We start from the raw sequence: 121,419 nt of genomic DNA, 5'->3' as shown, positions 1-121,419 counted from the left end.
TACTGAACTGTACACCTGGAAATGGTCAAGATGGTCACTTTTATGTTGACCATCTTGTTTTAAAAAAGTAACATGAAAACCAGAGCCTGCATTCCTTGATTCTTTACTCTTTTATGATTAGGACAACTCCGTGAACTAGCATCCCCATGTAAGGGTCAAAGCTGGTGTCCCTCATCACCACTGGAGCATGAGGCTTTGCCTGCCCACTCCTTAGCCATGAGCACCTCTGAGCACCACACGCCTGTAGACAGCCCCTCTACATGCACACCGAGCTTGCCGTGCAGCTGTGCTTCAAGCCGGGCCTCTTAGCATCCTCCCACAACTGCATGGCTGCCGCTTTCCCATCATGCCTCTTAGAAAGAAATTCTGGCACCTGTCCTATGAGTTAACCAGTACTCCAGTGTTTGCAGCCACTGCTGAAGCTTACCAATTGCTAAGGGCGTCTGCTGTGACTCCAACAGTGCCAATACCCACTTTGGATCCCATGGTGCCGCCTCTATAAATTCAGATGGACTCTTGCTGCCTTTTTTCACAAGGTGGACTTTCCACCCTGCTCCTGGGCTCTCTCAGTTGGCCCAGGTGGGGCATGGGGGTGATCTGGCTGGTGGGGCCAACCAAGAGGGTAAAGCCACCTGAGAGGCCCAGGTGGACATGAGGCCTTGAGGTGGGGTCTGGCTGCAGGGCCTGGCTCTGGGTTAGCACAAGAAAGTCTGACGTTTTGCCCAAGAGTCATAGCATCATTAGAGCCTACACAACACCCTCCGCCTGCCGGGCACCCTTCTGAACTCTTCACGTGCATCAACTCAATGAATTCTCCCATAAAACCTATGAGATCAGAACTAATAAGTCCCATTTTATGGAGAAACAGAAGCAAAACCAGGAGCTCTCTCTTGGCCCCGTCTGTGGTGAGAATGAAGGTCATTCTCAGCAATCACACCATCAGCATTCCAGAAAGCGTCAGCCTCACTAGGAAGGGACATACAGGGATTAGGAAGGGTCCCAGAAGAATCCTGTGGAGGGATTTGCTTCACATCAATGCTGAACTCCGTCTCTTTGGAAAGGAAAGGAAGAGGCTCCAGGCTGACAAAGGGTAGGAGATAGGAAGGAACTGGCCGCACTGCCTGTAGCCGGGGTGCTCCCCTGGGCTTCTGATAAATCATCAGGGTTTGGATGAGACCAGGTGTTGCTTGTTCAATATCTCAAGCCCAGAAAGACGAGTGATCAGTTAATTCTTGAAGGAAACAAATATTAAGCATTGTAATCAAATTCAGGCTGCCACTTGGATTCCACAGGTCACAACAAGGACAGCAAAAAATTTTTGGATGGTATCTAAGTCTCCAAAAAAAGAAAAGGTCTGTAGGCTGATGAAGATCTGAGTTGACCAGCTATGGAAACAAGATGGCAGATGATTCTTCAGACCTCTTTGTAATATTTTAAAGATGCAATAACAGCCCATTAAAGATAAAAGAAGCAGAGGGAGGTGAAATTACTTGTTCAAGGTAACACAGCCAGTGTGTGGCAGAGCTCCATCCAAATCCACAAAGTGAGGCTCTGAAATTGGCACACTCACCACTGTGCAGCCACCACCCCAGCTGTTGGCCTCTGGGTGGCAAATCAGACATGTGGCTGGGGAGCCGATGGAGCCTAGAGACCGACTGGGGTCCATCATGGTGTGTGATCATTCAGCTGTGTGAGGTGGGGCTCAGCAACCAGTGAGGTGGACTGTGGGCCTTGAGTACAGCCCCAGAGAAGGGGCCTGGTCCAAGCCAGGCAGGGGTCAGGCACCAATTGCAGTCCCAGCAAAGGGCACCTGGGCCTCCTTGGCTTGGGGCCATTGCTCAGTTTACGTGCTGGGACCCTGATGGGCTGACCTGAGAGGCAGGAGTGTTAGATCCCCAGGGCTATGATGCAGGCACTGGTTCTGAGTTAGATGGCAGCAAACACAGCAATGCGGGTGACCTGGTTGGCACCTGCCTTCTGTGTCAAGGAGTATGACTTCATGGCAAGGACTCGTGGTTGGTGAAGATCAAGGCGTAAATGGCACATGAGCACCAGTGGTCTCAGGACGGGGAAGGAAAGGGCACGCTGCATGCGCGGGCATTGACAGAGGTCCCAGCACAGGCATGGTGCCACTCCTCACTGGGTCAGCCCCGCTCCCGCCTTGGGGCCTTTGTAGTTGCCCTGCCTCGGCCTAGAGCCCTCTGCCCCAGATACCCCCATGACTCATCTCCTCACTCCCCTCAGGCCTGTGTTCAAAGGTCAACTTATCAGTGAGGCCTTCCCTTCAGAGACCTTCCCCACCACTTACTATCCCCTTCCCATGGAGACTGTGTTTCCCAGGGGTACTGCAGGAACCTCTTCTGTCCCACGTGTTCTTTCTCCAGCCCCTTGACTATGGGAACCTTGTGACTGCTTGGACCAACAGAATATGGTGCTAGACATAGTGCTAGTTCCAAACACAGCCCTCAACCAGCCTGACAGCCTCTGCTTCCTGCTTCTTGGAATACTCTCCTCTTGAAGAGCTCCTTCCAGATCCCAGCTGGCATGTTGACAAGCCCAGGCCACATGTAGAGGCCACAAATAGGTGTCCAGTTTGACAGCCCAGCTTGGCTCCCAGCTGACAGTCAACCTCTGCAGCCAACGGAGTGAGCCACTCAAATGTCCAGTCAGCAGATTCCTCAGATGACTGAAGGTCTGGCCGGCATCCGATGGCAACCACATGTAAAACTCCACAAGATCCTCCCTGCTGAGCCCGGTCAACCAAAGAGCTATGAGAGATGAAACTGACATGTTGTTTTAGGCCACTAAGTTTCAGGGTGGTATGTTTCACAGCAACAGTTAACTGGAACATTTACTCGCTTAATTAATTTTTCGTAGCACTTATCACCACCTGACATTAGATCATAAGCTATTTGTCTCTTGTCTCTTTCTCTCTCTTGGTTTTGCTTACTGCTAGACTCTTTGCACTGAGAGCAGTGCCTGGCACATAGAAAGCCCTCAATACATATTCTCTGAATGGATAAATAAATCCAAAGACATTTGGTGAAAAATCTTAATGCAGTAGTCAATGTGATTTCATTTGTTCCTGATAAGCCTAACACTGATTTGTTTCTGAGCATAGGCTAGGTGTCAGATTTGGTTGGATTTATTTATTAGCAACCGTTTATTGAGTTCCTACTATGTGGTAGGCCCTGGAGATAAATCGGTGAACAAAAGCAAAAATCCCTGCCCTTATTCTAGTGGCAAGGAGACAGGCAATAAACAAGAGACATAAGTAAAATTACTTGGTATATTGGAAGGGGAAAGATTGCAAAGAAAAAAAAAAATCTGATGGCTGGGTGCAGTGGCTCACACCTGTAATCCTAGCACTTTGGGAGGCAAGGCGGGTGGATCACCTGGAGACAGGAGTTTGAGACCAGCCTGGCCAACATGGTGAAACCCCATCTCTAATAAAAATACAGGCTGGGTGCGGTGGGTCATGCCTCTAATCTGAACACTTTGGGAGGCCGAGGCAGGCAGATCACCTGAGGTCGGGAGTTCAAGGCCAGCCTGACCAACATGGAGAAACCCTGTCTCTACTAAAAATACAAAAAAAACCCAGCCAGATGTGATGGCACATGCCTATAATCACAGCTACTCGGGAGGCTGAGGCAGGAGAATTGCTTGAACCCAGGATGCGGAGGTTGCGGTGAGCCGAGATCGAGCTATTGCACTCCAGTCTGATCAACAAAAGTGAAACTCCATCTCAAAAAAATAAAAAATACACATACAAAAAATCAGCTGGGTGTGGTGGTACATGCCTGTAATCCCAGCTACTCAGGAGGCTGAGGCAGGAAACTCACTTGAACCCAGGAGGCAGAGGTTGCAGTGAAGCAGGAGAATCACTTAAACCCAGGAGGTGGAGGTTGCAGTGAGCCGAGATCACGCCACTGTACCCCAGACTGGGTGAAAGAGCGAGATTCCATCTATAAAAAAAAAAAAAAGAAAAGGAAAAACAAGGGGCCAGTGGAGCCGGGTAGAAGGAGCGAGGAGGCAGAGAGGAGATGAAATGAGAAAGAGAACCTGGGGCAGATCAGGAAGAGCCTTGAAGGACTCAAAAGGAATTTTCAGGCTTTGGAATAAGAACTTGCCAAAATCCACCAGATCCTCTGTGCCTGGAAGAGCTTCTCTTGTTCCTTCTCTACTGCCTCTGGCTCTAGGCAGTGCATGGCAGGCACTTGGGGAACCCTAGGTGAGTGAAGGAGCATCCCAAGGTCTTGGGAATAGGTCAGTTCCCACCTCCTCCACCCTTCCTGAGACTCCTTCTCTCTGTATCCGCAGCCACCTGGCCAGCCTCTCCTCTGCTTGCTCCAAGTCTGCAAGCCACTTTGTTAAACTGACACCTCATTCTCTCTCTGGCTGCCACATAGTCTCCAACTTAATTTTGTCGTCGTGCACTGCTCAGCCCAATATTGGTTATAACCTGAAACTCAGCCAACTCCAAGCCCCCCTGGCCCATTCCTATGTGTGCAGCATGGACCAAAGAACCCCTGTGTGGTCTAACTCTTGTTCTTGGAACCTGGGATCCCATGCTGCCGTAGTTCATAGAGAGGCCTCACACTGCAGGCCTCCTCTGACCCCCTCAATAACCCACTTCCATAATAATAGAAACTGTTTATGATACACTGATATCGTAAAAGAAGCAGGATGTAAAACTGCCCATTCAATGTGTTTCCCATTTCCTTAAAATTTACTTGGGCCTAGAAACAAGACGGAGGAAATACACCAAAATGTTAACAGTTTTCTTGCTGATAGTAGTGGTATTTTTATTGATATACTTTAAGCTTTCCTTCTTTAAAAAAAAACTGTGGCAATAAAAAGTCATTTTCAGAATGCACTTATGAACCATTATGCCTAGCTTGAATGCAGTGAAATAGCAGAAATCCCTTGAGGTGATGATCCAGGTGGGTTCTACACTGGACACTTGAAAATTCAGGTTTTATTCACATTGCAAAAGGACTTCTCTGAATTGCTTTCTAAAATTTCATTCATGGGCACTGATTCAGGATCCCAGTTACTGCATAAATTAAGAACACTTGGAACAAAATTGCTTTTGCTAGATGCTCTGCACCCTATCCCTACCCCGGCCCAACAGGACTTCAGTTATAGCCTTTTACAATGGGCAGCCAGGCTTATCACACATTCCAAAGAAGTCTGTGTGTGTGTGTGTGTGTGTATTGTGTATCTATACACAGAACACACACACATGCTACTGGTTCTGGTTTTCTGGAGCACCCTGAACTAATGCACTAGTTCCTAGGGGAACACTCCCTGTAAAGGCATTGTTCACAAAGAGATTGGCCATCTCTTTCCCAGAAAGAGCCTTCTAAGGGCTGAGAGGCAGTGCAGCATGGTGACCAACAGCAGGCTGGGACCAGACTGCCTGGGTTGGGAATCCTGACTTTGCCACTTACCTTTTTTTTTATCAGACAGAGTCTGACTCTGGCACACAGGCTGAAGTGCAATGGCACAATCTCAGTTCACTGCAACCTCTGCCTCCTAGGTTCAAGCGATTCTCCTGCCTCAGCCTCCCGAGTAGATGGGATTACAGGAACTTACCTGTAATTTTTGTATTTTTAGTAGAAGTGGGTTTCACCATGTTGGCCAGGCTGGTCTCGAACCTCTGACTTCAGGCCACCTGCCTCAGACTCCCAAAGTGCTAGAATTACAGGCATGAGCCATCGCGCCTGGCTTGCCACTTACTTTTCTTCTTCTTTTTTTTTAGACAGGGTCTCGCTCTGTCACCCAGGCTGGAATGCAGCGGCACGATCTCGGCTCACTGCAACCTCTGCCTCCTAGGTTCAAGCGATCCTCATGCCTCAGCCTCCCGAGTAGCTGGGACCACAGGCACCCGCCACCATGCCCAGCTAATTTTTATATTTTTTGTAGAGACAGGGTTTCACCATGTTGGCCAGGCTGGTCTCAAACTCCTGACCTCAAGCGATCCCCCCACCTCAGTCCCCTAAAGTGCTGGGATTACAGGCCTGAGCCACCGATCCCACCCCCAACTGTGTGACCTTGGGCAAACTATTTAACCACTTGTGGCGGGCAGTATCATGGCCTCCCCAAAGATTCCCACGTTTGAATGCCTGGGACCTGGAAATACATGACCTTTCCTAATAAATGGATGAAAGTTGCAGATGGAGTTATGCTGGATCCACAACTTCACTAGCAAGAGCCTAACGGGGAAGTGGGAATACCGCTAACAACTCTATGCTATAAACTCCAGAGAGGAATGGCCAAGGGGGAAAGATCCTAAGGTGGCGCAGGGCAGGGCAGGTGGTGAAGAAGAACATGATTCCTAATCCCACCCTTACTTCTAGAAGCTCCAACGAAATGGAGGAAAATGGACAAAACCCTTAGCTGTCCCATGGGTAGAGCTCCCAGTCCTGAGGCAGATGGGAGTGAAGCTGCAGCTCAGCGCATGGGTGCCCTCCAAAGGAACCCCCCCCACCCCACCCCACAGGCCCCAAGCCTTGCCCTATCCCGGAACCAGGTGCTGAACAGCAGGAGCAGCTGCAGCTGTTGCCCTGCAAATGAGGGCTGCTGGCCTGGTTAGGTACAGCCAACTCAGTCATCCACACTTCACAAGGTCTCAAAAGGGACAGCGGAAGCCCCACAGCTGGAGTCGCTAATGCCCAATGCCTGAAACAGGGCCTGCTCAAGAACCATCCACCGATGCCAAAAGTAGTGGGCAAGCATGGTGGAAAACCAGATACTTGCAGGGTTTCAAAGAATCTCCCCATAAGATCCTTACTGATTCCAAAAGGGAAAAATAATAACTTTGCAGTGGAGAAATCTGGAAGATATCACCTAATCCAAGGGACCAAAGTCAGCCAAGTCCAGGGAGGAGACACCTCTGATGGGACGCACTGAGAAGGGAACTGCATCACTTCTCTGGTATCCTTGCCCAAAACATATACTCCCAGTTTAACCTAAGGACACATTTAAAAAAATCTAAGTAGAGGGACATTCTACAAACCAGTTGGTTTGTACTCTTCAGAAGTGCCAAGGTCTTCAAAGAGAAAGGCTATGGGATGATTCCAGATTGGAAGGGACTAAACAGACATAAATAAAAGCAGCATGGGCTGCTGGATTGACTCTAGAACCTAAAAAAAGACATTCGTGGAACAACAGGCAAAATTGTAACATGTCCTTAGATGAGTTAATAGTATTGTATCAATATTAACTTCTTGGGTTTTATTTTTATTTATTTTTATTTTTTGAGGTGGAATCTTGCTCTGTTGCCTAGGCTGGAGTGCAGTGGTGCAATCTCAGCTCACTGCAACCTCCGCCTCCTGTGTTCAAGCGATTCTCCTGGCTCAGCCTCCCGAGTAGCTGGAACTACAGGTGTGCGCCACGACACCTGGCTAATTTTTTGTATTTTTAGTAGAGATGGGGTTTCACCATGTTGGCCAGGCTGGTCTTGAACTCCTGACCTCAAATGATCCACCCACCTCGGCCTCCCAAAGTGCTGGGACCACAGGTGTGGGCCACCGCACCTGGTCTTTTTTTTTTTTAGACAGAGTCTAGCTCTGTTGCACAGCCTAGAGTGCAGTGGCACGATCTTGGCTCACTACAACCTCTGGTTCCTGGGTTCAAGCAATTCTCATGCCTCAGCCTTGAAAGGTAGCTGGGATTACAGGTGTGTGCCACCACGCCTGGCTAATTTTTGTAATTTTTGTAGAGACGGGGTTTCATCAGGTTGGCCAGGCTGGTCTCAAACTCCTGGCCTCAAGAGATCCACCCACCTCGGCCTCCCAAAGTTTTGAGATCACAGGCATGAGCCACTGCGCCCAGCCAACTTCCTTGTTTTGATTATTGCATTATGATTCCAGATTTCCTAAGATAACATTTGAGGAAGATGGGTGAATAATATATAACTCTGTACTGTTAATGCAACTTTTTTTATGTCTGAAATTATTTCGAAATGAACATTTAAAGCCTTAAAAATAAAGCAGCACAGACATAGTAGGCACTCAATAAATATTTGTTGAATCAATAAAAGAACCAAGGCCAAGCGTGGTGACTCATGCCTGTAATCCCATCAGTTTGGGAGGCCGAGGTGGGCGGATCACCTGAGGTCAGGAGTTCAAGACTAGCCTTACCAATATGGTGAAAACCTGCCCTTACTAAAAATATAAAAATTAGCTGGGCGTGGTGGTTGGCACCTCTAATCCCAGCTACTCGAGAGGCTGAGGCAGGAGAATCACTTGAATCCAGGAGGAGGAGGTTGAACTGAGCTGAGATAGTGCCATTGCACTCCAGCCTGGATGACAAGAGTGAAACTCCATCAATAAATAAATAAATAATAAATAAATAAATAAAAGAATGGAGATCTCCCAGTAAAGACGGCACTCAGCCCCAGCCAAACTTCTCCTTTTCTCCACCTTCACCAGCACTTCTGTGTAGCCGTTATTGCAGCTGCACATGATGATCTTCCAGAGCAGTGTGGTGGCTTCATTTCTGCCTTTCAAATCTCATGTAAATTCCTCTTCTGGTCAGCTCTACAGAGAAGAGGGTTCTGGGAAATGTAGTTCCAACTTAGCCCAACTGACACAATACAAACCACCACAGTCTACTCCCTGTCAACTTGGCATCCATACTTATTATTATTATTATTATTTTGTTTTTTTGAGACAGAGTCTCGTTCTGTTGCCCAGGCTGGAGTGCATGGTGTGATCTCAGCTCACTGCAAGCCCCACTTCCCATGTTCAAGCAATTCTCGTGCCTCAGCCTCCCAAGTAGCTGAGATTACAGGAGGGCACCACCACGCTTGACTAATTTTTGTATTTTTAGTAGAGATGGGGTTTCACCATGTTGGCCAGGCTGGTCTCGAACTCCTGACCTCAGGTGATCTGCCCATCTTGGCCTCCCAAAGTGCTGGGATTACAGGCAAGAGTCACCGAGCCCAGCCTCATACATACTTTTTGAATCACATTTAACCTCCAAATAAAGACAATAGCAAAATCACGCATTCACCTTACAGAATACAATTATCTTTTATATCACCAAAAATAACCATCTTTCCAGAAGAGAACACAAAGTTGTATATCATTTTACCCATGTTTAGGTAATGTTCCTTCCTCTTCTAGCTGATCCCTTTTTGATATTCTGTAACTTGAATAATGAAACATAAAGTTAACTTATTAGCACATCTCATTCTGTAGTAGTGTAACGGGGTGGAGGAAGGAAAGAAAAAAATTGGATGAAATATATATGAATTATTCATATTAAAGTAAGGAGAAATGCTTGTAACTACTATTGTCTTCATTTATGTAGTTGATCTCATGATTGTAGCTGGTATTCTTAATCCTTTTCCTCAACTAATCAACATCCCCTTCCCCCCTCAACAAGAACACTGAAGTAAGGATAAATTGTTTTTTTCTTTTCCTTTCTTTTTTTTTTTTTTTTGAGACGGAGTCTCACTCTGTAGCCCAGGCTGGAGTACAGTGGCGTGATCTCAGCTCACTGCAAGCCCCGTCTCCTGGGTTCATGCCATTGTGCCTCAGCCTCCCAAGTAGCTGGGACTACAGGCGCGTGCTGCCACGCCCGGCTAATTTTTTGTATTTTTAGTAGAGACAGGGTTTCACTGTGTTAGCCAGGATGGTCTCGATCTCTGGACCTCGTGATCCGCCCACCTTTGCCTCCCAAAGTGCTGGGAGTACAGGCGTGAGCCACTGCGCCCGGTCAGTAAGGATAAATTATAAGCAGTAAGTGTGGTGGTTAAAACCAGCTTTTAAAATATTCATTCACTGGCTGGACACTGTGGTTCACACCTATAATCCCAGCATTTTGGGAGGCCGAGGCAGGCGGATCACTTGAGTTCAGGGGTTCAAGACCAGCCTGGCCAACATGGTGAAACCCTGTCTCTTCTAAAAATACAAAAAAAAAAAAAAAAAACAAAGAAAAATTAGCCGAGTGTGGTGGGCACGCCTGTAATTCCAGCTACTTGGGAGGCTGAGGCAGGAGAATTGCTTAAACCTGGGAGGCAGAGATTGCGGTAAACCAAGAATGTGCCACTGTACTCCAACAAACAAACAACTCAGCTAGACAGATTCCTTAAGTGATGGGGTGACACAAGTATTGAGTTCAGGAACAAGAAAGCAATGGAGAGGAGGACAGTGACACCTCACCTGAATAACGAGAAAAAAAGCGACAATCTGAAATGAAAAGGAAGCTTCACTTCAACAAAGGACTCAATATTAAATTAGCTAGACAACTAATTTCAAAAGACATACATCATGATGACAAAGATGAAGAAACGTTAGAGAGTGCAGATAGAGAAAGCATGAATATGGAAGAATAATAAAAAAAAGGACCTACTACAAGCGACCAATGGTAAAACAAATCACAAAGTTCACGGAAGAGATTTTTTTTTTTTTTTTTTTTTGAGACGGAGTCTCGCGCTGTCACCCAGGCTGGAGTGCTGTGGCCAGATCTCAGCTCACTGCAAGCTCCGCCTCCCGGGTTCACGCCATTCTCCTGCCTCAGCCTCCCGAGTAGCTGGGACTACAGGCGCCGCCACCTCGCCCGGCTAGTTTTTTGTAGTTTTTAGTAGAGACGGGGTTTCACCGTGTTAGTCAGGATGGTCTCGATCTCCTGACCTCGTGATCCGCCTGTCTCGGCCTCCCAAAGTGCTAGGATTACAGGCTTGAGCCACCGCGCCCGGCCTCCACGGAAGAGATTGGTTCAATGCTGCAATCGTTTGTTAGATATAAACTCTGTTACTATAATACATTGCTTCTTGTTCTCCACAATTCATGACTTAAGTACCAAAATGCATAGCAATGATTATATGTCACCAAGAATTAAATGATAACGTTAGAGACTGACTAGACTGAAAATACCTAATTGATATATATATATTCTTGTGCCTAGTACTTTACCACAAATACAGTGTAATATCATCAGTCCCAAACTGCATTCTGCATTACTTTTATAAGAACACTGGTCAATTTGTATAAGAAATTATACAGTTTTTTATGCTTTAGAGGTTAAACAATATCTTTGGGGGGAACTAATTATTTTCATCACTCTAAATGTGGTGGTAGCTCTATTTTTTTTTTTTTTTTTTTTTTTTTTGAGAGGGAGTCTTGCTTTGTTGCCCATGCTGGAGTGCAGTGGTGTGATCTTGTCTCACTGCAACCTCCACCTCCTGGGTTCAAGTGATTCTCCTGCCTCAGCCTCCCAAGTAGCTGGGATTAAAGGCATGTGCCACCAAACCCAGCTAATTTTTTTGTATTTTTAGTAGAGATGGGGTTTTGCCCTGTTGGTCAGGCTGGTCTCGAACTCCTGAAATCAAGGAATCTGCCTGCCTTGACCTTCCAAAGTGCTAGGATTACAGGCATGAGCCACCGCGCCCAGCCGGTGTAGCTCTTACAAAGTGTATTGGTTTGTTCGTTTGTTTTTTAAATCAAAAGCCAATTGAACAATAGGATAAATAGGCTGATAAATATTTGGGCTAAATAGTATTTTAATATTTGTCTTCAACTGGATTTGTCTGTTTAATTGAAAAGGATTGTAAGAGTTATTGTTGGATTTTCTGGCCTACTATAACATTCAAAATTCCTGTTGAGTTTTTTTGTGTTTACAAGGAAAGGACTGAACTTTTTCTCATCAAAATGAGCTTTTTCCCCACAAATAAATTATCAAGTTAAACTTGCAACAACAACAACAACAACAACAAAAAGCATAGACCATACACCAGCTCTATAAGGTGTCATCACCCGGATGGTAGATGGTCCTGTGACTCTTCAAAAGCTCATTCCATTGTTCTATTGGGCCAGCTGCTTCAGGGTGGTGGGAAACACGGTAAGACTAGTAAATTCCATGAGCGGGAGCCCACTGACCCACTTAATTTGCTGTGAAATTACTTCCTTGGTCAGAAGTAATGCCATATGGCCTACCTTGACGGTGGGTAGGGCATTCTATAAGTCCACTTACTGTGGCTCTGGCAGAAGTATTGTGGGTAGGGAAGGAAAATTCGTGTCCATAGTAAGTATCTATTCCAGCAAGTACAAAGTACTTCCCCTTTCATAATGGAGGTGAGCTGATTGGTCCTCTTGGGGAATGGTGCCCTACAAGGGCCTCAGTATGGGCTGTGATCTGTTGTCAGTTCAGGTTTGGAGGGTAGAAGACCAGGTTTCTAAGCCCTTGCATCCCTTTATTGCTGCTGCTATGTCCCCTTTGTTTGTGAGTTCATTGAGCAAGGATGGAGTGGCTGGAGAAAAGGCACTGAATGATGTCCACAGAATGAGTGTATCAATTAAGGGTTTAATCAGAGAGGCAGACCCATTAGGATACATATTTCTCTGTGTGTGTGTGTGTATGTGTGTGTGTATTTGTTGTGCAAATTTGATCTTAGTAATTGTGAGGCTGGTTAAGCAACTGTGTGCATGTTGTCCTCCTGGATGGGATGTCTGATGCTAGAGAGTCAAGTTCACAGGGCAGGTGGTTAGGAGGGAAATGGATATAAATAGAGAAGAGCAGGACAGCCTGTAACCTGCAAGCACAAGCTGGAACCCAGCAGCATAGACTGGAACTGTGCCAATCTCACTGCCCCTGAGCTTGAGGGTCTGGATGTCCTGAAGAAGCCAGTGTCTATCGTCGTAGAGCTGCCCCACCTGGCCCAGGAGTTGGAGAAGCTAAAGGAGGATCAGGAAAGGTGGAGTAGCTGCAGGCATGGCTGCCATCCACACTGATGAGGGGAGCCTGCAGGTTAAATGACAACAGGTAAATTACAAAATGGTGACTGCTTCACTTCCACCCTCCAGTTCTCTCTTGTGGCCCACCCCAACTGGGGACATAGTGGGAGGGAATTCTGAGAAACGGAGTTCAACGCAGCCAGGCTGACATATTTTAAAGTCAGCACAACTGCTCCCTTCTCAAGTTGGCACCCACACACTCCTCTTTTCACCACACTTATCCTCCAGTTACGGTCAGTAACAAAGTGATGCTTCCTCCTAACAGAATGCAGCCATCCCACAAATCCACACATACCCTTTCCCAGCAAAGATGCAAACTCCCTTTTTGTCTTCTTCTAGCTGATTCACACTCCCTTTTTGTGCATTTTATTATCACTCTTTAAACTGTATATAAACACATCATAAGCTTCTTCCTCGCTGATTCACACTCCCCCTTTGAGATCCTATAACTGAAATACTGAGAGAGAAAGCTAATTTCTATTAACATGCCTTATGTTAGATGTTAAGGGGATAGGAGAGGGGAAGATAATGAGAATATTTAGTTAATTCATAAATACAAACATATTTGTATCAAAATCATTACTATGGTTCTCATTTCTGCCATTGGTCACATGTCTGTAGTTGACATTGATAATTACCTGCCACCCCCCATTCACTTCTAGTTGCCAATTTGTTATTTAATACACAAGAGAGATTTTTGTTTTTAAATTCCAAATGTACTGTTACTATCACCAACATTTTACTAAAACGCCATCAAAAAAAGAAAGGGCATCTTACCACCAAAAAAAAAAATAATAATAGTAATAAGAGGAGCAGAATCTCAGAATAAAGTGTCCTTGCAAATAAACACCTTAATTGGCAACTTACTCTGACATGTCAAAAATTTTTAAAACACAGAATGTCCTAAAAAAAAAAAAAAAAAAGTCAAGCAAAAGAAATTGCAGCATAAAATATTATCCTAAGATGTGGCATTGCATTTTCATTTTTAAATTGTGAACACTGCATACAAGTGAAAGAGCGCATATGATGTGGATATCTAGTTTTAAAGAATGATAATGAAATGCACAACAGATAATACAAAACTCTCCTGGTGCCTTGGAAGGCCCTGGTGCTCCTCATCACCTTCCTCTCTAGCTCTTGGAGGACACTGCCATCCTGTGTATTTATTAATCACTTCCTGTATTCATTCACTCTCTCTCTCTATATATATATATGATGTTATAAATATATATATGAGATATATATGATTTTTGTTGTTGTTGTTCTATTTTTGATGAAGTCTTGCTCTGTTGCCTATATTGGAGTGCAGTGGCACGATCTCAGCTCACTGCAACCTCCGCCGACCAGGTTCAATATATACATATATTTTGTTTTGTTGTTGTTTTGCTTGTTAGTTTTTGAGACAGAGTCTTGCTTTGTCACCCAGGCTGGAGTGCAATGGCACCGTCTCGACTCACTGCAACCTCCACCTCCCGGGTTCAAGTGATTCTCCTGCCTCAGCCTCCCAAGCAACTGGGATTACAGGTGCTGGTCACCACACCCGGCTAATTTTTGTATTTTTAGTAGAGACGGGGTTTCACTATGTTGGCCAGGCTGGTCTCTAACTCCTGACCTGGTGATCCACCCGCCTTGGCCTCCCAAAGTGCTGGGATTACAGGCGTGAGCCACCACACCCGGCCTCTCTTTATATTTTACTACCTATGTCTCAACCCAGGAACAAGGCATTAATTAGTTTGGCCTCTTTTTATTGTTGTTGCTGTTTTTTCTTTGTTTATTTGTTTGTTTGTTTGTTTGTTTTCAGATGGAGTCGCACTCTGTTGCCCCGGCTAGAATACAGTGGCGAGATCTCAGCTCAATGCAAACTCCACCTCCTGGGTTCAATTCTCCTGCCTCAGTCTCCCGAGTAGCTGGGATTACAGGTGCCTGCCACCACACCCGGCTATTATTTGTTTTTTTGAGGCAGAGTCTCGCTCTTATTGCCCAGGCTGAAGTGCAGTGGTGCAATCTCGGCTCACTGCAACCTCTGCCTTCCTGGTTCAAGCAACTCTCCTGTCTCAGCCTCCTGAGTAGCTGGGATTACAGGCACGCACCACCATAGACAGCTAATTTTGTATTTTTACTAGAGATGGGATTTTGCCATGTTGGCCAGGCTGGTCTTGAACTTCTGACCTCAGGTGATCCACCCACCTCGGCCTCCTAAAGTGATGGGATTATAGGCGTGAGCCACCACACCCAGCCATGTTTTTTTTTTTTTTTTTTTTTTTTTTTTTAGGCGGAGTCTCGCTCTGTCGCCCGGACTGGAGTGCAGTGGCCGGATCTCAGCTCACTGCAAGCTCCGCCTCCCGGGTTCATGCCATTCTCCTGCCTCAGCCTTCCGAGTAGCTGGGACTACAGGCGCCCGCCACCTCACCCGGCTAGTTTTTGTATTTTTAGTAGAGACGGGGTTTCACCGTGTTAGCCAGGATGGTCTCGATCTCCTGACCTCGTGATCCGCCCGTCTCGGCCTCCCAAAGTGCTGGGATTACAGGCTTGAGCCACCGCGCCCGGCCCATGTTGTTTTTTTTTAGAGACGGGATCTTGCTATGTTTCCCAGTGGCTGCCCATCAGCATAATCATAGCTCACTGTAACCTTGAACTCCTGGGCTCAAGCAATTCTCCCACTCAGCCTCCTGAGCAGCTAGGACTACAGGCATGCACTACCACATCCAGCTTGCTTCTACTGTTTCTGTGAAAGGAATCATGTTGTATACGACTTGCTTTTTTTTTCCCTCTTCAAAAAGTGGTTTTCCTTTTTTGTCGTTGTTGCTGTTGTTGTTCTTTTTATTTTTGATGAAGTCTTGCTCTGTTGCCCAGACTGGAGTGCAGTGGCATGATCTCAGCTCCCTGCAACCTCTGCCGACCAGGTTCAAGCGATTCTCCTGCCTCAGCTCTGGAATAGCTGGGATTACAGGTGCTCACTCCAGTTGATTTTTGTATTTTTAGTAGAGATGGGATTTCACCATGTTGGTCAGGCTGGTCTCGAACTCCTGACCTCAAGTGATCCACCTGCCTCAGCCTCCCAAAGTGCTGGAATTACAGGTATGAGCCACCGCACCCAGCCCCCACTCAAAATAATGGTTTTCTTGATTGATTCCTGGTTCACTGATTGCTATCTTCTCCCTGAGTCCTCACATGGCCAAACTGGTGAGGGAGCTCATTGGGGTTAGGAGTTTTACGTATGAATTTGGTGGGGGACACGAACATTCAGACCATTCCAGGACTGGGACTACAGGTACGTGCCACCATACCTGGCTAATTTTTTGTATTTTTAGTAGAGACAGGGTTTCACTATGTTGGCCAGGCTGGTCTTGAACTCCTGACCTTGTGATCCACTCACCTCGGCCTAAAAGGGCTCGCCAGAGCCCTATGAGGAGAAGCTGGAATGGCCACTTTATTCATGCAGCAGTCATTGCTGAAAACCCAGTTTCACCCACACTTGTGGCTGGAGAGGGGAGCAAGGCTCCTCATGCCCTCGTTATGTTTTTGTGGGTAACAGCCTCCAGGTTTCCAGTGGTTTCTACGGGGCAGGCAGTCCAGGGGCCCTAATGTTGGCTGCAAGGGCTGGTCACCAGCCGATCATTCACTGGGGTAGCCCAACTTCAGGCTCTGGTCACCCCCCAGCAGTTGGAAAATCACCTTCAAAGGTGCTTGAGCAGGTGAACTTCACAGACCCACACGAGAGCATGGGCCGGCCTTGGTAACTGCTGCCCTGCTGGTTGTGAGCCCAATAGGTTAACAGGATAGGCCTAGGCTACTTTTACCAGATCCCTGGATCTCTCTAAAAAAAGATCCTGACGATACCAGTCTCTGGATCCTTTCTAGAAATACAGAATCAAATGCCGTAGCAGAGGACAAATGAATCTGAATCTTGCTTTTTTTTTTTTTTTTTTCTTGAGACGGGGTCTCACTCTCGCCCAGGCTGGAGTGCAGTGGCGCAATTATACTATATAATAGCTCACTGCAGCTCCAACACCTACCCGGCCAACCCTGGAGCTCAAGAGATCCTCCCACCTCAGCCTCCTGAGTAGCTGGGACTACAGGCATGTGTCACCATGCCCAGTTAATTTTTTATTTTTTTGTAGAGACAGGATCCCCCTGTCTTGCCCAGGCTGGTCTCAAACTCCTGGGCTCAAGTGATCCTCCCTCCTCAACCTCCCAAAGTACTGGGTTTACAGGCGTGAGCCATTGCACCTGGCCTGAATTTTGCATTTTAATAAGATCCCAGGTGACCCGTACCCATGTTCAAGGTTGGGAAGGACTGGCCTACATCTTTCATTGTGTGCGTATTTTTAAATAAATGTTTCCATTAAAATAGAACACACACACAGAATCATTTGATAAATTATCACAAAGGGAATCCATAGAGGCACCCAGCCCCCAGATTAAGAAATAGAATAGGGCTAGGGTTAATAGCACCCTAGTTCTCTTTCCCAGACACTCACCCCCAATTCTGGTCCCCAAAGGTAACCAATATTCTAGCTTCTAACAGCATAAGTTAATTTGAAAATCCACATTTTTTCTTCATATATAAGGAATCATAATGCACATTTTTGTGTGTGTCTGTCTGCTTTTGTTTGTAGGTTCTGAATCCCTCGCTAGGAACCCCAGCTTTCCACTGTGTACTTACACATTTTATACTGCTCTCTCGTGTTTCCTGAGTCTTCCATCAGCAGAAAACTGTGAAGTTAAGGAAAGCCCATTTTATCCAAATAAATATTTAGCGATTACCTACGCTGTGCCAGGATTGTGGGGGACTGAACCCCAAAATGTGTTGCCAAATCGAGAGTTCCATGTCATGTGAGGCATCTTGCCTAAGTAGTTTTCAGGGATGTGGAAGATTCACATCGGTATGTGAATTCAGTCTCTGAAAGGAATTTATTACCTACCCTAAAGACACCCCAAACTGCAGTTTAGCGCACAGCTACCAAGTGACAGCAGGCTTCTTGCTTACATCTCTAGAACACATCATAAAACGTAGTTCCCAGGAGCTTCTGTCTCGATGATTTCTACTTTTCTTCAAGTGTTATTTGGTTAAATATTGAGATTCCCTCAGCTAAAAGTTATAACTCTCGCAGAAAGCCCTTGACGCTTGTTCTTCTCAGGGCTTCAAGAAATAAATTATGCACGGATACTTTCCCCATTGATGGTTGTGACACTTAAGCCCTCTTGTTTAATTGTTTAATTTTTTAACTTTTAAAATATTTTTGAGACAGGGTCTCACTCTGTCGCCCAGGCTGGAGGGCAGTGGTGCAATCTCAGCTCACTGCAGCCTCCACCTCCTGGGTTCAAGCGATTCTCCTGCCTCAGCCTCCCGAGTAGCTGGGACTACAGGCACCCGCCACCACACCTGACTAATTTTTTGTATTTGTAGTAGAGACAGAGTTTCACCATGTTGGCCAGGCTGGTCTCGAACTCCTGACCTCGAGTGATGTGCCTGCCTTGGCCTCCCAAAGTGTTGGGATTACAGGTGTGAGCCCCCACATCCAGCCCCCAAGAACATTTTTTAGTACTATCATTCTGCAGTCATGTGGCTACTTGTGTCAGCTGCAGAGTGTCATGTTTTGCTAAGTGTCTGGTTCCAGCTGAATCTTAAGAAAAGGTGATTCACTTTGCCTTTTTCCTTCCATAAGCTTTTCTGCCCTAACAGAAGGAATACTGTAAAAGTGCAGCACCTCTTAATAGCATCACCCTCTGATCTCTTCAGGTGAAAGTCATTTCATTTAAAATAGCAAGGTCCTGAATCATGTCCATCAATTTTCATATGATCTCAATCTGGGTCCTGTTGTATTTGGCTGGCTCGTTTTCTAACTGCTGTAGCGATTCTAACCCTCGGAACGTGTCTGTAGGTCTGGTTCTCGTAACCAAATGGATGGGAGATGGGAGCATACCAAGATATTGGGAACAATTCAACGATCCCATTGTCTCCACCCAGAGAAACAGCTCTGCAGCAGCCCCGAGTGGTTCCACATGCCAGGTCTGCCTACCTGGACATAGGTGTTAGCCCATCACCTGAGCAAAGGAGGGAAGCAGAACCCTTCCTGCCTGTCATGTTCAGAGCTCATTAGCTCCCACACAATCACATTAGGTTACAGATTTCCTGCGTGCCGGTTCCCTGGCAGTACCCTAGCAACAAGTTGAGCCAACAGTTTTCATTACAAACTGCCTTGGTCAGTACAAAGGAACCATCTTATATTTCTTCCACAGAGCAAAACATGCTAGACTCTTAGTATTCTTTTTTTTTCTTTTTCTTTTTTTTTTTTTTTTTTTGAGATGGAGTCTGGCTCTGTCGCCCAGGCTGGAGTGCAGTGGCCGGATCTCAGCTCACTGCAAGCTCCGCCTCCTGGGTTTACGCCATTCTCCTGCCTCAGCCTCCCGAGTAGCTGGGACTACAAGCGCCCACCACCTCGCCTGGCTAGTTTTTTGTTTTTTTCAGTAGAGACAAGGTTTCACTGGGTTAGCCAGGATGGTCTCGATCTCCTGACCTTGTGATCCGCCCGTCTCAGCCTCCCAAAGTGCTGGGATTACAGGCTTGAGCCACCGTGCCCGGCCGACTCTTAGTATTCTTAATATTGGCTTCACTGCAGATGAAAGAGGTGGTTGCAGAACTCATCCTCTTCCTAAAATATATATTTCTCTGTTTTCAGTTCTCTAAAGAAATAGAGCTCCATGGCCTGGCACAGTGGCTCACACCTGTAATCCCAGCACTTTGGGAGGCCAAGGCAGGTGGATCACTTGAGGTCAGGAGTTCGAGACCAGCCTGACCAATATGGTGAAATCCCATCTCCACTAAAATTACAAAACATTAGCTGGTCGTGGTTGCGTGTGCCTGTAGTCCCAGCTTCTCAGGAGGCTGAGACAGGAGAATCTCTTGAACCCAGGAGGCGGGGAGGTTGCAGTGAGCTGAGATCGCGCCTCTGCACTGTAGTCTGGGTGACAGAGCAAGAGTGCGTCTCAAAAAAAAAAGAAAAGAAAAGAAAAGAAAGAAAGAAAAAAAAAGAAACAGAGCTCCATGATCAACCCTTGTGACTCCAAGTGTGGCCCATGAACCAACCACAGCAGCATCATTTGGAGCTTGCTAGAAATGCAAACATCTCAGCCCCACTCCAGACCACCTGGGCTAGAATCTGCACTTTAACCAGATCTTCAGGTGATTCACAATGGTAGGCACATGCAAATTCGAAAACTACTCCAGAGAAATCACCCAAAGCCCCACTAGTAGACAGTACCTGCCTTACATCTGTGACCTTCTGGCAAGTAATTCATGATCACTAAATGTGAGCCTCTTTCCTTCTCCCTCTTAAAACCCAGGGCACCACCAGAGAAGCTTAGAGGGAGGAAGGGAAGGAGAAACAGGCCCAGAAGATGAAGCACATGGAGAAAGAAGGAGTACTGAAGATGGAAGAGTGAAAAATGAAAGGGCTTGGGGTGGCCTTCAGAGCCTCCGCATAAGGGGTTCTAGGCCTTCAGGGTGTTCTCCATAGTCACACGCTGCCTCCTAGAGTTACCTAGTTAATAGTCTTTAAATATGACTCACTTTTTAACTTTGATGACTTTTGAAAAGAAAGTGCATGTCTCAGGTTTTATGTGCATGTTATTTTTCTTTTGAGACAGGGTGTCACTTTGTTGTCCAAGCTGGAGTGCAGTGGCACTATCTCAGCTCATGGCAACCTCCGCCCCCCCAGGCTCAAGCCATCCTCCCACCTCAGCCTCCCAAGTAGCTGGGACTACAGGCATGTGCCACTACACCTGGCTAATTTTTGTGTTTTTGTAGAGCCAGAGTTTTGCCATGTCACCCAGGCTGGTCTTGAACTCCTGGGCTCAAGTGATCCGCCCACTTTGCCCTGCCAAAGCGCTTGGATTACAGGTATGAGCCACCATGCCCAGCCATATTTTTTTCTAATACACATTAAAATAGATTTGTAGCTATTAACATTTTGTGAAGTGTTGTTTGTAACCACTGCAGACGATCCCTGGGGATGCCTGCTCTGGAAGAATGATAGTCCAAGTGGTGCAGGAAGTCCCTGGAGAGCTGGCACAAAATCTACCAGTTGGTTCTATATCCTTTTGTGTGTGTGTGTGTGTGGTGTGTGTGTGTGTGTGACTGAGTCTTGCTCTGTCATCCAGGCTGGAGTGCAGTGGCGCGATCTCAGCTCACTGCAACCTCTGCCTCCCAGATTCAAGTGATCTTCCTGCCTCAGCCTCCCGAGTAGCTGGGAGGCTGTCCACCACCATGCCTGGTTAATTTTTGTGTTTTTAGTAGAGATGGGATTTCACCATGTTGGTCAGGCTGATCTCGAATTCCTGACCTCAGGTGATCCACCCACCTTGGCCTCCCAAAGTGCTGGGATTATAGTGTCCGGCTTTTTTCTTCTTCTTCTTCTTTTTTTCTTTTTGAGACAGGATCTTCCTCTGTCACCCAGGCTGGAGTGCAGTGACATGATCACAGCTCACTGCAGCCTCGACCTCCGATCCTCCCTCCTGAGTAGCTAAGACCACAGGTATGCACTGCCATGCCTGGTCAATTTTTTTTTTTTTTTTTTTTTTTTTTTTAGTAGAGACGGAGTCTCATTATGTTGGCCAGGTTGGTCTCAAACTCCTGGGCTCAAGTGATCCTGCCACCTTGGTCTCCCAAAGTGCTGGGACTACAGGCATGAACCACTGTACTGGGCTGAGGTTCATACTATTTCTCATGTGTCTAAACTGCATTGCAGGACACAAGGGTGTAGTATAACAGTTGTTATTCAAGCAAGTTAAAGTGGCAGTCCACTGCAGATCAGGAGGACCACTCACACAGAACCTGCTTAAGGGTAGTGGCAAGAACTTGGGATAATGACCATAGATTGGGCCGAGCGCAGTGGTTCACACCTGTAATCCCGGCACTTTGGGAGGCTGAGGCAGGCAGACCACTTGAGGTCAGGAGTTTGAGATCAGCCTGGCCAACATGGTGAAACCCCGTTTCTACTAAAAATACAAAAATTAGCTGGGCATGGTGGCAGATGCCTGTAGTCCCAGCTACTCAGGAGGCTGAGGCAGGAGAATTGGTTGAACCCACGAGGCACAGGCTGCAGTGGGCCAAGATTACGCCACTGCACTCCAGCCCGGGCAACAGAGCGAGACTCCATCTCAACGACAACAACAAAAAAAGATTGTAGATTAACAAGCAAATGTTTGCTTAATACTGTAACTTAACATAAGGCATGTGGGTTAGGTTGGCTATAACTCCTCACTACAGTGGCCATCCGAGACCATAATCTGGGCTCAGAGCGTGGATCTAAAAGGAGCAAGAAGCCCTCATCTGGATGTCGCTTGGCCTGAAGGAGCCTGGGGGCCTCTGATCTCCTGCAAATAGTCGCCAGCTTCCCTTCACTTAGCGGCTGGCCTCAGCAGAGATGTCAGCAATTCATAGAAATGGTTCTTCCCTTTATCCTTTGAGAAAAGGGACATGCAAAATAAGCCAAACGTTTTCTAGTGTGAACAGACTGAGGTGCTACTTTTCAAAAGAAACATAGAGCAGCCGAAAAGTCCAATGGAAAACAGAAAATAACCAAGAGGTCAGAAACTAACACAAGAGAAGAAAGTAGCAATGATTTAAACGTGCGCATTCACAGTTCACAGGAATGGAACAGAGTTTCCATACACTGAAAGGTGAGTCTCTTTCCCATCTCCACCCAGAGCACAACTTCAAAGAAACAGACTCAAATTGTCGGAAGGGCTAAAAAGAACAACTTTGACTTGTTAGGGGTATCAGACTGTGATCCAAACTAACAAAGGAAATAATGTGCTCGCCTTGGAAAATCTTTTTTTTTTTTAAATGGATAGCTTAAAAAAAAAAAAAAAAGAGCCTGGCTGTATTGTGGGTTAGGTGCGGGTTCTGGCTGGACGTCAGGCGGAGAGCGTCTGGTGTCTTTCAATTGGTTATAAAAAGCTCCTAGGACCTCAGTCCAGTCTTTTCTAGAAGTATAATTAATTACATTGCACTAACTATTGCCTGTGGTAAGTGGGCATCAGTGAAGCTGAGTCTTTCTGTTATTTCTGTTTCCGTGCTTTGAAGACAAGAGTCTTCTCACAGAGCTCTTTGTAAACAGACTTTCTGCCAATTTAATAGAGTAGATTAATTGAACTATAGGAGGAGGGAGAACTTGCAATGTAAAGTGATTCTATGGTACGCTTTATTGTAAAAATGAGAGTCTATTGTAAATGTGGGTTTTTGAAAAGCAAAATGGAAGAGCCCATGCCAGGTAAAAGAATGAATTCCCATCACACATAGGATAGAGAAGCAGGGCAGCTGGCAGGTGCCGCATGCACATAAAACTGTTAGCACCATGTCCAGCCCTGAGGACTCAAGCAACACATGGAAGCTCTTGAAATACTATCAGCCTGTGTGGATACTGTTATCCTCCTATTATCCCACGTCTACATAAGTATCAGCAATGACGGAGGATTAAGATTTCATCTAGTGCTCATCAATCTCTTAATCTCTGTTCAGGAACTGACAGTGGTTGAAATCCCAGCTCTCGGCCGGGTGCGGTGGCTCATGTGTGTAATCCCAGCGCTTTGGGATCCCTTGAGGCCAGGAGTTTGAGCCTAGCCTGGCCAACATGGTGAAACCCTGCCTCTACTAAAAACACAAAATTTAGCCAGGTATGGTGGCGGGCACCTGTAATCCCAGCCACTCAGGAGGCTGAGGCAGGAGAATCGCTTGAACCCAGGAGGCAGAGGTTGCAGTGAGCCGAGATCATGCCATTGCACTCCATTCTGATCAACAAAAGCGAAACTCCGTCTCAAAAAAAAAAAAAAAAAAACATTCCCAGCTCCCCACACCGGCAGCCACAGCTCTCTCCGGCTGCCCTCAGCCTCCGCCCTCCCTCCTCCCTATCCTCTGCAAAACTTCAGCTCCTCCCTGCTCATGCCTTTTTCCCCACTCCTGGGGGCAAAGAGATGAAAACAGATGGGTTGCAAATGACTCCTATGGATTGGAGCTGAAATGTGGGTTGAAGATAACTGTGGAGAGAGTACAGGCAAACAAAGCCCAAAGTCCAGCTCCTTCTCTTCAGCTTTCTGCTCCCTCCAACATCCTCTGGAAAGTTCTCAACAGTAAACAGCTCACACAGTTCGGGAAGTATGAGGGGCTTGCACTTTTTCCATGAAACTCTTCAAACACTCATGTGAAAATACATTGCAATTATCAGACATCTGGTTTACTTGAATAATATTAAACACAAGTACCATTTAATACAGAAGTCAGATTTTATTGCTTTTGGTGAAAGGCCAGAGTAAGATTAAAGAGCAAAGAACAGCACAACGTAACCTGGAGTTACAGTCAGAGTGAATAACATTGCAAAGGAACTTTCAAAGGAGGAATTATTTCTGGGTCAATTTAACTGTAGAGTCTAAAATAACTTTAGCGGCCAGCTCAGAAGATAAACTCTAAATGGACATGTCTGTGTCAAAGAGTAAGAAACTAGCTTTTTCTGAAACATTTCTTTTCTTTTTTTTTTCCTGAGACGGAGTCTTGCTCCGTGGCCCAGGCTGGAGTGCAGTGGCTTGATGTCGGCTCACTGCAAGCTCCGCCTCCTGGGTTCAAGCAATTCTGTGCCTCAGCCTCCCGAGTAGCTGGCATTACAGGCGTCCGCCACCTTGCCCGGCGAGTTTTTGTATTTTTCGTAGAGACGGGGTTTCACCATCTTGGCCAGGCTGGTCTTGGACTGCTGACCTCATGATCCACCTGCCTCGGCCTCCCAAAGTGCTGGAATTATAGGCGTGAACCACCGCACCAGGTGTGAGACATTTCTTAAGTGAATATGCATTAGAATTATCCCCAAAACCTTTCTAGTGAAAAGGGTTGATCGACTGGAAGGGTCTAGATGTGTCACTCCTCAGTCCAAACTGCTGAGTGGGAAATGGGTTCCAGAAAAGGCTTGTCTCCGTTTGGAAAATACAAAGTTGGCCAGCGAATGATGCGATAAGGTCCAGTCTAATCACTGTAAATGTTGTGTCCTCTGCAGCCTGCCTATGGGGCAGCTGGGGCCTCAGCTCTCTGCATTTACACTCTAAGAATCTGTCTCTGCTTATCCTGCCTTCTGCCCTTTTGTAGGTTAAATGTGTCCCCCCCAAAAGATATATTGAAGTCCTAACCCCCACTACCTATAAATGTGACCTTATTTGGAAACAGGATCTTTGCAGATATAATCAAGTTTAAATGAGGTCATACTTAATTAGAGTGGGCCCTACTCCAATATGACTGGGGTCCTCATGAGATCAGGAAACAGAGACAGAGATACGCACACACAGAGGGAAGACAACGTGAAGAGAATCCAGGGAGAATGTCCTGTGACGATGGAGGCAGAGATTGGAGCGGTGCATCTACAAGCAACAGACCACCCAGGATTGTTGGTGACACCAGAAGCTGGAAGAGGCGAGGAAGGATTCCCCACTGGAGCCTTCAGAAGGAGGCTAGCCCAACAGACACCTTGACTGCAGACTTCTAGCCTCTAGAACTATGAGAGAAGAAACTGCTGTTGGTTGGGCGCAGTGGCTCACGCCTATAATCCCAGCACTTTGGGAGGCTGAGGCAGTGGATCACCTGAGATCAGGAGTTCAAGACCAGCCTGGCCAACATGGCAGAACCCCGTCTCTACTAAATATACAAAAATTAGCCAGGCATGGTGGCGCACACCTGTAATCCCAGCTACTTGGGAGGTTGAGGCAGGAGAATCACTTGAACCCAAGAGGCGGAGATTGCAGTGAGCCAACATCATGCCACTGCACTCCAGCCTGAGCTGACTCAGCGTCCAAAAAAACAAAAAAAAAAGAAAAAGAAATTGCTATTGTTTTAAGCTCCCCAGGCTGTGGTCATTTTTACACAGCCCTAGCAAAGTCATACATCCCCAGATGGCTTTGTCCTCTCCTCTCCTTCCGAATCCCTCCCTGCCCTCATCCACAGAAATGCAGGTTCACACAAATGCACATTTGATGTGTAACTACTGAACTGCAGATTACCGATGTTTTCATTCTGTCTCTTTTTTTTTTTAACTTTTATAATGGAAAAAAATTAACATTCACAAAAATAGAGTGGCATAATGAACACCCATGTGTTCATTATGAAGAATTTTGCCCATCGAATTTTGCCCATTGTATTTCATCTAGCCCCCAGCCAAGGTCACTTTGCATGGGGCAATATGTGGAGCATTTTAAAGCCAACAACACACCATGCCAGGTCATCTGTAAAGCTTTAGTGTAAACGACTTCAGTCGCATTTTTTCAGTCACCTCTGAGGAGTATTTTATTACTTATGTAAAAGGAATGAATAGCGTCTTACATCTGGGTCCCCTTTCAGTTCTTTTACAGTTCAGTGATTTTTGTCTGCTTGTTTTGTTTTCTCTTTTTTACAATTTTTTATTTAGTGGTTTTAAATATATTCACACAGTTGTGCAACCCTCACCACAATCTGATTTTAGAACATTTTCATCACCCCCAAAAGAAACCCTGTACCCATCATATGTCACTCCTCATTTCCCTCCTCCCCCACACTCCAGCCTCACACAACCACTCATCTGCTTTCTGTCTCAATAGATTTGCTTACTTAGAACATTTCATATAAAGGGAATCATACAATATCTAGTCTTTTGTAACTGGTTTCTTTTTTCACTTAGCAAAATGTTTCAAGGTGGGTTTATGCTAAAGTATGTATCAGCACTTTAATCCTTTTCATGGCTGAGTAATATTTTATTGCATGAATATGCCACATATTATTTATCCATTTATCAGCTGATGGACATCTGAGTTGTTTCCACTGTTTGGCTATTATGAATAATCCCACAATGAACACTCATGTACAAGTGTTTGTGTGGACATATGTTTCCATTTCTCTCGTGTATATGCCTAAGAGTATAATTTTTCTGAACATAACTCTATGTCTTGGGTTTTTGTTTTGTTGAGACAAGGTCTTACTTTGTTGTCTAGGCCGAAGTGTAGTGATATGAACATGGCTCACTGCAGGCTTGACCTCCTGGACTCAAGTGATCCTCCTGCCTCAGCCTCCCATGTAGCTGGGACCACAGGTGTGCACCAACATGCCTGGCTAACTTTTGTATTTTTTGTAGAGAGAGTTTTGCCATGTTGCTCAGGCTTAGTCTCAAACTCCTGGGCTCAAGCAATCTGTCCACCTTGGCCTCCCAAAGTGCTGGGACCACAGCCACCATGCCTGGCCTGGTAACTCTGTTTAACTTTCTTTTTTCTTTTTTTTTTTTTTGAGATGGAGTCTCACTCTGTTGCCCAGGTTGGAGTGCAGTGGAGCAATCTCAGCTCACTGCAACCCCCATCTCCCACTTCAACTTCCACCTCCCAAAGTGCTGGGATTACAGGTGTAAGCCACCACACCTGGCCATGTTTAACATTTTGAGGAACCACCAAACTGTTTTCCAAAGTGGCTATAACACTTTACTATCCTACCAGCAATGTATGAAAATTCTAATTTCTCCATAAATTCACTATACTTGTTATTCTCCACCTTTTTTATTATAGCCAACCTGGTGGGTGTAAAGTGATATCTCATCGTGCTTTTTATTTGCATTTCCCTACTGATTAATGATGTTGAGTTTTTTAATATGCTTATTAACCATTTGTAAACCTCCTTTGGAGAAATGTGTCTTCAAATCCTTTGCCTGTTTTTCAATTGGGTCATGTCTTTTTGTTGTTGTTGAGTTGTAAAAGATCTTTATATAGTCCGGACAGAAGTCCCTTACTGGGTATATGATTTGCAAATATTTTCTCCCATCTGTGAGCTGTCTTTTCCTTTCTTCCTGGTGCCCTGTGAAACACAAACGCTTTCAATTGGATAAAGTCAGTTTATCTATTTTTTCTTTTGTTGCTTGTGCTTTTGGTGTGGATCCAAGAAACCACTACCTGACTCAATATCACAAAGATTTAGTCCTATGTTTTCTTCAAAGGGTTTTCTAGTTTTAGCTCTTACATTTAGATGTATGATCCACTTTGAGTAATTTTTTAATATATGGTGTGAGATAGGGATCCAAACTCATTATTTTGCATTTGTATATAGATATTACATTTTGATCCTGTTTCTTTTTGACTTGTTCTATGATACTGTACCTGTTTTCCATAAATCACCTTTTATTTATTTATTTAGACACAGGAGTCTTGCTATATTGCCCAGGCTGGACTCAAACTCCTGGGCTCAAGCGATCCTCTGGCCTCAACCTCCAGAATAGCTGGGACTACAGGCACACACAATCATGCTCAGTTCCACAAATCACCTTTTACATGTCTTTGATGAGACTACACCAAGAATGATAAAAAAGAAAACCCTAACTACACCAAGAGTGATAAAAAAGAAAACCCTAACTACACCAAGAGTGATAAAAAAGAAAACCCTAAATGAAGAAACAGTCCATATGAGGAAGAATCTGTAACTCATTTCTCCAATTTTAATTTTTCCCCTTTTCTTATAATATTTTACAATGCAATTTAGTACCTGCTAGATTAAGTCAGTGGTAACTGTACCAATTAGTCCTGACCTAACCTTCAGCTATTCTATTCTTTCCCATATCTCTCTCTCTCTCTCTCTCTCTCCTATCTATCTATTTAGAGTTGAAGTCTCACTCAGTCACACAGGCTGGAGTGCAGTGGTACAATCATAGCTCACTGTAGTCTTGAATTCCTGGCCTCCAGTGATCCTCCTGCCTCAGTCTTCTGAGTCTCTGGGATTACAAGCATGAGCCATCAATTTAAAACTTCAATTTGACAAAGATTTTGAGCACCAACAATGTATCTATCTGTTGGTCCTGGGTAAATCAGAGGTGAAAAGACAATTGCCCTGCCCTCAGACGATCACAGCCAAAATGGGGAGAGGTCTGGCATGTAAACAAATAACAAGGGAGTACGAACATAAGAGAAAAGGAGTGATTGTGTGAGGGGGGCTGGAAAACCTCATAAAGGGAGGAGATTAGAGCAAAGACTCAGAGCAGGGCCCAGGCATGGACCAATGTCTGATGTAAGCTGGGTGAGACCCTTGTCAAGCTGGATACCAGATGCCCCATCTAGAGGAGGCAGTTTCCACTCATCCCCAGCAGATCATATCACTGTAGGTAGACCCAGAAAGGTCAAAATAAGTTGAAAAAAATTCTCAGCCGGGCGTGGTGGCTCATGACTGTAATCCCAGCATTTTGGGATGCTGAGGTGGGCAGATCACCTGAGGTCAGGAGTTCAAGACCAAGCTGGCCAACATGGTGAAACCCTGTCTCTACTAAAAATACAAAAATTAGCTGGGTGTGTTGGTGGGTGCCTGTAGTCCCAGCTACTCAGGAGGCTGAGGCAGGAGAATTGCTTGAACCCAGGAAGCAGAGGTTGCAGTGAGCTGAGATCACACCACTGCACTTCAGCCTGGGCAACAGAACGAGACTCCATCTCCAAAAGAAAAGAAAAAGGAAGAAGTTGAAAAAAAAATCTAATTTTTGTGTGGAATTCCTCATTTTTGAAAGCTGTTAATTAATTTGAATTTTAAAACTTTATAGTGGGTTCCTCAAAATGCTGCATAGAATTACCGTACAATGCAGCAATTCCACTCCTGGGTATATTCCCCCAGAGAATTGAAAACAGGGACTCACAGATATTTGTAGGCCAATGTTCATTGCAACCCAAAGTGGAAACAATCCAAGTGTCTATCAACAGATGAACTGATAAATAATATGTGATATATTCATGCAATGCAATACTCTGCCATTAAAAAAAAAGGTCAGCTCCAATACGTGCTACAACATGGACGAATCTTGGAAATCTTATGCTAAGTAAAATAAGCCAGCCACAAAAGGACAAATATTATATGATTGTACTACATAAAACACCTAGAATAGGCAAATTCATACAGACAGAAAGTAGATAAGAGATTACCAGGGGCTGGAGAGGGAGGTGGGTGGAGGTGCCTAGGAGTTCTTGCTTAATAGTACAGTTTCTGCATGAGGTGATGAAAACGTTTTGGAAACAGTGGGTGATGTTTGCACAACATTGCAAATATAACTAATGCCACTGCCTTGTACACTTAATAATGGTTAAAACGGGGGCTGGGCACAGTGGCTCATGCCTGTAATCCCAGCACTTTGAGAGGCCAAGGTGGGCACATCATGAGGTCAGGAGATCAAGACCATCCTGGCTAACACAGTGAATTCCCATCTGTACTAAAAACACAAAAAATTAGCCGGGCATGGTGGCACATGCCTATAGTCCCAGCTACTCGGAGGCTAAATCAGGAGAATTGCTTGAACCCGGGAGGCAAAGGTTGCAGTGAGCCAAGATTGCGCCACCGCACTCCTGCCTGAGCAACAGAGCGAGACTCCATCTCATGACAATAATAAAAATAATGGTTAAAATATTACACACACACACACACACACATATATATATATATATAAACAGCTGGGCCCACTGGCTCACGCCTGTAATCCCAGCACTTGGGAAGGCCGAGGAGGGAGGATCACTTGGGGTCAGGAGTTTGGGACCAGCCTGGCCAACATGAAAATACCCTCTCTCTACTAAAAATGCAAAAATTCGCTGCGTGTGGTGGTGCACACCTGTAATCCCAGCTACTTGGGAGGCTGAGGCAGAAGAATCACTTGAACCCAGGAGGTAGAGGTTGCAGTGAGCTGAGATCATGCCACTGCACTCCAGCCTTGGTGACAGAGCGAGACTCCATCTCAACAAAACAAAACAACCACAAAAACGAAAATTAAATGTTGTATATATCTTACTACCAAAAAAACAAAACCAAAAACCTCTAGAGTGGCTAGACAAAACATATCAGGAGTGGCTCTGTGGGCTGTGGGCCAGCAGTTTGGGCCCTTGTGCTCAGTGGTGACAGCCAACGCCATCTCCACTAAGCCTCTTCATATTCAAGGACCAACGGTAACGGACAGCTCTATGCTAGACGTTGGAGTGGGGCTGGGGAGGTGGATAAAATTAAAAATATATCTTTCCAATCCTTGAGATTAAAGCTAGAAATAGACCTAACAGTAGTAATACAGCAACGTGCTTTCAGGGGGTTCCAAAAATGTGCCTGGAGAGATTTGGAGAGGAGATCGCATGGATCACACCTGGCTGTGGGGATCACCAAAAGACTCGTGAAGGCGCTGGCACATGAGCTGAGCACTGAAGTTTAGGTGAGAGGGCAAGGATGCTGCTGCCTGCCTGAGCAGAGGTCTCGGGGAAGAACAGAGGGTGTTTGTGAGTACAGATCCAGTTTGACTGGAGCAGACTCCAATTAGAGAAGGAGCTGGGAAGGGAGGAGGGGACTGGGATGAGGAGACCAGGCCAAATCGAGGACTTCCCACTTCATTTTGAGCAGAACAAGCAAAGTTCTCAAAGCTGTTCCTGAGAATGATGAGCCAGGCTCCTGAGAGGAGACAGGGACCCGCTGGAAGGCTAGCAGAGGGGCCAGGAGGGACGACAGTCAGAAGCTGAAGGCCGTAAAGGGAGGGTCCGAATGGGGCCAAGGTGATGGCCACAGAGATGAAGGGAGAGGTTGGAGTGAGGGGGAGGGTCGGGGTTTCCTTTTAATGTGTGGTTTTTGTCTTTTAGGTTAGAGGAGACTGAGGCAGCAGAAAGAAATGGCAGGGGCTGGGTGCAGTGGCTCACCCCTGTAATCCCAGCACTTTGGGAGGCTGAGGTAGGTAGAGCACTTGAGGTCAGGAGTTTGAGACCAGCCTGGCCAACGTGGTGAAACCCCGTCTCTACCAAAAATACAAAAATTAGTCCAGCAAGGTGGCAGGTGCCTGTAATCCCAGTTACTCAGGAGGCTGAGGCAGGAGAACTGCTTGAACCTGGGAAGTGGAGTTTGCAGTGAGCTGAGATAGCACCACTGCACTCCAGCCTGGGTAACAGAGAGAGACTTGGTGGGGGACTGGAGATGAGAGAGGGTGCAGAGGGACCACTGAGCAGGAGGAACCGGAGGGAGCGGAGCTGAGAGACCCGGCAAGGTGAGGATGACGCAGACATAAGTGAGGGGAGGGTGGGAGAAAGCAAAGAGCAGAGTCTATGGGGCAAGGAAGGAAGATGGCTTCATACTTGCCCAGAAAGATAGTAAACGAAGTCATCTGCTTTGAAGGAGGGGACCAGGAGTGACTCTGGTGGCTCAACAGTGGCATGTCACAGAAGAAGAATTCAGTGGCTGCTGAGTGTCACGGGGCCCAGCTGAGACTGGAGAGCACACGCCCAGAGCAGCCCCACGAGCGACGTAGTTGTCCCTGCTTCGCACACTAAAGGGAGAGTGGGAAAGGCATACAGCATGGGGCGCAGTGGCCAAGCAGGCCTAGGAGCAGTGTCAGAAAACACCAGAAGGCAGAGATTCTCCATCAGAGAAGGCACGTTCTTGTGGGGTTTTTATTTGTTAAAATTCGAAGTGTTTTCCCTCCAGAATATACTTTTTAAAGCTGACAATTATTTATGGGTATAATGTAATGTTTTGAGAGATATATACATGTTGTGAAATGATTAAATCAATCCCATGAACATTTCCATCACCTCCAATGCTTACCATTTCTTGAAGTGAGAACACATAAAATGTATTCTCTTAGCATTTCTGAAATATACCATACATTAGTATTAACATAAGGCATGGCCAGGCACGGTGGCTCACGCCTGTATCCCAGCACTTTGGGAGGCCGAGGTGGGCAGATCACCTGAGGTTGGGAGTTCCAGACCAACCTGACCAACACTGAGAAACCCCGTCTCTACTAAAAAAAAAAAAAAATACAAAATTAGCCTGGCATGGTGGTGCATGCCTGTATTCCCAGCTACTTGGGAGGCTGAGGCAGGAGAATCACTTGAACCCGGGAGGCAGAGGTTGCAGTGAGCCGAGATCTTGCCATTGCACTCCAGCCTAGGCAACAAGAGTGAAACTCCATCTCAAACACACACACACACACACACACACACACACACACATACATAAGGCACATCTTTGAAATGGCCAGCCATGGACAGAAGGGTGACTGGGAGGATGAGAGATGGAGATTTTGAGGGATTTTGAGCTGAAAGGTTGAAGGAGGCACAGCCTCATGTAATTATGAAGTCCAGTTAGCCTCACTGCCCTGTGGGTGACTGTGCGTCCTACAGAGAGAGGCACCCTCGCTAAGAATTGAACATGGCTGTGCAATTCTCAATACAGAGATGGCAGTGAAGAGGGTGGGAGCCCATCGGTCGGTGCTCAACTCACTACAAGAGGAGGGAGTGCTTCCTAGAAGTCAGCAGATAGAAGGCACAAGGAGGAGATAGAATCACAGTTCAGGACTTACAAGAGAAAGGGGGAGTTGAATGATGGTGATGGAATCCAATTTGTTTCCGACACTAAACTCTAGGTCCTCGGGGCAGGACCTATGCCTTTTCCCATCCAAGTACTAATCAGGCCTGACCCTGGCTGGCTTCTGAGTCAGGCACATCCAGGGTGGTGTGGCCCCAGCTATGCCTTCCCTTTGTATCTTCAGGTCTAGCAAAGAACCTTACACGTGGCAGGTGTTCCATACTATGTGGCATGAAGGGCAGCATGACAAGGGAGCACAGGGCACGGCATTCCCTTTTCCTGACCCATAGTCAGGGAGACGTGGGAAGAAGAGACAATTTGACAGGAAGTGATAGGGTCAAGAGGAAGTCCAGCAGATGCTGGCGGGAATGGGTCTGGAGAGCTGTGGGCAGCGCCAGAGGAATTGAGTCCTGAGCAATTGCAGAGAGGGAGCCTGCTCCTAGGACTTCGTTCAAATTCCAAATGGAATATACGGAGTTCTAGGGAAACGCATGTAAATTCAGTAAAACTCATTCCGACTTTCATTAAACAGCCCAGAGCACAGGTCCTATTAGTGGTGTGCTGGTTTCATCTCTTATGTGAAAGAGGTTTACTAAAGAAAGAGCAGTGTGATAGAAATCAAACACAGATCAGGGGGCTAAGCCCGACTGTGCTAACCAAGGCTGTAGCTTTTGGAATCGAAGCTGAATGACAATCTCACTGTGCATCAGCGTCCTTGCTTCTCAATGGGGCGAAGTCTTTGTCCTACCCATTTCACGGGATGGCTCTGATGAGAAAAATGAAAGCAATCTCCAAACATGTCACATCTAAGTGCCCCGAATTGTCCCAGGGCTGTGTATTTTACCCATCCCTTGTGCTTTACAATGTTACATAACATGTTTGACATAAGTGGGTCGTCTACCAGGGTTTGGAATTCACTGTGATCTGGAGACCTGGTCGTATTTATTGTAAGTTTTGACTCCTGGACAAAAAGCGAAACATTATTCCCACTCAGCCTCCTCCTGTGTTCTATCCTCACGCAGGACATCATCCACACAGCACCCCACTCTTCATCTTACGATGCTCTTTTTGGAAATAAGTATATTTGGATGTTTTGTTACTAAAGCTGCATTCTCCCCGCAGCATGTGTGCTCTGCAGCAACAGGGAAGGGAAAACAGGAACACTCTGAAGCAGTACATTGCCATCCTCACCCACACAGAGCCATGGCTTCCTAGACAAGTCCCCTAACCTGGATGTCTGCAGTGTCCTGGCACGCTGCTGGTAAGTGACAGACACACTCAGGGCTGCAAGGCTAGGAGCTCCCTCTGTGAGGGAGGAACGAGGACACTTCACAGCTTTCACTTGAGTGGATCCAAGAGAATGTTTTGTGAAAGTGGCAAAAGAGGTAAAACAGCTTTTTCGCTGCAGAAGTAAAGTGGGACACCCAGCGAGAGCCTCACTAAGGGAAACCACACAGCCTGTGGCCTGGCTCTGGCTGACCAGATGAAGAATGATCCCTTTCTAAGCCTATTATGGCACTAGGATGGTTTCTCAACCTGTGATTGTGTTGCTGGTCAAAGCAGGGTAGCTGTGATGAGCCCCGGACCTGGACCTACACTAGGGAGTTCAGTGTTGAGGGCAGCTGGCCACCCCCTCCCGTCATGGCCAGCAATCGGTGTGGACCAGCCAAGAGGCACGGGGGCACCTGGCCGAAAAATTATCCCCAGAGGCAAACATTTAACAGCTGTGATGTCTTAAATAAATATCATTCTTGCTGAGCAAGAGAAGAAAGAGAAGAATAAACAGAAAAGAGTGGGAGAAAGAAAGAGAACAGAATGCAGATTAGATTTAAGAGGGGCAGATACGATGATGAGGGGTGGTATCTAGATCAGTGCAGGAGACTGAGTAGCTCGCTAGGGCTAAGCAGGCCCCGCCATCAGCCCCGTCCCAAAACTGGCAATGAAGATTCCCCTCTTCTCTAAACGTGCTTAGGGCTTAATGCAGGGGGGACCCGGGAGCCCTTCAAGAAGCCATGAAGGCTTCACCCTGGCACAGACCCAGAGCAGGCACCCTTTCCTCACGGGCAGCATCCCCTGAAACATCGGCCTCCCCTCTGCTTGGCAGCCCGTAGGGCCCAAGGAGGGCATAGAACCGATCCATGGAGGAAGGGTGATGCAGAGAGGGAGCTGCCTGACTCACCCCGTCCTCAGTCACTCAGATCACGGGTGGGCAGGCCTGCGGATGATGAATCACTGAGAGCTGCGAACGCTATTCTGAGCTCTGCCAAGAACACGAGTGCTCTTGTTGGCACCCTGGCACCCTTCACAGTTTCTCTCCTTCCTTGTCTGGCTGCCAGGAGACATGCATTGTAGGAACCGGGTATCTGAGAGGTTTTTTTTTTTAGCCTAACACAGAAACCATCTAACTCTTTCTATTCTTCCTGTTTCTTAACCAGTTCTTGTTAGTCACTGATTGGAAACCGGAACTGAAAGCCACCTCCTTCCCAGCCTAGCTGAGACAGGCTTGCTGAGAAGCCATTCCAGGGCAGGGCAGACCGTATGGAATTTACCAAATGAATCACCTGGCTACGTGTTTGGCTATGTGTCTGAAAGTACCTAAGAAGTATGTCAGTTAAGTTCTAGATTCTGTAAGGAAAAATCAGACTGGTACCCAGAGCTCTGTATAATTGCACCACACATGAGTTAATTTCTCAATCTATCTGGTTCCCATACATCCATGAGAACTTTCATCCACTTTCATCTTTCATTCACAGAAAGAGTTCAGTGCTATACAAACTAAATCAAACCCACCACAGGCTACTGGGCTCAGCTACCAGGAATTTAAATAAGAACCTGCCTGTGTAACATCCTCATGCTCCTGTGTATTAAATTGCAAGAGGTCCCACAGGGGAAAGTCAGCTGTCCTTCATCTTCTCACTGTCTTGTGTCACAGACCCTTGGGAATGGGTATTTGGAAAAGCAGAGGTCATGCCTGTATGCTTCAGGAAGATGAGGAGTGTATACCTTCCATTCACAAACATATACTGAATATGAAGAAGGCATTTTGAGGGTTACAGAGATGGAGGCACCTCAAGGAGATTAAATCTAGTAGGAGAGATAAGAAGTGTACACAGATCATTTTAAATAAGCACCGCCAGGTGCGGTGGCTCATGCCTGTAATCCCAGCATTTTGGGAGGCCAAGGAAGGAGGAACACTTGAGGCCAGGAGTTTGAGACCAGCCCGGCCAACATAGTGAAACCCCATCTCTACTAAAAATATGAAAATCAGCTGGGCGCAGTGGCATGTGCCTGTAGTCCCAGCTACTGTGGAGGCTGAGGCAGGAGAATCACTTGAACCCGGGAGGCAGAGGTTGCAGTGAGCCAAGATCATGCTATTGCACTCCAGCCTGGGCGATAGAGTGAGACTCTATCTCAAAAAAACAAAACAAAATAAACAAGCACAGAGTCCTATGTGATATGTAAAAGAATTACCTGGTTTGATGAAAGTTAGGCAGGATTCACAAACTGTGCCTTGAAGAATAAGCACAATTTCCACCAGAGAAGACACAGAGATGATACTAAAGGTGCAGAGAACTGCCCCATTCTTCCACAAGGATGTGGGGAGATAAAATCAGAGTGGTATGTGGGGTTTAGACATGCAAGGCCTTAAATGACAGGCTTAGGAGCTTGGGCTTGATCCAGTGGGTCTGGAGAACCCACAAGGCGACAGGAGTGATCCAATCAGAGCTGCCAGAAGCTTGGTCCGGCAGTTGCGGCAAGATGACTTAAAAGGAAGGGAAACCAGGGAACCAGTATCATAGTTCAGATGGGAACTAATAAAGGCCTGATGAGGGAAGTAACAATGAGATAGAAAAAGAAACTTGTGTGTATAATGTTATGGAGGTAATTAAACAGAGGCCAAATATTCACCAAATGTGAAGAAATGAAAGAGGAAGAGAAAGGCATCAAAATGATTCTGAAATACTCAAAACCAGTAGAGGTAGATGTGTTTTTTCAACTAGAGAAAATGATTTGTAGCCGAATTGACTGAGAAGATGACAGTGCCATCAACAGGCATATGGACCTCAAGAGGAGAAAACAATTTGGGGGTGGTTCTCCCTTGTGAGGGTGAGAGGCCATGGAGATGACCAGAACACAGTGGAAAATGCATGCAAGTGTGATCAGGGCTGGAGAGAGGGATCCGGGAGTCATCCATGCGGCAGTTACAGTGGGAAGTACGGGACACAGCAAAGAAAAGTATTCCAAAGGCAGAACTGACCAAACAAAGACCTACATTGAGAGAATGGAAGAAACAGAAACAAAATGGGGGAAAGCAAAAAGAATGAGTATTTATTGAGTCATAACCATATGCTTGTGCTAAGAGATTTCACTATGTTATCTGCAAAGGATTTTTTCCATTTTACAGATGAGAAAACTGAATCTAGTCTATTCCATCAAACAACCCAAATTCCACATCAGAAATCCAAGAGTCATTCTCTGCAAATGCATCTCCCTCACCTCTCAGTCAACTGCAACACACCTTGTTATTACTACCTTCTAATCTTTCTTGACTCAATTCCCTTCTTCCAGCCTTACTTTAGAGCCTTCCTTTAGGTCCTCAGGTGTCCCCTGCTTAGGCAATAGCTTCCTCTCTCCAGGTCGCTCTCTTCATGGTCTCACCCATTACCCCTCCATCTCCTCTACCACCAAGGGTTCCAACACAAAAATCCAGTTCTCACAACACCTTCAGAAGCTGGCAAGGGCCTTGGTGAGGTGGCTCTGCTCACTCTCTGGGATCACCTCAACCACTCACTTGCAGGCACCCCATACTCTGGCCTCACAGACCTATCTGTGGCTCACAGAATACAGCTACCTTCCCATCGCTGCACGTGCTCCCTGTTTTTCAAGACTATCTCCTACTTTTTTTTAAGAGCAATTCAGGCATTATAGCCTCGAGGTGTCCAAACCTTTCCAGGGGCCAGTTTTCTGTACCCTTCACTACCTTAGCCATACCCCCATCACAGCTCTTACCACTACAGCTTAATCTATATGACTAAATCCAATTTAATCTCACTCTCTCTAACACTCAGTATTTTCTGGTGAAATTAACAAACTAATCAATTCAAATCCAAGTCTGGTTCTGAGGTTCACATTCTTTCCACTATACAGAGTAGAAAGAGAAACAGGATGGTGCAAGATGACAAGAAGGCAAGAGGTCATCCACAAAACACTCACAGTTAACATCATACTTAACAGTGAAAGACGAGATACTTTCCTCCTAAAATCAGGAGCAAGACAAGGATGTCTGCTCTTATCACTTCTATACAACACTGTACTGAAGATTCTAACCAGGGAAATTGGGCAAGAAAAAAATAAGGCACCCAGATTGAAAAAGAAGTTAAACTATCTCTGTTCCCAGATGGCATGATCCTATATATAAAAACATCCTAAGGAATCCACAGAATTATTAGAACAAATAAACGAGTTCAGCAAGGTTGCAGGATACAAGATCAATATATAAAACTCAATTGTATATCTCTATATACTAGTGTTGAACAACCCAAAATGAAGGTAAGAAAATAATTCCACTTACAATAAAATTAAAAAGAAAAAAATGGCTGGGCGCAGTGGCTCATGCCTATAATTCCAGGATTTTGGGAGGTCGAGGCGGGTGGATCACCTGAGGTCATGAGTTTGAGACCAGCCTGGCCAACATGGTGAAACTCCATCTCTACTAAAAATACAAAAATTAGATGGGCGTGATGGTGGGCACCTGTAATCCCAGCTACTCAGGAGGCTGAGGCAGGAGAATCGCTTGAACCCGGGAGGCAGAGGTTGCAGTGAGCCAAGATCACACCATTGCACTCCAGCCTGGGCAATGGGAGTGAACTCTGTCTCGAAAAAAAAAAAAGAAAGAAAGAAAAAAAAAATACAAAATAGATTTAACAAAAGAAGTAACACGACTTGTGCACCAAAAACTACAAAACGTCACTGAAAGAAATTAAAGGCATAAATAAATAAAAAGGCATCCCATATTCAGGATTGAAAGGTTTAATACTGTTAAGATGACAATACTCCTCAAATTGATCTACAGACTCAACACAACCCCTATCAAAATCCCAGCTGTCTTGTTTTATAGGAATTGACAAGCTAATTCTAAAATTCATATGGAAATGCAAGGGACTCAGACTTACCAAAGCAATTTTGAAAATTAAGAACAAAGTTAGAGGACTCACACTTGCTAATTTCAAACCTTACTACAGGCGAGGCATGATGACTCATGCCTGCAATCCCAGCACTTTGAGAGGCTGAGGCGGGTAGATCATTTGAGGTCGAGTTAGAGACCATCCTGGCCAACATGGTGAAACCTCATCTCTACTAAAAAAACACAAAAATTCAAACTTAGCCAGGTGTGGTGGTGGACGCCTATAATCCCAGCTACTCGGGAGGCTGAGGCTGAGGCAGAAAAATCACTTGAACCCAAGAGGCAAAAGTTGCAATGAGCCAGCATTGCACCACTGCACTCCAGCTTGGGCAGCAAGACCCTGTCTCAAAAAAAAAAGAAAAAGAAAAAGAAAAAATGCTTACTACAAAGCTATAGTTATTAAGATAAGACAGAATGGTATTGACATAAAGATAGACATATAGATCAATCTGATAAAAATTGAGAGTCCCAAAATAAACTCTTACATTCATGGTCAACTGATATTAAACAAAGATGCCAAAACATTTCAATGGAGGTGAAAATAATCTTTTCAACAAATGATGCTGGGCAACTGGATATTCACATGTAAAAAAAATGTATGAGCCTCCTACTTCATACAATCTGCAAAAAATAACACAAAATGGATCATACACCTAAAAGTAAGGGCTAGAACTATGAAACTCTTGGAAGGAAACATAGGAATAAATCTTCGTAACCCTGGATTAAGCCAAGATATCTTATATATGACACCAAACCCAAAAGTGACAAAAGGAAAAATAAATTGGACTTCATCAATATTATTTTTTTGTGTGTTTCAAAGGACACCAGTAAGAAAGTGAAAAGACATCCCACAGAATGGAAGAAAATTTTGCAAACCCGACATCTGATGAAGGACTTATATCCAAAACATTAATACATAAAGAACTCTTATAACTCAACAATAAAAGGGCAAATAATCTAATTAAAAAATAAAAAAAGATGGCCAGGTATGGTGGCTCACGCCTGTAATCCCAGCACTTTGGGAGGCCAAGGCAGGCAGACCACCTGAGGTCAGGAGTTTGAGTCCAGCCTGGCCAACATAGTGAAACCCCATCTCTACTAAAAAAAAAAAAAAAAATTAGCCAAGCATGTTTGCAGCGCCTGTAATCCCAGCTACTCCAGAGGCTGAGGCACAAGAATCATTTGAACCTGGGAGGCAGAGGTTGCAGTGTGCCAAGATCACACCACTGCACTCCAGCCTGGGTGACAGAGTGAGTCTCTGCCCCCCCAAAAAAAAAGAGCAAAGAAGATATTTCACCAAAAAGATATTCAAATGGCCAATAAGCACATGAAAAGATGCTCAACATCGTTATTCATTAGAGAATTGCAAATCAAAACCACAATAACACACCACTTCAAATCTATTAGGATTATTAAAAGATAGGCAATAACAAGTGTCAGTGAAAACACAGAGAACCTGGAATCTTCACAGACTGCCGATGGGATTGTAAAATGATGCAGCCACTTTGGAAAACAGTTTGATGGTTCCTCAAAATGTTAAACATAGAATTACCAAACGATGCAGCAATTCTACAACTAGGTATTTACCCAAGAGAATTTAAAACATATGTTCACACCAAAACTTGTACATGAATGCTCATAGAAGCATTATTCAAAATAGCCAAAAAGGGGAACACAAATATCCATCAACTGATGAATGAATGAACAAAATGTGGCATATCCACACAATGCAATATTATCTATCCAGCCATAAAAATGAATGAAGAGGCTGGGCGCGGTGGCTCATACCTGTAGTCCCAGCACTTTGGGAGGCCAAGGTGGGCGGATCACCTGAGGTCAGGAGTTCAAGACCAGCCTGCCCAATGTAGTGAAACCCTGTCTCTACTAAAAACACAAAAATTAGCCAGGCATTGATGGGTGCGTGCCTGTAGCTCTAGCTACTCAGGAGGCTGAGGCAGGAGAATCGCTTGAATCCGGGAGGCGGAGGTTGCAGTGAGCAGAGATCGCGCCACTGCACTCCAGCCTGGGTGATAGAGCGAGACTCTATCTCAAAAAAAAAAAAAAGTAATGAAAAACTGATACATGCTACAACCTAAATGAACATTTGGCTCAATTGTACCCACAAGAGTTTAATTTATGGAGGTAACCAAGTGACTACACAGAGGTCCATACCACTGAAAGAAGGCTTTTATGACCTACAGCTCCTGACAGGAGGGGATGCCAGGCCATGTAGGTCCACATGGGGAAGCACCAATTTTGGGCAGAAGGGTGAGGGAAAACCCAGGGCCAGAGACTTTATTGTGTTTTCTGCAGGAAAGGCAAGACAGGTTAGGGTTAAACAGTTGAGGACTGACTAGCGTAAATAATTTTGCCAGGCTTTAGAGCATAGGGGCTGTCAGCTAGTTGCCTGGTGCCTGTCACTGGGTTGATTGAGGGTAGGGGAATATTAGCTTGGTGTGAGAGTTGGATAAAGAAGACCGCTGATTCATTTGCAAATGAAAGGTGTTCTCCTGGGCCAGGCCTTGGCAATCTCTAAGAACTGGCTCACGGCCGGGCGCGGTGGCTCAAGCCTGTAATCCCAGCACTTTGGGAGGCCGAGACGGGCGGATCACGAGGTCAGAAGATCGAGACCATCCTGGCTAACATGGTGAAACCCCGTCTCTACTAAAAATACAAAAAAACTAGCCGGGCGACGTGGCGGGCGCCTGTAGTCCCAGCTACTCGGGAGGCTGAGGCAGGAGAATGGCGTGAACCCGGGAGGCGGAGCTTGCAGTGAGCTGAGATCCGGCCACTGCACTCCAGCCTGGGCGGCAGAGCGAGACTCCGTCTCAAAAAAAAAAAAAAAGAACTGGCTCACTCTGGGAGGGGCAGTACCTCCCAGTCAGCCAAGCCATGAATAACAAGACATCAAGATTATAAAAAAAAGAAAATATAGTTAATCCAGTAGGCCCGTGATGAATGAATGCCAAATAGACAAATACAGAATCTAAGAAAACACAGAATCACCTTGAAAACATTATGTAAGTAGAAGAAACCTGTCACAAAAGACCCCATATTGCATCCTTCCATTCATATGCCATGTCTAGAGGAGGAAAATCCATCCACACAAAATGGAAAGCAGTATTTGCCAGAAGCAGGGGAGTGGGGAGAGTGGAGTGGACTGCTAATGGGTGCAGGGTTCCTTTTTTGGGGTAATGAAAATGTCCTAAAGTTAGATATGGAGATGGTCACACAACTCTGTGAATAAACTAAAAAAAAAAAAAAAAAAATTGAATTTTACATTGTAAAGGGGTGGAGTTTCGTGTATGTGAATTACATAAAATGAAGACAGACAACCCGATGTCCATCAACTGATGACTGGATACTCAAAATGTGGTATACCCATACAATGGAAATCTTTTATGCAATAAAAAGAAACGAAATACTGATATGTGCTTCAACATAGATGAACCTTGAAATGATGACGCTATGTGAAAGAAGCTAGTCACAAAAGGCCACATGCTGTCCAATTCCATTTAGAAGAAATGTCTGAAATCTATAGAGATGGAAGTGTGATGGATGCCAGGGGTTGGGGCTTGGAGAAAATAGAAAGTGAGTGCTAATGGGTATGGAGTTTCTTGGGGGGATGATGAAAATGTTCTACAGTTGATTGTGGTAATGGTTGCACAGCTCCGTGAATGTCCCCAAAACCTTTGTGCACTTTAAATGGATGACTTATATGGCATGTATAAATTATATCTCAATAAAGTTGTTTAAAAAAAAAAGACAAAAGAAGAGAGTTGGTCAATACTATTAATTACAAACAGTACATTCATAGAAGAAAAGTGCAGCCTCTGCTTCCTAACAGGTCTCTGGTCTGTCTCAGATTTTGTAGCTAGAGATGAGGATTCGTGCAAGATCTCACACTTAATCCAGCAAGTAAGAGAGTGACTCTCGACGTCTAAGCAGCGGAATAACACCACAAAAGTCCCCTTAGCAAGACGATTCTGAGTTAAGCACAGGGCAGAGTGAAGCGAGGCAAAGCTGGGAGCAGGAGTACCAGCGATGAAGCTGTTGCCAGTCACCCAGGTACAGGATGGTGGCTCGGAAATAAAAATGAAAGATGAATTGGAAAAGTAAGGAGGAGGCTGATTTTTCCTCCTGAAGGAGGCTGACTACATGGAAAGAGAAAGATGTGCCAAAAATGATCCCTGTGGCTGAGAGCTTGGGGGAATTGAAAGACTGGGCTGCCCCGGATAGTTAAAGAGAAACCAGAAAGCGTGAGAATCATGGCCCAGTTGAGGGCCCGTGGTCCGGGAATCAGAACAACTTCATGAATGAGAATCCAGACATGGCTCGATTCCTAAGGTTCTTCAAAATCATTTCAAGCAGCTTACTGAACAAAAATCACTAGGAAAGTTATATGGGCGGCAGGTTTGCAGGGACTGGAGAAAACTAGCTATATTAAATTGGGATATCCAGTGATCTCCAGGGAACCTAAGATTGGAAAATGAGTAACAAATTGGGGCTAGGGCTAAATATTTAGTAGTCATTTGTAGATTTTTAAAAATATTACAAAGTGAACTTTCTAAGGAAGTACTAGAGCAAGAACAGAGAAAATGAAACATTAAGTAATGTTCTACCTCCTGTTTACCAGGCGCTGTACTAGGAGATTTTTTTTTTTAATGATTAGAATGTAGACCTTTCTAGAGTTTTGTAGACTGGTGAAGACAAGGTCGAGTATGAACAAGAATCTCTGGAACACAGAAAATGAAAGAATTTTGCCTAGAGAGTTTCTTGGGATTGAGGATTAGGAAGAAAGAGGAAATCAAGTTGGGAAAGATGAGTAGACTTCAAAGAATGAGAAGGTACTCAACAATTTCAAAAGGGAAGAACTGGGGCCTCCCGGTTTGATCAGAAGGCAATAGCGGGGGAAGCGTTTCAATAATATTTTGAAAAAGTGTTTTTTGTTTGTTTTTTGTTTTGAGAGAGAGAGAGAGTCTCACTCTGTCACCCAGGCTGGAGTGCAGTGGCACGATCTCGGCTCACTGCAACCTCCTCCTCCACCTCCCTTGGTTCAAGCAATTCATCTGCTTCAACCTCCCAAATAGCTGGGATTACAGGCGCCCACCACCATGCCCAGCTCCTTTTTGTATTTTTAGTAGAGATGGGGTTTTGCCATGTTGGCCAGGCTGGTCTCAAACTCCTGACCTCAAGCAATCCGCCCACCTCAGCCTCCCAAAGTGCTGGGATTACAGGCATAAGCCACCGCGCCCGGCCCTAAAAAGCTTTTGAAAGGGAAAGACGGAAGTTGTCTTCAAATACATTGAGTTAGCCCTTCAATGTAAATAAGGAAAAAACTGTATATTACATATCTCAAGAGAAAATATACATTTGTGTTGCTTCTTCCTAGAACCAATGGAAGAAATCATGAGATTCTCAGTGAATAGGATAAAGACGGTTCTAACCATTGGAGCTCTCCAACGATGGAATGGCTTTTCCGGGAGAGCATGCTCTGGTCCTTGAAAGGAGACAGTTTCTATGGACAGGTTAGTGGCCAGCTGGTAGAGATGACACAAAGAAATTCACACACCAGGGAGGGAGGAAGCCGACTGAGCTCTAAACTCAGTTCAAAGCTGGATTCCAGATGATGGGAGGCAGAGTTGGTGGAAAATAGTGTGATTTTCATAGGTGGACTGTCCATTCAGAGAATCTGTTCAGCACTGGTGGTAGAGGGATGGCAGCTGTAAGGGGCGAAGCAGGTGACTGATGGTCTCTCTTCCCTCCACTGCCCCAATTCAGAGGTCTGGAGACATAAAGACTGAAGAAAAAGGTAGACAGAAGCTAATTTAAGGGAGTGAGATTTCGAGTGAAGTTAAGGATCCACATCTTCTGAGACTTTAGCACAGGCTGAGCCAGGGATTTTGAGGCTGAACCGTCTCAGTGGACAACCTCCAGGTCCTCTGCATCTTCCAGTATAAGGAACTGGGAGGTTACCAGCGGAAATAGGAGGCCAGGGGAGGGAACTGAGGACTTGCACAGAGGGGAAACAGAGACTAACTAGCCAGGAGGACATCTAAACAAATGGATATAAAGTGAGACTGAAATAAAGAGCGCACAGGACTTTCCGTCAAACAAGTGCAGTAGGCAGTGTCTGGGACTTTGTCTCCCCCTGCTGAGCCAAGAGGTATGAATGGCCTGCCATGGGGAAACGGTTTTCACAGGGCAAGCACTGCATCTTTGGGAAGGAAAACATAACCAATGGTATAAAAATCTTCTCTCTCACAACCACCACGACCCCGCAGCATTAAAGAAGCTAAAAAGTGACATGGCTGGGCCACAGCTCAAGACCAGATGCATGTGGAAGGGGACAGCAAAGGGGACAGCACTGGGCACCCCATGGCCACTCTTGCCAGGCTTTTCTCTGAAAGCTTCTTCCCTTCACCACTGATCCAACCCCTTTACCCAGAGGCTGTGCCAATGGTCTCTCACGGATTGCAGAGACTGGGGCTGGGAGGGTGGGGGCGGGAGTTGGCCTTAGTTTAACTTACTTAGGGATCCTTCCTCCGGTCATGACACAAGCTTGCTTCTCAAAAGATCTATTGGTCAGGTGTGGTGGTGCACGCCTGTAATCTGAGCACTTTGGGAGACCGAGGCAGGTGGATCACCTGAGGTCAGGAGTTTGAGATCAGCCTGGGTAACACGGTGAAACCCTGTCTCTACTAAAAACACAAAAATTAGCCGGGCATGGTGGCAAACGCCAGTAATCCCAGCTACTCTGGAGGCTGAGGCACAAGAATCGCTTGAACCCAGGAGGCAGAGGCTGCAATGAGCTGAGAATACACCACTGCACTCCAGCCTGGGCGACAGTGCGAGACTCCATCTCAAAAAAAAAAAAAAAACTGTTAAGGGGGATTATGTGGCTCTACACTCTCTCCAAGAGCTTGTTGACAGAATAATCTCTTTTCGGACCCTGAGTAGAACCATAAAAGTAAAACCCACTAGGGACATGTGGGGAAGGAGTACTCTCTGCCGCCAGTACTTTGGTCACTACTCTTGTCCCTCCCAGCCCCGCCTTCCTGGCTCCAGAATGGTTGCTCTTTATTTTATAACCCCATTAACATCTTCATTTGTCATTCCAGGACACAGAGGCCAGTTACGTCTGCTATTTGTTAGGTACTATTTTTTAATGGAAATCAACTGCAGTGCTGTTAGGTTCCTGAGACTTTCCATGGTGAACCTAAGAAAACAAGCACAATACTAAATAAATAAACAAATGTACATACACACACAAAAAAATCTAGGAGTGTAGTACCCTAATGTCACTCTGTAGGGTGTGATAATAACTACTAAACAAGGTAAAGTCCTTTGAAGTCCTCAGATGAAAGGTTTTACCTAAATACAATTATCCCATTAAATCCAAAAGAACATTCCTGTCCAACAGGGGAGCCTTTTATCTGTGTTTCTCTGCCGAAGAATTTCTGAGATGACAGCTTCCTGTGCCACGGTGATAAAGGGGACTGAAAACAGTTTCCAACAATTTTGCTACTTTTTATTTAATTCCTGAAAGGACAAAAAGAAAAAAAAATTCCTTAAACAGAGGGCAAGAACAAGCAGTAAAAAGCTGACCAATGGCATTTTAGAAGCAACAATCTCATTCAAGGTTAATTCAACATTTGTTAGAAAGAGGGATGCCCGAGCAAGGACCCAAGGCAGACCTGGGTCAGCCAGGCCCATGAAATAGTCACACCTCCGCTGACTGTGCAGACACAGAATCGGGGAAAAACACCAGCGTGGCAGTTTATGAAGTGGATGCTGCAACACTTAGACTCAAACAGAAGATGCGGGAAAAAGACTACAGAGGTGCTGTTTAAAAAGGCAAACCTAGGCCGGATGCGGTGGCTCACGCCTGTAATCCCAGCACTTTGGGAGGTCAAGGTGGGTGGATCACCTGAGGTCAGGAGTTCAAGACCAGCATGGGCAACATGGTGAAACCCCATCTCTACTGAAAATACAAAATTAGCCAGGCATGGTGCCAGGCACCTCCCAGCTACTCAGGAGGCTGAGGCAGGATAATCGCTTGAACCCAGGAGGCGGAGGTTGCAGTGAGCTGAGATCATGCCACTGCACTCCAGCCTGGGCGACAAGAGCAAAACTCCATCTCAAAAAAAATAAATAAATAAAAAGGCAAATCTAGTACAGAAGGCCCCCTAGAGAGAGGCTAAGACCCCAGGGCAAGGCCAGTCAGCCAGGGTGGCCTGGACATCCATGTAGGGCCACAGCCCAACAGCAGGAATGGGGCGCAGGTGGTTTCCACACAAAGGTGCAGGTCTGACAATTCTGCTCACCCTTGGGACCCCGGCCCTAGAGAAAGATGAGAACTGGCCAACCAATTTACACCTTGGAAGTAAGCCTAGGGGAAGAGTCAGTCTAAGGAGAGGCTGCATGGCAGAAAAAAAAGCCACTGAAGTTAAATTTTAAAAACTGGGTTTTAATTTAGTCCTAGTTCTGTTATTTAGATGATTTGACTCCCAGCAAGCCACTTACCCTCTCTGAATCTTGGTTCTCACATGTAAACTACAGAACCATCTGCAGACCTCAGACTGTGTAGGGGAGAAAACAGAGTGGTGAATGGAACAGCAGTTTTTAAAGATGCATCCACCTATGAAGCATTATTTCACTAATGGCTGGAAGACCACACCTTGGGTGTCCAGGTACAGAACTTTTCGAGTATTATTTGATTAACTATGCAGCATGCATATGTTCTTACTTCCAAAAAGCCATATAGTAACAAATCATTGTTACGTTGCATATAACACACACACACACACACAAATATTAAACCACTGAAGTGATTTGTATTATCTATGAATCTAAGATCATGTATATGTAAATATCAGTATTGCACTTTTTTTTTTTTTTTGAGATGGAGTCTTGCTCTTTTGCCCAGACTGGAGTGCAGTGGTGCAATCTTGGCTCACTGCAGCCTCCGCCTCCTGAGTTGAAGTGATTCTCCTGCCTCAGCCTCTTGAGTAGCTGGGATTACAGGCGCCAACCACCACACCAAGCTAAATTTTTGTATTTTTAGTAGACACAGGGTTTCATCACATTGGCCAGGCTGGTCTTGAACTCCTAACCTCAAGTGACCTACCCGCCTTGGACTCCCAAAATGCTGGGTTTACAGGCATGAGCCATCATGCCCAGCCGGTATTTCACATTTAATTTGATTTATTCTAGACATAAGCTGAAATAAACTTTATGTCCCCAGAAATGGCCTAAGGACAAGCACAAGGAGATGACATTGACTCTAAAGGCACAGAAGAAGCAAGGTGAGAAGGAACATCAGCCAGTGGTGATGAAACAGCGGCTGTGTCCTGGGCCAGGGTGCTGACTCCTGTGACTCTCACAATTTAATTGAGGAAATGACAACTTAGCCAGAAACAATAGAGAACAAAATAAGGCAATAAAACCAATCAGCCTGGGGCAGACTGTGTGGTCTAAGGATAAGGGCTTTCAAGAGAGGTTTCCAGAAGGAAAATAGCATTACTAGTAGGGTTATCAGGAAAAGCTTCATGGAGGTGGGCAACGAAGGGGACTATGAGGGATGAAGAGAGTTTGAATGCTTGGAAGGGACAGGCCAAGTAAAAACACACAGCAGGAATAAAGACAGCAGCTTGAATAACATGGAGATTTGTACTGGACCAAAAGAGCTCACTGTTTGCTGCCACTGAGCCCTCAGGGAGAGCTGGTGAGGCTGCCAAGAGCCAGAGGAGAGGAGACTGCACTCAAAAGCCACGTAGTCCGAGAACCTGGGCAGCGCCGACAGTCTGCGGCCATTAATTGCAGGCGTGCAGCGTCCTGTGTAAAGCAGGTGGCGGGGCAGTATGCAGGGTCAGGGAGGAACTTTGCCCTGGCCTGCTCTGCCCACACTCCACTCTCCAATCTTCCTCCCACCCTTCCCAACACACTCCACATTTATTCTGCACCAACCATGCGAGGAGCTGGGCACTGCAGAAAAACAGCAGCCGTCTCCTTGGGGAGTTAGATACAAAAATAGGGAAGACAGAAACAGCTAAGCACCAAATAAGCAACACTGACATTACCACCAAGGGAAGGAGAGATGGTAGAGAAGGAAGGGCTAGCATGGCTGGTTGGGAAAGGTTCCTCAGATGAGATGGTGCTTGGCCAAGCCTTGAGGGAAAATTAAGATTCACGAAGCTGGGAGCAAAAAAGGGGTATTAAAGAGAGGTGTCAATCAAGACAAGAAGGTATGAATATGAATGCACAACTTCCCTTGCAGTGAGTAAACAAGCTAGCTGGTCTGACGCTGCAGAAGGTTCGTGTATACAGGCAATGGGAGGGTCAGTACAGAAAGTGAGTGAAACTGAACTCTGCAGAATCTCAATCCCAGGTACTTGATTCTCTTGACCAACGTTTCGAACTCTGTAGTCCAACGATGAGCTTCAAGCTTTGGCCCATGAACATCCAATAAGAAAACTGCGAATATTTTTTCATATAAGCATTTCAATCTGGGAGACGTTAAGTGCCTTTCAGATTCTCAAAAGGGTTTATGACCTAAAGAGTTGAAAACGATTAATGCAGCAAACTGGCAGAGTGGTCTGTGTGGGGAGGGAGAAGGGGTTGGGATCATATAAGTCGAGTCCAGTCCCCTCCCCTGAGACCGGCTGTTCTTAACTATGCACCAGTCATTAACAAACAGATGCCATTCCTCTCTTTGGTGGCTTCTTGTTCAATAAGTACTTGATGGGGTTACTGGTAGATTACAAAAGTAGCTCATCAGGGAAAGTAGAAAGGAAACCAGCACAGGGGGAACAGAGGAGAGAACCCAGGAAAAGGGATAGTCGGTAAGAAGATTCGATAAATTAAAATGTCAGAGAAGCCAAAGAAGAAAAAGTCCTGGAAAAGATGAAGTGGTTACAGGTGTCAAGCACAAATACGGGATGAGGGGGCAAAAAAGTCTCAAAATTCAATGACCCTCAATGCTGTAGGGTGATGAGAGGCCAGAGGCTAGAGATACGGGGTCCAAACTAGGGCACTCGGAGAGCAAAAGGAAGTACCATTGATAACTACGGTGAATGACAGGCATACACCAGGACTGTCCTGGGCCAACAGATAGGTAGCTACCTAGTTGAGGAGGAAATGAGTAGCATAGACGGGAAGGCAGCAGATACTGTCTATTAACTCAAATAATTTAGCTGCAAAAAGAAAACTAGGACATTAGTGAGAAAAGCCAGTAGGGAAAAGAAAAGGCTTTACCATGTATTGATTTGGGAGGCAGGAGGACTTCTGGAGGTTTTGAAGAAGGGGGTTGGGTGCGGTGGCTCATGCCAGTAAACCCAGCACTTTGGGAGGCCGAGGTGGGCAGATCACTTGAGCCCAGGTGTTAGACACCAGCCTGGGCAACACAGCGAAATCCCTTCTCTACAAAAAAAAATTTGTTAAATTAGCTGAGTGTGGTGGTGAGCACCTGTAGCCCTAGCTACTCGGAGTGGGGCTACGGTGGGAGAATTGCTTGAGCCCAGGAGGTTGAGGCTGCAGTGAGCTATGATCGCACCCCTGCGCTCCAGCCTGGGTGACACAGCAAGATCCTGTCTCAAAAAAGAAAAAAAAAGAGAGCAGGGGGAGGGAAAAGGGAAGGGGCGCAAAGGGCTGAGAGCATTGCACATTCTCCGTCCCACGGAACATCATGAGGCACAGCAGCTCCTCCAATACTGCTACAGGCATGCTGCCTATGGCACTCTGGTTCCTCAGAACCAGGAAAGGATGGAATAGCAGGAGTGGCGAGAGACATTTCCTCCTTTGAAACTGTAAGAAAAAAAAAACACCTTCTGAAAAGAAAAGGCAGACCGCAGCATTTGATTTCAACCTAGTGAGCATCAGCGATCTGGCTGGGAGGAAAGGATGCATTTTCAAATTAGCTTTCACTATGGCTTTCTCTTCCCTTTTCGAGGGAGAAGATATTAAGAAAATAAAGCAAACTCTTAGATGTTCATTAAAGTTAAATCCTGGCTGGGCGCAGTGGCTCACGCCTGTAATCCCAGCAATTTGGGAGGCCAAGGCAGGTGGATCACTTGAGGAGTTAGAGACCAGCCTGACCAACATGGCAAAGCCCCATCTCTACTAAAGATACAAAAATTGGCCGGGCGCGGTGGCTCAAGCCTGTAATCCCAGCACTTTGGGAGGCCGAGACAGGCGGATCACGAGGTCAGGAGATCGAGACCATCCTGGCTAACACGGTGAAACCCCGTCTCTACTAAAAATACAAAATCTAGCCGGGCGAGGTGGCAGGCGCCTGTAGTCCCAGCTACTCGGGAGGCTGAGGCAGGAGAATGGTGTGAACCCGGGAGGCGGAGCTTGCAGTGAGCTGAGATCCGGCCACTGCACTCCAGTCCCGGCGACAGAGCGAGACTCCGCCTCAAAAAAAAAAAAAAAAAGATACAAAAATTAGCCGGGCATGGCGTGTGCCTGTAGTCCCAGCTCCTTGGGAGGCTGAGGCAGGAGAATCCCTTGAACCCGGGAGGTGGAGGTTGCAGTGAGCCGAGATTGCACCAGTGCACTCCAGCCTGGGCAACAGAGTGAGACTCCATCTCAAAAAAAAAAAAAAAAAGTTAAATCCTGTGCAGACTGGCAAAACTAGAATAAGGGAATATATCCTTATTTCATGTTGTCCAGTGCTGAGCATTTATTTGTAATTTCATTTTAGGCAGGGCCCAGTGGCTCATGCCTGTTATCCCAGTACTTGGGGAGGCCAAGGTGGGAGGATGGCTTCAGCCCAGGAGTTCGAGACCAGCCAGGTAACAGTGAGACTTCATCTCTACAGAAAATAAAAAGACTAAAAATAATTAGCCAGGCATGGTGGCGCATGGTAAGCTACTTGGGAGGCTAGTCCCAGCTCCTTGGGAGCTGAGGCAGGAGGATCACTTTTGACTCCAGGAGGTCGAGGCTGCAGTGAGCCATGATCGTGCCACTGCACTCCAGCCTGGGTGACAGAGCGAGACTCTGGTCCCAAAAAAAATCAAAAAATGGTTTTATTTCAGTACAGCTCGGGGGCCATAGAAACGTCAGGGAACAGTCACCAATCTAAGGTTCAACTGGGTAAGAAAACACTGGCTGGCGTGGGGACACAAAGATGAGACCACACCCACAGTGCAGCTGGAAAGGAAACTGAACCAAACGCCAGTCAAGAGGTTCAATGAGAAAACAGACGGCCCTTAACTTACAACCGGGCAATTCATCCAAACGGAGCACAGTCTTCCACAGTAGGAAAGGGCAAGTTTTCACAGAACAGATGGAAATGAAGCCACCCCAGCACCTCGGGTGAAGGAGCAGGTGACCCAGCAATGCTGTGGGTTAGCGTGGGCTCACCCGGGAGCGCTCAGTATCAGGAAACGTTAGGGCACTGATCATTCTAAATCTCAGCACTCATGGTATATACATTTAAATACCGAAACGGAGGTTCATTATAAAAGTCAGTTTATTTCCCCTTTCTGTGTTTCGTATTTTCCCTTTTTGTCAGTAAATGAGCAATACACTGATTGGAAATCTGCATGATTAAATAATATTAACAAGTTCATAAACACACCCCATATCAGAGTATAAAGCAAGAGGTTGAAAAATATTCCCTAACCCAATGCAAATTAGGTGTCCCTCAAAATTGCACATTCTCCTCCTAGCTTGCTTGTATAATTTAAAATATATATGTATACAGAATGATCTTAAAATATTGATAACTAGTATGGAATTCACAGTCCTGAAGAGATATACTCTACATTTTTCTAAAGAACGGACGCCTCTCAGGCCCCAGTAATCCATTCATGTGATTCAATGTCACGTACAGTCAGTCCTCGGCTTCTGATTTTTGGACTTTACAATGGTGCGAAACGGTTGCAATTTCGACATAATGTACAGTATTCAATAAATTACATGATATATTCGACACTTGATTATAAAACAGAGTTTGTGTTAGATGATTCTGCCCAACTGTGGGCAATTCTAAGTGTTCTGAGTACATTTAGGGTGGGCGAGGCTAAGCTGTGGCGTTTGGTAGGTCAGGGGTATTAGATGCATTTGACTTCCAATGGGTTTACTGGGACGTAACCCCGTCGTAAGTCAAAGAGCATCCGCGCTTGACACTTACTAGAACAAAAGGTCTTTCCCTTTTCTCTAATTCCAGTCCTCAACTGAGGTAACTCCAGGAACCTGGTTGTGCCAGAGATCAATCCTCTAAAAACAGACTAAGCAGATTAGCTTCCTAGAGGATCCTCAAGTTCCCAGACAACACATCTGGGGTGGAGTTGCTTTGGCTGCGAGTTACACGTCGGAGTGTTCGAGATAACTGATGTACCTTATGGTCCTTGAAAGGAAGACTAAATACTTCCAGGAGTCAAAGTTAATTTGAATGAAGACGGAGGAGAGCAGTTGACAATAATTTGAAGATATTCATGCTTCTAGGGCTGAACGACTTTTAGATCAGACACAGAGTGACTGAGCCAATCAACGGGCATGTAGCGTGATCCTTCCCACCACAGTGAACAGAGGGATTCTTTGTCCCAGGCAGGCCGGCAGCTCGGTCCAGCTGGAGCATTTGATCGGGATTTGATGCGTCAAAGATGAGCCACTCTCTATAAACTCATTACCAAAGCAAAATGCAATGATCTCTTCCATTTGTGGAACACATCACCAACACAAACCACGGGTGCCTGTGCCTCCCATTCACTCCATTTTTGAGGCTAGAGAAAGTTCAAGTCCAAAACAATAGTTAAGGTTAAAATGCTAAACCTCAACAGGCCACACAAAGATGCTGGCAGAGTCAGAGGTCACTCGGCACATTCATGAAACAACAAAAATCATCAACAATAATTCCTGTAGTGTAGAAAACGCGCGCAGCCTTCACCGCTGGTCAGCATCTCAGGTGGCTGGCAGTGTTGAGAGAGGCCTGACAATCCAAGGTCAGGCTGGCGCTCCTAGACAAACCCAAATTAGGGCAGATTCAAAGCCCCAACAGTCCTGATGTGGCTGACGTTGTTCTTTCTGTCTCGCAGCACCAGTCACTCCCTCAGTATGTGAGCCTGTCTCCTTCGCACGAGAGAGAATATTTCCCTCACTATTAATGGTGAGATAAACACAATTGTACAACTTGTCTGTGAAGAGAAAATAGGATTAAAAATGCAACAACAATTTACCTCTGTTAGAGCGTCATGTTTTGAACGTAACAATGGATTTGGACAATTACATTCACTTTGACTTCATACAAAGGTAACGTTTAATTGTCAATGAATTAGAAAATGATTTTGTAAAGTATGGCTAATACTACAAAACACTTAACATCACATTTCAGTTGCCAAAAAAAGAACAACACATACAAATAATTTGCCATAGGCAGAGCAGAGAACTGAGACCAGAGGCTCAGATTAAAACGATGATCCTTATAATAAAGTTTCCTTTCTACTACAATTCCTAGTATGATCACATCAGAAAGTTCATCACAAGATACTTCCCTCTACTTAGCATGGGTGTCAGAAATGGAACACAAGTTACATGGCCCAGTCTTTGGAAGCTAGATGGGAGTTAGATGAAAGCTCCAAGGTATTCCTGGAGCTGGACTATCCCGGGAATCCTTGACCACAGCAAGAGGACAGCTGCCTGGAGTACGGGTGGTGGAGGCTGCCTCCAATCACAGTGCCCTGGATTTGAGGACAGGATACTGAATGCGTCCGTGGTGCCTTCCACACTCTCAGGTAGACCTGTCTTGAGCACTGTCCCACCAATAACGTGCCTCAGTATGTCACAGCTCATAACAGAGAGCAACATTTTAAAAGCACAAAGCCTCAGGAGTTTGAGACCAGCCTGGGCAACATAGTGAAACCCCCTCTAGGAAAAATTCAAAAAGTTACCAAGGCGTGGTGGCACACACCTAGAGTCCCAGCTAATCAGGAGGCTGAGGTGGGAGGACCACCTGAGCCCGGGATCACCTGAGCCCAGGAGGTCAAGGCTGTAGTGAGCTGTGATCGTGCCACTGCACTCCAGCCTGGGTGACAGAATGAGACCCTGTCTCAAAAAAATAAATAAAATAAATAAACAACGACTTATTCTTTATTGGCTATTTGCAAGAAAGCAGAGAATCCCGGCTAAGAATGTCTAGGGCATCATAAGTATTTCCTCAAGAAACTATCACCATTTTAGAACTGGGAAACATGACAGTGTTAATTACAGCAATGCTTCTCTTTTAACTCAGTGTTGCTTGGTGTACATTGTAATTTACTTCAGAATTCCTAAATTACATTCAGCAGATAGAGAGTAGCCTAGAAGAGTATACTGATTAGGGGCTGGTGATACTTTAAGTAAGTCTCTTCTTGTTTTTCTGAAATCATAAATGGCAATATTCATTAGACTCAGGTCAAGAGCAAACTGAGAGCCTTTTTCTTCCTTAAAAAGAAGAATGTAAGGTCAGGCGCAGTGGCTCATGCCTGTAATCCCAGCACTTTGGGAGGCCGAGTCGGGTGGATCACCTGAGGTCGTCAGAAGTTCGAGACCAGCCTGGCCAATATGGTGAAACACCATCTCTACTAAAAATACAAAAATTAGCTGGGCATGGTGGCAGGTACCTGTAATCCCAGCTATTCAGGAGGCTGAGGTGGGAGAATCGCTTGACCCAGGAGGTAGAGGCTGCAGTGAGCCGAGATCATGCCACTACACTTTAGCCTGGGCAACAGAGCGAGACTGCCTCAAAAAAAGAAGAAGAAGAAGAAAGAAGAAAGAAGAAAGAAGAAAAAAGAACAAGAAGAAAGAAGAAGAAGGTGTCTTTTAGACTAATAAAATGTTACTTTTCACAAAGGAGCCTTTAAAAGCAATCAGCAATTCTGCTGAAGAAGTGACTTAAGTAAATGCTTTGAACTTAATTAATAGAACAATGACTTTTTTTTTTTAAAGGGGCACCTACTTACCATGAGAATGAAAAAGTAGAAAACCCACATCCATCCTAGCTTGTCCCGGATCAGAGACACTAAATACTAAAAGGGAGAAAAAAAAAATTACAATATAATTCTTTATAAATTTATAAAAGGAAGCAGCTAAAAAGTAGATTAAACATGGCTATTTTAGAAAATAAGAAGGGGACACAGGATTTGTATGTTTTGCAGTTTACAGAGCTCTTCCACATACATGTGCCTGCTGTGATTAATGGCCCATTTAAGTATGCAGAGTCTAAATGGAAAAACCGTATAGTAGAAGTTGTCAGTTCAGAAGGTTTATTTATTTATTTATTTATTGGCTATTTTTTGGGATGGAGTCTTGCTCTGTCGCCCAGGCTGGAGGGCAGTGGCGCAATCTCGGCTCACTGCAAGCTTCGCCTCCCAGGTTCACGCCATTCTTCTGCCTCAGTCTCCCGCGTAGCTGGGACTACAGGCGCCTGCCACCACACCAGGCTAATTTTTTGTATTTTTAGTAGAGACGGTGTTTCACTGTGTTAGCCAGAATGGTCTCGATCTCCTGACCTTATGACCCGCCTGCCTCAGCCTCCCAAAGTGCTGGGATTACAGGCGTGAGCCACCGCACCCAGCACAGAAGGTTTATTTTATTCACTTTGCTCTTTAGAGAGGAAGATGAACATCCACAAGCTACTCCCACTTAATCATTCTTTCTTCCAATGAAAGGTACTATAATTGATGCCTCAAAAAGAGTTTGTCTTTAAGTATGCCACTCATTTTCCAATTATGCTGTTTGCTCACAGTGTTGCAGTACTACCTTTGCATCCTACAGCATATCCGTTTACTTTTTCAATTACTGAAAAGGATCTAATTGCACTTATTTAACTCATTTTCTTTTTTTCTCTTATTATGGTAAGATGTAACTTACATAAAATTTGCCATTTTTTTCTTTTTTCTTTTTTGAGATGGAGTCTCCCTCTCTTGCCCAGGCTGGAGTGCAGTGGCGCAATTTCGGCTCACTGCAAGCTCTGCCTCCCGGGTTCACGTCGTTCTCCTGCCTCAGCCTCCCAAGTAGCTAGGACTACAGGCACCTGCCACCACGCCCAGCTAATTTTTTGTAATTTTAGTAGACACAGGTGTTAGCCAAGGATGGTCTCGATCTCCTGACCTCGTGATCCACCCACCTTGGGCTCCCAAAGTGCTGGGATTACAGGCGTAAGTCACCGCGCCCGGCCCATTTTAAACATTTTTAAGTGTACAATCCAGTGGTATCAGTTACATTCATAATGTTGTACAACCATCACCACTATCTATTTCCAAACTTTTTCATCATCCAAATAGAAACTCTGTTCCTATTAAGAAATTAACTGCCCATCTCCCCAGCTCCTGCTAACCTCTTCTTTCTGGTTCCATGAATTGGCCTATGCTAGATATTTCATGTAAATGGAATCACAGTATTTGTCCTTTTATGTTTGGCATGTTTAGCATAATGCTTTCAGGGTAGACTACATTGGAACTTCACTCCTTTTTTTTTGGAGATGGAGTCTCGCTCTGTCGCCTAGGCTGGAGTGCAGTGGGCAATCTCTGCTCGCTGCAACCTCTGTCTCCCAAGTTCCAGCAATTCTCCTGTCTCAGCCTCCCAAGTAGCTGGGATTACAGGCGTGAGCCAGCATACTCGGCTAATTTTTGTATTTTTAGTAGAGATGAGGTTTTACCACGTTGCCCAGGCTGGTCTGGAACCCCTGACCTCAGGTGATTCACCCACTTCAGCCTCCCAAAGTGCTGGGATTACAAACCTGAGCCACTGCACCTGCCTGCTCCCTCCCTTTTTTTTGAAACGGAGTTTTGCTCTGTCACCCAGGCTGAAGTACAGTGGTGCGATCTCAGCTCACTGCAACCTCCTCCTCCCAGGTTCAAGGAATTGTCCTGCCTCAGCCTCCCAAGTAGCTGAGGTGCCACCACGCCTGGCTAATTTTTGTATTTTTAGTAGAGACGAGGTTCACCACCAGGCTGGTCTCGAACTCCTAATCTCAGGTGATCCAACTGCCTCGGCCTCCCAGAGTGCTGGGATTAAAAGGGACAGGGTCTTTCTCTGTTGCCCAGGCTGTAGTGTAATGGTATGATCACAGCTCACTGTAACCTCCCTTCATTTCTTTTTAATGGCTCATTAGTATTCCATTGTATGGATATACCACATTTTGTTTCTCCATTCATCTGCTGATGGACCCGAGTTGTTTCCACCTTTTGGCTACTACTGCAATAAATGTTGACATACAAATATCTGAGTCCCAGTTTTCTTTTTTTTCTTTGTTTGAGACAGAGTCTTCCTCTGTCACCCAGGCTGGAGTGCGGTGGTGCTATCTCGGCTCACTGCAACCTCCACCTCCCAGGTTCAAGCAATTCTCCTGCCTTAGCCTCCCAAGTAGCTGGGATTACAGGCACCTGCCACCACATCCAGTTAATTTTTGTATTTTTAGTAGAGATGGGGTTTCACCATGTTGGCCAGGCTGGTCTTGAACTCCTGACCTCAAGTGATCCGCCCACCTCGGCCTCCCAAAGTGCTGGGATTACAGGCGTAAGCCATGGTGCCTGGCCCCCAGTTTTCAATCTTTTGGGAAATACCTAGGAGTGGAATTGCTGGGTCATATGGTAATTCTATTTAAATTTTTTTGAAGAAGCACCAAAGTATTTTTCACAGAAGCTGCATCATTTTGCATTCCCACCAGCAACGCAGGGCTTCAATTTCTGCACATCCTCGCCAACACCAGTCACCTTTCCTGGTTTTCAATTACAGCCATCATAGTAAGTATGAAGTCACAGCTCACTGTGTTTTTGATTTGCATTTTCCTAATGACTAAGGATATTGAGACTCTTCATGTGCTTATTGGTCATTTGCACATATTTGTCATGAAGATTTGTCCCTATGTTTTTTCTTCTATGAGTTTTACAATTTTATGTTCTTAAAGTTAGGCCTTTAATTCATTTTGAGGTAATTTCTGCATATGAGGTAAGGTAAGAGTCCAACCTCATTCTTTTTTTTTTTTCCTTTCCTCCCCCACTCCTCAGCTCCAACTTCATTCTTTTCATGTGGATATCCAGTTTTCCCAATAGTGTTTATTGAGAGATCATCCTTTCTCCATTGAATGGTCCTGGCACCCTTGTCAAAAATCAGTTTGGCCACAGGCACAAAAGGATAACATTCTTTGATCACATTATTACTGAAATGTACATGTGAAAAAAGTTAATGCAGAATGACTATTGATTTATGTTAGATCACATCATGTGAAGCAAAAAAGAGGTCTAATCATCCACTAAAGGAAGCACAGGGGTGCTACAAACTCTGACTGCAACTTTATCTTTTTCTTTTTTTTAAGACAGGGTCTTGGCCTGGCAAGGTGGCTCATGCCTGTAATCCTAGCACTTTGAGAGGCCGAGGCAGGAGGATCACTTCAGCCCGGGAGTTTGAGACCAGTCTGGGCAACGTGGTGAAACCCCATCTCTACAAAAAAAAAATACAAAAATTAGCTGGGCGTGGTGGTGCATACCTGCAGTCCAATCTACTTGGGAGGCTGAGGTGGGATGATCGCTTGAGTCCCAGAAGGCAGAGGTTGCAGTGAGCCAAGATCCTGCCACTGCACTGCAGCCTGGGCGACAGAGTCAGACGCTGTCCCCCACCCCCAAAAAAAAGAGAGAGAGAGAGAGAGAGAGAGAGACAGGGTCTGGCTCTGTCACCCAGGCTGGAGTGGAGAATGGTGTGATCATGGCTCACTGCAGCCTTGACTTCCCAGGCTCAAGCAATCCTCCCATCTCAGCCTCCTAAGTAGTTGGGACAGGCACATACCACCATGCCCAGCTCACTTTTTATTTTTTGTAGAGATGAGGGTCTCACTATGTTGCTTGGGCTGGTCTTGAACTCCTAGCCTCAAGCAATCCTCCTGCCTTGGCCTCCCAAAGTGCTGGGTTTACCGGCATGAGCCACCACTCCCAGCCTCATGTACAAGTTTTAATGTGGACATTCGTTCTCATTTCTCTTGGGCAGATACTGCAATTTAATCTTACTGAATCCCTAGTATGTGTCAAAAAAAGCACTAAGCATTGGGTATGCAAAGACAAAGGAAATAAGCACAGCACCTGTCACGGTGTACCCCTTTACACCATGACAGGTGCCTACTAGAGGACCGCATCAACTGCTATGGCAACCTGAAGGAGAAACAATTCTTTACTTGGGAAGTCAGGGAAAGATGGCGGCAACAAAGTTATTCAGGGTAAATTAGTACACTGGCTAAGGACAGGAGAGATAGAGTTTAACGCTAAGTCACAGAGTTTGGGACTTCACCCCTTAGGCAATGGGAAATCATTCAAAACTCAACATGGAAGAGGAATGAGTAAAGCTAACAGTGATTCACTCTGGATGTGCTTCCCCGACCATGAAGGTCAGTCTAGGACCCAAGTTCACAGTGAGGGATCTGGATACTGGCAGGTGAGGCAATCTAAATAAAAGCAAACCCTGAAATACTCATTATAATCCACCCATTTAGTTAGTGAAGAAAACATTCGAAACGAAGGATAACTTAAAATAATATAATGTCAGAAAAGGATGCCCAATGCAGCCACTTTCTACCCCAAAGAGGAAAACATCTGAATTGACGGCTGGAGCGTTTTTCAATTCCCACCCCAGAGCACGATCAGGTAAGCACAGTTTTCAAGTCTTTGCTAAGGTTTTTGTTTCTTTGGGGTTTTTTTGCCCTTTAGTCTTATAATCAAATATGCTAAGTATATCAAGCATTCATTCCACAAGTAATGTCTACCGTGTGCCAGGCACTGTTCTCGGTACTAAGGTGGCAGAAGAACATACAACAAAATGCTGCACTCAGGAAGCTCATGGTACAGTGGGAGGGACAGACATTAACAAGCGCATATCGACTATTAAAATACAGCTAGGTAGTCAAAGTATTAACATGGCTTATTTTACCTCAATACTTGTCTCTCATTAACCACTAGCAATCAGACATCAGCAATTCACCCCCACCAACCAAGTAACAATAATCGTCAAGGCTATTAATGACCTCCTAGATGTCAAAACTAAGAGCCTAAGAGACAAATCCTTCAGTTCTCCTTCTCCTGACCTCTCTACGTCCATGACCTTACTAACGCCTTCTCAAACACAGTTCCCTTGACTACAGCTTACTCTGCTGCCTTCCGCTTTCTTTGACCACTGGGCATTCCCTGAGGCTCGGCCAACATTCTCTTTCCCCATTAAATGGTTCATTCACTTCCACAGGTTCAACTATTTTTATCCATACAGATGACTCTCAAATCCATCTTTTAGCGAAATTAGTACTCTACAATCTGTAGTGGTATATCCTGGAAGAGGCATGACTCATTACTGTGCCAGAAAAGAAATATCTGTCCCAGAGAAAGCCTGAATTTATGCCAAAAAAAAAAAAAAAAGGTCAATGTAAATAGTTCTAAGTATAGTAGGCCAATCTTAGTGTAGGGATCTCAAACATCCGAGAGCGGAAGAATCACCAAGAAGGCTTGTTGAAAATACAGATCTGTAGGTTCTAACTCCGCGAGTCTGTAGTACGCTTGGTGTTCTGTACTTTAATGAGTGCCCCAGATGATTCTGATACCAGACACTTATGGGCCACTCTCTGAGATACAGTCAGAGAGTTTTGGACACACAGGAAGCAGAGCAAGTGATTCAGAAGCAGCTGCAGAGTCCATGGCCATGTCTGGTGGGGCCCAGGAAGGAACGTGTATGCAGTAGAGTGTCTGGCAGAGGGAGACAGGAGACAGCAATGGGGGGGCGGTCCACATGCCAGGTGGGGATAACAAGAAGTGCCCCTGGCCATGGAACACCAAGTTCAGCCTGGAAAGAAAGAAGGGGGTGGTGGGCTGGGGCAGAAGGATCTGTCTGTCTTATGAGGTCTTAGCTTATTTGCAGACAGGAAGAATCTAGAAGTATAAGTAGAAAAAAGGAACTAAAAAAAATGTAGAGTTCTTCTACATTAGGAGGCATCAGCTGGTCCTGAGAGGAGACGGAAGTCCTTGGGCTCTTGGAACAGCGTTCTACAGCACAAGAGTGCCACCTACTGAGGCCCAGAGGGCAGGTTCACGTTCAGGCGCCTTTGAGGGAAGACATTAGAATCCCAGCCTGTTCTCTCACCTGGCCCACGGCAGCTCCAATGCTCCCCGAACCATCAACAATTCCTGTGACGGTGGCCAAGGCCTCACTGCTCCCTTGGATGAGCTCCTGGCGACCCAAGTCCGCGGAAATAGCAGAACTAATCATGTTAGAAGGTCCACCAACAAAAAATCCTGAAGTCACAAACAGAACAGGTTCTTATTAAAACACAATTCACAACCACTAGCAATCAACTGCATAAGGCAAAAAAATATCCCAATAGTTTTCTCAATATGTTGGACAGACGTGGAAAAAAAAGGAAACCCCCAGATAGTATCATTTTCAAACTATTAATAGTTAACATCCATGTTCCTGAAATCTCTTCTTGAATTATGTGACACTCTAGTATATTTGGTAGAACCCAAAGATACAAAAATATAGTGAAACACATAGCCTTTCTAATCCTGTGAAGTTTACATTCATTAATAACAATTGCACTAGCTTGTCAAATAAATTCTATTATGGTAGAGTTGCATTATATGATCTTTCCACTACACAAATTCAACCAGGAATACTGAAAAAAAAAAAAGAGCAAAGAGGAAAAAGCCACTGAAATGGAGCAGGTGACACTATCTGCCACTGCTCTCAGTGAGGCTGCCCATGAATCGGGCATGGGATGGCCCAGGTGAATCTGTTCTCACTGCTGGAATCAGTTCCATGTACCCCAAGCAGAATGAGCAGCTCACTCTGCCAAGCACGATCTAAAGTTTAAAATAAGTAACTTTTCTGGCTGGGCGCAGTGGCTCATGCCTGTAATCTCAGCACTTTGAGGGGCTGAGGTGGGCAGATAACCCGAAGTCAGGAGTTCGAGACCAGCCTGGGCAACATGGTGAAACACTGTCTCTACTAAAAATACAAAAATTAGCTGGGCGTGGTGGCAGGCACCTGTAATCCCAGCTACTCAGGAGGCTGAGGCAGAAGAATCACTTGAATCCGGGAGGTGGAGGTTGCAGTTAGCTGAGATCACACCACTGCATTCCCGTCTGGGTGACAAGAGCAAGACTCCTTCTCAAAAATAAAAATAAAATAAGTTTAAAATAAGTAATTTTTCTGGCTGGGGATGGTGGCTCATGCCTGTAATCCCAGCATTTTGGGAGGCTAAGGCGGGTGGATCACCTGAGGTCAGGAGTTTGAGACCAGCCTGGGCAACATGATAAAACTCTGTCTCTACTAAAAATACAAAAATTAGCCGGCCATGGTGGTGCATGCCTATATTACCAGCTACTCAGGAGGCTGAGACAGGAGAATCGCTTGAACCCAGGAGGTGGAGGTTGTAGTGAGCTGAGACTGCGCCACTACACTCCAGCCTGGGCAACAAAGCAAGATTCTGTCTCAATAAATAAATAATAAATAAAATAAGTAATTTTTCTATAACATAGTCCCTAAATGCACCCAACTATTCTATCTAGTGCTCAAGTGACAAAATGCTGACCAACTCCAACACAGGAGGAGACAAGAGCTATTGTGGATTTTTTTGAAAGCTCGTGAATTGGTCTCCCACGTGGCATCTTTCTAAGTCACTTCTAGAAATAAGAGCAGAAGCTGGGACAGTAATCAAAAATCTTAGAAAATCTGCCGGGTGCGGTGGCTCACGCATGTAATCCCAGCACTTTGGGAGGCCGAGGCGGGCAGATCACGAGGTCAGGAGATCGAGACCGTCCTGGCTAACACAGTGAAATCGCATCTCTACTAAAAATACAAAAAATTAGCTGGGCGTGGTGGCGGGTGCCTGTGGTCCCAGCTACTCGGTAGGCTGAGGCAGGAGAATGGCATGAACCCGGGAGGCAGAGCTTGCAGTGAGCCGAGATTGCGCCATTGCACTCCAGCCTGGGTGACAGAGCAAGACTCCATTTCAAAAAAAAAAAAAAACTTAAGAAAATTTTGGTCAATAGGGACTGCTTCTGTCACAATAGGACTGAGGAGGTGATGTAAGAAAGAGCAGAGAAAAAGAACCTGGAAAAGGAGACATCTTTCCTTCTAAAATTTGATTTCTCTGTATTTAAGGTTTCGGTACTACTCAAATTGAGGGAGAAAACAGTTTCCCTTTTCCTCTGAATTGACAGAGTAGCAGAAGCACGTTGGAGCAGAGCCGTGGGCCGCACCTGTAACAGTCATCAGAAGGGCATTGATGGCCTTATCGTTCGGAGAACCTGTGAGGGAAGACACAGACAAACCACAGTAACTTAAAAAGCAGACCCCACGTGCCTCTGCCAACAGTACGCAAAGATCTGAATCTCCGCGACCTCACAAATCACTCCCAGAGACAACAAAGAGACACAACTCTCTCTGCCTCTTTCAACTCTGATTTGTAACGTCTGCCTCTTGCTGGTGCTCAAGCTAACGAGACTTCTAAAAGCTAAAGAAAAGCTCTCCTCCTGTCTCAGCAGCATCTTAAGGGACATATACCAAACTTACTAATTACCATCTTTCCGCTTTTGAAACCTGTTCCCTTTTTATTGTTTTATTGGCTATAATGCCATGTCTCTGGAGCCTCCCCCAAACAAAGCATATACACTCCCAAGCAAACTTTTAAGCAAATTAACAAAGCAAAAGAGATGTCAGTTTCCTCCCAAGACAAATAAAACGATGTGATGACAGGTTTCCCAGGCATTCACAGGACAATGCAAAGGTGGCGTATCAGGCCTTGAAGCTGGTCTCCAGGCTCTCCCTAGCACTGGTCACTGATTCCAGACAAATGCCTTATTCCTACCAGATTAGAGAAGCAAAGGAATTCGTAATTGCAAAGGAATACTCACGACTATACCCGACAAGGGACCCAACCGCCAGAAGCAGACTCAGGGCAAGAACTGGCGCTCTCTTCTGTAGTACGTCAGAGATGAAGCCTTGCAAAGTTCCACCTTCAAGCACAGAGTGTCGAGCAATCAAAATCACTTCTAATTTAGCTCGTTCACCTGAGGTGTGCTCCCCACTGGCCCTCTGGTCTCACTGGCAGCAGCCTAACGCTGGTCTATCAAAAAATGTGGCTGGGCCGGGCGAGGTGGCTCACACTTGTAATCCCAGCAGTTTGGGAGGCCGAGGTGGGCAGATCATGAGGTCAGGAGATAGAGACCATCCTGGCCAACACGGTGAAACCCGCTCTCTACTAAAAATACAAAAAAATTAGCCGGGCATGGTGGCGGGCGCCTATAGTCCCAGCTACTCGGGAGGCTGAGGCAGGAGAATGGCGTGAACCCGGGAGGCGGAGCTTGCAGTGAGCCGAGATCGCGCCACTGCACTCCAGCCTGGGCGACAGAGTGCGACTCTGTCTTAAAAAAATATATATATATGGCTGACTCCCTGAAAAGGGGTCCTCCATAGCTTCCTTTTAGGAAGATAAACTGTCTGTTAAATCGCCATGATGACCAATGGGGACAGGCGACCACAAATCAGACAGCAAAACATGAAAAAAGGAAAAATGGTCAAAACCATCGGCTATCCCTTACAAAAACAAGCTGTGACTGCTATTTCTGATTTTTCTTTTTAATTTAAAAGATAATGAATTAAGAACTATGTCTCTCTGGGCATGGTGGCTCACACCTATAATCTCAGCACTTTGGGAGACCAAGGCCAGGGGACTGCTTGAGGCCAGGGGTTCAAAACCAGCCTGGGCAACACAGTGCCCTTATCTCTATAAAAGATAAATTAGCCGGGCATGGTAGCACGTGCCTATATTCCCAGCTACTTGGGAGGCAGAGGTAGGAGGATCGCTTGGGCCCAGGAGGTTGAGGCTGTGGTGAATCGTATTGTGCTGCTTGAACCCAGGAGGCTGAGGCTACAGTGAGCTGTATTGTGCCACTGAACTCTAGCCTGGGCAACAGAGCAAGACTGTGTCTCAAAAAACAAAAAATTGTGTCTTAGAGTATATTGAGGCCAGTAGGTGGGCACAGTGGCTCACGCCTGTAATCCCAGCACTTTGGGAGATAGAGGTGGGCAAACTGCCTGAGCCCAGGAGTTTGAGACCAGCCTGGGCAACACAGTGAAACGCCATCTCTACAAAAAATACAAAAAAAGTAGCTGGGTGTGGCGGTGCATGACTGTAGCCCCAGGTACTCGGGGGGCTGAGGTGGGAGGATTGCTTGAGCCCAGGAGGTTGTGGTTGCAGTGAGCCAAGATCATGCCACTGCACTCCAGCATGGGCAACACAGCAGTAGCCCCATCTCCAAAAAAAAAAATAGTGGCTAGTAAATATTCACTAAAATAAAATTTAGCAGTTATGGTTTGGTAATAGGACACAATCTTTAAAAAGCAGGGATATGAATCTTTCAAGCAACAACGTCACATACAGCACCATTCTGAGTTCTAGGGGCTACAGGACATCTGGTGTGTCCTTATCAGACAGAAGGCAGCTGGACGATTTCAACTTCAGAGCATACAGAAGTACGGTGAGGTCTAAAGGTTGCAACCTCACCTTTGGCTCTGGATTTAAGAATGCGAGCAGCCAAGTTCAAATACAGTAATAGTAGATTGCCTAGCATAGACTGTGCTTTCACAAGCTCACGGCAGTTGAGTCTCACCACAATTCTAAACGTTAACATTACTGAAGGTTATTAAGATCTGGCATAGCCATGTAAGTAATACCCACTAAAGTACATTCTGCTCCTCTGTCTTATTTCCTTGTTCATACTTATTACTTCCTTGTTGATACTTCCAGCTACCACAAAAAAAACCACTATTAAAATCTTTGTTTACAATGAAACAACTGTAAAACATTCACAAAAGTTAATCCCTGCTGTTACGTCTACCTCTATGATCTGACAACCTACACACTAAGGTGTGGTTCCCCTTTATCCTCAGCGGATATGTTCCATGACCCCCGCGGATGCCTGAAACCACAGAGAGTAGCAAACTCTATATATACTACGTTTTTTCTATATACACATTCCCATGATCAAGTTTAATTTATAAGTTGGGCACAGAAATTAACAGTAACTAACGAAAACAGAAAATAATAACAATATACTGTAACATAAGTTATGTGAATGGTCTCTCTCTCTGAAAATATCTTATTGTACGGTATTAAGAGTAACTGAAACTGTGAAAAGTGAAACCACAGATAAGGCGGGGGATTGGTGTTTTCTCCCTTATTAGGCTGGGGGAGCTGGGGAAAGCGGGAGGTAGATACAACGAACACGTTCACATTCTAACTTGGATCTCTGACATACAATTAGCTTTAGAGCTAAGATATCACTGAGAAAGCCGTATGAAAGGATTGCATTTAGAGAGATTCCCATGTGCTTCCCAAGACAAAAGAACTGATCCATCAACAAAGGACTAAGAAAAAAGAGCCCAGGCCGGGCGCGGTGGCTCAAGCCTGTAATCCCAGCACTTTGGGAGGCCGAGATGGGCGGATCACGAGGTCAGGAGATCGAGGCCATCCTGGCTAACACAGTGAAACCCCGTCTCTACTAAAAAATACAAAAAAAACTAGCCGGGCGAGGAGGCGGGCGCCTGTAGTCCCAGCTACTCGGGAGGCTGAGGCAGGAGAATGGCGTAAACCCGGGAGGCGGAGCTTGCAGTGAGCTGAGATCCGGCCACAGACAGAGCGAGACTCTGTCTCAAAAAAAAGAAGAAGAAAAAAGAGCCCAGTAAATCACAGCGCTGCCTTAGGCTGGGTCTTCCTTTCTATGGACCTCTTGTTTTTTCCTTTTTTTAAGAGTTTGGCTGTTTACTAGTAGGACAGTTTAGGGAAAATGGCTGTAGAATAAGTAATAAAACTTTAAATGAGGCCAGATTTCACAACCCAGTAAAAGATCACTAGTGACTGACTATTATGGAAAAGGCACATCACTGGCATACCTACGATCCCTCCAACGTCGTACCAAATGGACAGCTTGTCGGCTTCCGCCTCCTTCCAGCCGAAGTTGTTACTCAGATAAAAGGGGAGCCAGAAGAAGAAGGAGTAATTCACTAACTTCAAGCAGGCGTAGGCCAGTGAGTACTACAAGAAAAGCATTCAACTCTCAGTGAGGGACAAATAGCACAGCATGACCACCATTTTTAATGTCATTTAAAAGCAAAACAAGATAAAGGAATTTAGGATGAACAGAACCTGATTTTACAATTAAACATCTCTACAAACCCCCACATGCCTGACTTCAGCCAGTCTCCCTCTGCTCTTCATCCCTGTTAACTTCTAGACAGGCATGTACAGCAGGCCTTTGGAATAAAAAACACATATGGCTACTTCTTAGCTGTCTCCAGTTTCTCCTCCTATCAGTTCTCTGGTAGAAGCAAGCCAGTGTTTTGAACCTAAAGGCAGGGCACGTGCCCACATTTCTTTATTCACACAAAGATGAATGGTATTCATGCCACTAACCAGCGTTAACCACAGGCAAAGAAGTCCAGGAAGCATCACAGCCTTTACTGGGAACGGCCAAACAGGCTTGGTTATTCTACTCCTTGCCAAGGCAACACTATGAACAATGGAGAGTAAAGGGACTGCGCTACAGTTCCAAAGTCTAAGAAAAGCAGCAGCATGATCATTCCTTTCACCCTAGTTTCCAAAAGCTTCACATTCCCCGGTCCGGTGGCAAAGAAGAGAGTCTCTCTGGCGAGTCAAAAATGAAAGAACATGTCATCATCGTCCTTGTGACTCTCTCCTTTAGGGGAAAAAAATGCTGCAGCTACATGAAGATGGTGGTGGGGCTGAGCCTCCTATATTCAACACATTACTACCAGGAAATCCTGACAGTTAGCATCAAAGGAAAAACGGGGGAACAGAGGGGCTGACTTCAAAGGGTGTCTGGCTAGTATATTCTTTTCCCTGGAGCTGCCAGTTATTCCCTAGGTATTACTTGTTTTAAAACAGCTTCCCTGGCAGACAACAGCCACCCCTAGAGAGCCAAATCCCAATCACCAGTGCATTCTGACCAGACAGCCTGCTGCAAAGACAAAGGAATTAAGTTAACTAGATTTCCTTTACATCCCTGCCCATGTCAGAGAACAATAGCTTGTGAAGAACAAAGGAACAGCAAAAGAGGTCCATATTTAGTCACAACAAAGATCTTTCTCAAAAATTAAACTATTACCAGTAGAGTATTTTAAAAACCAGTTAAAAGATAATAATCAATAGCATAAGAACAGGCCTAAAGCAACCTGCATTTCTCTTATATCATATATCATCACTGGGTTAAAGGATTGTGGAAAATTGCATTTTAACTCATACTTAACTCTGTGGGAAACGAGAGTTCTCTCAGCTTGGGGGCACCAACAGAAGAGGATTGACAGGCGCGTATGAAGATGGCCTACAGATCACTCTACCTGAGGGGTCACATTCATAAAGCACCATTGACAAATGAAATAACAACAGGTGCTTGTTCAAAACACAACAGCCCAATGTTACAGGCCCCGGGGAAGACTGGAATAATTTCTATTCCAAGGGCAGGGGAACTGAGACACACGGATGGGTTGTGTGACTTACCCCAGGTGTCACAGAAAGTTAGTGGGTAAGCTGGAAACATAACCTAGGCCTCTTAACTTCCACTCCAGTGCTAGAGCGCCCGAAACATCAAGACAGAAAAACTGCAGAAGGGATTTAGTGTAGACGTTAGAAGGCTTTCCTGACTGCACAGGCTGTGGAAAACACTGGAATGCATGACCAAGAAAGACTGTGGAGTGCTCTGTTCTGGACCCTTTAAAAGGGGGCAAGCTGGGCGTGGTGGCTCACGCCTGTAATCTCAGCATTCTGGGAGGCCAAAGCGGGCAAGGAGGTCAGGAGATCGAGACCATCCTGGCTAACACAGTGAAACCCCGTCTCTACTAAAAATACAAAAAATTAGCCGGGCATGGTGGCGTGCACCTGCAATCCCAGCTACTCGGGAGGCTGAGGCAGGAGAATTGCCTGAACCCGGGAGGCAGAGCTTGCAGTGAGCCGAGATTGCACCACTGCACTCCAGTCTGGGTGACAGAGCGAGGCTCTGTCTCAAAAACATAAATAAATAATAAAAGGGGGCAAGGCAGACTTAGGAACCATTCACAACCCTTCTTCTTGGTCCACATATAATCCTATAATACTTTGAAAGGCCCAAAAGTACACATTAAAAAATATCAATTTTGCCTTTTTAATCACATACTAGATCAGGGTCAGGAAAGCAGGGCTCTTTGGCCAAGTCTGGCCACGCCTAACTGTCCCATGTTTTCTGTGACTTATTTTGCTCTACAGAGCTGAGTAGTTGGGAGAGAGACTGGATGGTTTCCCGAAGTCGAAAATATTTACTCTCGGCCGGGCGCGGTGGCTCAAGCCTGTAATCCCAGCACTTTGGGAGGCCGAGACGGGCGGATCACAAGGTCAGGAGATCGAGACCATCCTGGCTAACACGGTGAAACCCCGTCTCTACTAAAAATACAAAAACTAGCCGGCGAGATGGCGGGCGCCTGTAGTCCCAGCTACTCGGGAGGCTGAGGCAGGAGAATGGCGTAAACCCGGGAGGCGGAGCTTGCAGTGAGCTGAGATCTGGCCACTGCACTCCAGTCCCGGCGACAGAGCGAGACTCCGCCTCAAAAAAAAAAAAAAAAAAAAAAAAAAAAAAAAAAAAAAATATTTACTCTCGGCCGGGTGCGGTGGCTCAAGCCTGTAATCCCAGCACTTTGGGAGGCCGAGACGGGTGGATCACGAGGTCAGGAGATCGAGACCGTCCTGGCTAACACGGTGAAACCCCGTCTCTACTAAAAAACACAAAAAAATAGCTGGGCTAGGTGGCGGGCGCCTGTAGTCCCAGCTACTCGGGAGGCTGAGACAGGAGAATGGCGTAAACCCGGGAGGCGGAGCTTGCAGTGAGCTGAGATCCGGCCACTGCACTCCAGCCTGGGCGACAGAGCGAGACTCCATCTCAAAAAAAAAAAAAAAAAGAAAAAGAAAATATTTACTCTCTGCCTCTTCATGGAAGGTTTGTCAACCCCTGCATTAGAGATCAGATAAGCTGAAGGGCACGAGACAACATTCCTCAGAACGTATATTCCTAAAATAAAGTATCCAAGAGAGGCTCAATACTTAAGGAAGCTTTATCCCAGGCAGAGGGGATGTCACGGGCTCTCTTACCTCCCTGGCAGTGGTGAGATGTGAGCGGCCCTTACCGGTATGACTCCAGGAAGGCAACACGCCTGGTAGAAGCTTATTGCCTTGACTTGGGCGACAGAACTATCGTCTTGGATTGAATAATTCGGCTCATACTCCTCTTCATTTTCACCACCATTAATTAATGGCCTGTGTGAGTCTTCTTCAAAGTTTTCTTCTGCCTCAATCCCTGAGAGACCTAAAACAACAGCGACAGCCACTGTTTGTGGAGAGACCACCACGTGCGAAGGGCTCGGCATACATCACTACTTATGGGGCGATGTTATTTTTATTTCCATTTTACAGAAACAGCAACGAAGGTCCAGAGACCAAGGTCAACTAAGGTCAATTAAAGTCACACAGTCTGTCTAAAAATCCTCAAAAGACAAAAGAATTGTACATCTGTTTGCTTCTGTGGTTTCGCTTGTATGTAATCTGTATTTAAGTACAGGTATCATTTTTGTGAATCATTTTTATGGATGAAAAGAAATGTTTAAAGAAGTGAAATTAGAAATACATCCATGTTCATTCCTTGCCAGTGTCTCAATTATAAAAATCATTTGCAAATGTGAAGCTTTTCCTGTATCTATAAAAGACGTGCATCACTCCCCTCAAACACGTCCAGCTGTGCCAGGGGCTGGCTACAATGTTGACAGGACTCAAACGGCAGTACTGTTCTCCTTTCACTCACTAAAAGGAGCTCAGAGTTTTCCTAGGAAAAAAGAGATTCGATTTCTTGGCCTCAGATTTCCTTTTGGCCATAATAGGAAGACATTCGGAATAGAAGGGACGGCTTCTCCTCACCAATTTCTTCTGGTGACACCAGGAGTCCAAAGAAGATAACGATCCCACCGGCAAACTGCACAGACGCCGTCACCAGAAAGGCATACTGGAGGAGAGGGGGAAAGGGGGTCCTTACATATCTGGGGACAGTCATCACAAGCATATTCAGTAAAGGCAGGTGGGGGGAGGTAGGGGTGGGGGAGAGGTGGGAAGGGAGACTGGGAAGCAAGGGAGCACCCAGTGCTTCTACTGGGCCAGGCGTTGTGCAAAGTGTTCTACTCGTGTTTTCTCATTTAATTCTTCCTGGTGATTCTATGAGGCTCAGAGAAGAAAATTAAGGTCCCCTGGATACTAAGTGGTACTATTATAGTTGTGAAATTAGACTGGCTCCAAAAATCTAGTTATTTGTATCACATAGCCTCTTATAAAAGACAGTATCTGCCCTCGAAGATACTACATACAGTTGAGGGGATTAAATACATGAAACAATATTATAAAGCACCATGTAGTTGAATAAATGAGAAGGCCCAATCCTACTGAGAAACATATACAGGAATCCAGATGAAGGAAAGAGCTGAAGAGGCTGAAGCAGTAAGACATTGTCTTAGGGAAGAATGGAAAATGAAAGCCAATTGTCCATCTTTCCAGGCACATGGTAAGCAAAGGCACAGGGTGGAAGGAGATAGAAAGCTTACTGCACAACTCAAGCAGGAGGGCTTCCGTTAGGGTATAATAGGGAAGAAAACTGATTTGGAAAGGTGACAGGTAGATTAAAGACTCTCCAACCCCAGGCTGCACCGCTGAATTTTTATTTAACAGAGAATGGAGCCTGATGTGAACACTGAATTTTTAAACCAGTGAGTGACAAAATTAAAGCAGTGTTTCCAGAAGTCAAATCTGAGAGCAGCACAGAAGGTGAACAGAAATATTCATCTGAACCAACTATACAATCCAGGTGTGAGGCTAAGAAGCCTAGAATAAAGGTGGCCATGAATAAAGGGAATGAAGGACTTCTCACTGACCCTAACTACACCAAAACTCTTGGTGAGCTGTTTAAAAATGTATCCACTTTTTAAAAGAGCAAACTTACTTTTAATAATTTAGGTTTTTGAGTAGGTGATATATTCACATGATTCAAGCAATAGAGGAATAAGATGTACAGTAAAGCTGGGCATGGCGGCTCATGCCTATAATCCCAGCACTTGGGGAGGCCGAGGTGGGCAGATCACCTGAGGTCAGGAGTTCGAGACTAGCCTGGCCAACATGGTGAAATCCCGTCTCTACTAAAAATACAAAAATTACCCAGGCATGGTGGCATACACCCGTAATCTCAGCTACTCAGGAGACTGAGACAAGAGAATCCCCTGAACCCAGGAGGTTGCGGTAAGCTGAGATCACGCCATTGCACTCCAGCCTGTATGACAGAGTGAGACTCGGTCATGGAAAAAAGAAAAAAATGTACAGTAAAAACTCTCCCTCCCACCCCACCTTCCCTATCTGCTCAATTTTCTCAACATATAACCAGTGCTGTTCATTTTTACTGCCCAGAAATCGTTTTGGAAACATACAAGCTAATACAAGCATATTCTCTTTCATTCTTCCTTCTTACAAAAATGGCATTCAATACAGTTTTGCACCCTTGCTGTCTTCACTTAGCACACTTTTTTTTTTTGAGACAGAGTCTCGCTTTGTCACAGTGAACCTTGGTTCACTGCCTCAGCCTCTGGAATAGATGGGATTACAGGTGCCTGTGACCATGCTCAGCTAATTTTTGTATTTTTAGTAGAGACGGGGTTTCACCATGTTGGCCAGGCTGGTCTTGAACTCCTGACCTTGTGATCCACCTGCCTCGGCCTCCCAAAGTGCTGGGATTACAGGCATGAGCCACCGCACCCAGCCCACTTAGCACACTTTTGAGATTGTTGCAGTGCACTGCTCTGCAACATTCTGGCATTATAAACAATGCCAAAATAAAGAACCTTGTAGATGTATCATTTGCGTGTGTTTCAGTCTATTCATCTGTGTGAGTAACTCCTGGAGGTGGAACTGCTCAGTGTGTGTAGCTGTAATTTTGATAAGATACTGCCTTATTGATCCCTCCAGGAGTTAGTGACTCTGTCAGTCTTTCCATTGCAATGCCTGTGTTTTCAGGTTCTTACAAGTACAACATGTTTTCGAACTTTTGGATTTTTACCAGTCTAATAAGTATAGAGTGTAGTTTTTCTCCCCCCCCACCCACTTTTTTTTAAACAACATAGCTTTAATTTGCATTTCCCTGCTACGTTCTGTAAGAACAGAGATTTTTGTCTCTTTTGGTCAGTCCTATATTCTACAGTTCTAAGAGCACATACGGGGAGTTAAATATTTATTAAATGAATAAGCAGTGAGTAGAATATTTTACATATGTTTACAAGCCATTTCTACATCCTTTCCATGAACTATACATTCAAATTCTGTATCTTTCTGTTGTTGATCTTTTTCTTAAAATTCATGGATGCTCTTTACATATGAGGGGGATTAGCCTTTGTTTTTTGGTGTTTTTTATTTGAGACAGGGTCTTGCTCCATCACCCAGATTGGAGTGCAGTGGTGTGTCTTGGCTCACTGTACCCTCCAGCTCCCAGGCTCAAACAATCAATCCTCCCACCTCAGCCTCCTGAATAGCAGGAACTACAGGCACACACCCCCACATTCAGCTAAGTTTTTAGTTTTTTTGTAGATACGAGATCTTATTATATTGCCCAGGCTGGTCTTGAACTCCTGGGCTCAAGTGATCCTTTTACTTCAGCCTCCCAAAGTGCTGGGATTACAGGTGTGAGCCACCATGCCTGACCCAGATTAGTCCTTTATCTGTAACATCAGTTGCAAATACTTCTCAACTGGTTATGTGTCTTTAGGCTCTCCATAGTGTTTTTGTTATGAATAATTTTTTATATTAAATAATACTGTGGCCATTTAAAACTATGTAGAACTGTGTCTGGATAATTTTTATGTGTTTGAATATATCAGAACTTTGTCTACTTTTAATGAATATATCAAAAGGTTGTCTACTTTTTTTTTTAATTAATTTATTTTTGAATGGAGTCTCACTCTGTCACCCAGGCTGGAGTGAAGTGGTGTGACCTTGGCTCACTGCAACCTCCGCCTCCCGGGTTCAAGTGATTCTCCTGCCTCAGCATCCAGAGTAGCTGGGAAGATAGGCATGCACGACCACGCCCGGCTAACTTTTGTATTTTTTGAGTAGAGACGGGGTTTCACCATGTTGGCCAAGCTAGTCTCAAACTCCTGACCTCAGGTGATCCACCCACCTTAGCCTCCCAAAGTGCTGGGGTTACAGGCGTGAGCCACCATGCCCGGCCAGAAGTTTGACTACTTTTAATACAAGCCTTGCCCTATCCAGACACCGTTCTACATAATTTTAAATGGCCACAGTATTATTTAATATATAAAAAGCAACACACATGTGCACACAGAGAGAGAGAGAGAGAGAAAGAACGAGAGCTAGAAAACACCACCTACCTCATAACCATACTGAAGAACAGAAGAAGCTAGGCATGCTCCCAAAATGTTGCCCACAGAAGCACAGGCACTCCAGAGACCAAAAACAACTCCTCGTCTAAGATGGAAAACAGTGGAGACAAAGGACCATGGTCAGAAGAGATACTCTGGGCAGTTCAAAATACAAAACAGCCAAAACAACCAAGGTGCATACTACCAAGACTAAACACGCTATTTTAAAAGTTTTTAAAAATACACTAAAATAGGCCGGGCACAGTGGCTCACACCTGTAATACCAGTACTTTGGGAGGCCAAGGCGGGCGGATCACCTGAGGTCAGGAATTCGAGACCAGCCTGACCAACATGGAGAAAGCCCATCTCTACTAAAAATACAAAATTAGCTGGGCATGGTGGCATGCGCCTGTAATCCCAGCTACTCGGAAGGCTGAGGCAAGAGAACAGCTTGAACCTGCAAGGCGGAGGTTGCAGTAAGCCGAGATCACGCCACTGCACTCCAGCCTTGGCAATAGAGCAAGACTCTGCCTCCCCCCACCCTCCAAAAAAAAGCTGTATCCAGAATGCAAGGCACTCTCAAAACTCAGTAAAATATGACAACAGACGATGCAACAGAATGGTAAAAAGCATGAATCCACAATCATCTCAAAATACAAAGTCTTTGAAAAGTGGGCAAAAGATTTTAATAGATACTTCACACAAAAACACATGCAAATAAGCACATGAAAAAACACTCAATTGGCCAGGCAAGATGGCTCACGCCTGTAATCCCAGCCTTTGGGAGGCCTGAGGTGGGCAGGTCACTTGAGGTCAGGAGTTTGAGACTAGCCTGACCAACAAGGTGAAACCCCATCTCTATTAAAAACACAAAAATTAGCTGTGCATGGTGGCTGCACACCTATAATCCCAGCTCCTTGGGAGGCAGAGGCAAGAGAATCACTTGAAACCAGGAGGCAGAGGTTGCAGTGAGCCGAGATAACACCACTGTACTCCAGCCTGGGTGACAGGGCGAGACCCTGTTTCAAAAACAAAACAAAGCAAAAATATTTTTAAATAGATGCTCAAGTCATTAGACATGAGAAAAATGCAAATTAAAGTCACAATGAGATATCATTACACACCTATTAGAATGGCTAAAATCAAAAAACACCAAGCATGCCAAGTGCTGGGAAGGGCACAGAGTAATAAGAACCCTTATGCTGTGCTGATGGGAATGTAAAATGGTACAACTACTTTGGAAGAGACTGCCAGTGTCTTAAAATGGTAAACGCACCCTGGCGCAGTGGCTCACGCCTGTAATCCCGGCGCTTTGGGAGGCCGAGGCGGGTGAATCACCTGAGGTCAGGAGTTCGAGACCAGTCTAACCAACATGGAGAAACCCCGTCTCTACTAAAAATATAAAAAATTAGCTGGACGTGGCGGCAGGCCCCTGTAATCCCAGCTACTCCGGAGGCTGAGGCAGGAGACTCACTTGAACCCACGAGGCGGAGGCTGCAGTGAGCAAAGATCACACCACTGCACTCCAGCCTGGGCAGTAAGAGCAAAACTCCATCTCGGGAAAAAAAACAAAAAAAAAAAAGGGAAATACACACCTAACATATGATCCAGCCATTCTCCTCCTAGGTATTTACCCAAGAGAAATGAAAGCATATGTCCACACAAGGATTTGTACACAAATGTTCCCAGGAGCTTTATTTGTAATAGCCCAAAACTGAAAACAACCCAAATGTTCATCCACAGGTGAATGAATAAACATGAATAAATTTCTAATTATGCTGAATAAAAGAAGACACAAAGGCTGGGCGTGGTGGCTCATGCCTGTATCCCCAGCACTTTGAGAGGCAAGGCAGAATAGCTGAGGCCAGGAGCTTGAGACCAGCCTGGGCAACACAGACCCTTTCTTTACAGGAAAAAAAAAAGAGTACATACTGTATGATTCCATTGATATATAAAATTATAGCTGGGCGTAGTGGCTCACACCTGTAATCCCAGCACTTTGGGAGGCTGAGGAGGGCGAAATCACCTGAGATCAGGAGTTTGAGACCAGCCTGACCAACATGGAGAAACCCTGTCTCTACTAAAAATGTAAAACTAGCCAGGCGTGGGGGTGCATGCCTGTAATCCCAGCTACTCAGGAGGCTACGGCCGGAGAATTGCTTGAACCTGGGAGGTGGAGGTTGTGGTGAGCTGAGATCGCACCACTGCACTGGGCAACAAGAGCAAGACTCCATCTCAAAAAAAAAAAAAAAAAATTAGCTGAACGTGGTGTTACACGCCTGTAATCCCAGCTACTCAGGAGACTGAGGCAGGAGAATCACTTGAACCCGGGAGGCGGAGGTTGCAGTGAGCGGAGATTGCCCCACTGCACTCCAGCCTAGTGACAGAACAAGATTGTCTCAAAAAAAAAAAAAAGAAAAAAAAGCTACTTGAAGGTTTAGGGGAAAAAAGTACCCCATTTGATCAAGCCCCAAAGTCTGGTGTTCTTCATCTGAATCTAATTAGAGCCCTTGTTACATGACCTTGGGCAGGTCACATGAATAATCTTCGAACTCAAATTCCTTATCTTTAATATAAAAAGGTTAAATAAGATCACTCTCAAAAACGGGCAGGGAAGGCAAAACCTAAAGGAAGATACACGACGGATAGCAAATGAGATTTTTATGTTCTCTAAAGAAACGATGAGTAAAATAAAAAATTGAGACCTCCTGACTTGGCCCACACTCAGAATCTGCCCACAGCCCAAAGAGTAGTAGGACTGTGTCTCCTGGGCCGGATCACTTCTAAGGCCCACACCATTTCCAACGCACACCGACGTGAAACTCTCTCTTCCTGAAGCCCTCTGACTTGCTAATGAAAGATGTGGGTGATATCTAAGGCATCAAAGCAACTGACTTTGACAAATCGGAAAAATTCATCATGGAAACCACTTAAACAGAGAAATCAGAGAGGAAAGAAGCGGCATACCCGGCTTTCCCAAACCAGTTGCCCATAACAGCAACCACACAGGGCCAACCGGTGGACTGCAGCAGGCCGTTCACAATCCACAGGCAGCAGTACAGCCATTTGTTGTAGAAACGCAGCCATTCTGTGAGCGTGCCAAAGACAAACACCTTGAAGAGGAGGAAACAAAAGGAATATGTAACAGCCACAATGGAACTTTCAGGGGATGCCACCCACCCACTTGCTTCAGAGTAGAGACCACATGAAGGATACACTCACACAGCCAGTGCCTGTAAGTCATGGGGCTGGCATCACAGAGGTCCTGCTCAGAGCCACAATGAGGAGGCAGCCGCCCAATCACTGCCCACCAGAGCGGAGGTGATGTCAAAGACATAAAGTCATTAAGCTATCAGCGCTCCAACTGACATCTTCCAAGACTAAAAAGTGAATTCCTCGTTTGACATCTATTTCCATCTCCTCACCCTCAGACTGTGCATGTGGAGGGTCAACAGCAACCTCCAGAGGGTTGCTGTGAGGATGGAATGAGCCCAGGGAGGCCACCTTCCCCGAACAGCGCCAGGCACCACTCTAGGCAGAGGCACGGGGTGAGTGCCAGCCACTGTTATGGCTGCAGCTCCTGAGTTAATCAACGAAAGTGAAACCTATCGAACTTGTGATCTGCTCAATCATTTAGCAGCTTTCATCAAGGGGCTGCTTTTTTCCAGGCATTTTGCTCAAGTGGACATTTTATCTACAGTCAAACTCTATTTTGAGAATACTCTGCATGATTAAAAACTAGCATGTATAATACTGTCTCGTTCTAGTTATAAGACATTCTGGAATAAGCAAAACAGTACACAGAAAAATGATCAGGGGTTGCCAGGGGCTGGAGAAAGGCGGGGCAGTCACAAAACTACTCTTTTGTTGAAAATCTGAACAATATGCTTAAAAAGGGCAAGTTTATGTACAAACTGCAGTTTTTAAAAAATATATAAAAAGCAAAAAAGTCTGTACACAGGTTTTAAAATAATATGTTTATATGTGTGGGTGAGCAACTCATAAAAAATAAAGTGCTTCCATCTCTAAAATTTCAAGGGGAAAAAAAGGTTTTACTTACATACAAATGACAAACACTGAAAAACAATAGTAGGCCAAACGCAGGGACTTGTGCCTCTAATTCCAGTGTTTGGGGAGGCAAAGGAGGGAGGATCACTTAAGGCCAGGAGTTCAAGGATCAACCTGGCAATATAGTGAGACCCCATGACTAAAAAATTTAAAAATTGCTGAGCATGACAGTACACACCTACAGTCCCAGCTACTCGGGAGGCTAAAGTGGAAGGGCTACTTGAGCTTGGGAGTTCAAGGCTCCAGGATCACACCGCTGCACTCCAGCCTGGGCAGCAAACTGAGACCTTATCTCTAAAAAAAAATAATAATCATAATAAATTAGGGTCTAACTAAACTCCATGGCTTCATTTAATCAACAAAAATTCCTGACTAGAAGCTAGCAAACAATGATGATTAGTCAGATATAGAGGCCGGGCACGGTGGCTCACGCCTGTAATCCCAGCACTTTGGGAGGCTGGGGCAGGCAGATCACCTGAGGTCAGGGGTTTGAGACCAGCCTGGCCAACATGGTGAAACCCTGACTCTACTAAAAATACAAAAATTAGCCAGGCATGTGATGCACACCTGTAGTCCCAGCTACTCAGGAGGCTGAGTCAGGAGAATGGCTTGAATCCAGGAAGTGGAGGTTGCAGTGAGCCAAGATCATGCCATTGCACTTCAGCCTGGGTGACACAGCAAGACTCCGTTTCAAAAAAAAAGAAAAAGAAAAGATTAGTCAGATATGGATCCTCCCTTACACAGCACTTGTTTCAAATGCCTCACACACAGAAACTCACAGTCCTCACTGCCAACCGGGGAGAGGTCATATGCATATCTCCCTCTGAAGCTCACAGAAATCATAAGCTAGGAAACCACAGAAGACAGACAGAAACCCAGGCTGTCCTGGTGTAGGGTATCTGTGATTTCAACCACTCCACGCCCACCCTAAGGGAAAGCAAGACTGAAACAGAAACAACCAAGCTAAGCAGCAGACTGTTTCAAGTGCCTACAAAGAAATGGGCATGGGAGCTCAGAAGAGAGACTGGCGTTCTCAAAGAGGTGTCATTTGGCCAATGCTTGAAGGAGACTGTGAGTTGGACTACGGAGAGCTGAATAGGGGACCATCCAAGGCAGGCAGAACAGCAGGAACAAAAGCACCGAGATAGAAAGGAGCAGGATGGGGCCGGGCACGGTGGCTCACACCTGTAATTCCAGCACTTTGGGAGGCCTAGGTGGGCAGATCGCCTGAGGTCGGGAGTTTGAGACCAGCCTGATCAACATGGAGAAACCCTGTCTCTACTAAAAATAAATAAATCAGTCAGGCATGGTGGCGCATGCTTTGTAATCCCAGCTACTTGGGAGGCTGACGCACGAGAATTGCTTGAACCCGGGAGGTGGAGGCTGTGGTGAGGCAAGATCGCACCATTCCATTCCAGCCTGGGCAGCAAGAACGAAACTCCATCTCAAAAATGAAAATTAAAAAAAAGAAAGGAGCAGGATGTTAGTGGCCTGGAAAGCAGTCCAGCTTGGCTGGAGCAAAGGGATGAAGCAGAGTGACAAATATGATGGGAAGGCAGGCTGGGGCCAGGGTCTAGTGAATGCCAGGCCATTTATTCAGACTAGTGATTAACTCTGCTGGTGCCTGAGGGACAACAAAGGGACCCGATTAGAATCTTACTTTAAAAAGACTCATCTGGCTAGGCACGGTGGTTCTCGCCTATAATCCCAGCACTTTGGGAGGCCGAGGCAGGAGGATCACTTGAGGTCAGAGATGAGCTTAGCCAACATAGTGAAACCCCATCTCTACTAAAAATACAAAAATCACCCGGGCATGGTGACTTGCACCTATAGTCCCAGCAACTCAGGAGAATCACTTGAACCCAGGAGGCAGCGGTTGCAGTGGGCTGAGATCGCACCACTGCACTCCAGCCTGGGGTAACAGAGCAAGACTCTGTCTCAGCAAAAGAAAAAAAAAAAGACTCATCTAAGTGAAAAGGCAAATGAGGGATTGGAACACTGAGGATTCATCTTACTATTCTATTCTACAGAGAAGTAGGGGGATTACTTGGATTCTAAAATACCTGACCAAAATAATAAGACCTTTTCAACTTACCACGAACGCAGAAGAGCACATGCCGAAAGACAGAACCCACCGCAAATTCAGCCGATCCCCAACGATGCCACTGATGAAAAGGCCCTGAAAATAAAGCATTTTCTTTTACAGCTCTCAATAATAACACGGTATGAAAAAGTAACATGCGCTGCAAAGCAAATGAGACACACGCAGACATTATTTAAAATTAACTCTTATTCACATGCCTAGGCTAGCTGTCTACAGGAGTTTCACAAACGTTTCATGAAATGGCAGTGGGCTGGAGAACAGGGTCAGTAATAAAGTGAAAACAAAAAAGTTATGAAAATAGAAGGAAAAAATATTAAAAAAAAAAAGGAAATGGCAGTGGGCTTCTGCATACTCTACCACAAACACACCAAAATTCAGGGCAAACTTTGGTTTTACTTGATTTCCTAACTGGAAAAAAATAAATAAGAATGACTCTAATGAAACAAGCACACAAATATATTCCATTTTCTAGACTAGATGAATTCCTACCCATCAGTGATAAGCTCTCCCAAAGGGATTCCTCTTAGCCATCTGCACTCTGGGTTAACATGTGTTACCACACACCCTGCAGTTTCAGTTCCAAACTTGTAAAAAGTGGAATAGAAGGTTCCAGGGCACACTAACTGCCTGTTGAATCTGACCCTTGGGTTTCATGACATCCCAAGGCAGGGAGAGTAGGAAGGCAGAGACAATAATTAGTTGGAGACAGGTTCTGCCTTCTACTCTCCTCCCACTGAGTGGCAGGAATTAAAATGCTGAGATCATGGCAGGAAGTGAGACTGAAGACCTTAAGGGCCGCAGACTTTAGGTTTCTTCCATAAATATTTAAAATGTCTTGGCTTAAAACCTAAATTCAGTTAGGACCAGGTGTTTCTGATAAATTGAGTATCTCTACATCATTAGAAAAACTTGGCTGGGCGTGGCGTCTCACGCCTGTAATCCTAGCACTTTGGGAGAGGGGAGAATTGCTTGAGGCCAATAGTTCAAGACCAAACTGGCCAACATAGCAAGAACCCATCTCTAAAAAAAAAAACATGACCAAGTGCAGTAGCTCACACCTGTAAACCCAGCACTTTGGGAGGCCGAGGTGGGTGGATCACCTGAGGTGAAGAGTTCAAGACCAGCCTGACTGACATGGTGAAACCCTGTCTCTACTTAAAATACAAAAATTAGCCATGCACGGTGGCACGTGCCTGTAATCCCAGCTACTCGGGAGGCTGAGGCAGGAGAATTACTTGAACCCAGGAGCCGGAGCTTGCAGTGAGCCAAGATCGCGCCACTGCACTCCAGCCTGGGCGATAGAGTGAGACTCCATCTCAAAAAAAAAAGAGAAGATAAATTTAAATATGAATGTTTCTCCCTCATTATCATCAAGCTTCCTCATCCTAAGAGAACCGTGTCAGCCTTAAAGTAGATTCTATGTTGTCTAGCTGCCCCTCACATGGACTTATGCTACACAGAACAAAAGGGATGAAGAAAATCTCAATTCTGCTTCAGATGACATAACAATACATGCTCTTTTTTTTTGAGACAGAGTCTCACTCTGTCGTCTAGGCTGAAATGCAATGGTGCGATCTTGGCTCACTGTAGCCTCTGCCTCCTAGGTTCAAGCGATTCTCCTGCCTCAGCCTCCCAAGTAGCTGGGACTACAAGTGTGCACCACCATGCCTGGCTAATTTTTGTATTTTTAGTAGAGATGGGGTTTCACCATGTTGGCCAGACTGGTCTCGAACTCCTGACCTCAGGTGATCCACCCGCCTCAGCCTCCCAAAGTGCTGGGTGGCATTACAGGCGTGAGCCACCGTGCCCCGCCAGAATCAATACACTGTTTTGCTGCAGAAAGCAAAATGACCCTAAGTTACAGAAGGAAGTACAGCTCAAGATAAAAAACCATGACCATTGATTTTTCATGGCACTGATCTTTTATGTCCTAAATCTATTTATTCCTCTAGATGACTCTATAGATGAGGAAACTAAATACCAAAAAAGGTTAAGTTCTACTTTGCAGCCAAGTTTAACACAGCTAGTTAATCATGGCAGAGTTGGCCTTTCCAGTAAACTACACTGCCTCTTAAAATGGTCCCTGAAGGAAATGAGTGGCTCCAAGAGAAGCAAGCACCCTGTTTTGCCCAGTGCCCCTACCTGGGGATTTTATACAGACTAAATGAATGACCAAAGAACCATTCCAACTGTTTCTCTGTTTCCTCTTTGAAGAAAAGATACTCTTAATAATTAAACAGGCCGGGCGCGGTGGCTCAAGCCTGTAATCCCAGCACTTTGGGAGGCCGAGACGGGTGGATCACAAGGTCAGGAGATCGAGACCATCCTGGCTAACACGGTGAAACCCCGTCTCTACTAAAAAATACAAAAAACTAGCCGGGCGAGGTGGCGGGCGCCTGTAGTCCCAGCTGCTCAGGAGGCTGAGGCAGGAGAATGGCGTGAAACCGTGAGGCGGAGATTGCAGTGAGCTGAGATCCGGCCACTGCACTCCAGCCTGGGCGACAGAGCGAGACTCCGTCTCAAAAAAAAAAAAAATAATAATAATAATAATAATTAAACAAATAGGCTGGGCACAGTGGCTCATGCCTGTAATCCCACCCAGAACTTTGGGAGGTTGAGGCGGGCGGATAATTTGAGGTCAGGAGTTCGAGACCAGCCTGACCAACATGGTAAAACCCCGTCTCTACTAAAAATACAAAAAAAATTAGGAGGACATGGTGGCACATGTCTGCAGTCCCAGCTACTCGAGAGGCTGAGGCAGAAGAATTGCTTGAACCCAGGGGGCGGAAGCTGCAGTGAGCCAAGATTGTGCCACTGCACTCCAGCCTGGGCAACAGAGCGAGACTCCGTCTCAAAAAAAATAAATAAATACATATATATATACACACACACACACACACACATACACACACATATAGGCCAGGTGTGGTAGCTCACGCCTGTAATCCCAGCACTTTGGAAGGCAGAGGTGGGCAGATCAACTGAGGACAGGAGCTCGAGACCAGCCTGGCCAACATGGTGAAACTCCGTCTCTACTAAAAATACAAAAATTAGCTGGGCATGGTGGCGTGCACCTGTAATCCCAGTTACCCAGAAGGCTGAGGCAGGAGAATTGCTGGAACCCGGGAGGCAGAGGCTACAGTGAGCTGAGATCGTGCCACTGCACTCCAGCCTGGGCGACAGAGCAAGTCTGCATCTCAAAACAGAAATAATAAATAAAATAAAATAAATAAATAGAAATAATTAACTAAATAAACATTTAGAAACTACTTCAGGACTTTTACCCAGTATTTCACATTGCCTGAACATTGAGAATTAAAAGGCGTTTTTTTTTTTTTTTTGAGACGGAGTCTCGCTCTGTCGCCCAGGCTGGAGTGCAGTGGCCAGATCTCAGCTCACTGCAAGCTTCGCCTCCCGGGTTCCCGCCATTCTCCTGCCTCAGCCTCCCGAGTAGCTGGGACTACAGGCGCCAGCCACCTCGCCCGGCTAGCTTTTTGTATTTTTTAGTAGAGACGGGGTTTCACCGTGTTAGCCAGGATGGTCTCGAACTCCTGACCTCGTGATCCGCCCGTCTCGGCCTCCCAAAGTGCTGGGATTACAGGCTTGAGCCACCGCGCCCGGCCTAAAAGGTGTTTTTAATAAGGCACACTTAAAGACAGCATCTTATATGCTGGGGAAAAAAGGAAGACTACTCTCACAGTCCACGTTCCAGCTGCTGCCACCGTAGGCTCCAGAACTCTAACGTGGGAGCCACCACAGCCGTTCCTACAGCAAGCCAGAGATGTCAGCGGCCTATCCTTATACTGAATTACTCCTCACCACCGTGGAATGTCTCCCAGGATGCTACCTCTCCAGGATCCCGCCTTCCTTTTTTTTTTTTTTTGGAGTCAGAATCTAATTTTGCCATCCAGGCTGGAGTGCAGTGGCACAATCTCAGCTCACTGCAACCTCCTCCTCCTGGGTTCAAGTAATTCTCCTGCCTCAGCCTCCCAAGTAGCTGGGACTACAGGCACCCACATCTGGCTAATTTTTGTATTTTTATTGGAAACGGGGTTTCTTCATGTTGGCCAGGATGGTCTCAAACTCCTGACTCCAAGTTATCCACCCGCCTCGGCTTCCCAAAGTGCTAGGATTACAGGCGTGAGCCCACACCCAACCCCACCTTCCTTACCACTCCACCCCCGCCACCTGGCCCATTCCACACCCACCTCCGAGGACTGGAAGCCCTAGGGCTCAGGCTTCACACCTCTTCCCTGCCCTCGCCTGTTCCCTTGATCAATTCATGCAGCTTCACAGTTTTGATCTATAAATCATCTAAAAGGGAAGGCGTGGTGGCTCATGCCTGTAATCCCAGCACTTGGGAGGCCAAGGCAGGCAGATCGCCTGAGGTCAGAAGTTTGAGATCAGCCTGACCAACATCTCTACTAAAAAAATACAAAATTAGCCGGGCGTGGTGGTGCGTGCCTGTAATCCCAGCTACTCGGGAGGCTGAGGCAGGAGAATTGCTTGAACCTCTTGAGCGGAGGTTGCAGTGAGCCAAGATCGTGCCATTGCACTCCAGCCTGGGTGACAAGAGCAAAACTCTGTCTCAAAAATAAAAAAAAAATAATAAAGGCCAAGGATGTGTATCTTCAGCCTGAACCTACACCTTGAACTCTGACTCAATGACCAAGCATCTGCTCTTCATCATCTGGGCAGTAGTGGTCAAATGTAATGCATCCAAAAGTGAGTCCTCAAATCTTTCTATCTCCCCAGTTTCCCCTCCGCCATGACACTTCCACCCTGGAGGTGTTCTTCACACATTTCTCTTACATTCCACATTCAAGAGGGAAAAAATATTGGCTTTACCTCCAACACACTACTAAAATCTACTTTCCTGCAACCTCTGTTACTGCTATGCTGGACCCAAGCCACCATCATCATCCTTCACCTCCAAAGAACTCAGCTCCCAGAGCAAGTGTGCCTGTCCAAACCTAAGTCAGGTCCTGCTGCTGCTCTGCACAAAACCTTCCAGCAGCTCCCATCGCACTCAAGGTTAAAGCCAAAGCCCCCACAAAGGCACCAAAACCCTACAGATCTGAGCCCCAACACAACTCTGGCCTCACTTCTTACAGCTCTGATCCAAGCACACCGACCTCAGTCACCTGCTTGGGTCTTCACTCAAATGCCGGCTGCCTCCTGAGGTCTCCCAGCTATGCTACTTAAAATTACAACCTCACCCGGGCCCCTTTAGTCCCCCTTCTCTGCTTTATTTTCCTCCATTGTACTTATCACCTTCAAATGTACTCTACAATTTATTTATAGCATTTGGTGACTGTCTCCCCAAGCTCCCCGCCGAAGAACACAGGCTCCATACAGGCAGGGCATTTTTGTGTTGTTCAGGATAAATTCCCATTGACATGTGCTACATGAGCAATAAATACCTGTTGAATGAATTAATAAATGAATGGGAAGAATAAAAAATATAAACTTCAGAAATATTGAACTCTGCCTCGGTCAGCAAATTCAAAATCCCTTACACATTTCGTAAGGCTCAGCGTTGTTTCCTTTTACATTTTTCTTTACCTTTAAACCCCAGAGTTCTAAAACTTACCACAGCATAGGAGAAGAGGAAAATGGTATCCAGTGTTCCGAGGAAAAGAGTCGCTTTCTCTGCACTGGGGAACAAATGGTTGCTGCTCCAGATCTATAGTAAGACAGCAGGAACGGGTCAGTCCCTGTGGAATCTGCTAGGGCTTTCTGTTTCCCAAAGCCCCTTCACAAACACTTCCAAAACACCAGTAATGCTCAAGACCAACTTTTACTTCAAATGCATTTAGAAATAACTAGTATAGCCGGGCGCGGTGGCTCACACCTGTAATCCCAACACTTTGGGGAAGCCGAGGCAGGCAGATCACCTTAGGTCAGGAGTTTGAGACCAGCCTGACCAACATGGAGACAGCCCATCTCTACTAAAAATACAAAATTAGTTGGGCGTGGTGGCACATGCCTATAATCCCAGCTACTTGGGAGGCTGAGGCACAAGAATTGCTTGAACCCAGGAGGCGGAGGTTGCAGTGAGCAGAGATCGCACCATTGCACTCCAGCCTGGACAACGAGAGCAAAATTCTGTCTCAAAAAAGAAAAGAAAAGAAATAACTAGTTTTTTTTTTTTTGCTTTTATTATTTTTAAATGACACATAATAATTGTACATATTAAGGGAGTACAGTGTGATATTTCAACATATATGCAACATGCAATGATCAAATCAGGGCAATTAACCTATCACCTCAAACATGTATCATTAGAATGCCCAAACGCTAGTGACTCAGTCAATTAAGTGAGAAAGTGGGGCAGTAAGTTTAAAAGCAGACATTTATAAAAAATAAATTCTGATTATAATCTTTTTGGCAGAATTCAATATCCAATCAATTAGAAATTATGCCTACCATCTAGGGCCATACCACCCTGAAAGCACGCGATCTCATCTGATACAGCTAGTTAAGTGGGGTCAGGCCTGGTTACTACTTGGATGGGAGAAATTAAGTCTAACTCCATCTAAGGAAACATTTTACAATACTCTTCAAAAATAATTTCCTACTGATCAGTGGTTGCCTAGGGCTGAGGGAAGCAAGAAGGGCTAACTAACAAGGGGTAAAGAGAATCTAGGGGGTGATGTTCTATATCTTGGAATAGTTACAACACTGTATGTATTTATCAAAAACTGTAGAACTGTATACTAAAAAGGTAATTATAAATCACATCTTGATTTTTAAAATGAAAAAAAGTGTCCTTCATTAACCTACTTCAATCAAATCACAATGTCTTGCCAACTTTATTATCTTTCTAGTCTGGTACTCAGAAAACTTATAACCCCAACTCTATGCTTAAGAATTTGTTGCCCTACAGGAGAACGGTGTGAACCTGAGAGGCGGAGCTTGCAGTGAGCCGAGATCGTGGTGCCGCTGCACTACAGCCCGGGTGACAGAGTGATACTCCGTCTCAAAAAAAAAAAAAAAGAAGAATTTGTTGCCCTAGAGAGGCCACTTATCCCAATACTTCTCAGCTTCTTCATAGGCACACATAGAAAACGATCTTTGTACAACACACTGGGGTAAACTGAAGAAGATGTTCAAGGTCAGAGTTAATTGGACTGGGAATATCCACCAGTCTAAAATCAGGAGGAGGCTATCCCAAGCCCCACCTAGCAACCCCAGGAGCTTAGGGAAGGGAGATCGCATCCCACCTACAACCCAATCACAACAAAACAGCTGAGCAGCTCTCAGAGTACCTCAGTGGCCAGTCTGTAGAACCACAAAACGAGTTAAGTTCTATTTTTATTATTTTTTTATTTTTTTGAGATGGAGTCTCACTCCATTGCCCAGGCTGGAGGGCAGTGGCGTCCGACCTTGGCTCACTGCAACCTCCACCTCCTGGGTGCAAGGGATTCTCCTGCCTCAGCCTCCCTCAGCTAGGATTACAGGCACGTGCCACCATGCCCAGATAGTTTTTGTATTTTTAGTAGAGATGGGGTTTTGCCATGTTGGCCATGCTGGTCTTGAAATCCCGACCTCAAGTGATTTGCCAGCCTCCACCTCCCAAAGTGCTGAGATTACAGGCGTGAACCACTGCACCCAGCCGAGAGCTAGGTTCTTTCTAACTGCAAAATGCCATGTATGATTCTGCAGGATGTTTATATTCTTCAGCTGTGTTGAAATGAATCCAGTTTTTTAACTTCCTTTAGGATAAGAACCAAGTCTTACACATATTTATACAGAGTCTAACAGTGAAAATAACCCATGGTTATTTTGTCAGTATCTTTTGTAATGAATTAAATAATGTCCATTCATTTTCATTTTAAAGAAAGAGGAGCAGGATATACGAAACCAGGCCATGAGAGGAACCACTGAAGGAAATGGAAATATAAATTTATGCTGAAAAAGAGACACACAGGGGATCTGTGAAAAGTTATCCTCAACTTTATGAAGGGCCAGTGGTGGAAAAAAGATCTGAGTTAGTTTACAGAACTTTCAAAAATGTAATGGGCTGCTTCACGGTGTAGTGAATTTCCCCCACAACAGACATCCTTGAGGGAAACGGGAAGGTAATTTCTCAAAGATACAGAAGGGGTTCTTCAACAGGATGGGAGATGGACCAGATCACAGCCCTCCAACTGTGGTCCACGGAACTCGGGTAGACGGAGAGGCCTCCAGAGCCTTCCTCCAAGGGGGTCTGCAAGGTCAAAATTATTTGCACCACATTAAAATGTGATGTCCTTTCGACTTTGTTCCCTTCTGCACTGGAGAGAAACTGCCGCACCTTAGCATGAGCCAAGGCAGTAATGCCAGACAGCACTAGTAATCACCATATTGCTCACTGCAACATCCTCACAATAAAAAACCAAAACAGGATTTTAAAAAGCCAACGTCGGCTGGGCTGGGCGGCTCACACCTGTAATCCCGGCACTTTGGGAGGCCCAGGAGGGTGGATCACTTGAAGTCAAAAGTTCAAGACCAGCCTGACCAACATGGTGAAACCCCATCTCTGCTAAAATTATAAAAATTAGCCGGGTGTGGTGGCGGGTGCCTGCAATCCCAGCTACTCGGGAAGCTGAGGCAGTAGAACTCCTTGAACCTGAGAGGAGGAGGTTGCACTGAACTGAGATTGTGCCACTGTACTTCAGCCTGGGTGACAGAGTGAGACTCTATCTCAAAAAACAAACAAAAAAAAAAAAAGCCAGTGTCACATAAGACTGTCCTTCACAAAGCAGTAAAAATTTTTAATTTTATAAACTGTAGGTCCTTGAGTAAAACAATTTTTCTTTTTCTTTTCTTTTTTTTTTTTTTTTTGAGACACAGCCTCACTCTGTCGCCCGGGCTTGAGTGCAGTGGTGGGATCTCGGCTCACTGCAACCTCTGCCTCCCGGGTTCAGACGATTCTCCTGCCTCAGGCTCCTGAGTAGTTGAAATTACAGGCACGTGCCACCATGCCCAGCTAATTTTTGTAATTTTAGTAGAGACAGGGTTTCACCATGTTGGTCAGGCTGATCTCAAACTCCTGACCTCGTTATCTGCTCCCCTCAGCCTCCCAAAGTGCTGGGATTACAGGAGTGAGCCACTGCATCCAGCCAATAATTTTTCATATTCTGTGTCAGTAAGTAGAAAGTCTGCAAGAATCACTTCTGCTACCAAAGCAACTGGAACGTATTTTGACTTGAAAGACTGAGAAACTAGTTACTCAGATTTGAGTATTTGGCAGGGATTGCCTCAGACATGAATGAAATGAGCCTGTCACTTTAAAGATCCAAAGAACAACACAGACCAATGGATCTTAATGTAAGAGTATTCCAAAGTGCATTGATACAGATTCCATCACCGGAACTAATTTTTAAGAAATTATCACTTATCCAAATTTTGCTGTAGTACCAAAGACAAATGAACATCCACAACTAGCTGAAAAGGCTACAAAAACACTTCCCTCTTTTCTAACTTCAAATCTGTGAAAAGGTCAAATTTTCTTCCTATATTTCAAAGAATTTTTTTTTTTGAGATGGGGTCTCATTATGTTGCCCAGGTTGCTCTTGAAATCCTAGGCTCAAGCAATCCAGCAATAGCTTCCTGAGTATGTGGGACTACAGACACACTCCACCATGCCCAGCTAAAGATCTTTGAATAGGCCGGTCGCGGTGGCTCAAGCCTGTAATCCCAGCACTTTGGGAGGCCGAGACGGGCGGATCACGAGGTCAGGAGATCAAGACCATTCTGGCTAACACGGTGAAACCCCATCTCTACTAAAAAATACAAAAAACTAGCCGGGCGAGGTGGCGGGCGCCTGTAGTCCCAGCTACTCGGGAGGCTGAGGCAGGAGAATGGTGTAAACCCGGGAGGCGGAGCTTGCAGTGAGCTGAGATCCAGCCACTGCACTCCAGCCTGGGAGACAGAGCAAGACTCCGTATCAAATTTAAAAAAAAAAAAAAAAATCTTTGAATAAACTCTGCAACACACTGAATTCAAAGGAGACATGAAAACCCACTATCTCCTATTAACAGACATGAAATGATGTGCAAAACTGTAAAACAATGCCACTCATTATTTTGTTTTGAAAAAGTCATTTTTCAGAAGATGTTATTTATGTCAATATTTATTGACTTATTTAATTCATTAAAATGCAATCCCAAAAACTCCAATGTATTTTTTAAATTCTCAGCTTTAATTTCTAAACTAGTATCTATAGATATAAACCCATACAACCAAAAACATTTTGGGGTCCTATGACCAAAAAGCTAGAAAATGCTTGGACTAAATCATTTCTAAGGTACTTACTAATTATAATATCCTGGCATTTCTGAGATGGGTTGTTACAGAAAGAAATTTTGATTTTAGGCCGGGTACAGTGGCTCATGCCTACCATCCCAAGCACTCTGGGAGGCCGAGACAGGTCAGTCACTTGAGGTCAGGAGTTTGAGACCAGCCTGGCCAACATGGCAAAGCCTCATCTCTACGAAAAAATACAAAAACTAGCCGGGCGCGGTGGCATGTGCCTGTAGGCCCAGCTACTCGTGAGACTGAGGCGGAAGAACTGCTTGAACCCAGAGACGCAGAGGTTGCAGTGAGCTGAGATTATGCCACTGTACTCCAGCCTGGGTGACAAAGCAAGACACAATCTCAAAAAAAAAAAAAAAAAATTGATTTTAGAATATTTAAAGAGGCTGGGTGCAGTAGCTCATGCTTATAATCCAACACTCTGGGAGGCCTAGGCAGGAGGATCCCTTGAGACCAGGAGTTCAAGACCAGCATAGGCAACATGGTGAGAACCGCCCCCCATCTCTACAAAAATAAAAATAAATTAGCTGGGCATGGTGGTGCACACCTGTAGTGCCAGAGTACAGGAGGCTGAGATGGGGAGATCGCTTGAGCCCAGGACTTCAAGGCTGCAGTGAGCTATGATCATGCCACTACTCCAGCCTGAGCAACAGCACAAGACCCCGTCTTAAAAAACAAACAAGGCCGGCGCGGTGGCTCACGCCTGTAATCCCAGCACTTTGGGAGACCGAGATGGGGGGATCACAAGGCCAGGAGTTTGAGACCAGCTTGGCCAATATGGTGAAACCCCATCTCTATTAAAAATACAAAAATTAGCCAGGTGTGGTGGCACGCGCCTGTAGTCCCAGCTACTCAGAAGGTTGAGGCAGAAGAATCGCTTCAACCCAGGAGGCAAAAGTTACAGTGAGCCAAGATTGTGCCACTGCACTCCGGCCTGGGTGACAGATCAAGACTGCACCTCAAAAAAAGAAAAAAAGAAAAAAAAAAAACAGGCCGGGCACAGTGGCTTATGCTTGTAATCCTAGCACTTTGGAAGGCAGGGGCAGGTGGATTGCCTGAGCTCAGGAGTTCGAGTTCGAGACCAGCCTGGGCAACACGGTGAAACCTCATCTCTACTAAAATACAAAAAATCAGCTGGGCATGGTGGTGTGCACCTGTAATCCCAGCTACCCCGTAGACTTAGGAGAATCGCTTGAACCTGGGAGGCAGAAATTGCAGTGAGCTGAGAGAGCGCCATTGCACTCCAGCCTGAGATACAGGGCAAGACTCCGTCTCAAAAAAAAAAAAAAAAAAAAAAAATATTTAAATTTAAAAGAATATTGAAGAGAAAAATCGCAATCAGCAATTTTAAAAAATATCTTTTTTTTTTTTTTTGAGACGGAGTCTCGCTCTGTCGCCCAGGCTGGAGTGCAGTGGCCGGATCTCAGCTCACTGCAAGCTCCGCCCCCCGGGTTCACACCATTCTCCTGCCTCAGCCTCCCGAGTAGCTGGGACTACAGGCGCCCGCCACCTCGCCCGGCTAGTTTTTTGTATTTTTTAGTAGAGACGGGGTTTCACCACGTTAGCCAGGATGGTCTCGATCTCCTGACCTCGTGATCCGCCCGTCTCGGCCTCCCAAAGTGCTGGGATTACAGGCTTGAGCCACCGCACCCGGCCAAAAATATCTTTATTTTTAATCCATGTCAAATGAGTAATGTGCCCACGTTGTAACAAGGTCCAAGGGTGGCACATCTCACACGTGTGTGAATACTCAATAATCCAGCTTATGAACTACAAAAGAATCAAAGAAATATATCTTTAACAAAAAATAGGCCGGGCGCGGTGGCTCAAGCCTGTAATCCCAGCACTTTGGGAGGCCGAGACGGGCGGATCACGAGGTCAGGAGATCGAGACCATCCTGGCTAATACGGTGAAACCCCGTCTCTACTAAAGAATACAAAAAACTAGCCGGGCGACGAGGCGGGCGCCTGTAGTCCCAGCTACTTGGGAGGCGGAGGCAGGAGAATGACGTGAACCTGGGAGGCGGAGCTTGCAGTGAGCTGAGATCCGGCCACCGCACTCCAGCCTGGGCGACAGAGCCAGACTCCGTCTCAAAAAAAATAAATAAAATAAAATAAAATAAAATCCCCAAATCATAAACAAATAATAAAGTGTGATTCCAAAGCAGTGGAACTAATTTCTGGGTGGCTTCTGGAACCAATCTGGTTACTTTAATGCCACTTCACACATACTTTGAAGACGCGTTCTATCCAAGATGAGAAAGCAGTGCAGGCTCACACAGCTGACATCAAACGGTATTTTCAGCAATGCCAATTTGGGGTCCTAAATGTCTTCAATTAGAGTGACATTCCCACATTTTCCCTGCAACCACAGTCTTCCATGCTTGTGTGCCCACCAGACTCATCAGGACCCATGATTAAGCCCTGCTGGGTACCCGCACCAGTGTGAGCTAGAGACAAGGACCTTATTAAGCAGCTGCTCAAAGTTGTAGGTTTTCTTTACTCCTCTAAGAAGTTACCGAAAACTCCCTGCAGGTGTGGCTTTTACAAGAATTAACAGATTTTAAACAGCTTTTTTTCTGCTTCACTGCCAGAATTCAGTTGAAATATATTTTTTGACTGTTGACTTAAATGGAAAACAAAACTGAACCAAAAACTAAAAGAAGAAAGTAGGACTGGCCGGGTGCGGTGGCTCAAGCCTGTAATCCTAGCACTTTGGGAGGCCGAGACGGGCGGATCGCGAGGTCAGGAGATCGAGACCATCCTGGCTAACACGGTGAAACCCCGTCTCTACTAAAAACTACAAAAAAACTAGCCAGGCGAGGTGGCCGCGCCTGTAGTCCCAGCTACCTTGGGAGGCTGAGGCAGCAGAATGGCGTAAAATCCGGGAGGCGGAGCTTGCAGTGAGCTGCGATCCGGCCACTGCACTCCAGCCTGGGTGACAGAGCGAGACTCTGTCTCAAAAAAAAAAAAAAAAGAAAGTAGGACTAACAAACAGATGCAGGAAACAGGGTAACAGAAAAAAGCCTAGAGAAGAAAGTTAACATCAATAACATAGCTCAGATCAGGATGACTATACTACTTGGTTAGTCATGTTCCAGTTATTCATAGTGAACCATCCAATGTTTAATGAAAGTCACCAATACAACTAAGTCAACATGCTAAATGTGATTCAACCTGGTCTGAGCGTACGTTTGATGTGAACTTATCAGCCTGAATGTACTGCAGGGTTTTCTTGTATTGTGCTGGGGGGACTATATAAGCTACTACACTTGCTCGATGTGAGGTACTTCCTGTGCACACACTAAAGGTCCCTGTGCGGGTTTCCCAGGTGAGAATGTTTATAACAGAATAAGGGCTATGCAGGAGGACAGGGGAGGCTCACTAACACGGAAGGGCTTCCTCAAAGTGGTGAGCAGAGGATGGACGATAGGCCAACTTACGCATGTGGTTCTTTGCACAAGGCAGAGTGGAACATGTTTACGTGGGAATCTACCAAGTAGCTGTGCATAAGGTTGAGATGGAATCTCCAAAGACACGTTTTGGAACAGGGTCTTGCTCTGTCACCCAAGCTGGAGTGCAGTGGCACAAACATGGCTCACTGCAGCCTTGACCTCCAGAGACCAAATCATCCTCCCACCTCAGCCTCCTAAGTAGCTGGGAGTACAGATATGTGCCACCATACCCAGCTAAATTTTTTTTTTTTTTTTTTTTTTGAGACAGTCTCACTCTGTCACCCAGACTGGAGCGCAATGGCATGATCTCAGCTCACTGCAAACTCCACCTCCCGGGTTCAAGCCATTCTCCTGCCTCAGCCTCCCAAGAAGCTGGGACTACAGACATGCACCACCATACCCAGCTAATTTTTGTATTTTCAGTAGAGATGGAGTGTCGCCATGTTGGCCAGGCTGCTCTCGAACTCCTAACCTCAAGTGATCTGCCCGCCTCGGCCTCCCAAAGTGTTTGTTTGTTTGTTTGTTTGGTGTTTTTTTTCATTTTTGTAGAGACAGTGGTCTCTCTATGTTGCCCAGACTAGTCTCAAACTCCTGGGCTCAAGCAATCCTCCTGCCTAGGCCTCCCAAAGTGGTGGGATTACAGGCCTGAGCCATCGCGCCTGGCCCAAGACACTTTAAATTCTTCTTCCTTCTCCTGGGGATAATTTTAGATTCTCTAGCACCATTCTCATGTAAGAACTGTACATATTTTTATTATAGATTTTAGCTGAGTTGTTCTCAAATATAAGATCTAGTGATTATTATCTACAGACATAGATTTTATGTTTATTATGTTTACTTACCATTTCCAATGTTTGTCCATGTCAGTGGATCCATTATAAGTTCTAAAGGTAACAGAGACTGTGTCTGCTGAACTCTTTTTGTAAAACACCCAGAGCTAAGCATAAAAATGAAAGCTATAAAAGGTACTTTTTAGGATGCTATTTAGAGCACTTAAGAAATGTTTTTCTGTTTAACTTTTTAACTTTTAAAAATATATAAGCAAAATATTTATTTAGCTGGCCATGATGGCACACACCTGTAGTCCCAGCTACTCAGGAGGCTGAGACAGGAGGATCGTTTGAGTCCAGGAGTTCAAGTATGGCCTGGGCAACATAGCAAGAGCCCTATCTCTTAAAAAATAATTTAACAACTTTTTAAAATTAAAAATTAATGAAAGAGGCCTCTGGGCCTGGCCTCTTCCAGACTTCACACCACACCGGCCTCTTCCCTTTGCTGAGTTTACCTCATATCCTCTCACTGGAATAAATTACAGCCACATGTACTCTATGTTGAGTCCTCCTAGTTAATCACCAAACTGGGGGTGGTCTTGGGAACCCCCAACCCAGTTACTTAAAAATAAAGGCAGCCTTAGGCAATCCAACTGGAAATCTAGCGCCTAAATGAAATCCTGTTTTTCTCTATATTGTTCAGGCTGTACCTGAAATCCCACAATTAGTGCTCAGTGTCACTAAACTACAGCTGAAGGAGCCAAGAATGTTTTGCCTAAACAGAAACTTAGAGAGACAGGGAGGAATTTTCTTCAAAAGCTGAATAAAAATGTAAGCATCCACCTCACACAACAGCAAGTTTCTTCTGCCTAGAACTACTGAAGCAGAAACTGGATGGTTATCTTCCAAGAATGACAAAGAAAGATTCCAATCTGGGAGGGTAGGGTGCATGATCTCTCTAAGACCACTTCCATCTTTAAGATTTATGATCTGGGCCAGGGGCGGTGACTCACACCTGTAATCCCAGCACTTTGGGAGGCTGAGGCAGGAGGATCACGAGGTCAAGAGATCAAGACCATCCTGGCCAACATGGTGAAACCCTGTCTCTACTAAAAAATACAAAAAGTAGCCGGGCATGGTGGCGGGCGCCTGTAGTCCCCAGCTACTCGGGAGGCTGATGCAGGAGAATCGCTTGAACCTGGGAGGTAGATGTTGCAGTGAGCCGAGATCACACCACTGCACTCCAGCCTGGCAAAAGGGTAAGACTCCATCTCAAAAAAAAAAAAAAAAAAGATTTATGACTCTAGCCAGGGGCAGAGGCTCAGGCCTGTAATACCAACACCATGGGAGGCCGAGGCAGGCAGATCACTTGAGGTCAGGAATTAGACTAGCCTGGCCAACATGGCGAAACCCCTTCTCTACGAAAAATACAAAAATTAGCTGGGTGTCGTGGTGCATGCCTGTAATCCCAGCTACTTGGGAGGCTTGAACCCCAGAGGTGGAGGTTGCAGTGAGCCAAGATTGCACCTGACTTCAAGGCACATAAGCAAGATACAAACAAATGAAACACGCTGGGCACAATGGCTCATACCTGTAACCCTAAAACTTTGGGAAGCCAAGGACGGAAGATGGCTTGAGTCCAGGAGTTCAAGACCAGCCTGGGCAACAGGGCAAGAGGCTGTCTCTACAAAAAAATTTAAAGTAAAAAAACAAACAGGCTGGGTGTGGTGGCTCACACCTATAATCCCAGACTTTGGGAGGCCGAGGAGGGCAGATCATGAGATCAGGAGATAGCGACCATCCTGACTAACAGGGTGAAACCCCATCTCTACTAAAAATACAAAAAAAAATTAGCCGGGCGAGATGGCGGGCGCCTGCAGTCCCAACTACACAGGAAGCTGAGGCAGGAGAATGGCGTGAACCCGGGAGGCGGAGCTTGCAGTGAGCCGAGATGGCGCCGCGCCACAGCACTCCAGCCAGGGCGACAGAGCGAGACTCTGTCTCCAAAAAAAGAGAAAGAAACAATTAGAAAATATTGAAATACCAAGACATTACAATATGCAATACAGTGTACAAGAGTTTAGTGAAGGGAAACATTAGAAGTTGGGGAAAAACTTGATTGAAAACATGGCATTTTCCCCAGGTGTGATGGCTCACATTATAATCCCAGCATTTTGGGAGGCCAAGGCAGGTGGATCACTTGAGCTCAGGAGTTCAAGACCAGCCTGGGGAAATGGTGAAACCCCATCTCAAAAACAAAAAAAAAAGATTAGCCAGGCATGGTGGTGAGTGCCTGTAGTCCCAGCTACTCAGGGGGCTGAGGTGGGAGGATTGCTTGAGCCCAGAAGGTGGAGATTGCAGAGATGTTTCCTGAGAGATCGTGCCACTGAACTCCAGCCTGGGCAACAGAAAGATACCCTGTTTCAAAAAAAAAAGTGGCATTTTATCTTGACACAAAGAGAAAGGCAAACTTCAGACAGGTGGAAAAGGGCAAAAGAGCACATAAAAGATAACATGCAAAATCTCAAAGACAGAAACGAGTACAGCACTAATGAAAGCCAGTGAAAAAATTGCCTCGTCAGAAGGTGTGATTTCTAAACAGTTAGAAATAAGCCAGCTGGAGAGGTAAAATGGGACTGAGTCGGAGCAGGCTTTGAAATTAGTAGAACAGTTTGGCTCTTATGTGATAGGAAACAGTGAGCTATTTCAGAGTCCTGGGCAAGCAAAAGATGCAAAAAAGAACTTAAGAAGAATCTAGGGGTGGGCGCGGTCTCCTTCAATCCATCCCAGCACTTTGTTCTGCTTACCTCCACAGGCAGCTCAACTGACGTGTTAAAAGCACTTGGGGTCCACTGCTCAGAGATACTGACTTTGACATTGCTAAATGTTTTTCGTGAAGCATGGAGCAATGAATAACTACAAAATAGAGAGAATGCAGATGAATGAATAGCAAGGAGAAACAGCATTCAATAAAATCACAGGTATAAGCCCATTTCTTTTATTCAATTGTGTTTTATTTTATTTGGGGGGCAGCCACTTGAACCAAAATAGATTCAGAGAGGCTCTCTCAATTTTATTTATTTTTAGTTTTTGAGACAGGATCTCCCTCTGTCACTCAAGCTAGAGTGCAGTTATGATCATAGCTCACTGGGCTTGACCTCCCACGCTCAAGCGAACCTCCCACCCCAGCCTGAGTAGCTGGGATTACAGGCGCACCCTACCATGCTCAGTGTACCTGTAATCTTAGCTACTCAGGCTACAAAAATTTCTGTATTTTTTGTAGAGACAGAGTCTTACTATGTTGCCCAGGATGGTCTCAAACTCCGGGGCTCAAGTGATCCTCCCACCACTTGGCCTCCAAAATTGCTGGGATTACAGGCATGACACTGAACAATTTTAGAATTCTTCTCTTTTTTTTTTTTTCCTGAGACGGAGTCTCGCTCTGTTGCCCAGGCTGGAGTGCAGTGGTGTGATCTCAGCTCACTGCAAACTCCGCCTCCCATATTCAAGCCAATTCTCTTGCCTCAGCCTCCCAAGTAGCTGGAATTACAGGTGCGGGCCACCACGCCCAGCTGATTTCTGTATTTTTAGGAGAGATGGGGTTTCACCATGTTGGCCAGGTTAGTCTCGAACTCCTGACCTCAGGTGATCCACCCGCCTCGGCCTCCCAAAGTGCTGGGATTACAGGTGTGAGTCGCCATGCCTGGCCAAGAATTCTTCTCTTTAAAAAAAAAAAAAAAAAAGGATGAGCCAAGCATGGTAGCTCACGCCTATAATCGCAGCACTTTGGGAGGCTGAGGCGGGAGGACTGCTTGAGCCCAGGAGTTCAAGACCAGCCTGGCGAACATAAGACCTCATCTCTACAAATAATAATAAAAACGTAAGAAGAAGCCAGGCGTGGTGGTTCGTGTTTGTGGTCCCAACTACTCAAGAGGCTGAGGCAGGTAGATCATCTGATCCTGGGAGTCAGAGGCTGCAGTGAACAGTGATCACACTACTGCACTCCAGCCTGGGTGACAGGGTGAGATCCCATCTCAAATAAATAAATAAATAAATAAATAAATAATCATTATTTCTGGTGTCTTTCATAAAGATTAATAATAAAATCTACTCAGCAGAAATATCAAAAAAAGTTGAGTAACAAGGTCACCTATAGCACGCCTCTAACACCCAATGGCCTATGCTATGTTTCTAAGAGAACCGCTTACGATCACCTTTGTTCTCCAGCTTCTGGTTTTAACAAATAGAGGACTTCTCTCTCCAAACAGGGTGATGAAAAGAAGTGAGATATGTTGCCCGGGCGTGGTGGCTCATGCCCGTAATCCCAGCACTTTGGGAGGCTGAGGCGGGCAGATCACGAAGTCAGGAGATCGAGACCATTCTGGCTAACAGTGAAACTGTTTCTATTTAGTAGCCGGGCATGGTGGCACGTGCCTGTAATCCCAGCTACTCGGGAGGCTGAGGCAGGAGAATCACTTGAACCCAGGAGGCGGAGGCTGCAGTGAGCCGAGGTCATGCCACTGCACTCCAGCCTGCGCAACAAAGTAATATTCCATCTCAAAAAAAAAAAAAGTACAAAATAAAAAATAAAAAACCAGACCAGGGCTTCTCCACCTCCACATTATTGACATTTTGAGCCGAAATGTTGTTTGTTGTGGAGAGCTGTCCTGTGCATGGGAGGACGTTTAGTAACATCCCTGGTCTCCACCACTAACTACAAGTAGCATTCCTCCCCACTCATGACAACCAAAACTATCTTAGACACTGCCAAATGTCCTCTGGAGGGCAAAATAGCCCTCGAGAACTACTATATTAGAGCTATCAAGACTACAACAGAAGGAATAACCAACATTATTAAGTGTATGCCCATCAGTGCATTTGACACTTGCCATGCAATAGCTCCCTCAAAAGAAAAAAAGAAAAAAAGCAGGAGAGCAGCTTTAGCAACGTGCTTACCTGAAGAAGGTGAGCAGGAACACTACAACGTGATGATGGCTGAATCGGGACAGCAGAGACCCTCTTTGAAAAACATTTGGCCAGGCCATGTTCTTCCTGACCTTCCTTCTCACCTTTGACCTTAAAGTTTGGATAGTGAGTGATTTACATCATTTCTTCTTTCTGGAAAGACAAAACATATTATGGACATTATTAAACCTCGGCAGATTATCCAAAAACTGAATTATTTCGATTTATAGTCACCATATAATCAGGCCTTGTGGGAAAAAATCTCATGGCCTAGTTGACACCAGAAAACTGGATTAATAATTATGTTAAAGCTATTAGATAGTCCTTTAAAAAAAAAAAATCCTGGACAAGAGATTATATCTTAATAGAAAGAGCTCATACAAACTGATAAGAAAATCACTCATTCTTATAGAAAAAATGAGCAAAGGAAATAGACAACTCAGAAGAAATGAAATGGCTATTGAACTTAAGAAATAAAAGTTCAGGCTGGGCGCGGTGGCTCAAGCCTGTAATCCCAGCACTTTGGGAGGCCGAAACGGGCGGATCACGAGGTCAGGAGATCGAGACCATCCTGGCTAACATGGTGAAACCCCGTCTCTACGAAAAATACAAAAAAAAACTAGCCGGGCGAGGTGGCGGCGCCTGTAGTCCTAGCTACTCGGGAGGCTGAGGCAGGAGAATGGCGTGAACCCGGGAGGCGGAGCTTGCAGTGAGCTGAGATCCGGCCACTACACTCCAGCCTGGGTGACAGAGCGAGACTCCGTCTCAAAAAAAAAAAAAAAAAAGAAATAAAAGTTCAATCCCACTAGTAATATTAGAAATATAATTAAGGCAAGAAAACATTTGGATAGTTAAAAAGATTGTGCTCAATGCAGCTCAGGTTCCTGGGCTCAGGAACTCAGGAGCTCAGGTTCCTGAACTCCCATACGCTACTGAAAGAAGTAAAAATTAGTATAATATTATAGGAGGACAATCTAGCCATGTTCATCAAGAGTGTTTGACACAAAAATTCAATTTCTGGGCTGCTCTCTCTATGGAGTGCTGCCCTTTTATTCCTTTACTTTTGAATAAACTTGCTTTCACTTAAAAAAAAATGTATTTCCAGGGATCTATTCCTTAAAAAATACAAGATGTGGCCGGGCGCGGTGGCTCAAGCCTGTAATCCCAGCACTTTGGGAGGCCGAGACGGGCGGATCACGAGGTCAGGAGATCGAGACCATCCTGGCTAATACGGCGAAACCCCGTCTCTACTAAAAAAATGCAAAAAACTAGCCGGGCGACGAGGCGGGCGCCTGTAGTCCCAGCTACTCGGGAGGCTGAGGCAGGAGAATGGCGTGAACCCGGGAGGCGGAGCTTGCAGTGAGCTGAGAGCCGGCCACTGCACTCCAGCCTGGGCGGCAGAGCAAGACTCCGTCTCAAAAAAAAAAAAAAAAAATACAAGATGTGTTTAGGCCTATAAAAAGTATTTTTCACAAAGTGTTGGAGGAGATTTTTAATATTAAAAGAAAGAAGGAGCTGAGCACAATGGCTCACACCTGTAGTCCCCCAGCTATTGGACACGCTGAGACAAGAGGATCCCTTGAGTCCAGGAGTTCAAGGTTACAGTGAGCTATGATCACGCCACTGCAGTCGACCCTGGGCAATAAAGTGACACCCCTGACTCTAAGCAAAACAAAACAAAATGATTCAAAACAATGTTCTACACGATATTCTACTGCCTTGAGGTGAGGTCCCAGTGTAAGACTCGGGGCAAGCTGCCTAACCCCTGTCTGCCCCCCAGTATCCCCCAAAATGAAAAAAACTGTGTCAGTCAACGAAACAGAGAAAGAGGTCGGGCCACTCCTTGCCATCTCCTTCCACTACTTCCAGCAGCTTTTTTTTTTTTTTTTTTTCCTTTTTGAGACAGGGTCTCACTCTGTCGCCCAGGCTGGAGTACAGTGGCACGATCTCGACTCACTGCAACTTCTGCTTCCCAGGCTCAAGCCATTCTCCAGCCTCAGCCTCCCAAGTAGCTGGGACTACAAGCATGAGCCACCATGCCTGGCTAATGTTTGTATTTTTTGTAGAAACATGGTTTCATCACGTTGCCCAGGCTGGTCTCGAACTCCTGAGCTCAAAGCGATCTGCCCACTTTGGCCTCCAAAAGTGCTGGGATTATAGGCATAAGCCACTGTGCCTAGCCCCAGTGCCTTTTCATTTGACTGTACTCTCTAAAAGCTGCACCCATTCTCTGATATCCAAGAACAATTAAGCATAAAGTAAGCAGCTAAACTTAATGTCTCCAGTTATGAGTCTGCAGAACCAATTTAAAAATACAGTAATAGGGGAATAATTAAATAAATTATGGCATGTCTGAATGGCTGAATCACTTATAATCATTTGCCATGAAGACTTTTTAATGACATGAGAAAATGTCAAGTGACAAAAAGTGGGAGCTGGTTATAAATCTAATCAACTCAACTGTATTTACATAATACAAATAAATAGGGAATATACCAGTTCTCTCTAGGGAGTGAAATAATGGATAATTTTAATTTTCTTCTATATACTTTTTTCTTAAAAAGTCTACAATAAACATCAATATAATTTTTATAATGGAAACACCCACAGCATTAGAAAAGTACTATAATTTAGGCTCGACATGTTGGCTCATGCCTGTCATCCCCACACTTTGGTAGGCCAAGGCGGGAGGAACACTTAAGCCCAAGAGTTTGAGAACAACCTGGGCAACATAGTGAGACCCCATCTCTACAAAAACTAAATTAAAAAAAAAAAAAAAGCCAAGCATGGTGGCTCGTGTCTGTGGTCCCAGCTACTCAGTAGGCTAAGGCAGGAAGATCGCTTGAGCCCAGGGGTTCAAGGAGGCAGGGAGCTACGATCGCACCATTGCACCCCAGCCTACACCACAGAGTAAGACCTTGCCTGGCCCCCGCCACAGCAAAAAAAGTAATGTAATTTATCCTCATATTCAGGGGAAAAAAATCCATAAAATGGCTTGTATGATAAATATACAACAGTAGTCAAGGTAGGGAACACATGCAAGAGCTCCCAATACTCAAGAGAGAATCACAGGGCTTGGCTCTGAGATCTATGTTCACTGGAACTGTTACACTACTTATTTTCACTAGCCACAGCTCAATAGATGCACCCAAACCTTAAAGGCTAAGAGACCCAGCAGAAAGGCCATTCTTTCAACTTGCAGATAAAAGAAACAAAGTTGAGGTGGTTACAATTATGTACACATAACAGTTGTTTTCCTTACTGGCTGTGAGCCCTGGGACAGGTCATGCTCTATAAATCACAAGTGGTCATCCATAAAATGGCTGATCTCATTTGAGAGCTGTAAGGCTAAAAGTAAGAATGTATGTGACATATTCAGATAAATTATATTAGCCACTGATCTGCCAAGGATTAATTCCAAATCAGTAGAATTTAGCTAATTTCATTTTAAAGTCATTCTTCTTGGAAAATGTTAATAAAATCATGTGCAGAGTAGGACAATAAAATTCCACTCACAAAATGTAAATAAACTTCCTGTCTATAATTCTAGGAAGTTACAAAAACAAGAGCTATTAGTGTTATGACTAAATTTACTTCCATCCTGAAAATTAAACATGAAACCCAAGTGGAAAAACTCAAAACTTTAATAATTCTCTATGAATCATAGCTCTTTGAACTGGACACCTTCCCACCTCAAAACAGTGTAGTATGTACTCCAGGAAAGGGCATGGGATATGAAATTCAATAATGTATCATGTAAAATCATAATTCCAAAAATAAATGCTCCAACAGATTGAAATTACAGCATGTTGGCAATAGAGCTGCATAATCTAGGGCTGTACACTTATATTAATAGCTTTAAATAACTACCAAGATATTTGAGGCCATTTGGATTTAGTTTCTAAATAGACGATCTTTTCCTAAGTTACAATGATTGGGGAGAAAAGGCTTAATAAGCACATTGGGAAAACAGGCTTTATTTTATTTATCTATTTTTTCTGAGACAGAGTCTGGCTCTGTTGCCCAGGCTGGAATGCAGTGGCATGATCTCGGCTCACTGCAACCTCTGTCTCCCAGGTTCAAGAGATTCTCCTGCCTTAGCCTCCCAAGTATCTGGAAGTGTAGGCACCCGCCATCATGCCTAGCTAATTTTTGTGTTTTTAATAGAGACGGGGTTTCATCATGTTTGCCAGGTTGGTCTCGAACTCCTAACCTCAGATGATCCACCATTCTTGGCCTCTCAAATTGCTGGGATTACAGGCATGAGCCACCATGCCCAGCCTGATTGATTGATTGATTGATTGATTGATTGAGACAAGGTTTCATTTTGTCACCCAGACCGGAGTGCAGTGGCACAACCTCAGCTCACTGCAGCCTTGACCTCTCAGGCTCAAGCAATCCTTTGGGAATTACAGGCGCACACGCCACCACATCCAGCTTATTTTTTGCATTTATGTTAAGTCAGAGTTTTGCCATGTTGTCCAGGCTGGTCTTGAATTCCTGGTCTCAAGCAATCCTTCCACCTCAGCCTTCCAAAGTGCTGAGACTACAGGCGTGAGCCACCTCGCCCAGGAAAATAGTTTTAAACATTCACCTGCTGTGTGCATAATGACATTTAAGATAAATACTGTAACATTTGGTCCTATGCAATAATAATATCTTGCACATGTGTCCTATCTATCACAGAAGTGATTTCCAATCATTCATGAGCTCAAGGACCCTGGGGTGTACAGGAGTTTGTGTCAAGTTTGAGTCTATTGAGCACATCCTACTTTTTGAAGAACACTCTCTTTACCACTCTAAATACACACTGAACAAGAGTGTAACATTTTTCAAGTATGTGTAAATGCTGTTATAATTAATAAAACCAAATTTCAAAGCCAAATTTCATTTCAGCATTTCTGAATTCATTGTAGCTTGTCATTCAGTATTTTCTCAATTGGTGAATTTTTATTTCTTAAAGCCTACAGCACCGGTATTCACAGGCAGTTTCCCACCCAAGCACTAACCAGGCCCCACCATACTTAGCTTCCAAAGTCCGACAAGGCAGGCCATGTTCAGGGTGGTATGCAGGTATGGTTGCAGACTCTATTAATGAATACTGAATACACAATTATCAACTGATAGTTGACAGCAACAAGATTTTTAACATTATAGTATTTTTAATTGACAAATAAAATTGTATATATTTATCATGTATAACAGGTTTTAAAATATGTGCGCATTGTGGAATGGCTCAGTCAAGCTAGTTAATATATCCATTACCTCACCTACTTATTTTTTGTGGTGAGAAAACTTAAAATCTACTCTTTTAGCAATTTTCAAAATCAAGTACATTGTTATTAACTATAGTCACCGGTCGGGCACAGTGGCTCACAGTGGCTCACAGGCCTGTATATCAGCACTTTGGGAGGTCGAGGCGCGTGGATTGCTGGAGTTCAGGGGTCTGAGACGAGCCTTGGCAACACAGCAAAACCCCACTTCTACAAAAAATACAAAAATATTAGCCAGGTCAGGTCCAGTGACTCACATCTGTAATCCCAGCACTCTGGGAGGCCGAGGCAAGTGGATCACTTGAGGTCAGGAGTTCGAGATCAGCCTGGTCAATATGGTGAAACCCCTGTCTCTACTAAAAATACAAAATTAGCCGGGTGTGGTGATGCACACCTGTAATTCCAGCTACTCAGGAGATTGAGGCACGAGAATCACTTGAACCTAGAAGGCGGAGGCTGCCGTGAGCTGAAATCACACCACTGCACTCCAGTGTGGGCAACAGACCGAGACTCCATCTAAATACATATACATATATTAGTCGGGTGTGATGGCGCAAGCCTATAGTCCCAGTCACTCCAGAGGCTGAGATGGGAGGATCACCTGAGAGTTAGAGGCTCAGTGAGCCGCGCGATTGCACCACTGCACTCCAGCCTGGGTGACAGTGTGAGGGCCTGTCTCAAAAAACCAAAGCCTATAGTCACCATATTGTACAATAGTTCTCTTAAACTTATTCCTCCTAACTGAAATTTTGTATCCTTTGGCCAACATCTCCTCAAACCCCCATTAGAATTATTTTAAAAGACAAAAAAAAAAAAAAATCCTTGTTAAAAATAAGATTCTGGACAGGCACGGTGGCTCACGCCTGAAATTCCAATAATTTGGGAGGTCAAGGTAGGAGGACTGCTTGAGCCCAGGAGTTTGAGACCAGCCTGGGAAATATGGCAAAACCCCATCTTCACAAAAAGTACAAAAAGTAGCCAGGGGTGGTGGTGCGTGCCTGTGGTCCCAGCTACTCAGGAGGCTGAGATAGGAGAATCACTTGAACCTGGGAGGCAGAGGCTGCAGTGAGCCGAGATTGTGCCACCGCATTCCAGCCTGCATGGCAGAGTGAGACCCTGTCCCCCTCCCCCTCAACCAAAAAAAAAAGGATTCCTTTGCTTCCATTCTCTCCAGAAAAAAAAAAAAAAAAAAATATATATATATATATATATATATATAGTGGTAAGATTCTTGCCATCAAATAAAATCCAGAAAACCATTGGCGGGGCGCGGTGGCTCACACCTGGAATCCCAGCACTTTGGGAGGCCGAGGCAGGCGGATCACGAAGTCTGGGGTTCGAGACCAGCCTGGCCAACATGGCAAAACCCCATCTCTACTAAAAATACAAAAATTAGTCGGGGGTGGTGGCAGGCGCCTGTAATCCCAGCTACTCAGGAGGCTGAGGCAGGAGAATCGCTTGAACCTGGGAGGCAGAGGTTGCAGCGAGCCAAGATCATGCCACTGCACTCCAGCCTGGACAACAAGAGTAAGACTCCATCTAAAAAAAAAAAAATCCAGAACCATAAACTTCTACTTTCCAAAGCAAGTTCACAATCACTAACTCATGTGATTTTCGTAGTGAAGTTTTTCTTAGTCCTAGAGGACGACCCATCAAAAATGGTAACTTCCAGAATGGAACACAATAGTGAAACTGCCTTTGCAAAACTATAACTGAGAAAATTATGACAGTGAAAGAAATCAGAGCTAACCGGCTCTACTTGCTTCTAACCCTTAAGCTGTCCTTGTTCATTCCTGGGCATAGGCTGAACTAACTTTAGGAAGGAATTCAGTTCATGGTTTGACTCTGAAACAAAATTGATAACAGACCCCCTTCTTGCCTGGGGTCCAGTCTGCCTTTGCAGGACTAACCAATTAGCTACAAGATTAGAAATTACAATTTAGGGGTCATGCAGCCTCTGGCTCCAAGGATCTGAACCTCCCCAAATTGCTCCTGGGGAAAACATCACTACTGTAAAACTTAAGATCAGTGCTTGAGATATTTTGCAGCCCCTGCACTCGATGGATCAGCTGACACCACCCAGACCGGTAATGTGGCTCAACCAGCTCTGCCATCCCACCCAGGAACAGAAGGCAGCAAGAAAAACTCTCTTCAGACTCCGATGACTCCATCTCCAACCTGACCAATCAGCACTCCCGACTTCCCAAGCCCCTACCCGCCAAATTATCTTTAAAAACTCTGATCCCCGAATGCTCCGGGAGACTGACTTGAGTAATAATAAAACTCCCATCTCCCACACAGCCGGCTCTGTGTGAACTACTGTTTTGCCATTGCAATTCCCCTGTCTTGATAAATTGGCTCTGTCTAGGCAGCAGGCAAGGCGAACCCATTGGGCAGTTACAATAGTGTGCAATCACTGCTTAGTAAAAGACGACTTCGCACTGCAGCAACATGTCCAGAAGGAAGGCAATGCTGGCTTCTACAACACTGCTTTGGGATATAAAATTTCCCCCAAATGTTATTTCTAATTTCACTTTCTATAGTGGTATTTAGAGTCCTTTCCAACCCAAATATAAAAGCTGTTCTTCAGAGGCCAAGGCAAGAGGAAAACTTGAGGCCAGAAGTTCAATATCAGCCTGGGCAACAGACCTTGTCTCTATAAAAAATTTAAAATTTTGCCAGATGTGGTGGCATGTACTGCAGTCCTAGCTACTAGGGAGGCTGAGGCAGGAGGATCACTTGCGGCCAGGCCTTCCAGGCTGCAGTGAGCTATGATGATGCTACTGCACTCCTGCCTAGATGACAGAGGAAGATCCTGCCTCAAAAAAACAAAACAAAACAAAAAAACCCAACTGTCTCGTATGAGGAGCTCTCTGAAGAAAGTCTACTGCAGAGTGGGCAGCGGAGTGGTCAGCAGGAAAAGAGACGACATACGTGAAACCACCACACACCCACTCTGCCCCATTCATCTCTTGTGCCCAGCCTTCCCACACACCCCACCCCCAGCCCTTTTGACCACGCTATCTGGAAACAAAGATACACAATTAGCAAGCCCCCTATCCTTGCTCTCTGGAAATCTAGTTACGTGGGTAGCAGGCACCATATCCTTACAAGACTCCGGACACTTCCGTTACCTTCACTTCCCCTAAGGCCTCTCAAGAGGGGCAATCTTCCCTCCGGCAACCTACATGCCTCAAGGACACAAGGGGTCCAAGTTGTCTTTGCTCCCCAAGGCCATTTCTGGAGCGTCTTCCTGCCAAGAACCCCCTTCTTTGAAACTCACACCTTGGGGCTCTATAGCCTGCTGTTCCCCATAGATGTCAGAGACTGATCTCCCCCGCACTCCTGAGCCACGGTCACCCAACCTCCATCCCCACGGCCAAGTGGATAAGTTTCCTCCTCAGTCTCTCAGTTCCAGTTCTCTTCACCACCACCCTTCTCCTCCATCCCCCAATAAAAACCCATGCAAGGCTGAACCCTGGTAACCGGATTTCAAACCTTCTACTTCCTTTCCTTGCAGATCACTTACCTGAATACACCACACCTCAACAGTCATTTGACCTCAACAAGGCTCCCAATTCAGTAGCCTCGTTTTTCCCTTATCCAGCCCTGTCCTGTCCTCATTTCCTGCCTTACCAACTTAGAATCTACAGTGCGCTTCCTTGTCTCTGTCCTCCTCCTTCCCTGCACCCAAGCAGCTGAGTTTTGCCACAGAAAAACCACTCAAGCAGGCTGATTTCACTTTTTAGATTCAAAACCACAAACCTCAAAGGGCATGCAACACTGCCCAGCAAGCCTACTACACTTCCAAGTAATTTTGCTTTCTCAAACTGAGACAGCGATTTCACACTTCTCTTTTTAAACTTCCAACATCTTTCTCTCCTCCTTCCTAGGGTATCATGCCTTTATGTCAACAATTTCCAGATTCATGGCTCTAACTTAGACCCTCCAGGATCCAAATGACCACTTAATATCCCTCCATAGATCTAAAACAGAACTCTTAGGCCAGGCTCAGTGGCTCATACCTGTAATCCCAGCACTTTGGGAGGCCAAGGCAGGCAGATCACTTGAGATTAGGAGCTCGAGGCCAGCCTGGCTGACATAGTGAAACTCCGTCTCTACTAAAAATACAAAAATTAGCTGGTCATGGTGGCATGCGTCTTGTAATCCCAACTACTTGGGAGGCTGAGGTAGGAGAATCGCTTGAACCCGGGATGCAGAGGTTGCAGTGAGCTGAGATCAGGCCACTGCACTCCAGTCTGGGCAACAGAGTGAGACTCCGTTTCAAAAAAATAAGATAAAATAAAACACAACTCTTCACTTCTCCCTCCAAATCTATCCCTCCCATGTGGAGTTCTAATTAGAGAAAAAGGAGTCAGGCTGGTGGGATCAGGGGAAACCAAAAGGAATAAGCAGATAAACTAAGTCTGCCTTTCTTCGTGGTCCACGACAAACATCCCTTCTGCACAAGTAACTTACAATCTTCCTGCATCCAGTAATCACCAGACACTCAGCTGATAGAAAAATGCAAGTTAGCTCACTGCAACCTTATCGTTATCTGTACTGCACAAAGCCCTCTTCAGCATGCAGCACCATCCTATAAAATCTCCAGCAAGCCTTCATCTCCTTGCAATCAGCTCCTCTCCTGCTGACCTGCCTGCTGCTTCCTTGCAAACATACTCTCCTACCTTCTCTAATAAATCTGCCTTTCTATACCTATAACTGTCTTGGCAAATTCTTCTCACCGCCTGCACCACCAGCCCAGATAGTCACCGATCACTTGCAACATTTTGGTGGCCTGTACGGGAAACTCTCCTTAGGGAGAACCCTCTCCCCTCCCTTTCTCTTTCCCAACTTGGAACCCTCAGTGGACCAGCATCTAAGCAGGAAGATAACTGAAGGTCCTGGCTGGAGCTACACTCCAGTGGGACTGAAAGGTGTCCATGTAACCTCCACCAGCCCAGATAGTCGCTAATGACCTGCAACATCCCTTGGTATTCCCCATCTCAGCAAAGGTACTGCCATTCGTTACAGTCAACCAAGGTAACTACGAGGTAGCCTTTACTTCTTTTCCCTTAACTTCTACATCCAATCCATTACTAAATCCAGTCCTTTTCACCTCCAAAATATATCCCAAATCCCAACATCCAGATGGATAAGCTCACTCCCCAGCCTCTTGGTTCTAGTCCTCTTCACCGCCACCCTCTCTCTCCATCCTCACTGCTATCGCCCTAAGATAAACCACCAGCAGCATCTCCCACCTGCCTACCTTGACAGGTTCTGCTTAAAACCCTTTACTGCCTTCCCAAGACTCAGATAAAAACACAGATTCTTTTTTTTTTTTTTTGAGACGGGGTCTCGCTCTGTCACCTAGGCTGGAGTGCAGTGGCCGGATCTCAGCTCACTGCAAGCTCCGCCTCCCGGGTTCACGCCATTCTCCTGCCTCAGCCTCCCGAGTAGCTGGGACTACAGGCGCCCGCCAACTTGCCCGGCTAGTTTTTTGTATTTTTTAGTAGAGACGGGGTTTCACCATGTTAGCCAGGATGGTCTCGATCTCCTGACCTTGTGATCCACCAGTCTCGGCCTCCCAAAGTGCTGGGATTACAGGCTTGAACCACCGCGCCCGGCAAAACACAGATTCTTTGCCACAGCCTTCAAAGCCTGTCTAACCTCTGCAGGTAAATAGGATGCTTAGGGCTGGGGAGGGACTGGGCTGGACAGATGGGTTGGTACAGATGGAGGAGGAGCCTGTCGGAGCCAATAACTAAACTGCAGAGGTTGGGTTTTGTTTTATTTCATTACTTTTCAACTGGTATTATATACCTAAGGTATAAAACTCAAAGGATATGGCTTGGCGCAGTGACTCACGCCTATAATCCCAGCACTTTGGGAGGCTGAGGTGGGCGGATCACCTGAGGTCAGGAGTTTGAGACCAGCCTGGCCAACACAGGGAAACCACATCTCTACTAAAAATACAAAAATTATCTGGATGCAGTGGCATGTGCCTGTAATCCCAGCTATTCAGGAGGCTGAAGCAGGAGAATCACTTGAACCCAGGAGGTGGAGGTTGCAGTGAGCTGAGATCACGCCACTATACTCCAGCCTGGGCGACAGAGCAAGACTCTGTTCCAAAAAAAAAAAAAAAAAAAAAAAAAAAAACCTCAAAGGATACAACTCCCTCCTGTGTTCTCAGTCCACCCTGATCTCCTAACCAATTTTTTCATATCTTCTTTCTTTCCTTCGGGGGCACAATCTGTGCCTCTGCACACACACCAGGGAGAGCCCCCAAGATCACACATGCAAGCACACAGCACACACTATCTGCTGTGCATTTTCTTCACTTACCAGAGGTTGGAGGTCCAACCATATAAGCACCCGCAGAGCTGCTGCACTTTTCTGAACACATGTGCCGTCCTCCCTGACATGAACGAATCTTTAGATATATAACCAGTCCCCCACTGGGCAGCTGGGTGGTTCCCAATCCTTTGCCAGGCCACCTGGTGAGGATCTAGCCTGTCTCCTTTCTACTTTGCCCACCTACCTCCCACCCTCACCACCACCACCGTCTCCCCACACCAAATCCCTCTCCTGTCCCTGAACCCACCAAGCCTCCTCTTGCTTCGGGCTTTGTGTTTGCTGTTCCACAAGAGAAGTGCTTTTGTCCTGCTTCTTGGCAAACGGCTTGCTCCATTTCTTGGCTAGTCAATGAAATGTCACCCCCTAGAGTGACTTCCCTGATCACCCTATCTAAAATGGTCTCCCCTGGTTACTACCTCTCTCATCTCTTTGGTCATTTCTTTCCTTCAGAGCACTTCTCCCAATTATCTGGTCTAACTGTTTCCATGTCTACTGTTCATCTGTAAGCTCCATAAAGGCAGTGGCTCTCTCTGTCCTGAGTCCCACAGCTACATCCACAGGACCCAGCAGAGTACTGAGAATGATCAATAAATATTTTTTGGGCCGGGCGCAATGGCTCACACTTGTAATCTCAACACTTTGGGAGGTCAAGGCAGGCAGATGGCTTGAGCCCAGGAGTTCGGGACTAGCCTGAGCAATAGGGTGAAACCCTATCTCTATAAAATCACAAAAATTAGCAGAGCATGGTGGTGCACACCTGCAGTCCCAGCTACTCGAGAGGTGGAGGCGGGAGGATCGTTTGAATCCGGTAGGTGGAGACTGAAGTGAGCCAAGGTTGCACCATTGCACTCCAGACTGGGCAACAAAGTGAGACCCCATATAAAAAAAAAAAGTTTTTTTTGAATCAATGAATTGGCTGACTGATGGCAGAACACTGAATGCTTACAAAGTACCAGGTACCATGCTAGGTACCTACCACACATTACTGCATTTAGTTCTCTCAGTATTTTACAGATGAGAAAACAGATATTAGAAAGTAATCTCTAGGTCTGGTCCAGTGGCTCACGCCTATAATCCCAGCACTTTGGGAGGCCAAGGTGAGAGGATCACTTAAGCTCAGGAGTTTAAGACCAACCTTGGCAACATAGGGAGACCCCATCTCTACAAAAAATACAAAAATTAGCCAGTCGTGGTGGTGGACACCTGTGGCCCCATCTATTTGGGAGGCTGAGGTGGGAGGATCACTTGAGCTCGGGAGACTGAAGCAGCAGTGAGCCAGACTGCACCACTAAACTCCAGTCTGGGGTGACAGAGCGAGACTCTACCATAAAAAAAAAAATTTTTTTTTTTTTTTTTTTTTTGAGACGGAGTCTTGCTCTGCCACCCAGGCTGGAGTGCAGTGGCCGGATCTCAGCTCACTGCAAGCTCCGCCTCCCGGGTTTACGCCATTCTCCTGCCTCAGCCTCCCGAGTAGCTGGGACTACAGGCGCCCACCTCGTCGCCCGGCTAGTTTTTTGTATTTTTAAGTAGAGACAGGGTTTCACCGTATTAGCCAGGATGGTCTCGATCTCCTGACCTCGTGATCCGCCCGTCTCGGCCTCCCAAAGTGCTGGGATTACAGGCTTGAGCCACCGCGCCCGGCCAGGAAAAAAAATTTTTTTTTGAGACAGGGTCTCGCTCTGTCACCCCAGGCTGGAGTGCAGTGGCATGATCTTGGCTCACTGCAACCTCCACCTCCCAGGTTCAAGCAATTCTTCTGCCTCAGCCTCCCAAGTAGCTGGGACTGCAGGCATGCACCACCACGTCCAGTTAATTTTTGTATTTTTAGTACAGACAGGGTTTCACCATATTGGCAAGACTGGTCTCGAACTCCTGACCTCGTGATCCACCTGCCTCAGCCTCCCAAAGTGCTAGGATTACAGGTGTGAGCCACTGCGCCCAGCCCTCAAAAAAAATTTTAAAAAAGAAAGCAATCTCTCTTAAGAGATGGAGTGCACATTCCAACTCAGACCTAATTCTAGATCCTATGTTATATCATTTAAGGGGAAAGGTTAAAATAGAAAATACTCCAAGCTGGGTAAAATACAGTAGTTAGAGCTATCATACCCTTCATGCATTAAAAAAGAGCTATAAAGCCAGGCAGGTGGCTCATGCCTGTAATCTCAGCATTTTGGGAGGCCGAGGCAGTTGGATCACGAGGTCAGGAGTTCAAGACCAGCCCGGCCAAGATGGTGAAACCCTGTCTCTACTAAAAATATAAAAATTAGCTAGGCGTGGTGGCAGGTGCCTGTAATCCCAGCTACTTGGGAGGCTGAGGCAGAGAACTGCTTGATCCCAGGAGGCGGAGGTTGCAGTGAGTTGAGATGGCGCCACTGCACTCCAGCCTGGGCAACAGAGCAAGACTCTGTCTCAAATTTAAAAAAAAAAAAAAAGAGCTATGAATAAATAAAAATAGGCTGGGTGCGGTGGCTCACACCTATAATCCCAGTACTTTGGGAGGCCGAGGCAGGTGGATCATTTGAGGTCAGGAGTTCTAGACCACCCTGGCGAACATGGCGAAATCCTGCCTCTACTAAAAACACAAAAATTAGCCAGGTGTGGTGGTGGGTGCCTGTAATCCCAGCTACTCGGGAGGCTGAAACAGGAGAACTGCTTGAACCCGGGAGGTGGAGGTTGCAGTGAACCGAGATTCCCCTGCTGCTCTCCAATCTGGGCAACAGAGCGAGACTCCGTCTCAAATAATTAATAAATAAATAAATAAATAAATAAATAAATGAACTAGCACATCTAAACTCAGAGGTATACACAAAGGATGGGAAAAATAAACATCTTACTGGTAAGAGTGGTTCTCTTACACACCCAAAGGAGAGGGGCATTAGATGGGCAATTATTCACCTCCCAGACTTCAGTTTTTTTGTCTGCAGAGTAAAAAGATTATGTGTATTCAAAGTGTAAAGAAGAATGTGGGAAATTATTAAATGGATAGTTGAGTTCACCATTTTTACAGTATTGCATATGTTACAGTTCAGCATCTCAATGCTCACACTCATACAAGTATCTTTTTTTTTTTTTTTTTTTCCAAAGGCCGGGTCTCACTCTGTTACCCAGGCTGGGGTGCAGTGGCGTGATCATAGTTCACTGCAGCCTCAATCTCCTACCTAGGTTTAAGTGATCCTCCTGCCTCAGCCTCCAAAGTTGCTGGGACTACAGATGGGCACCATCACACCTAGCTAATTTTCTTAGTTTTTATAGAGACAGGGTCTTGCTGTGTTACCCAGTCTGGTCTTGAATTCCCGGCCTTAAGAGATAGATCCTTCTGCCTCAGCCTCCCAAAGCCCTAGGATTATCGGCGTGAGCCACTGCACCAAGCCACAAGTATCTTTTTTATCCCATATTATCTTATATGAAGCCATTTACTTGTACCGCATAAATCCTTTTTATTCATAACTCAAGTCTTCCTGTAATTTTTCTCTCTTCTTAAATTGTCTCATTACCACAGACATAAAATACCTGGCATTTATCTGTAAATATCGCTCATCTTATTCCAGGGTTTCCAAAACCACATTCTTCCTCTCTGTTTTTGGACATATTTCAAAGACAACTAGTTTTCAAGATAAAAATCTTTTCCTCTTCTACACAAAGGATTTATAATCTAGTTAATGGTCACTGTAGTGACATGACATTAACACTGATGAACAGAGACAAATCAGAACCTTAAACAATGAACAAGGCAGTTGATCCTGACAGCTAGAAAGCAGCAAGACACTGTTGACTTAACTTTTATAAAATTATTGTTTCCGGGTCACCTTCTTAGGCAGAGACTGGAAATCAAAGACTAATAGAAGAACGGTGTCATTCAAGAGACAAGCCAGGTATGGAATCTAAGACCCTCCACTTAAGCAGCTTCTCTGAATCTCAATTTTTTTTTTTCTTTTCCTTTTTTTTTTTTTTAAGACAGAGTCTGAGGCCAGGCGCGGTGGCTCACGCCTATAATTCCAGTGCTTTGGGAGGCTGAGACAGGCAGATCACGAGGTGGAGATTGAGACCATCACAGCCAACATGGTGAAACCCTGTCTCCACTAAAAATAGAAAAGTCAGCCGGGCGTGGTGGCGGGTGCCTGTAGTCCCAGCTACTCGGGAGGCTGAGGCAGGAGAATCACTTGAACCCTGGAGGCGGAGGTTGCAGTGAGCCGAGATGGTGCCCCTGCACTCCAGCCTGGGCAACAAGAGCAAAAACTCCGTCTCAAAAAAAAAATAAGAAGAAGAAGAAGACAGAGTCTGGCTCTGTCGCCCAGGCTGGAGTGCAGTGGTGTGATCTCGGCTCACTGCAACCTCCGCCTCCCGGGTTCAAGTGATTCTCCTGCTTCAGCCTCCCGAGTAACTGGGATTATAGATGAGCGCCACCACGCCCAGCAAATTTTTTGTTTTTTGTTTTGTTTTGTTTTGTTTTAGTAGAGACGGGGTTTCATCATGTTGGCCAGGCTGGTCTTGAACTGCTGACCTCAAAGGATCCACAGGCCTCAGCCTCCCAAAGTGCAGGGATTGCAGGCATGAGACACCGCGCCCGACCTGAAACTCAACTTCCTCATGTATTGATTAAACGAGATAATTTATGTGGAGTTCTTAGTATAGAGCCTAGTATCCAAGAAACATCAAACAAACGGAAAAGAAATCAAGCACCAAAGCACTGAAGACATTCCCTTCAACAACTATTATATATATGTATGTATGTATAAATTTGTGTAAAGGTAGAAATAAAGCGGTGGACAAGAAGGTAACAACTGAATGATTTTGCTCACCCCAGGAACCACTCCTCCCTATAAACTTTTCAGTAACAGTTACCACGAGATAGCCTACCATCTTACATTTCAAGAAAACACTAAAAACTCCGGGGACACATTCCCATTATCTCCTGTCAAAACTGCGAATAAACAGGACACATCCTGAGAAGAAGAGAAAGGAGGGAACGACGAATAATTTGACCAAATTCCTTGATCGAGTTCATGCTACCAGAAAACAAAACCAGTCACTCCACTGAGACCACGCTTCTTCTCTGATCTCTACACATCCTTCCCAAAGAGCTTCCTTACCTACCTACCTGAAAAGCATCCCCTCTCTCCTGGTCCGAACGACAAGCTCTTTTCTGATCAAGTCAGAATATCGCAACCCACGGCTGGAGGACAGGCGGGCGAGGAGCACAAAAGCCGCCGCCGCCGCGTGGATCGGGGCCTGGCCGCAGGGTCCCCCGGGGGTCCTTCTCCTCCCCATCCTCCCCATCGCAGCCTCCCCGTGACCGCCGGGACGCCAGGCCCAGGCCCGGGCCCGGGCCCAGGGAGGAGATGGAGAGGGCGAGCGGCAGACCCTGCCTAGTCGCCCCGCCCAAGGGGGGCCGCCGCCTACATCTCCCCACCACCCTCCCGACCGGGGAACCCCCTCGGATTGGACCCGCCCCAGCCCCCGCCCCTAGCAGGTCTTCGACCACACGCATCACGGCTCGCCCACCCGAGATCCGCAGTGGTTGCCGCTCTCCAGCCCCGGTTCGGTTCGCGGAGCCGCTGGGCTCAGCTGCCGGCCGCCTCCGCCGCCAGCTCACTCCTGGCGCGGCGGCCAGGGTTTCCGGACGTCCACGTGACCCTCCCGTCCCGGGGCACGCTGGGAGTTGTAGTCCCTCGGCGCGGCCTCACCTGCCGGCGCGGAAAAGGGCAAGGAGGGCGGAAGCTGAGAGCCTAGAGAACTCGGTTGCTGCAGACTCGGCCAGGAATGTTAGCTGCAAACACCAGAGATGGAGAGAAGAAATGATATGGGGAGGAGAACTGGTGCATACTTTTTTTTCCCCCCCCACAAAAAAGCGGTATTCGGTCTTTGTTTTTATAAAAAGTAACATGCTGCTAAGTGTGCCACTGACCAGCCTAAATTTTAGGTGTCAAATTAAATGCAGGCCGGGCACAGTGGGCTCACGCCTGTAATCCAGCACTTTAGGAGGTCGAGAAGGGAGGATCACTTGAACCCAGTAGTTCAAGACCAGCCTGAGCAACATAGCCAGACCCCATCTCTACAAAAAATTTAAAAATTACCCAGGAGTAGTGGCATGTGCCTGTGGTCCCTGCTACTGGGGCGACCAAGGTGCAAGGATCGCTTGAGCCCAAAAGTTTGAGGCTGGCAGCTGTGATCGCTCCACTGCACTCCACCCTGGGCAACAGAAGGAGACCCTGCCTCCAAAAATAAAAATAAAAAAATAAAATAAAATAAAATCCAGCACAAGTGGCTCACACCAGTAATCCTAACACTTTGGGAGGCCGGAGTAGGAGCATCATTTGAGGACACGAGTTTGAGACCAGCCTGGGCAAGATAGTGAGAGCCCCCCACCACCACCACCAGCACCGCAGCCGTTTCTTAAATGAAGGGAAAAAATACAGACGCTTATCCGAATTTTAAAGAAAAACATACTTCTCTTAACCCAGAAAATCTCCACAACAACCATTACATAAGATAAAGGATCACTAGTCTTCAAATAACAGAACTTGACAACACCTTTTGTCAAACATAGTTCCTCCTAACTTAATAGTAGTAATTGGGGAGTCCACTCATGTTGGCTTTACCCAGAAGCAAAACAAACTTCGCATAACTTTTTGTTGTTGTTGTTCGTTTTTTAAACTTCGCATATCTTTTTTGTTTTGTTTTATTTTTGAGACAGAGTCTTGCTCTGTCGCCCAGGCTGGAGGGCAGTGGCGCGATCTCGGCTCACTGCAAGCTCCGCCTCCCGGGTTCAAGCCATTCTCCTGCCTCAGCCTCCTGAGTAGCGGGAGGCGCCCGCCACCGCGCCCTGCTAATTTTTTTGTATTTTTAGTAGAGACGGGGTTTCACCATGTTAGCCAGAATGGTCTCGATCTGCTTACCTCCTGATCTGCCCGCCTCGGCCTCCCAAAGTGCTGGGATTACAGGCATGAGCCACCGTACCAGGCCAAACTTCGCATATCTTTATAGCAGGAGGTAGTTTTACAAGTTGGAGCAAGGCGCCCATGCCCACTAAGTGTAGTCTCCTACCCTCCCGTAGGAACTGGGAGATACAGGCACTAATTGCACGTCTGCATTTCAAAAAGATGACCCCCAAGTCCTTGAGGACACATTTCTGAGTTGTGATACTGGCAAGAGGCTCATTTTGCCGTTATAAAGATTTGTATACATTTGAAAAGGACAGAGAAAGAAATTTTGAAAGAAAAGAGAGAAGGCTGAGAAGTCTCTATTTTCAGCAGAGGAATTAAATCTGTTATTTTTCACTTTTATTTGCCCTTATACAGTGGTAGTTTTGTCTCTAGGCATCCAAGGAGAAATATGATGTCAGGGTGAGTAAAAATAAATGAGCCAAATATGTTACTTTTATTTTTAAAAATGTATTGTGAGTCGTTTATTTTTCAGCCTAAAAAAGGAAGCAAATTCTGACACACGCTACAACCTAGATGAATCTTAAAAAACATTATGCTAAGTGAAAGAAGTGAGACATAAAAGGACCAGTACAGTACAATTACACTTATATGAAGTAGCCAGAATAGTCAAATTCATAGAGTCGGAAAGTAGCATAGTGGTTGCCCATGGCTGGAGGGAAGGGGAAATGAGAAATTGTTGTTTAATGGCTATGGAGTTTCTGTTTGGCATGACAAAAAAGTCCCGGAGAGGGATGGTGATGTTGGTTGCACAACAATATATTTAATGCCATTGAATTGTACACTTAAAAATGGTTAAAATGGGCCGGGCGCGGTGGCTCAAGCCTGTAATCCTAGCACTTTGGGAGGCCGAGACGGGCGGATCACAAGGTCAGGAGATCGAGACCATCCTGGCTAACACGGTGAAACCCCGTCTCTACTAAAAATACAAAAACTAGCCGGGCGAGGTGGCGGCGCCTGTAGTCCCAGCTACTCGGGAGGCTGAGGCAGGAGAATGGCGGGAACCCGGGAGGCGGAGCTTGCAGTGAGCTGAGATCCGGCCACTGCACTCCAGCCCGGGCGACAGAGCCAGACTCCGTCTCAAAAAAAAAAAAAAAAATGGTTAAAATGGTAAATACATATACATAGAGTGAGATACATACTTTTTTGTGTTGTATTTACATATGGGTATATACATATATATGTGTGTGTGTATACTATCAAGTATATGACCCGTGTCACCATCACTCAGGGCTAGAATGCCTTCTTTTTTTTTTTTTTTTTTTTGAGACGGAGTCTCGCTCTATCGCCCAGGCTGGAGTGCAGTGGCCGATCTCAGCTCACTGCAAGCTCCGCCTCCCGGGTTTACGCCATTCTCCTGCCTCAGCCTCCTGAGTAGCTGGGACTACAGGCGCCCGCCACCTCGCCCGGCTAGCTTTTTGTATTTTTTTAGTAGAGACGGGGTTTCACCGTGTT

At 45.6% G+C, this 121,419-nt stretch overlaps 1 protein-coding gene and 1 non-coding gene across 10 annotated transcripts; both read right to left on the bottom strand.

The window, feature by feature from the left end:
- Positions 1-52,730: 52,730 nt before the first annotated feature.
- Positions 52,731-118,671, bottom strand: SLC37A3 (solute carrier family 37 member 3). 9 transcript variants are annotated; one of them, XM_033192460.1, is made up of 17 exons: positions 118,526-118,654; positions 113,781-113,878; positions 113,012-113,084; positions 101,385-101,546; positions 99,236-99,344; positions 87,496-87,588; positions 81,894-81,977; positions 78,698-78,843; positions 75,740-75,836; positions 72,243-72,327; positions 71,459-71,637; positions 68,183-68,324; positions 65,143-65,244; positions 64,489-64,536; positions 62,369-62,520; positions 56,218-56,283; positions 52,731-54,414 (listed from the first exon to the last, which is right to left on the bottom strand). In XM_033192460.1, exons 4-17 carry the CDS (start codon positions 101,471-101,473, stop codon positions 54,322-54,324), a joined length of 1,485 nt encoding a protein of 494 aa, XP_033048351.1. In that variant the 5' UTR covers positions 101,474-101,546; positions 113,012-113,084; positions 113,781-113,878; positions 118,526-118,654; the 3' UTR covers positions 52,731-54,321. The 9 variants fall into 9 exon arrangements, 8 of the variants coding, with proteins under 8 accessions (XP_033048351.1, XP_033048352.1, XP_033048350.1 ...); XM_033192461.1 differs by lacking the exon at positions 113,012-113,084; XM_033192459.1 differs by lacking the exons at positions 113,012-113,084; positions 113,781-113,878 and having other exon boundaries at positions 118,526-118,660.
- On the bottom strand, positions 93,885-93,986 carry LOC117073898. The gene has a single exon (XR_004433445.1). It is a non-coding gene; the product is annotated as a small nucleolar RNA U13 (small nucleolar RNA).
- Positions 118,672-121,419: the final 2,748 nt, after the last annotated feature.

Source organism: Trachypithecus francoisi, unplaced genomic scaffold, assembly GCF_009764315.1.
Source record: "Trachypithecus francoisi isolate TF-2019V2 unplaced genomic scaffold, Tfra_2.0 Lachesis_group4, whole genome shotgun sequence".
NCBI classification, from domain to species: Eukaryota; Metazoa; Chordata; class Mammalia; order Primates; family Cercopithecidae; genus Trachypithecus; species Trachypithecus francoisi.
The sequence above is the reverse complement of the archived record's forward strand: the minus strand, read 5'-3'. Positions and strand labels throughout refer to the sequence as shown.

Excerpts from the sequence above, each read along its gene's own strand:
- SLC37A3 (XM_033192459.1), bottom strand. The coding sequence starts at position 101,473 with ATGGCCTGGCCAAATGTTTTTCAAAGAGGGTCTCTGCTGTCCCGATTC. Across the intron at positions 81,978-87,495 it reads TCCTCTTCTCCTATGCTGTG|GGCCTTTTCATCAGTGGCAT; the intron begins GTAAGTTTTAGA and ends CTTTATTTTCAG. Across the intron at positions 64,537-65,142 it reads GTCCCTTGTCGGGTATAGTC|GTTCTCCGAACGATAAGGCC; the intron begins GTGAGTATTCCT and ends CTTCCCTCACAG.